Source organism: Rattus rattus, chromosome 9 (assembly GCF_011064425.1).
Source record: "Rattus rattus isolate New Zealand chromosome 9, Rrattus_CSIRO_v1, whole genome shotgun sequence".
In the NCBI taxonomy this organism is placed as follows: Eukaryota; Metazoa; Chordata; class Mammalia; order Rodentia; family Muridae; genus Rattus; species Rattus rattus.
In genome coordinates, this window is record NC_046162.1 from 47,291,851 (window position 1) to 47,435,298 (window position 143,448).

General features: G+C 46.2%; 5 protein-coding genes across 9 annotated transcripts in view; 4 read left to right on the forward strand and 1 right to left on the reverse strand.

Moving 5' to 3' along the window:
* Positions 1–4,115, forward strand: part of Gas7 (growth arrest specific 7) — a 227,564-nt gene extending 223,449 nt beyond the window's left edge. For all 4 annotated transcript variants that reach the window (XM_032913742.1, XM_032913743.1, XM_032913744.1 and 1 more), the window contains 3 exons: positions 1,287–1,366; positions 2,721–2,819; positions 3,439–4,115. In XM_032913742.1, the coding sequence (XP_032769633.1) occupies positions 1,287–1,366; positions 2,721–2,819; positions 3,439–3,552 (293 nt within the window). In that variant the 3' untranslated portion in view covers positions 3,553–4,115. The remainder of the gene's footprint in view (positions 1–1,286; positions 1,367–2,720; positions 2,820–3,438) is intronic.
* Positions 4,116–14,481: 10,366 nt separating this feature from the next.
* On the forward strand, positions 14,482–21,114 carry Rcvrn (recoverin). Its single transcript, XM_032913401.1, has 3 exons — positions 14,482–14,862; positions 17,741–17,852; positions 20,662–21,114. The coding sequence occupies exons 1-3, from the start codon at positions 14,482–14,484 to the stop codon at positions 20,775–20,777; spliced, it is 609 nt and encodes a 202-aa protein (XP_032769292.1). The 3' UTR covers positions 20,778–21,114.
* A 6,632-nt stretch (positions 21,115–27,746) lies between these two features.
* On the reverse strand, positions 27,747–90,774 carry Glp2r (glucagon like peptide 2 receptor). Its single transcript, XM_032913828.1, has 13 exons — positions 90,482–90,774; positions 84,576–84,663; positions 82,522–82,626; positions 77,183–77,304; positions 65,188–65,294; positions 63,356–63,509; positions 60,712–60,871; positions 59,563–59,623; positions 58,661–58,730; positions 49,281–49,369; positions 38,882–39,020; positions 30,376–30,417; positions 27,747–28,073 (listed from the first exon to the last, which is right to left on the reverse strand). Exons 1-13 carry the CDS (start codon positions 90,668–90,670, stop codon positions 27,747–27,749), a joined length of 1,653 nt encoding a protein of 550 aa, XP_032769719.1. The 5' UTR covers positions 90,671–90,774.
* A 4,112-nt stretch (positions 90,775–94,886) lies between these two features.
* Gsg1l2 (GSG1 like 2) lies at positions 94,887–109,307 on the forward strand. The gene is made up of 5 exons (XM_032912576.1): positions 94,887–95,196; positions 102,058–102,105; positions 103,668–103,811; positions 104,880–104,991; positions 109,058–109,307. The coding sequence occupies exons 1-5, from the start codon at positions 94,887–94,889 to the stop codon at positions 109,305–109,307; spliced, it is 864 nt and encodes a 287-aa protein (XP_032768467.1).
* An 8,952-nt stretch (positions 109,308–118,259) lies between these two features.
* Positions 118,260–137,063, forward strand: Dhrs7c (dehydrogenase/reductase 7C). Of its 2 annotated transcripts, XM_032912817.1 has the most exons (7): positions 118,260–118,405; positions 118,614–118,773; positions 129,864–129,976; positions 131,379–131,589; positions 133,354–133,446; positions 135,915–135,988; positions 136,805–137,063. In XM_032912817.1, the coding sequence occupies exons 2-7, from the start codon at positions 118,620–118,622 to the stop codon at positions 136,820–136,822; spliced, it is 663 nt and encodes a 220-aa protein (XP_032768708.1). In that variant the 5' UTR covers positions 118,260–118,405; positions 118,614–118,619; the 3' UTR covers positions 136,823–137,063. The 2 variants fall into 2 exon arrangements, with proteins under 2 accessions (XP_032768708.1, XP_032768707.1); XM_032912816.1 differs by lacking the exon at positions 118,260–118,405 and having other exon boundaries at positions 118,575–118,773; positions 135,915–136,070.
* Positions 137,064–143,448: the final 6,385 nt, after the last annotated feature.

Consider the following 143,448-nt stretch of genomic DNA (forward strand, 5'->3'; position numbering starts at 1 on the left):
AGCTATGAGGGTGGGATGTGAGAACGCTGAGGTGGTCTTGAGCTACACAAGTCTCCCTGCTTTCCCCCAATTTGCCACCATCAGGCATATGAGTAAGACTTATGTCAAAAGAATGACTCTGGATCTGTTTAAATGGCTAAATTCAATTCTGAGAATTCCTAGAATATCCTGTAGATAGATTAGACTGAGTCACTTGGCTCTGGGGGTTGGCGCACAACCTTCTCCCAACAGGAGCAGAAACCATGATGCCCAATTCTCACCAGGGCCACACTTACACAAGGCAGCATGGTTAGTGTCTGCTCCTCTGACACATTCCTCAACACAGGTTTGATTCTGGTTCAGCAAGTCCAGGACACATCCTGAAGTCCTGCAGTTGCCACCCATTCCCATGCTTGCTTGATGTCATTGATATGCCAACTGTGTTTTCATGTGGCAAGGCTCTCGGTGCCAGCATCCTTACTAATAATATCTTGTAGTTACCCCATAGTTCGTTTTCGTTCTAATTCCAAACATGTCTGAGATGCACATGTCCCTATAATGTCACTACAGGAAGTGCACAGTAGCCATGGAGCTGTAGTTGGTCATGTGTCGCGATTGCTGTTGCGAGACAGAATGCTGCATGAACGCTTCCCTCTGAGTCAGCCTGACTCAGTTTCCCAAGGCTCCCACTTGTCTGCCCCTGCTCTAGTGTTTGGCTTAGTACCAGTACTGCACAGTGAATGAGCTGTGACTGCTGTGTTGGGATTCAGAATGCTGTCCCACTTCTATCACACTGGGGCATGCAAGTGTGTGTGTGTGTGTGTGTGTGTGTGTGTGTGTGTGTGTGTGTGTGTGTGACTTGCAAAATTCTCTCTTTGGGGAGACACAAGATATTAGACAGTCTACCTGGGTCTTGCATATACCAGGCAAACATTCTTAACACTTAACTACACCCCTAAGTTACCCAGACTGGTGAGCTTTCAGTCCTAGTGCCTTGGGCTCCCGAAGTGCTGAGATTACAGATGTACACTGTGGCATCCAGAGTCATGTGTAGTCTCTTGATGAGAAACCCCCTGCCTATATTCTTGGGGCCTCCGATGGAGTTCAGATCGGCATGTCAAGGTTTGTCTCCTGGGTTTTGCCTCTTTTGTCTACTCCCTTCTCTCCTCCCCCCTTCATACCCTGACTTTGCGATGACCACCGTGAGAGGAACAGCCGTAACCATGAGCACAGGCAGAATAAGGCGGCCATGGTGGAGACAGGGTGGCCTGTAACAGGGCGTGATGGTGACTGTTGGCTTTTCCCAGGAGATGATCTCATGCGCTGTGTGGACCTCTACAACCAGGCCCAGTCCAAGTGGTTTGAAGAGATGGTGACGACCACCCTGGTATGTGACCAGAGATGTATGTGCATGTAGTAAAGAGGCTAAGACACAAGCAGCCCTGGGCAGGGGACAGTGTCCATGGAAAGATGGGGTGGGGTAACAGCAGAGACGGTCATTGGGTCCTTCCAAGCACTGGGGTCCAGCCCTCAATCTGTACCAACCATAAATTCAGGTCCGTGCTCTAGCTTGCTTTGCTCTATGAACTCAGCAAAGGCCAGGTCTTACTCTACTCCCCTTTGTCTGAGCACTGAGAGGTCAGGGTCCACCAGGGATTTCCTCATCTTAGAACCATGGCCCTACTGGGATAACTAGAGAAGCAGTGGAAAGCTAACAGTCTATCCCCAACACACACACACACACACACACACACACACACACACACACACACACACACACACACACCCCTCAGGTCCTTGACAAAGGGGTCCTTATGAGACACCCGAATGGGGCAGCTGGGGTGCTTCAGAGAGGCTGCAATGGGAGACTGTGGTGGCACACCCTGCATGCTATCCTGTACACGCCTTATTAAGGGTCTGTCATCTCTCCTTTGTGGCCAGAATGTGCCTGAGCAGGACAGTAGGTACTTGGACCAGGAGGGAGAAGGGGACAGCATCACGCCCACTGTTTATCTTATCATCCCAGTGTCCAAAGCCACCCTGCCCGTCCCCTAACCAGCTTCTTTCTCCAGGTGCTAGCCCACCTAGGAGGATTAGCAGCCTCCTTCAGAGCCAGTGTCCTGGCTTTCCTCTCCTCTGTTAATCTTCTAATTAAGCCCCCTTCTTTACCTCCCTTTCAGGTTAATCACCTGGCGGTGACCTAGTTACCCACAGAATAACAGCTTAATCCCCTAAAGTCACGGAACCAACGACAAGCCCTCTCTGCTATTCCCCTTGACAGTGGCTACCACATTCACAGCCTGCTTTGCTCCCTGCCCAGTCGTCATTGCCCCATAGCACTAGGCTCGTGTAGAAGCCAGGGTGCTTGACAGGCTGAGAGCTCTGGCACACAGCCCATTACTCCACCACAGATCCAGCTTAAATGCTGCTCTTCCTATAGCTCCATGACACTCGGGCCAATGGGGACAACTCATTGTAGAACCTCTCTCTGAGTCCTAGTGGGAATAATCAGATACTCTGCTTGTGGAGAGCTCCACACTGAGCTGGCAGGGCCACACCCATGACCTTCATCTTCACCCTAGAGACTGGCTGCTTCTTCATCAGAGCCTGGAGAGTCAGATAGGCTGGGGGTCCCCAGCCAGGGCCTTGTGTATAGGATACATGGTGGTCTGACATCTGCTTGGGGAGGTCCCCCTGTTAGGGATGTGCTCAGGGGCCTCTGGTCTTTTCTCCCTTGGCAGGAGCTGGAGCGGCTGGAGGTGGAGAGGGTGGAGATGATCCGACAACATCTGTGCCAGTACACACAGCTGCGGCACGAGACAGACATGTTCAACCAAAGCGTGAGTTCCCCACCTTTGCACTAGCAGGAGGCTAGCAGGACAGGCTCGGTGTGATTATCCCAGAGGTCGATATAATCCATTCCTAGAGCAGGTTCTTCTGGGGGCTACCACCAAAGATGGGCGGGCGGGGGATGGGGCTACATTGGCTTGGTTTGGTTTTAGACCATATCTGGCCTTGAATGGGTGATCTTCCTGCCTCAGTTTCCCCAGTACTGGGATCACAGTTATACGTTTCCTCCTGTCCTACAATGGTTAAGATAGCTAAATACATACATTCATCTCCCATGTGAATTTACTTTAGAAAGCAAGCCAAATACACAACTTCTAAAGTGATGATGGGTGCCCAGGGGCCATTCTATTTGCCCATGGAGGACAGATGAAGGAAGGGGTCATCTTTAGGACAGCCTGCCCTCTTCTCCAGGCCTGGGGTCTGCAGATTAGCTCTGCCTCTCACAGCACTCTGCACATTCTCACTTTCACACCACCTCCGTGGGGCCCTGGAACCTTCTAGAAAGGATGATCCGAGGTGGCTCTCCAACTGCAGCAGCATGGGACACAGGAGACATCCCAGTTCAGCTGCCACCTCTGACAGTGACCCTTCCTCTGTGTCCCCTTGCAGACAGTCGAGCCTGTGGACCAACTGCTGCGAAAAGTGGACCCAGCCAAAGACAGAGAGCTATGGGTCAGAGAGCACAAAACAGGCAACATTCGCCCAGTGGACATGGAGATCTAGAAGTGACTGTATGGTCCTGGGGGTCCTGCTGAGGAGAGGGGCTGGGGATCCCATGGAGAAGGGCTGTATCTGCCCTATTACCTGCTAATCTATCCAGGGAAAAGGAGGAAAAGAGAGTGATTCCCGAAGGAGGGCCCAGCCAGGGGCTCCCCAATATTCCCAGGCCATAATGATGGACCCACAGCCCCAACTTCACCTCGAAGACTGGAGCCTCCCCTCCAACCCCCATGCTGTGCTTGTCACTCTGAGAACCAACTGAGGCTAGAACCCTGGGGTCCCAGCTGAGTTCCACAGGGGTGGCCATCACACACCTGTGCCCCATGTATCCAAGGCCTGTCCTCTATCGGGATTGTCATCTCCAGGACCATGGAAGGGGAAGGGGGTGGTGTCTCTGTCTCCAAACAATGTCAGGATCAGGATCGAGGACAGGAGGGAAAGTGAAGTCCGCATCCTGTTCCACAACATTTTTTAGTCCTCCCTTTGCTTCCCCCTTTGCTTTGTAGGAGCCCACATCTATTTTTTTCATCTCCCTCAAGAATGGTGGAGTTTCTTCCCAACCCAAATCCGGAGAGGTCAGAATGGAACTACCTCAGTTGGCACAACCAGATCATAGCTCCCATCAGTTTCAGATTCCAGATCTGGCATTGACTGTAAAGTCTACCACGAAGTCCCAATCTACCTTTCCCCCAACCTCTTTCTCAAGGAGGAAACTCCACACCTCATCCAGACAGCCCTTTCCAGACTCAATAGAGGATATTGTCCCAAGTCCTCAGACAGCTATATGCATGATCAAAGGCTTTGGGGGTGGAGCCCCACAAAGTCTTGTTTGACACATGCCCCCGCCCCTCATCACTATGACAGCCTTGACCAGTATGCTCTCCCGTGCTGACTACAGGCATTTGGTTATTCTCTAGAATGGCTCTAGCTGTGGATGTGCACAATGGAGTAGGAACTGCTGTCCCCCTTACTGTCATTGGTCAGTAGTGCAGAGTCTCATGGCTGTAGGTGGTTGCCACCCAGGAAGCATAGGAACGTTGGGTCGTCACACAGTGAGTGGGGTTGGGGTGAGTTCTAGCTGGGAACTTGTGCGGGGTGGGGGGCATTTTTCCTCATCTTTCCCACAGATGACTTTGTATTTGACCTGTCTACTCAAAGGGCAGAATCCTCTGAGCGCCACTCCCATCTTGCCATCTCACATGCTTATCGCGGATAGCTTACTAATCTTGGACCTTTGGGCAGCCCATTCACAGAACCATCTCTCATGGTTGTTAGCAAGATGCCTAATACACTAAAGCAAACTAAGCACTGTCACTTTCCTTACTGAAACATCTCAACCATAAAAGCCACCATGAGGACATTTCACCAACCTGTGCTCAGCATGGACCCCGTGACACCAGCCTCTGATATTAGGACATTATTTCTTGATTTCTTTATTAAAGAAAATGGGTGCTAGTGGTAATTTGCTTTGTGGCTTAGCAACCTGATTTGTGAGTGATGGTCAAGTTCCAAGTCTTGTCATACACAGGGGTTTTGGGTATCACAGTGTGGCTCATGACTTTGTTCCCTTGCCACCCCGCCTAGGACATTCAGAGTCCCCTGAGATGTCACTTCCTCCAGCATAACTGAAGTTGGCTGATATGAGCCGATTCCATGAGAGGCCATTCTCTTTTTTGTTGTCCCCTCACTTCCTTTTTAATCTATCCATGTATACATTTTCCTTCTTTTGTCCCCTTCTTTCCATTGATCATTCATTAAGAGTTTTGTTAGAGACAGGCAATCTCTGATCTCTCATCTGAAGACAGCCTACGGCTCTGTGATGCAAAGAAACCCTCAGACGTTCTGTATGATCCACTCCTTCCTGAGATGCACTTGGCTCTCCCTCTCTGATACCAGGCCCGTTTGAGTTCTCAGTGGTACCAGCTCTGTGTGGGTTCATGTGCACCTGGTTTATGTGCCTGTGTGCTGGTTCACGGGCATCTGTTCATTTTCATACTCATAAATGCTCTCAGTTAATGCTTGGAACTGGGTGCCGAGTGCTGGACCTAGCCATGTGTCTAGGAGGGCACCCCCAGCTCACTCCACCTCCGGGTAGACATGTGTTTTGACCCTTCTGGACAGAGGAAACAATACATTTTCCACCCCCCCACACACTGGGATTCTTAAAGTATTAACTGTGCTAAGAGATCTTGGCACAGCAGGGAGATCCGAGTCTCCTGACTACCAAATCTCAGTTCACACCAAGCTCAATTTCAGAAATGGCTGCAGTTGGTTTCCAGTATGTTTCCTTATACTACAAATAGGGAGGATAAGAGCATAGAGGAGGTGGGTGCCAGGAAGTGATGCCCAGAACTGTGATCGTGGTAGAGTCACGTGTCCCAACTACCCTCACTGTACCCAGGAGATGAAACCGAGAAGATGACAATGTGCAAGAACCTGAAAGTGCATACTGAGTTGAGTATTCAAGCTGTTGTTGTGGTCCTTGGTCTCCATGCAGTGCTGGATACCCAACCAAGAGTCATGTGTCTAGGCCAGTGCTCTACCACTTAGCTATTCCCATCCCCGTTACCTTGCTTTTGTGAACACGCCAGTGCATAGGTTCTGAGAGGATCTGGCAGGGTTTATTTAGAGTGGGCGAGCATCCATTGTCCAGGCTGAGAGCAGCAACAGCCCTTTCTACCTGCCCCCGACTAGGAGTGCCAATGCACTTAAGCTTTGTCTGCAAAACCCTGATTTAAAAAAAAAAAAAAACCTCTAAAATGAATGATGTTCAAAAATGGGTTAGTTGCCATGGCAACCTCCAGGAAGAGATACTCGTTACCCTTCATTATTTTCTAGTACCTTTGAACAGTCTCACAGTGCAGGGGCCATTTGAAGGATGTGAATGGCAGCCCTTAGGCTGTCTCTGCTATGGGGGCCACCTTTCTACCTCCACACAAGACCCTGTTGACTCGGGAGGATCTCTGCAATGGTTGATTAATAGCTGAGGCAAAGTATCCAAATTTGTGACAGGGGTTCGTTTCTGTGCATTCCCTCTGTGGAATCCACCCAATTATCAGGGTAGTGGATGGGTGCATGAGAATCTTGGTTAAGCCAAAGCCCCTTCATGGAAATACAAGCCATAAAATTCAAAAGGTGTCAAAAGACCTTGGCTTGTTTGGGGGTTTGTTCCCCATCTGTGAGTAGACTTGACAAGAAGGAGTTAAACAGGAGTCTGGAGACCTGCTGTTACTAGGAAGCTAAGAAGGGCATTTTACAGACTTGAAGTAGGGAAGCCGGTCAGCTCCTGATGGCTTAGACTGGAGACCCCTTCATTGCCAAAGTTGTTCCCATGCCACACAGCATCTCTCCACCTCCCTTTTCAAGGTAATTGAGGTGATTAAAATACAGTACAACTCGCCCTTTCAAGGAATGCAGTTCTATGATCCTTACCATGACTCGTCTTCTCAACCACAACCAAGATAAGCATATCACCTTGTCAATTCCTCTTTTCCCACCCCGGATCTAGCAGCCAGTTCAATGTTCTGTCCCTATAATTTTGCCTTTTTCTACAACACCATGTAAATGGAGTCACACTGATACCACCTTCTGGATCAGACATGTTGTCGTGCGTGTCAGTAGAGGGTCCCCTTTTCCTGCTGAGTGTTCTATCAAATGGATGGGCCCTAGGATTTCCTTAGTTTTAAAATGAGGTTTTTATGCCTTGGAAGTCATAGCCCCAGATCTCCAGTTTGTATAGCTGCTTCCAACCCACTGCTTCCTATGTTCCTGGGGCTCCTTCCCCAGACACCAGCTATGCCCTCAAGTTGGTGATTCTAGTTCTGGGTCAATGAAGAAAGCAGGAAGGGACAGCAAAAGGATGTCACTCTCCACTGCTGCAGCAGTAAATCTCTCAGTACAAGAAGATCCTCTCCCTCAGGGGGCTGTCACCTCAGTCCTTGGTGGCTTTGTAATTTATTGAACATTGACCCTTGGGTATAGCTTGACCCTTCCCCGAATTTGTTTTGCCATCTGCCATTTGAGGGTGCTTGTTCTAAAAGGCCTCTGAGCCTTTCAGCTCCCGTGCCCCCCCACCCCCACCATTGCCTATTTGTTCCCTGTGCACAAGGTCATATATTAGCTGGGTCATTCCCACAGCTGCGACCAGAAATCCTCACAATGGGCACTTTTCCAGGTAGACCCAAATGGAACTAAATCATGTCACAAGCTGAGAGAATTACTTAGTTCCTCTCAGAACCCCTGAAAAAACTGTAAGTCAGTACCAGTCGCTTCTGGGTCTGTCCCAGGAGTGAGGACAGCTGTGAACACAGGGTCAGCTGATCAAGTCTGTCTTGCTCATTGTAGTTTGACTTCCCAGCAGTCATGCTGAGACTAGCTTGAGCCTGCACCTGTTAGATAGTGGTAGAGATAGGCCCAAGCTCAGTGGAGGCCAGGCCAGGCTGAGAGTGGGACTCTCTGGGACCTATTCCTCTAAGCTGTCTTGGTTAGGTATGGCTGAATGAAAGATGGAGGCTAGAGGGCTCTTCCGAAGCTCCAGGTAGACTGAAAAGTTCCTAGGTTCAGGTGAGAGACAGATCTGGGGAGTCAGAAAACATAGGTCTTGAGATAGGAGGCAAAGCTTCTAGGACCCTGAGGTGGAGAGGGCTTTTCTAACCCCTCAACAGCTGGTTAATCATTACTGAGGTCAGGGACTTGCTTCTCAGGGGGCAGGCTCTACTAGCTGCCCAAGATCAAGGCTCCCCTGCCCTAATCTTCTAATGCTGAGGGTAGCTCTTGGGGACTGAACTATGGAAGCTTGGGTTGGGTAGTGCGGATGGCGTTTAGACTCTTTCTGGGTGGTATTAGGGATATGAGCCCTATGTGTTTAAAGGAGAGTTTCCAATAGGACTGTGTTGGTAGAGTGTGGAGGCCCGAAGCCACACTATGGCACCGCGGCAGAAAGGAAGAACTGAGACTGGCCCTGCCCTGCTTCCCAGTCTGTCCCACATCCTAAGATCACACCCCGTGGGGACTCCTCTGTGCTCACCTGTCCCTTCCTGCAGCTTCCTCGACAGACAGGTTCTTGGACCCAGGCACCGACATTCCAAGGGACACCAGCCAATCTGGGTGAGGGCCAGACTCTGTATGTCTTCCCTTCCCCGGGGAAAGAGATATCCAGAAGCACCCCCTTACAACCTGAGCACATGAGCGAAGCCCATGAAAGTGGAATTTTCTAACAAAATAAACTTGCTCGTTTTGGTCTGTTTTCTGTAACTTTTGCTAAATACTTTATACATTTTTAATGTTGAAAAAAAAAAAGCAGTGTCTCCTGCCAGAACTCCTCACCCAGGATGAATGTGTTTACTTCTCGCTGTATATCTTTCCATGCTGCGGCTGCCTGGACCAGTAAATAAAATGGATGTAATATAAGTTGTAAGTAACATTGTCAAAACTCAGATCCCCAATGGAGGCTGCCCGCCTCCCCACCCCATGATAGCATCTCTGTGTATTAATTCTGAAGAATTAAATGTTTAAATTAGAGTTTGGATGTTGACGGCGTTTGCTGTGTGTGATTGCCCCTGCACTGTTATAGAGTGTTTTCAGGAAGTTCAATGCCATCCCTTTTCTTCCCCTCCTTCAGTTACGTATACACTTGAGATGCTTAGATCCATCCCCTGAGAAGTAAACTCTCCAGAGACGACGGCCCCCATAGGGACCCTCTATCCTAGAAGAACACACATTTTCCCTTCCTGCGGGAGGTCTCGACATTCCTCCTGGGCTCTGCACACAAGGGATGGGTTCAGTCCTGATGACTTAGCAGAACGACGAGGGACACCTGGACATGGAAGCCCAGACAGACACAGTGCTACTGGTCCCAGCCTCGTGCACCCCACCCCCTGGCTTCCCGCTTCCTTTCTACCTTCAGGGTTGCTGCTATTGTCCCTTTACTCTTCCATTCATTCATGTATTCAACAACCACCACTCTCCTCTGAGCACCGGGGATATACATCAGTGAACAGAAAGAGCAGCTCTGCCTTGATGCTCTCTAGATAACAAGACCAGGCAGAAAAAGCCCAGAGAGCTATGGGCATGGCTCTGAGCAGCTTCAGAACGTGAAGTGCGGAGGGACCAGGATGGCAAGGCTGGGTGTAAACCGCTGTGATTGGAGTGGCCCCGGGGAGAAGGTCTCAATAGGTTAGGCACAAACAGACCAGGGATTGGGGTAGGGGCGGGAGTGAGGATTGGGGGGCTGACAAGTCCCCGTGAAAAAAGTCTAGACCAAGAGGAAGCCATGCTAAATGTTTGAGGCCAGTGTGGCAGAAGCAGAGGAGAAAGCTAAGAGGATCCACTCAGGGAAATGAGGGCAGGGTGGGACAGGGAGTATCCACAGGGAGGCACTAGCTGAGGACGTAGGTATCACTCCTAAGTGCCAACACTGCAGAGGGTGTTTGCCACAGGTAGGTTTGGCAGATTAGGCAGGACCTGGGTGTTCTTTGGAGGTAGGGCCAAGGTCTTGGCAGGTGGAAGTCGTGTGGCAGGCGGCGAAGTTCTGAGTTAACTGAGAATCTGACCCAGACAGGAGGGCCATACAGCGTCATCCACAGCAAGGGTAACTATACTTGAGAGCCCTTACCACACTGAATCCTCACTGTTTCCCTTCTCCCTTGCCAACAAAGACCGTTTGAAGCTCTGACGCCAGGCCAGGGGGTGTCGAGGGTCCCCTTGTCCTTTGCTCAGAGCAGGGGATGTGGAGAAACGTGGTGAGGGCCAAGGGCTGAGCCCATAAATAGCTGAGCTCTGCTTGGGGATGGAATGGTAGGGGAACCTCTGGGGAGCACAGGCTGCTTGCTCTAGGTAAGCCCAAGAGGAGTAACACAGATGACCTTCTTCCCTGCAGGGACAGACATTAGCCTTCCTTTGGGGCACAGGGCAGGGTTATTGGCCCAACTCAGACTTAACAAATGGGCTCACAATACATCATCTCCTGCAAATTTGTTTGGCTAAGGAGCATGCGTGCTCCCCCTAATAGAAGATGTTTATGCAGGTTTTCAAACAAACCTCCAGGTCACGACCCCTCGCTCTCACAGCAGCATCAACACAGCTGCCTGTGGTCCTTCCTGGGATTCCCTCCTGCAGTGGGCGTCCCTCCAGGGCACAGCAACCTGAAGAATTAAAGACTGGACCCAGCTGCACCCCACCTGCTTCCTACTGGAGGAAAAGAAGGGGTCTCTGTCTGATCCTTCCACCCCAATCTGAAGCCATGTGACACTTCACTGTCAGCTTTGTTACCATAGCAACTCCAGATCCTCACCTATGAACAGAGTCTGGCCTCTAGCGTCAACCTCTGAGAAAGAAAAAAGCAGAGTGAGAGTAAGAGAACAGTGAACTAGAGATGAAGGAGAGGAAGGAGGGAGGGAGGGAGGAGGGAGGGGAGGGAGGGAGGGAGGGAGGGAGGGGGGCAGGCAGGCAGGCTGCACCTGTGTTTCTAGAGCCCAGAACTGGAAGCCTGAGCTCTGTTTCTGACTTTGCCATTCAGAACAGATAAACCAGGACTGGCACAGGTCATTGAAACTGTAGTTACTTTACTTGTGACGTGGTGGCCTTGCGTCATATGTCAGCTTATAAAGACAGCCTGACACCCTGAAGGTACTTATAGATAGATAGATAGATAGATAGATAGATAGATAGATAGATAGATAGATAGATAGATAGATAGATAGTAGAGTGAGTGGGTGAGTGGGTGGAGCGGGTGGGTGAGTGAGTGGGTGAGTGGGTGGTTGGGTGAGTGAGTGAGAGGGTGAGTGAGTGGGTGAGTGAGTGAGTGGGTGAGAGGGTGAGTGGGTGAGAGGGTGAGTGGGTGAGTGAGTGAGAGGGTGAGTGGGTGAGTGGGTGAGTGGATGAGTGGATGTTCAATGTGACTGACCCATTTCTAACCTTGCTTGATGCCTCCTGCAAAGGCAGTGAGAATCCAGGAGGGAAAGCATTGCTACTAAGAAATAGTATTCTATCCTAAGTTGTGGGAAAAGAGAACTTAAACACACGCGCACGCGCACGCACGCACACACACACACACACACACACACACACACCACATGCACACCATAAATAAATGAATTTTTAAGAAGGTGTATTTTCAGTGCTTGAGAGTGTTCTGCAGTTAAGAACAATTGCTGTATCATCAGAATCCACATAGAAAAGCAGGTGTCACTATGCACGAGTCCATAACCCCAGTTGTGAGTGAGACAGGAGGGGCACGAGCTTGCTGGACACCAGCCTAGCTCCAGGTTCTAAAAGACCCCCTCTTGAAGAGTAAGGCACAGGGACAGACCAGGGTACCTGCATCACCCCTGACCTCTGTGTGGATGCACAGGCTCACATACGTACACATATGTGCTCAAGCATTGCACACAGCATCACCCTACACACACACAACAACAACAAAAAAATCCTTAGAATACAATTTCAGCATTTGTTTTGAGGGATTTAAAGATCGTGTCACACCAATCTGATCCCGGAGTGGGAAATCCAGCTCCAATTCAGATTTACACCTGTGATCCCAAAGGGCGTAGGACTTTTACACACACACACACACACACACACCTTCAAGAAGTGGTCATTGTGCAGTGGTCAACAGCTGGCTGCGTCTAGCGCAAACAGTTCTGACGATGTGAATCTACGGAAGGCATCAGACCCTACTGGCTACGGGCCCCATCCCCAAGACAGCCCTCACTCCACACAACTAGCCCCGAGTCCAGGCCTCCATAATAAAACAAGGTCCTTCTGCAATAAGCATTTTCTCACCCTCCTCCCCACAGGGTAGGGCAGTGCACTGGGTACTTTCATGTCAACTTGTCATAAGCTAGAGTCATCAGAGAGTGGTGAGACTCAGTGGAGAAAATGTCTCCAGAAGATTGGGCTGTAGGCCATCCTGTGGAGTATTTTCTTAACTGATGAGTGATGGGGAGGACCCAGCTCGTTATAGTGATGCTGCCATCCCTGGGTTCTCTAAGAAAGCAGGCTGAGCAAAGCCACGGGGAGCAAGCCAATAAGCAGCACACTCCCTGGCCTCTGCATCAGGTCCCTGCCCAGCTTGAGTTCCTGCCCTGACTTCCTCTGATGGTGAGTAGCGCTGTGGAAGTGCAAGCCAAATAAATAAACCCTTTCTTCTCCAAGTTGCTTTTCAGTCATGGTGTTCCATGGTAGCAATAGTAGCCCTAACTAAGACAGGCAGAGAATTCTTTGCAGTCCATTCCTAGGCAGAAAAGCAGGGAAAGAAGGAACATATATTTAGTTCCTGGGGGATGCCTTGGAAAAGAGATCCTAGATTTCAGTCAGAGTTGTATGGAGGACCAGGTAATAGGGTGGCATCAGGAGGTAGGGGTGGGTTTTGCTTCACTGTACCCCCCAACAGTGTTCTAGTAGCAGCAGGGACAACCATTAATAACACAACACCAAAATGTGTCTAAATATTATAATCCCTAGGACTACACTCAAGTGACGTTCACCTTTGCCAGTGTGACAGGCCTCTCTGTCCCTTGCCACCTGCCTGGTCTGCCTGCTCACTCCTCCTAGATGACTTTACTCTACCTCTGTTACTTAGGAACAATAACAACAGTGCTTGGCTTACAGTGGGGACTCACAATGGGCCCAGGTCTCCAGGACCCAGTCTTAGGTTGAACGCACCACAAGTAAGAATGTATTTAGTTCATCCAACACACTGAACTTTGTAACTCAGGCTTGCCCACCTCTGTCTGCTCAGAACACTCACATTGGACTAAATCCTGGAGAAATAGTCTCCTGTGGTTATATAAGGCCATGTTTTGGTACTGCGGTAAAGTCAAAACATTTAAACTGTGGTAAAGTCAAAACATCTAAACTGTGGTAAAGTTAAAACATTTAAGTGAGCTCATAGTAAATCTGGAGACATGTGTGTATGTGTATGTGTGTGTGTGTGTGTGTGTGTGTGTGTGTATGTGTGTGCCTGTGTGTGCATGTACATGTGTGTATGTATATGTGTGTGTGCATGTACATGTGTGTATGTATGTGTGAATGTGTGCATGTGTTTATGTGTGTATATGTATGAATGTGTGTACATACATGTGTCTATATATATGTGCATATGTGTGTATGTATATGTGGATATTTATATGTGAGTATGACTATGTATATGTGTGTCTATGAATATGTATGTATTATGTATATGTGCATATGTGTATGTATGTGTGTATGTATATGTGTGTATAAGCATGTTTGAATATGTGTGTATGTATATGTTTATGTCTGTGTCTATGTGTGTGTGTGTGTGTGTGTGTGTGTGTGTGTGTGTTTAGCACCTCCTTCAGTCAGGTTGAGCTATTTTGTTCTGTTCTGGCAATGGCTAACAATCCATAGAACACACCCCTTCCCTATCTGGCACGTCCATTCTGGAAGACAGTTTGGGGTTTGCCAGCAGAGGTGAGGGAGGGTGCTATCAGAGAGTGGTGAATAAAAGGCATTGCTGAGAAGGTGAAGGCTAAGCCCAAATGTGACTGGGGGAAGGACTAGCAAAGCTCCCACACAGGGCGAGGTTAAGTGGCAGTGCTGCCTTTAGGTCCTCAGCCCTTAAAACACTGCATTATAAGGTCCCATGGGTACCCCTCAGATGCGGAAGACAGACAGGAGTCAGTGTAGCTTTTTGCGGGGGGGGGGGGCGGGGGAGCTTGAGTGCCGAAGGAAGGGGCTGTTCCTTTCTTCTCAGCAGGCACAAGAGAGGTGAGTGCCTGCTCTTGGCTCTTTATTTTAATCTCAGGAGGGTTCTGTGCCCCTCCTCTCTCCAAGGACTGGGCAGAACTGGCTGCAAATCCCCCCTAATCCATCAGCACCTGGGTCTCCACCCCACAGCAGCACACAACCTAGTTTGCCAGGCGACCACACTTGTCCCTCCCGCCCCCGCGGCGCCCACTCTCCCTCACCATGGGGAACAGCAAGAGCGGGGCCCTGTCCAAGGAGATCCTGGAGGAGTTGCAACTGAACACTAAGTTCACAGAGGAGGAGCTGAGCGCCTGGTACCAGTCCTTCCTGAAGGAGTGTCCTAGTGGCCGCATCACGCGGCAGGAGTTCGAAAGTATCTATTCCAAGTTCTTTCCGGACTCCGACCCTAAGGCCTACGCCCAGCACGTGTTCCGCAGCTTCGATGCCAACAGCGATGGTACGCTGGACTTCAAGGAGTATGTGATCGCTCTGCACATGACCACGGCGGGCAAGCCCACGCAGAAGCTCGAGTGGGCCTTCTCGCTCTACGACGTAGACGGCAATGGGACCATCAGCAAGAACGAAGTGTTGGAGATCGTCATGGTCAGTGTGTGTGTCTCTGTCCCTGCTGCCTGTGCGGGATGGGGAGGTGGCCACAGATGCTGTGTAGCCCAGTGGAGTAAGGGCTGGCTATGAGCTAGGAGAGGGGGTGGGGAGCCTCCAACATACTGACAGGAATAGAGGGCAGGCACCTCCCTACAGCGTCATCTGCTTCCCAAAGAACAATCTAGGTGTTTGCTAGTAAATACCGTTTAAAATTTCCCTCTCTTCCTTCCTTCCTTCCTCCCTCATCCACCCCCACTCTCCTTCCTGCCTCTTTTGTTGCCTTCCTCCTTCCACCCTTCTTCCCTCCTTCCTTCCTCGCCCTTCTTTTCCTCCCTTCCCCCTTCTCCATATTTCTTCCTCCTTCCTCTCCCTTTCTCCCTTCCTCTCTTCCTCTCTTCCCTTCCTCTTTCCTCTCTCCCACATTTTCCCTTTTTTCATTAAAGTCTTCAATTTCTTTCAGCAACATGCATTCAGATTCCACAATAGTAAAACACATATGTTTCAATTAAAAAGCAGAGAGAGACCACAGTGGGGACACAGGATCCAGATTCCAGGCCTGATGGCTTTCACTTCCTAATCCTGGTATAGTGGTCCCCTAAGCACGCCCCAAGACTCTCACTACCACCCCAGACTTTACAGATGAATCTTCTGCTTCCTCTCCTCTCTCTCTACAGTAGTCCTGAGTATTTTTGGTGTCCCACAATAAGTTTTATTTTTAATCTAATAGATAAGTAGTCTGTGAAATTTTGAGATGATGCAAAAGGAATGTTGCAGGCTAAAACTAAAGTCAGTAACCAATGCACTTTCAGTACGCAACATATGCCTTTCCCGTATTTTAAGACAAATCTGGAACCCTACCATATTAACATGTGATTTTTCACATGGTTTTCCTATTACTCTTTTATCGTGAACATTTTCTATACCATCGCAAACTCTTCAGAAACCGTAGCTCAGGCTACCCTCAAGTTCTCAGCCTTCTTGCCCCTCTCTCCACCATAGCTGGGGTTACAGGTATAAACCACCACAGCCAGGTTAAAAGTATGCCTAAGAGCCCCTAAAATTCTACCCTATGGAAATATCACAAGTCCACTCAAGTGTTCCCATAATTTTAGACATTAGAGAACTTCAATTTCCCCCACATTATGTCACTTACAATCACTGTCTTCCATTTCCTCCTGTCCCTGTCACTTGCTTTATTTTTCGAATTCCATTCCTGTTAGAAGGGACACTATTCTTCATATCTCGTCTAATTTTTGGTGCATTTGTAATCATGCCTTTACTTGCAGGATTCTTTCCCCCCTTATTAGGACAAACCACAAACATGAGAGCAAAGCCTGTAGCTGGGTGCAGAGTAGCTCATCCCTGGAATAGGGGCCAACAAGTGGTACTCTCAGTGTCTGCCGGGCCAAGCCTGCAGAGCAACCTCCTCTGGGTTGGTTTTGGGGCTGGTGAGTGGCATGGGATGAGGACCAATTCAAAGCCACCTAAAGAGGGCTAGGTTGATGCTGTTCTGGAAAACAAAGAAGAAGGAAATGAGCAGGGAGAGGAGGTAGAGGGGAGAGACGAAGCTGAGCAAAGTGTATGAGACCTTGCTAGTCGCCGAGTCGCAAGGTCATTGTGAGAGCATCAGTCTGGAAGTCAGAAATGATGAGTTCCTGTACCAGCTCTGACACCAACTCATTATGTGACCGTGGGAAATGCATATAACCTTCCTGGGTCCAGGGTGAGGCTTTGATGGTTTCTATGGCCTTTCCCAGAACCCTGAAGGCATGATTCCTTCCCACCCAACCACCAACCAGCCCTCTGTTGGAAGAGAGGTCGAACAGCCAGCCAGTTGCTGCCAGTATTTAGCTGGATCTGGTGCCAGTGGATCAGGAAAGAGGAATTCTGGGAGTCATCTGTACTTTAGTTTGTTTCATTTCTGGAGATGTGTGTGCTGTTTATAAAGCTTCTGCCCTGGCTTACCAGGATTAATGTCCTTCTTGTCCTAGCACCAGTGGGCAAGGGCACTTCTTATGGCTGTTGACCTTCGGAAATCCATGCTAATTTCACAGATATTACTACCTTTTTGTAATGCCCTTGAGTCTCCAGAGAGGCAAGGCCCTGGATCACAGACTGCAGCCTCAGGCACAGGCAAGGCAAGCTTTTTCAAGAGTAGTTGTCCTAACAGATATGAGGGGAAAACTCACCACGGTTTTGATTTGCATTTCCCTAATGATTAATGAGGTTGATCACTTTTCAAATATCTGCTGGTCATTCCCTCTTTTTGGTTTTCCATTTTAATTTCTTTGTAAAGAAATGTCTGTCCATTCCGTGTCAGTTTTCAATTCAGTTACTTATTGTTTTGATTGCTTTTGTGTGTGGCTGGTTTTGTTTGTTTGTTTGTTTGTTTGTTTGTTTGAGACAGAGTCTCACTATGTAGTTCTGGCTGGCCTGGAACTCCCTGTGTAGACCAGGCTATGTCTCTCATCCAAGCGCTAGGATTAAAGGAGTGCGTCACCACGCTCAGCATCATTTATCATTTTAGCATTGAGTTGTAGGTGTTCTTTAGATGTGTTAGATACTAATCCCTTATTAAATTAATCCTTATCATCCTTGTAATTTTTTTCTCCCACCCCAAGGTTATCTTATTTTGTTGTCTCCTCTGCAGTGTAGAAGCTTAAGCTTTAATATAATCCCAATAGCTCAAAAATCATTATCACAGCTGATGTCACGAGGCTTAGCTCCCTCTAGGAATTATATAGTCTGTGGTAGAAAATTGAGTCTTTAATCCATCACTGGTAAATTTTTGTGTATTGTGTGAAACATGGATTTCTCAGGGCCACCAAGCCCTCACTGCTCCTTGTGACGAGGTCTTTCCCTTGGTCTGCTACAGGCTATTTTCAAAATGATCAAGCCTGAGGATGTGAAGAACCTCCCAGATGATGAAAACACCCCAGAGAAGCGGGCTGAGAAGATCTGGGCGTTCTTTGGAAAAAAAGATGATGGTGAGTTCCTCTGTCTTCGTTACCTCTGATTTTACAGCCCTTGCTGTTTCCTGGAGATCCCAGTAGGATTCCCTCGCCTGAGTCACAGGTCCAGACAGAACTGGGGGACATGTCTTGTCACCATACTTTGTCCCAGCTACCTTCAAAGGTCAGGAGCAAGGTTTAGCCAGGTACATCACTCCCCAGATGGTGTTGGTGAGAGGGGAATCAACATAACTCTGTTACAAAACTCACTCATTACCTACGGTTTGGCAGGAGGAAGGAAAACATTGTTTCCCAGGTTGGCAGTAAACTAGTGATCCTTCTGCCTCAGCATCATGAGTATTAGTGTGTCAGTTTCAGAAGCTTTTAACTGGAATTTGAGGACCACTAATGCAAAGTCTGCAGGCTCAGTGTCCATGTGTACACAATGGCAACTTTAGGGGAATGCACCCATTTCTCTCCTTGGGCTGCTTGCTCTCCAGATGCTCCCTGCACAGGGAGTACAAGAGAACATGGCACCTTACCCAGAGAGACCTCACAACTATCTAGAAAACTATTTTCAGTGACCAAAAACCACACCCAGAAGGGGTTCGACTCCACTACATCACTAAAAATTTACTGAGAGGACAGCCACCAAGGGAAACTGGGGAGGGAACAAGGGCCTGGCCCAATCACGGAATCAGGACAGGAATAGAGGACCGAGAGGAAGGACTGGTAAGAGAGTCCTAGGCTGTGACACTCTAAGACAGTGCTGGCAAAGTCCGTGGGTTCTCACTGGGCCTCTTGGCATTTCTGGTCCACTTTAGTGGCTGTTTGGAAGCAGTCTCTGGAACTTGAGAGGAGGATGAATCCCACAATGTGGCAACTGGAGCTGTTGGTCCATAACACACACACACACACACACACACACACACACACACAGGGCCTCTACTGGAAGGATAGAGTATAAGAGTTGATTTCATACATACACAACACACACACACACACAACACACACACACATAGGTGGAAGACAGACAGACAGACAGACACAGAAACAGACAGACTGACTTGGTTCCAGACAGGCCCTACAGAGTCATAGCCACACAGAGCTAGGATAATGAACTTGAGTGGAATGGACATAGCTCCACTGGGAGACAAGAGCTGGTAGACAGCCCTGAAGCGCTCTTACATTTTTCCCTGTGGAAACATGGAGCTTTATTGGTACCATGTTATGCAATTTTCTCTCTTTTTTTTAAAGAGGTGTCTGCATGTGAATTATTTAAAACCTGAAGTGTCTTGGTAAATACAACACAGCATGGCTCAGACACATCTGAGTGGCCAGAGCTAGCCCCTTGTGTGTCCTCTGAGGCACAAAACAAAGGTAGAGATAATCCATCCCTACTCCACAGTCAAACAATGATGTCAGAGGAAGACCCTGGGAAGGAGCTGGGTGAGGCAAGCAGACTCCATGAGGGAGGGCGGGATGCATAGTGGTACTCATCCTCAAGGGCCAGCTGTGTTCTCACATGCCCCTGAAGGTGAATAACTCCTTCCACATTTACCTAGGCACTCCCCTCACTCCCTCCTGCATCCAGCCCCATTGGCATTGTCTCCTGTCCCCTGAACACTTGCTTTCATGGATGCTGGCTGTGTAAGATGCCTTCTTTAATCCCCTTCATTCCCTCTGGGTCTTTCCATGTGTCAAGTTTTCTCTGATACTTTTGAAAATTGCTGTTGTTAGAAGGCTGGCTGTTAGTCCTGCTGGAGTGAGGCTGGCAAGGCAGTTAGAACTTTGAATTCCAAATTTCACCACCCAGACTTAGGCACAGATGTATCCTAGATCCCAACCCCAATGAAGACTAGGGATGTCAGAAGGCCGATGGAAATGGAATCAATTCTATGGCACTGCATCCACACTGTGGGCTGAGAATCATGAGGTGACCATGAACAAAGAAGCTGAAATGTCTTCCTGTAAGACCTGGAGTTTCCTGACAAGCTTTGTCTCACTCTCTTTTCTGCTACACCCTTCTCTCTGCAATGTTCCCCAAGAACAGTAGAATGAAGCACAAAGAGGAAGGGTACAACGGCATTCACTGACTGGACTGCATGTGCAAGCACACACATGTGCACGTACGCACACGCGCACACACACACACACACACACACACACACACACAAACACACACGCATGTGGCAATGGCTGGAGGCAGAGGCTCTCTCGCTCTCTCTACCCTCATCCCAAATGAGGTAGAAGAGATTGAGAGATGAGAGACTGCAAGCAGAGGAAGCAGTCCAAGAGGACAGAGGCTGTGTCACCTGGTGTCATGATGTTGCCTGGTCACGAGGTTGCCTGGTACTGTGGGCACACAAGAGATTTTTCTGTAAGCCAGGCTACCCATGGCATGCCACTGTCCCCTGACCTCTCCTCGATCCCTTGAGGACAGGTCCTACTGCTGCACTGGTATTGTGGGCCTGCCTCTCAGTCTAGGCAAGAGATATGGGGTAATTACAAAAGCATATAAAAAGAAGTATTTATAATCATTGATGATTTCAATGTGTGATGGCAAGCAATGCCAGAGCCCTGCCCAAGCAGAAGGCATGGATTATACAACTGTGTTCTGGGAGACTTCTATGATACCAGTCTTTGGCCGTCTTTGAATGATTTGAGGGGTAATCAGGGGTCCTGAAGAAGGCGTAGTATCTGGAGGGGGGGTTGTGTGGGTCCCTGGTAATGCTAAGTGTTCAGTATTTTTGAACAGTTTTACTGGAGTGGAAGTTGGGTATTACCTTTCATTTTGTAGCTTGAGACAGCCAGTCCTGACTGATGCTTCTCCTCCACTACACAGATAAACTTACAGAGGAGGAATTCATCGAGGGGACCCTGGCCAATAAGGAAATTCTGCGACTGATCCAGTTTGAACCTCAAAAAGTGAAGGAGAGGATAAAGGAAAAGAAACAGTGATGGGAACCACTGGGCTATTCCCCCACCCCACCCCCACACAAACACCTGCTGTGTGAACATGCACACATCAGGCACACCCTGAGTCTGGAGAGGTGGGGAAACCAAACCTCTCCCTGCCAACTGACGGTCCTTAGCAGGACACAATTCCTGCTTCCTTTGTCTTCTGTGTCCCCCCCCACCCTTCGCACGCTACCTGTCTCCTTCCCCTGCCCAGGTAGCCCTGTGATAATCCCAAGCTTAGGGCATAGGAGTCCTAGATGTCAGCCCTGCTTAAGCTCCTTTGGGGATTGCTGGGTAAGCAGGTTCCAATAAATGCAAAAGGAGTTTGTTGTGCGTACAACTCTAAGCCAGAGTTGGGGTGCTAAAGGACCTGCTGAAGGGGATGCTTTTTGGCCTTGAGTCGAGCTCTCCTGGGAGCTAAAGGTCCAGAGGGCAGGTGATGGATCTTGCTTCTTTTGGTTTGCTTTTTCAAGAGAAAGTCTCACTGATGAGCCTAAACTAATCTTGAACTCAGGAAAACCTACCTGCTTAAGTCTTCCTTGAACTAGCATTAGGAGCATGAGCCTCTCCACCAGGCTGATGGAGTTTCATACTAGGACCAAGGTTACCATGGTGACATGCAGAGTACTGAGGGAATATTTAATACAAGAGGGGCTGGCTCATCAGAAATGGCCAGAGCAGATATTTTCAATGAAGTGATACATCCAGACCCACCAGCAGCAGACTGTAACAGGAGATGGGTGGAAGGGGACAAGCTTGCATTTCAGACAGTGACTGACACAGCCCTGGAAACAGAAAGGGGCGTCTCTGTTTAGAGAACTGTGATCCCGAAATGTCCCACCTTTGCCAATGTTAGAGAAGGTCTGTTTTTATGAGCAAGCTTCTAACAAGGTGGATATGATCCATGGGCAAGACTGGGGGACAAGGAGGTGACAGTGGTGGCCAGGGTTCAGGAGTGACAGAGGAATGAAAGGACATCTGCATGGGGTAGGATCTTGTGACTGACACCACATGAGAAATGAGAGGAACAAGAATGCCAGTGGGTGCGTGGCTGGCTACATAGCAGTACCAGCTACAGAGATGAGACCCCGAGGTGGCATTGATTTCAGGGGATTAACAGGAGCCCTGCCTGGTTGAAGGAGCAGTGAAGAATGAACCATAGATGCCTCCAAAGCCCTCATAGTGAAGAGAAGAAAATGGAAGCCATAAAGTCACAGAAGCAGCTTGCCCAAGGTCAGCCAGTTGATAAGCAGAGGCTGGGCCAGTGACATGTACCAGTACACATGGCTTTCTTGAAGTGCCAGGGCTGGGAACAACTAAGAATACCTCAAGTGACTTCTCTAAGACCACAAACACATTGTGTAGAAACCCTACTGATTCCCCAACTTCAAGTTCCAAGATGAGGTCAGGGAGTACATATGGATACTCTGACCCACCCCCAACCTGCACGCAACTGGGGACTGGAGTGTCTCCCTTTGCTGGTGTTTGGGGTGATCCTTTCCCTCCCCCATGATTTATCCAAAGTGCTGTCCCAACCACCATCCCAGAGACACTGCTCTTGTGAGAAAGAGAACAAGACAACAAGCACTTAGATGCTCTCTGTGAGTCGGGTGTGGTGTGGGGCTCTCTGTAAGCATTATTTTAGGGACTGATGTATTACTATGGCTGCAGTGTAGGTGAGAACACTGAGGCCAGGGAATGAGAATAGGACTTAGGAGCTGTATACTAGAGCCTCTCTGGTGACGCCAGGGTGCTCCCAGAAGTTTTGGTCCTAGAGATGACAGCATCATGAATCCTGGGATTGTTCACCATCTGTAGTAAAATAGAGGCCCAACACACAGCACCACTGCTGAAGCAGTTTAGGGATAAGGGAGTTATTGGGCAGAAATACCTGTTTACAATGTTTCTCTAGTGTAGAGGTAGTGGGCCACCTCTACAGAGTGCAGAGAGGGAAAGAGGGCAGTTAGTTTGGCCCATGGTGATTTAGCAATTCTCTCCAGGCCTCTTTCCATCCCTTCCTTGATTAAGAGGTGGAGTATGAGATTGGGAGCTTCTTATTTCTATCTGAGGTCTGGATATCACTGTCACTTGAGTCTAAAAGAACATGCCGCCTAATCATAAAATCTTCATGTCTCCCACAGATTCACCAATAAGTCCCTTAGTGCCTGGTGCCATTGCTTCCCCCAAGGTACCAGATTTCCCACTACAGATGTGCTGCAAAGTCGTCTGTAGGAGAGTCTGTTAGAATAACTGCATGGTGGACATTTGTCATGAGAGGCAGCTATAGATTGGTCTATAACTCTGCTTCCCTCATCGGGTTTAAACATCATCCATGGATCCAGAGGGCGATGGCCCATTTTTGGCTTCTGTGAATAATGCTTCCATAGATGGAATTGATGTCTAGGTTCTTGCTTCCAGACCTGGGGTATTCATTCAGAATATCTGCAATTAGATCCAGCTTTGCCTGGATTCCTGCTTCCAGACATTGGCTATTTAATCAAAATATCTACAATCAGACCCAGCCATGCCTGGATTTTCTGCTTCTAAGCACTGGATTCATGAATATATGGACTCAGATTCAGCCATTGTTCTGTTTAAAAGGTTTCCATACAGGAAGTGGTAGCACATGGCCATACTCACAGCCCTCAGGGGGTTGAGGAAGAAGGATTGCAAGTTCAAGGCCACAGTGACTACCTACTGCGTTTCAGGTCAGCCTTGGCTACATAGTAAAACTGTCTTTAAAAAATTAAATTTGGGAGTATTGGGCAAGGGTTCGAGATGGAGGTCAGAAGTTCAGCATTTGCTTAGCGTATGTAAGGCCCAGTTTCATCACCCAGTCCCAGAAGGACCGTGAGCAGCAGCCTAGACCTGTGGGGCAACAAGCACAACGAGTGATTCAAGGGCTAGCTTGGAAAAATGACATCTGACCTCTGCTTCTGGCCTGTTCAAAAAGGACCACATACCTTCTTCCCACATCTGTTCAGAAACAGTGCAAGAGATTCCCCAGCCAGGTGGGAGACTTCCAGCTCAATGAGAAACAAGGAATGGACATCATGAAAGCAACTTAAATAGGCTTGTTTTAATCAGAAGCACCACAAGGGCAGGCATTCTGGGTAGATGACCCCATTTGCAGGAGGAGGTAGAAGGAAGCCATTTACAAATGTGTTAGTTAGGAGAATCTTTCCTTATTCCTGGTAAGATCTCAGATCTCTAGGCAACATCTGATGCTCCCCAGAGGCACTCTAACCCTCTCTCATCCAATGTGTCTGAAGTCACTTTTCTACACCAGCCCTGGTCTGGGCACATGCCAGGAAAGCAAGGTGTCCCCATCATTCTTTGAGCTTCCTGCCCAATGATAGGGCAAAGAGATTTGCAAAAAAAGGGGGGTGGGGAAGTATATGTATTTTAATATAAATTCTCGAAATCTAGACACCCAAAACCCTTGCTTCATTATGCACTTGCTTGATGTCTTTGCTTCTGTTCCTGCCCAGCTGGGGATAGCATAAAAATGTAAAGAGACTCCAAAAAGCTCCATAGTCAGGATAAATAATATTTTAATGAATAATATTTTCATGCAATCATCCAACACCAAAATCATTGATAAAATACAATCAGCATTGTAGACAAGGTCATGGGTAGAACATGTTGGCATTCTGGGGCTTCATCTACTGCACACTCATCCTTGCCCTGGTGCCAACATCCTATATTTAGAGGTGGCCTGTGGACTACAGTTGCTTTTTTTTTAAATATTGCATTAAGTTACAAGATATTTTATCACTGAGATTATCGAGGTGACTTACCACCTTCAGTGGCTCACCCTTGCCCTGACGACTGACCACCTTCAGTGGCTCACCCTTGTCCTGGTAACTGACCACCTTCAGTGGCTCACCCTTGTCCTGGTAACTGACCACCTTCAGTGGCTCACCCTTGCCCTGGTAACTGACCACCTTCAGTGGCTCACCCTTGCCCTGATGACTGACCACCTTCAGTGGCTCACTCTTGCCCTGGTAACTGACCACCTTCAGTGGCTCACCCTTGTCCTGATGACTGACCACCTTTGGTGGCTCATCCTTGTCCTAGTAACTGACCACCTTCAGTGGCTCACCCTTGCCCTGGTAACTGACCACCTTCAGTGGCTCACCCTTGTCCTGATGACTGACCACCTTTGGTGGCTCATCCTTGTCCTAGTAACTGACCACCTTCAGTGGCTCACCCTTGTCCTGGTAACTGACCACCTTCAGTGGCTCACCCTTGTCCTGGTAACTGACCACCTTCAGTGGCTCACCCTTGTCCAGGACTTGCCTTCAAGTCTCCTCATAAAGACAACAGCCAGGTAAGACACAACGTACAATCAGACTCAAATTCCAGATGAAGTTTATCATAAATAAACTTACATAAGGAGATTGTCCACACATATTGCCTGAAGCCCACATATAATGGAATGCCTTAAGTTTCATTTGCTGAACCTGGCAGCCCTGCTTGAGAAGCATCAAGGCAGTATTTCTGACCATAGCAACTCACCCAACCATGGACACATACCTCACCCAGACAACATACCCAACCATAGACACATACACCTTGCCCACTAAAAAAAAAAAAGCCTTGCCATCTACACAATGTTTCCACAAACATTTCCTCCTTCAGTCACCTTGCAACCTCTTGTCTTGTGATTTATGTAACTGAGCCTGGCCTTGGCTGGTGGCTCCTCCTCAGTCTCTGTAGGTCAGATCAAATCCAGTTTATTTCCCAATGGCATGAAGGCCCAATGAGCCTGACGACTATAGAGCTCTGGGCTTCTCATGCCACCCTCAGCAAGTCCACACTCAGACAGGGTCTTATTCTCTCACCTGGGCTCTCAGTACCAATGTAGGATGAGAAACAGATTAGCCTCCCAGACCAGGAAATCTGGCTATCAAAGGATCAATGGTGAACCAAGTATGGAAGGGGAGTCCTAACCCTAGAAATGTAAAACAAGTGAACTGGTCGAAGCTGAGTTCAAAAGGGCAGGTAGAACCAGGGTGAAGAGGACAGGACCAACGGCAACCTTCCAAAGGCTCCCATAGAAAAGACAGTGTGGTGGTGGATCTTCACTCTCAGCTTGCCTGGATTTAGAATCACCTAGGAGACACACCTTTCACTGTGCCTTAGGACATTCCAGGAAGGCTTATCTAAGGAGAGAAGACCACCCAGAACATGGGCAGCACCATCCCACCAGCTGAGCAAAACCAAAGAGGAGAGCAGAGCACCAGCCTCTATCTGCTGCCTGACTTCCTGGTTTGCCCAGGTTTGCCACCAGCCTAATATACAACCTGGCTGCCAGACCACAGCTTCTGATCCCGAGGAAAACCTACCAGAAGATTCTGTCTCAATGACGCTGCTCTCTTATTAAGTGGATTCACCAAACCCAGCTGACCAGAAACTACAGACTCAATTCAAAAAAAGGTCAAAAAAACCCAGGGAGGGTCTTTACTTCCCTCTGAAAGTCCACAAGCCAGGCCTCCATTGACTGTGTTTCCCTCAACACTCTAAATGTCCAGCTCTCACAGTAAAACCCACTAAGCTTTGAGCACTCGGTGGCTTTTCCAGACTGAGGTTCCAAACACTTCTACTATCTTCCCCCAAAATAGTATGGTCAGGCTTGTCACAGCAGTACCCCACCCTCCAGTACCAATTGCTATCCTAGTCTGCTTCATTTTGCCATGATAAACATCACCACTGAAAAAAAAGCTGGGAAGGAAAGGGTTAATCTGGTTTACACTTTCACATCACGTTCCAATTATTGAGTAAAGCCAGAGTATGAACTCCAGGAGGAGCAGAGGCAGGAGCTGTGGAGGAATGCTTCTCACTGGCTTGTTCATCATGACTCAATCTGCTTTCTTATACAACCCAGGACTACCTGCTAGGGAATGGTGTCCCCCACAATGGGCTGGACTCTTCCACATTAATCATTAATCAAGAAAATGGTCCTACCGACCAGCCTACAGGACAACATGATGGAAGAAAGTCTTCAGTTAGGAGTCCCTCTTCTCAGAGATGTTTAGGTTCGTGTAAAGTTGACAAAAACCAACGAGCTCATGCCCACAACAGTAACAGCCACCTCATGAACCACCTTATGATCCTACAGCCACACTAGGACCCCTCTCACCACTGTGCCTTCCCCACCTTGATGGACTGTACTCTCAAACTGTGAGCTCATGTTAAATTGGTTCCTCGCTTAAATTGGTCCTGGTCAGGTATTTGGACACAGCAATGAGGACAGAAACTAACACATGCAGTATTGTGACATTCAAACTTCTGTCAACACCAAACAGAACTGAGGTGTAGAAAGGGAGGTGAGACTTGACAGGAGAGGAAGAGAAGCAAGGAGGAGAGGAATCTGGGGGACAACATGGGGTCACATCCTGTCCAAGGAGAGTGGTATGTCCCAGGTGAGCGGCAATTGCAGAATAGCTGCTCCTTCCATCCTGCCTAGGTTTCGCCAAAGGTGAGGAGTTTCCTTGGATGCTTGTCCAACACTTCCAATTCTTGGCTCTCATCTCAGACTTGCTCTCTTAGAATATTGGCTATAATTCCCTAGAACTGGATACTTTAGTTTCCTGTGGGGTTCCAGTGCACCCGACTCCCATCCCTGGAAGGAGGCCATGCACCATGAACGGGAAGGAGATACTAACCAGACTCTATTTAATAAATGACTTTTCTTCATGGTGGGCTCCACTCACTTGAATTTAGGGCAAGACCCCCCCAAACCAGCGGACATTCTGGAAAACATGTGTGATGGGGGAGGGGTAGTAGGGTGACAAGGGCAAGAGGGACTGAGAGCATCACACAGACTCGTTGGTACAGAGCTTGATCACCCAGGAGAGACTTCACATCAAAATGGGGATAGTACATAGGAAGAGGAGGACCCTGGGCCCGGCAACATCCTTCCTAGGGGTCCTCAGTGGCCAAGCTGGGGTGATGGACCCTGCCTTAGATCTCACTCTCTTCCAGAATCTCCTCCATCGTATTGGCCAGGGTGAAGTCTCCCTCACTGCTCTCAGACAGGCTGCTTCCCCGGGGCCAAGCTCCATGGCCCCTGTGAGGCTGTACCCCAACATCTCCCAGGGTCTCAGAGGCCAGGTGTGAGCTGCACGTGGAGGATCGCAGCTTCTGGAGTGTCTCAGAGCCATCTCCCTCCGACAGCTTCTTGGAACATTTCCCCAAGAACCGGAAATTCTTCCCCAGGACACAGGCTCTGCAGCCCCAGTGGCGGGCTAATAGGAAGCGGCCCCATGACTTTCGCAGCTCTGCCTTCACCTGCCAGGTGAGACAAAGGTGGGGTCACCATCTTGGAGTCATTGCTCAGGTATCCATCTAGCAGGCGTTTATTGAGCAGCTACTGGGGAGCCATCTTGGAGAAGTTTACCTCTTAGATGGTAGAGCAGAGCAAAGACAAGCAAGACAGAGCCTGACAGACGCTGAAGCTTGAAGACAGAAGCAGTATGGCAGCGTGGTAAAAGCTGCTGAACGAGCATTGGAGGAGGCCATGCACAATCTAGGCCTAAGTTCCTGTGCTGAAAATCAAAACGGAGTCACCCATACCAAGGTTCCAGTTACCAGCCAAATTTCCCAGAGAGGCCAGTTTCAGCGTATACAGTAATGAAAGTCCCTCTACCTTAACCCTTCTACAAAAAGGTCACCTGGAGTAATCTCGTGTTCATTTGACACTTCTCTGCATAAATCCATGTGCCTGTCTGTGCTGGATAATTTCATGTGAACTCGACACAAGCTAAAGTTATCTGGGAGGAGAGAACCCCAATTAAGAAAATGCCTCCCTAAGATCAGGCTGGAGGTAAGCCTGAAGGGCATTTTCTTAAGTCATGATTGAAGAAGGAGGGCCTAGGCCATACTAGGTGGGGCTGCCCCTGGACTGGTGATCCTGGGTGCTATAAGAAAGCAGTCTGAGCAGGCCATGTGAAGCAAGCCAGCGAGCAGCAAGCTTCAGGGCCGCTGCAGCAGCGCCTGCCTCCGGCCCTGCCCTGTTTAAGTTTCTGTCCTGACTGGCTTTGATGATGTGGAAGTGTAAGGTAAATAAAGCCTTTCCACCCCAACTTGCTTTTTATCACAGTTCATTGCAGCAATAGAAACCCTAATCAGGACACTGCCTTACAAAAGAAAAAAATCACTTGGAAGCAATTTCTTTTCTTCTTAATTTCTATTTCCTCATTCATTTTCTACGTATAAAAACAAGCCCCCTCCTCTGCCTAGTGGATTCTTATTGCATAGAGTGGAACATTGCTTAGCCCTAGATTTAAAGCAGTTTAAAATCTTCCACCACCATTTTCCCTTCTGCCTTTTGATGGGAGCCTGGAAGCTTGGGATAGAGGCTTCAGGAGGGGCCTTTGCATAGTGGTGTTTTGGCTGAAACCTGCCTGGCAGACAAGGAGCTCCCATGTGAGACACAGAAACAGCAGTGAGCCAAGCAAAAGTTAGGTTTGATGCTGACAGGGTTGTGTTCTACTGGAGGAGACAGCCCCCACCACCGGAGTGGAGGATGAAGAGGAGGAAAGGGTGCTGGGAAACCACTGACTCCTGAAAACACCATCCTGGTTCCTGCCCCTGGCCCCTTTACACCTTTCCCCGGGTGCTATACTTTGGATAAGACTCTTGCACGGAAGGCTTTAGTCTCAGCCCTTAGCCCCATTGGGAGGTGGTAGGATCTTTAAGGCATGAGGCCTAACGGAAGGAAGTTATGTTATTGGGGAGGAGCTATTCCTGCAGAGGGTATTGGAATATGAGTTCACTCTCTCCCTCCCCCAACTCTCTCTTTCTTTCCTTCCTTCCATCCTTCTATCTTTCCTTCTGTCCTTTCCTTCCTTCCATCCTTCTAACCTTCCTTCCATCCATCCTTCGTTTCATCCTTTCTTCTGTCCATCATTCCTTCCCTTCTCCCTTCCTTCCCCCTCTCACTCACTTCACTACTCATTCCCACCGCTATAAATTGACTCACCATAGGACTAAAGGCAAGATGGCCAGGCAACCAACCATTGACCGAAACCTCTGAACCCATGAGGCAAATAAGCCTCTCCGTCTTTGTAAGTTGATTATCTCTAGTGTTTGTCACAGTAGCAGAAAACTAAATAGCACCCAGAGCAAACAGAATGCAATAAATGTTAAATTAAAAAATAATAAAAACATAGCTCCCGGTGTTTGGTGTTTGCGTGTGCTGAGCATGCCCAGAGCATGTTAGTCACATTTTGCAGATGAGAAAAATTGAAGCCAAATGACTAAACCACAGAGCTTCTAAGCAGTCAATCTGCAATGTTTAGGTTGCAGACTTCTAGATCCTAAAGTTCATGCTCGTCTCTTCTGTCCCATTTGAATCCTACCATGTCTCCGACAGACCATGGGCTAGGTTCTGAGATTCTCACTCCGTTCTTAACATTGTTTTCCATGCATTCAATCTGCCTCCTGTTCTCTCTAACGGATGCTTACAACAAAATTTTGTCCCATTACATGCCAAAGACAGTCATCCAATCACACAAACAAATACCCATAGGGTGCATAGAACTGCAGCCTCCGCCTCACCAGCCACTAAACAGCAACACAGAAAACATACCTCTCCATTGGCAAAGCCATACTGCAAGGCCACCAGAAATCCCTGGAAGAAAAGGAAAATAAAATGTGAACTCCTACTTAGTGGAGGATGTGACCGAGGATCCCTGAGAAGAGGTATAAATGTGGTGTGGTGCTTACACAGAATGGAGTTGGTCATGCTGGTGGGTGACTCTTCTTATCTTGACACACACTTTCCACAGAGGTGGCCTCCTGGGTGCTGGTGGGTACACTTAAGTCCATGATAACTGTCCTCCCAAGACCCTGGGTCATTCATTTAATGGGACAAATACAGGGAAGGCCATAGTCCCATTTTTACTTTTCTATGGTGGTCATTGACTAATTCATTTTCTCCTCCTCTTTTCTTTGGTATAGGGTTTTACTATGTAGTCCTGGCTAGTCTTGACCTCATAGGGATCTGGCTGCCTCTGCCTCTGCCTCTGCTCTCTCTGCCTCTCTCTGCCTCTCTCTGCCTCTCTCTGCCTCTCTCTGCCTCTCTCTGCCTGCCTCTGCCTCTCTGCCTCTCTCTGCCTCTCTCTGCCTCTCTCTGCCTCTCTCTGTCTCTGCCTCTGCCTCTCTCTGCCTCTCTCTCTCTCTCTGCCTCTCTCTGCCTCTCTCTGCCTTTCTCTGCCTCTCTTCGCCTCTGCCTCTGCCTCTGCCTCTGCCTCTGCCTCTGCCTCTGCCTCTGCCTCTGCCTCTGCCTCTGCCTCTGCCTCTGCCTCTGCCTCTGCCTCTGCCTCTGCCTCTGCCTCTGCAAGTGCTGCTACCTTGTATTCTTTCCCTACCTTAGTCCCTGAGCCTCTGGCATAGCTGTCAATCATGTTTTAGGATGATCATCACTGTCATAATTGTCCCAAACAGGCTCTGTGACATGGGCAAGGCCAATCAGAGCTCTTTCCACTAGAAAAAGAGATTGTGCTCTCCCGCTTTGTGTCTGCCGAAATAATTATAATTATGGACGTGTAAACTCAGAGATAGTGCTGGCATCTTCTCACGATCCAGAGAGAAAGGCCTCCTGGGCAGAAAGCCAACCGCTGAGACTAGTGATGCTGAGAGACAAATGGCCTGTGGATTATTTGTGGACTGGCATCCAGTTATGGCTGGTCTGAAATTTTCATTTATGCAACTTAATAAACATCCTTTGCTCTTGTCTAACTATTTTTTTTAAATGAAAGATTATTTCCCACCATTGGTTTCTCATCTCACTTAGCACAAAATAAACTCTCCTAAGAGTGGACGATCTGAAATGATCTGGGCTCTGGGCCTCTGTGGTACTGACTGCGTCTCATGCCCCATTTTCTCTGAGTCACTGTATCCCAGCCACCTTGGTGACGCTAAGCCAGAATGTCCACTGAGAGACTGCTAGACCCTCAGCCACAGGATACGCATATGACAAGAAATCCTTATTGCTTTGGTCACCAAATTACACACAGCAGTGACTTACCATATAGATGTGGGATGTTGGGGCTTGTGTGGCTGGTGACTCTGTTCTGCGGACTCTGACTGTGTAGTTGTAGATCACGCCTTCAAATCATTACTTTTTAAAACACTTTAAAAGAGGTGTGTGTGTGTGTGTGTGTGTGTGTGTGTGTGTGTGTGTGTGTGTGTTTTCGTTCGAGCATGTGGTCAGGTACCTGCAGAACCTAGAAGAGGGTGTTGGATCTCCTAGAGGTGGAGTTACAGGCTGTTCTGAGCTACACGATGTGGATGTTGGGAACCAAACTCAGGTCCTTTCGAAGGCAGCTAACAGTCTTAACTACTGAGCTGTTCTTTGAAAATGAGGCCCACAACCTCAGAAATCTCCTGATATCACAGTAAAACATAGCCACAGTCATAGAAACAAAATGTCCTCTTCATGTAATAATGGTTATTTACCAGTTAATGTTCAAACAGTCTTGCAGAATATGCCCCAGGCAAAGGTGCTTATGTTCAGAATCCCCACCCATGTTCAGATTCATTTAACTTGAAGGCAGTAGGTCTCAGTTCACTGTCCAGAGCGTTGCTCAAGGGCCTGACTTTCCCAGAGAGGGTGAGCCAGGCAGAAGCTGCACTTCTTTCAATGACCTAGCCTCAGAAATCATACGCCATTGTCCTATAAAACCTGACACCTGGGTAGACGACGTTCAGCATGTTTAGACAGGGGCCTAGACAAGGGTGTGGGGTGCCACCCAGCCTTACCACAGCTCATTTATTCCTTCAGCCCATCCACACCATCTGTTTCCTGAGATGTTCTCTCCACAAATTTCTACCTAATTCGGCTTCTTAAAATTCAGATATCAGCTCAAAAATCACCACAAAGAGGTCTTTTCAGGCCGTCCAACTTTAAGCACTGGAGTTACATTGTCTTTTATCAGCCCTTCTCTGTAATACACCGAGAGCAGCATCCACATCTAGACTTCACTACCAGGTCCTCAGTACCTAAAAACATGTGGCACATAGTAGAAATGCATTATGTATTTATCGAATGGATGAATGAAGAGTTGGGTTTCTGTCATAAGGGTTTTGTCTCATACAATGTCAAGCTACTTCTAAAGTGTGATGGCATGTCTTGTAGTCTATTCTTTTCATAACTACTTAGAACACGTGTCTTGGCTTTCCCTGACTGATGTAAAGATCTGTGGAGTATGCACTGTGTGTGTTTGACATATTGGAACAGATATGTGTGGGCCCTGAACATTTGACAGTTTAAAGGAATATTCTTAAAATGCCAGGCCCCACAAGAAGGGCACATCTTTAACTAAAGGATCACAATGAAAGGCTGACGTTTTCTATATTCTATCTGTCTGTCTGTCTGATTGTCTGTCTGTCCATCCATCTGTCTGTCTGTCTTTATCTGTTTAAGATGTGGTCTCACAATGTAGCTCAGGTGATCCAAAACTCCTACCTCCGCATTTCACATCACGAGATTACAGACATGTATGCACCCCTATGCCCGGCATCTCTGTATCTTTTGATGGACGTTAATGAAATGCAATCCTGGGAGGAAGTTGTCTCTGGTCTTCTTCATATTCACCTTTGCCAACGTCCCTTCTGAGTAATGCCAGGATCCTGCCAGCTCAGATTCTGCAAAAATGTGGGCTTCCCCCTTTCTTCTTGCACCTGGAGAGTCTGTAGCTTTGCTGCTGGATGGAGGCTTGCAGATACAGCGTATCCTTTTCACACGTACAGTGGAGTCAGAGGGTCATAGCTTGTTGTGGGGTCACAGGAACAGTAATAATCACCTCTGAACATGTGCTAAGAGAAGAGCTGGCTCCTGGTGCGCCAGAATCCTCACCGAGCTAAAATAGGATTCACATGACAGATGTGTCTTCCTGCAGTCTGGCTCCTGCTCCAGATAAAGTAAGTGTGAAGAGAGCAGGTCCCACAGAACACATGGCTCTCCCGTGTCCCCAACATGTGGCAGTCTCTCCAAAGACCTGATGAAAACAGGAGGCTGCCGAAGCTGTCTACGGAGTAAACCTTTAAAGAGTGAAGGGGACTCCAGGGCAGCGAGGGAGGAGGAGGAAAGCTGTTGGGACTAACGATTCCTTTCATAAAGTCACCAAGATGACCAAGAAGGCACCAAACATGCCTCTCCACATCTGCCCTTCCCCCTACTCATCTCTGTTTGGTGAGATATGGGAGCCCCTGTCTACAACCAAGCACTTTCTGTCACCATTCTGCTTCAGAAAATGGCGCCACACTTCTGTGAATCCTCACGTTCCTCAGTAGCACAACCAGGCGAGCAGAGCTTCTGTTGCTGGTTAGATTGAGCCACAGTGGCAGCCCTTCTCCAAAGAGAGCCCCAGTGTTTCACCTTTAATGGGAGGAGCTAAAGCTGCTCCTCCCATTAAAGCCTGAATCTCGTTTTCCCTTCTCTTGAGTCCAAGGTGACCCTGTGACTGTCTAGCCACATACATGGCAAGGTATCGCTCTAGGTAGGTATTTACTTTTGAGCTTCTGCCTTTGGAGGATGGAGATTCCCGCTCGCTCCCTCTTGGAACTTTGGCTCTTGGGGTGCTCCAAGAATCCAGCTGCTATATTGTGAGATGCCCAAGAGACACAGGAAGTGAAGCTCACTGATCAATGGCTCTAGCTGAACTCCTGGCTAACAGGTCACATGAACATGTAGTCATGTGAATGACCCACCAAGGACAGGCATTCCAGGTTGATGTTTGCAGGTCCAGCCAAAATCACATGTATCAGAAAGACGATGCCTACGGAACCTGCACAGCCCAACCCAAAGAATCATCAAAAACAGTAGTCATTACCGCTTTAAGCCTAAACGTTTGTGTTTTATTACACAAATGGCCAGAGCATTTGGGTTACGTGAAGTTTCCCATGATCTCCACATGAGCGTCTGATCCTCAGCTTGCCTTGGATGTGTGCTATCAGGTGATTTGGGGCTTATGCTAACCAGTATGTCAAAAGGCCACCAAACAGCTGCAGGATTTGCTTTTGTTTTGCTTTTTTTTTTCTTTGAAGATTACACTTTGCAGATTAGAGCCAAGCAACACAGGAAAGTCAAATCACTAACCCTTAGCTTTTGAAATCCCCCAAAAGGCTGAAATAAATTAAACAGGTTTCAATGATGGGGAAAAAATGTTACCAGTGGGTCTGGTGCCTCCGTTTAAAGCCCCAGAGAACTGAGCTCCAATAGGAGTGAAAGAAAAGTGTTGAACTGTTGCTGTGCCCTGTCCCTGAGTCACTGGTGGGAATGAAGGGGGCTGGCATGTTTTCTCTGCTCTCTGCACAGGATCGCAGTGCCTGTGACAGAGGCCTGAAGACTGTGGGATAGATAGGTAACGTGATGTCCCCTGGTTCCAATCTCACAGGATGCTTTGGATGCCCACCGTGTTCTATGTGACATGCTGGGTGTGACATGCTGGGTTACAGGCAAGGGCTTTAACCTCTACATAAACTTCCATGCACACTCCCTAGCCCTCAGTCTTCATCTTCCGGAGGGCATCTGGGACTGAAGGGGCGTCAGGCTTTCCAGCCAATTCAATCCCTTGAAGGTGTTTTTTGCAACCCTGTAGTTATTTGAATAGCTGAGGGAGTGCAGCATGCATCCTAACTTGTCACTGTTTATTTCATATTAATAGTAACTCTATTTTGGTGAAATATAGAAATTTTAGTATGTCTCCATTTATTCATTCCTCTTTGTGCTATTACTGTGATGTGTAGGTGATATTTTTATGTTGCAAACCCAATAACATAACGATTATCACATTGTACAATCATCTTGTGTCTTCTAAATCAGTTACGGAAAAAAAAAATCAATGTACTATGTTGTCTCTCCTATTTACATATCAACCTTTGAGAGTGTTTGAACTTCTTGTGAATTCGAGTTACTGTACATTGTCTTTTCTTTCCTCCAGACTAAAGGACCTCCCTTGAAACCACGTGTGGGACTGTCATCAAATTCTCAGTCTTTATCTACCCAAGAACATATGTTAGCTTCATCTTGATACAGTTTTGCAAACACTGGAGCTATTAACTGACATCTTTTTATCAACCCTATCCCCCCACTCCCCGCAACACCTCTGCCTTCCTGCTCATCTGGCTGGCTCAGTTGTGAAAGGGTTGTTATTCTTTTGCCATATTGAAGACTGTATCTTGTTTGTGAGCTAAGTTCTTGTTCTCCTACCCAGGCTGGCTCTGGGTCTGTGATCCTCCTGCCTCAGCCTCCTGAGTGTCAGGATTGCAGGCTCATGACCATGGCGTCCCACTGACTTTGAGCATTTTGACTTCAAGGTCTCTGGATGTAAATAACCTTTGTTTGATGCTGCTTCCAGCCCATTGTGCACGGGAATTCAAGCGTTTCCTCCAGTCTGGGAAGTTTTTGAGCATGGCTTCTGCACATTTTCCCTCCTCCTTCTTGTCTCAGCTTTATCAGGCCTCCCCGAGCACACACATTGCTTCCTGGAGCATCACCCGGGTTACTGAAGCTCTGTCATTACTGTTTTCTCTCTGTTAAGCTGACAAGATCCTCTCCGCAGACCTGTCTTTGCTTTCGCTCTTTCTTTCTTCTGCCACCGTAGTTCTGAGATGACACCGTTCTGCAGAAATCTCCATTCTAGTCATTGATGTCATTTTTTTCCTCAGTATGGGTCACACATTCCTGTTTCTCCTAACTTTGGATCCTAAAATTAACGCTGTTGCTGTTGCTGTGTGTTTCTTTTCCAAGAAGTATAGATCAAAGAGGGTATTGCCCTGTACCTCAGACTGTGCTGGAAAACCCTGTGCAGAACAGGCTAGCCCAAAACTTCAACACTCCTCCTCCTCCAGGCTGGTAAGCACTGAGATTTCCAGCTTGAACCATAGCCCTCAGTAGGGTTTCAAAGATTTTGTTATCTTACTCCCCTCCTCACCACTGAGTGGTCTGACTTTTGGTTTAGTAATTTTTTATTACTTCCATGATACCCATCTCCCTACATATGCAGCCATTGACATCTGTGCTCATTTTTAAAATGTAGGTTCTTGAGCTGGAGAGAGGATAGCTTAGCGGTTAAGTCTTGCAGAAGACTTGGGTTTGGTTCCTGGCACCTCCACCGTGGGATGCACAACTGCCTGCAACTCCAGTTCTAGAGTTTCTCCTGCCTTCTGGCCTCTTAGATACCTGAACATATGGGCCGTACATAGACTCATGTAGGCACGTATACACACACATCATCTTTTTTAACTTCTTAGAAAAATTGGGTTCTTACCTGTAAGACAAGTCTCCTGACCCTGTTTATATTGGCTGAACAGAGATCCAGTGACTGGTCAGAAATTATGCTTAACTACCTCATGTTATAAGGTCCCCATACACTTTGCCATCAGTCCTGTGTGTCAACTGGAGAGCACATCCCAGGTTCAGCCAGTAAAGAGGCATTCCATAGCCTTTCTTTCCAGGTCCTCCCACGTCTACTCTCCATGTGAGAAGGAACTCATCCAGGGAGGCATGGACAGCCCTTCTGATCTCCCTGGAGGATGTCTGCAAACTTGGGCACGTACACAATCCTTTAGTCTTCCTGAGAGACACAGGGTAGCCCATCACAGCAGCCTCTGCCTCTCATCTTCTGGCTAACCCACAAAAATCTATATTTTGCCCTGAATAGGACTACCATATCTATGACTGTGATTGAGCTCCCCTGCTCCTTTAGGGGGGAAAAGTGGTTAATTTGGAGTTGAAGTTGACTAATTCTTTTCTTGTTTGATTGGTTTGGTTTAGGGTTGGATTGGGTTTGGGGGGTGGGGGTGGTCTTATTTCTTCATTTGGTTTTGTTTTTTGTTTGTTTGTTTGTTGTGTTTGTTTGTTGTTTTGTTGTTTTTGTTTTGAGACAGGGATTCTTTCTGTAGCCTTGGCTGTCCTGGAATTCACCCTGTAGATGTAGACCAGGCTGGCCCCGAACACATAGAAATCACCTGCCTCTGCCTCCAAAGTGCTAGGATTAAAGGCATGAACCACCACTGCCCAGTTAAGTTTATTAATTCTAAGACCACTGCTGTATGGGGACTTTGACTGTACTGTTACCTGCTGCCTTACTGGCTTCTGCCCCTGAGCCTCACCTCTCTACACCCATACCTCTCCTGTCTCACCCTCCTTCACTAGGCCAGGACATTCTAGGCTTGCTTTAAACAGCAGAGTGTAGTGGAATCATCAAGATGTCAGCTCCAAGCCTCAGCATTAAAATGCCAGCGCCCCCTTCCCCATGCTCTTGGGAGCCCGGAGCTGCCACATAAAACGGCAGTCACTCAACAGAGAGATCACAGGAGAGAACATGTGGAAAGCGAGAGACCCTCAGAACAAATGGAAGAAAGGAACATAGTTGATAGTAAAAAAAAAAAAAAAAAGGAGAAAGAAAAACTGAGGCCTCAGGAATTCAAATCAAATGAAGCTAGCCCCAGCACAAGCTGCTGTGGGGGTGTGAGGCCACAGGGCCCCAACAGGCTTCATCACACCAAAGCTTAGCCACACCCATCCCCATGCCCTATCTAGATGTCTAACTCCTAAGTCATGGTTGGAGGCCACACTAAGCTGTCAGTCCATAGACAGCAGTGGTTAAACAAAGCATCCAGGCAACCAAAGCTGAACTCCTGTTTCTAGTTTTGATGCACACCCATCTGTCTGGATTAAGAGCCTCTTCATCTGGACTCTCTCCTCCCTACCTTAATAGTATTGTGTGCAGTGAATACATGTCACGGGATGCATGGAAATGGTCTGCTTTGTACAATGTTCTGCAGATAACACAGCAAAAAATAGGCCCTTAATAAAAGGCTTCAAGGTGACACTCACAGTTAATATGATCATGAGTCACACCACCTACTACAGTCCAGGAACAAGACCCATTTTCTCTTCTGAGTCACTGAATCATGCCGGCAGGATCTAGGCAACACTTCCCCCATCTGCGTACCCTCGAATGTCACAGATACCCACCAACAAAGCCCCCCAATACTAGAAAAAGTGTGTTGGTCCCCAGCTCTGCTCAGTTCTATTTGGACCCTGTGTATTTTCTCTGAGCCAAAGCATGAGTCACACAACTTACGTGGACAGAGCTCAGTGTCAGCTGGATGAAGAGTCGAATACGTTTTGAAAATCCTTGAACTTGGTCGTCGGGGAAGAAAGTGAAGAGGACCTCATGAACCCCCAACAAGGGAATGAGGAGCAACGTTGATTTCGCCAATCTGCAAACGATACCAACCTATCAGTCATGAGGGCCTTGCTGGGACTGGGCAAGATACCCTGCCCACTATTCACATCTGTGCTGTAAATCTCCCACTTCTGATGAACAGTTCATCTTTTGTGACCTTACTTATTCTTGTATCCCTGTGTGTAGCAAATACTCAGGGAGCTTTTACAGAATGAATGAAGGAACTATGCCCCAGTAGGATATCATGCCTACAGACATTGATGTGTCTGATGGATAATACACTTCTATGAGAGCCGCTGCCAACCTTCGATACCACCCAAGTTTAACAAGTTCCTGGGTACATGGCTGCCAGGTCCTGATACTGGTTTCTCTCCCGAGAAATTCAGCGCTTCCAATGTCAACCTCAAACAAGAAAGAAAATGAGTTGCCCAGGGCCACAGAGACACCAAGGAGCTATCCCCATCCTGAAGTGGAGCCTGCCCTCAGCTGTCCCTCAATCCTGTGACAGCAAGAGCCACAGGAAATGGAAAACTGATCCTTCTCGTAAAGCACACTAAAGTACACAGTGTGGAGGTTGGCGGTCGTTTACAGTCTACACATACCACAAAAAAGACAAACATTCCTTTGTACCACCCACGAGCAGAGTGTACAGCTGGGGCCCAATTGCTCCAAACTGGTGAATCCCAAGCAAGGCTGGCCATTAAAATTCCTTTCAAGGCCTTTAAAATACATACAGTGGGTCTTCAGAATGCGTAAGTTCTGCTCTAGAGGAGCCAACCAACTGTAGATTGATGGACACGATTTCTTCAGTTGTGTCCATATTGAACCTGCACAGATTCGTTTCTTTATTGTTTATCTCTAGACATTGCAACACTGCAACTATTTACACAGCATTCACACTGCTTTGTGTACTAGACATAATCCAGAGATGATTTAAAGTACATAGACTCGGAAAACGGATACATCAGCAGTTAAGAATGCTTGCTCTTCTTCCGGGGGACCCAGGTTCTGTTCCAAGCATCCATATCACATAGCTCACAGCTACCTGTAACTCCAGCTCCAAGGAAGCTTTTGCCTTCCTCCAGTTTCCATGGCTACCTGCACACACCTGACATGCACCCACATAGATGTATGCATGTAATAACTAAATAAAAATAAACCTTAAAAAATAAAGTATAATAAAAGGATTCAGCACCTCAGATGGGTTCTGGAATAGGTCTCCCATGTGCATTAAGGGCCATCTTACTAGGTCCCGGAGGCTGTCCCCCAAGAGTGTGGAGTTTTGCAGAACTCCACAGTGGACTCCAAGGAGTAAAGGAGGCTGGGAATGGCCTCATTTTACCACTATCTGCTTCTTGACTTAAAGTAAACAGAATTAGCAAAGGTGACTCATGTTCAGGGAAAACAAACGAAACTGGTGTCTAATCCACACTGGGGGGAAAAACAGAGCTTAATTGTAATGTGTTTTTAACCCAAGTACTTAAAGAGGCAGAGTAGGAAGAAGCCCAACGCCCAACCCCCAAACCCTCCCACAGAGAGAGAGAGACAGAGACAGAGACAGAGACAGAGACAGAGACAGAGACAGGGAGAGGGAGAGAGAGAGAGGGAGGGAGGGAGAGAGAGAAAGGTGGTAAAGATACAGAAAGCTACTGTGGTCAGCAGTCCACATGCCATTTTTCTAAAAGGCGAAACTGCATCCTGTGTCTATGAGACCCACTGAAATGCACGGCCACCCATGCAGCAAAACCTTCTGCTTCTTTATAGCCATCACATAAAAGGGACTCTACCTGCCCATGTGGGCTGGACATCCCCAGAGCCTTGACAGCCAGGGGAACCCACGACTTGGGAGGTGAGTGACAGACCCTGGTTATGTGCTTCTCCTGAAGGGAGCTCAGATCCACTTCTGCCCCCGCACCCACCCACATGGGTGTCACTTAGAAAAGAATATTTCCAGGGAGACTTTTTTTTTCCATCTCTTCCCTTTTTTGATAGCTGAGGATTGAGACCAGGGCCTCACGTGTGCTGAGCACATGGCTCTACCACTGAGCCCTGCGTCTAAGGATTAGTTTGTTGGTTTGAATATACAGGAATGTTAAGATCCCTTTTGGCTCAAAGGTTGCAAAAGGAAGAGGTTGGGATTTGACCTAAAGACTACTTTTGCTTAGGATGTAGAGTTGTTTTGACAGTAGGAGACATCTTTAGTGAGAAGATGTAAGCGCGGATGCTCACATTTTAATCTTGTGGAAGCTAGAGCAACCGGAAGCCAAGGCGACAAACTCCTGCTTGACAATCAACTATGGCTCGCTGGTGGTTCTCCTTTAGATTCTAAATGGTCTCCAGCCTCCATAGGGCCTGCACCCTTGATGATATTTGCTCTGCACTGACGAGAGCCTGAACTTGTGACTCATACTCTGGATTATCTAGAGCAATAATACACATCAACATACTTATGTGCAGGCCCATGTCTCACCAGCAATTGATTTCTTGGGTGATATCATGGCAATTATGGATTTTTAAGTTTCTTTTTTCAAGTGTGTGTGTGTGTGTGTGTGTGTGTGTGTGTGTGTGTGTTATGTCTAAATGTGAGTTTGCATGTTAGTGCAAGATGCCTCACTTGTAGATGGGTGTGAACCATATTGACATGGGTTCTAGGAACCAAACTCAGGTCCCCTGAAATGTAATATGCACCCTTAAACACCGAGCCATCTCTCTGGCCTAATTAAGGGTTTTAAAAGTCATGCTAACTATGGAATGATGCTAGTTCTACAGAACGGTATCGAAGAGAACACAGAGGGCTTCCTTCCATTTCCCTAGTATTCACAGATGGTATGGCCATAGTCTATCCGTCAACACCAGGAAGCCAGCAATGAGAGCAGACTAAAAATATATTCCAGACGTTGTTGGATTTTACTTGTTTTCCATTTTCAACCTGTCCATAACCCATGTGGCAAACATCACATCTCTAATGGCATATTGGGTCACTTCTGCCACTACCACCCCTCTGGGTAGATAAAGGCTGGACCTCCCCACTACTCACACCCTTCTAATGTCTCCTTGGACAAAAGTACAATTTGTGTCTCAGCCCAAATGAAAACCATAAATAGTCCCAGACGTTTACTCTTATGGACTGTGTGTATGCTGCTCTCTCATCCATAGCCGACTGTTTATTTAAATGGTACAGTTTGTTGCAGTCCTTTGAGGACTCAACAAATATTTATTAAGCATCTGCTCAGGGTACATGAGTGGGTACAGAGGGAGTAGAAAGCTCAAACCAAGGGCAGTAGGACACAGGGATGGTACCAGGGTGTGGGTTCAAATAGCAACATCACCAACCACTCAGTGAGACCTTGGGTGAATTCTTCAACCTCTTTGTCCATTAGTTTCTTCATTTATAGAAAGAAGATTATACAAAGAATAGTGTCCACCTGGCAGGGTCCTCATAAGGATTAGGCAAATGATGCAGGGGGTCAGATTGGGCTGACGGGGAGTGGGAGGTGGGGAGTGCATGCGTGCAAACATCCATGTCTGGTGTTGTCCTCATCTGCTGAGACAGACTCTCTTTGAGTTTGGAGCTCATCCATTCAGCTAGAGTGGTGGCCAGTGACCCCGGGGGATCTACTGTCTCTACCTCTCCAGCACTGGGCTCATAGTTGTCCATCTTTTACACAACTATGTGCTGGGCATCCAAACTTGGGTTCTTGTGCTTACAGCAAGCACTTTACTGACTAAACAGTCCCTCAGAACCCCCTTACTTCAATTTTTGATAAAGGGTCTCAGGAAGTTGTCCAGGCAGCCCTCTGCAGCTCAGTCTAGTCTTGAACTTGCGATCCTTCTGCCTCAACCTCCACAGGAGCTAGGATTCCAGGTCTGTGCCACCAGCCTCAATGGTCATCATTTTTATTTATTTATTTATGTATTTATTTATTTATTTATTCATTTTGGACTTGGAAAGGTAGGGATTTATTTGCCTTATACTTTCATATTACAGTCTACCTTTGAGAGAAATCAAGATGCAAACTTAAAGCAAGAACTGAACAAGAGGCCACAGAGGAGGGCTGTTTATTATCTTGCCTATCATAACTTCCTGTCCGTACGTGCTTCATTTGATTCCTTATTCGAGCCAGGAAACAAAAGCAGAGGGACCACCCACAGTAGGCTGGAACCTCCTACATCATAATCAAGGAAATGTTCACAGGAAAATCTGAACAAGGCAGTTCCTCAATTGAGAATCTCTCTTTCCAGATATGTCTAGGTTTGTATCTCGTTGACAAAAACTAGCCCGTATACTTTGCTTAACAAAAATTAATTAATTAGCAAACACTTAATGGGCACCTACTATGTACACCACTTTCTCTCCCAAGAAAAAGGTATAGGCACATTGTTATCCCAGAGTTATTTCCAGATCTCTGGGCAATAGAAAACCACATTCTAGAGTCTGAGCTGCACAAGACTTTAGGGAGCACCACAGTGTCTAGAGTGAATGAGAAAACACTTGTGGTTTACACTCACCTGTGCTCTACCTCACTCTAGTCCTGGGGCGAAGACTTTAAAAGGAAGCTGTACATTATTCAGTATTACTTTTTTGTATGGATGTGTGATAAACCCAGAGTCTCTCAATTGCTAGGCTATGTTCACATTCTCATCCCCCCTTTTTTTTCTTTATTAACCCGGAAACCGGGAAGGGGAATAACAATCGAAATGGTTGTCATTTTAAAAGGACTCTTGCCCGTAAATGGCTGTGCTTCATCATGGTGACAGACACATGTGACAAATAAAGGAGCAGAGACTTGTTTGAGGGTTAGGCTTAATCCATGCTCACTTGACCTCCTTTTTGGGGGGTGGGGGTGTTGCTATGTGAAGATATCACAGCGTGGTGCAGAGCACATGGAACACTAGGCTGTACAACTCATGGTGCCTAGCAGGCAAAAAGTAAGAGGAAGATGCCCACTGCCAAATAGCCCATCCCAGGGACCAATGTCATTATACTAGGCTCCATCTCCTAAACGTTCATCACCCTGTCCCCAAGAGTGTCACAGACTGGAGGCCAAACCTTCAACACATAAACTCCCAGGAGACCTTAAGACCCTTGCAGAACAGGTGCTATACAGCTCCAAGGGGGCTTGTCAGTTTACCACCCATTTGTGATACTGCTGGTCTGTGGCTGATGGGGTTTAATCATAACACTCAACGGTGGTACTTGGCGGGTGGAGTAGGATAAGCTGAAGGAAATTGATAAAGCTGCAGAAGTTGCTAGATCATTTGACTCCTCTTATAGCAGTTCATGTGACCTAAGAAGGATTATGTGAGCTTTCCCTGAAGCATGTCCCAAGACCCTTCTTTGAAAGGTGGCTTCCCTATTCCCACAGGAAGGGAGCATCCTTATTATTGAAGTCGTTGGACCACAGAGAAGCACCTGGACTCACAGGGCTTGCTACATCTCCCAGTCTATTCCATCAGATCATGCCTCATATGTCCAGTAATATCTCCCCATGACTGTCCATCCTTTATCAAACCCAGCATAAGCAATATGCATTTGATCACTCTGTCTTCATTGCCTTGAGGGGGCTCCCATGACACAAAACTTCTACATTTATATGCTTTTCTCTCATTAATCATCTATACAACTTTCTGACCCAAGCCAAGGTCTCTATGAGTCAAGGCAAAAGCTTTCTGCTCTCGTGCTGTCCTCCAGAAACTCCTGTCAGAAAAGAGAATGGGATGGGTGTGTGCCGCAATTACTCTTCCCTGTAAAGTCACCCTGAGCTTGGGCTACACACTCACATGGGAAGCAAAACCATTAATAAGGGGGAAGAGAGCTATCTCCCTGCTGGGAGCCACAGAGAATAGTGAAGTGAGAAAAGGCTGAGAGTCAGTTAGCCTCTGAGTGCTTGCCCTTCATCCTTGCCTCAACCTACCCTCTCCAAGTCAGACAGTAGATCCATTTACTGTTTCCTTTACCTGATGGCAGAGGCCCATGGGGAAAGCTAAAAAGCCTCTAAAAACTTGCCTCTTGGGTGAGGTCTACATGTGTTTAATTTAAACCTTCCTAAAATAAACTCCTGGACAGGGACTGGAGCTTCAAGTATTGCATTCTAAAAGCCTCCCAAATCTGAGAGCTGGAGGTAGCCTTGTATCTCATGCACTGACACCATGCCCCTCTCTTTACCCCACTGAGGGCTTTCATGGAAAATTAACACGGGGCATATAGAAGAGGTCAGCTTGGGGCAGGCATGGTGATGCCCTTGGATGTAACAGCTGGTATGACGTCTCAACAGCAACATGGGCAAACAAGCTCATAGATTCTGCAAGGACTCTCCAGCTCAAAGAGCACAGTGAGAGCATGTCTGTGTCTTCAGAGACAAGTTCCACACTCTACAAACTAGTAGGATCATGCCAATCAACCGGGTCATGCTCTCCCTGGGAAGAGTGAATCAGTAGAAAAGATATGGAAGACCAAAATGTCAGAGAAAAAGCACATAAGGAGACCATTTTCAGAACGTATTCCACTTGATTCCGTGGAAGCCAGCTGGAGAAATGAAGTGGCTGGGGTTAGTGGCAGGGAGTGGGTTCTTTGGCACCCTGCTTTGACAGAGTGCTAACCAAGCACTATTCTGGTGATCTCTGGATTTGTGAGCCTTCTGTTAAGACCAGAAAATCTTTTGAAGCACAGGAAAACTTAGAGAGGAACACCCTCCCCTTACCTCCTCCTTCCACAGACTTCAAAAATGCACAACAGTCTAGCTAACACCCAAGAATGAGCCCTCACCCCAGGGAAGCCTTTGGGTAGACTCACACCAAGGTTCTTTTTCTCAAGCATTTTCCCTGAACAAGAGTAGAAAGAGGAAAAGGCAGATTCCAGACAGATTGCATATGTCAGCCAAGTTATTCTTTCTCCTCCCCCCAAAAATTCACCTTTAATGATTGCCAGGCATATGGTTTCCCCAGCGTCTTAACCTACCCTTCCCTAGATTGATGTCACTCAATGAGACTCTACAGAAGCACATTCACCATGGGCCAAGAAGGGCTTCCATGTACTAATGCATCTGATAGTAGTCCTCCATTCTGGCTGTCTATCAGAGTCTCCCGGGGAAGCCTCTAAAGATCCCACACGGTAAGATTCTAACCCACACTTCCTGAGCAGACTACCCAGTGATGGGGTCCACAAGGCTGTGTTTCAAGCCAGCTCTCTCCAGATGCTCATAGTAGCTAAACTGGGCAACTATTAGGAGTCACTGAGGGTCTAGAGCATGAAGAAGGTCCCAGGGAAACATGACAGACTTGAAATGGAAACAAAGCCATAGAGGTCAGCCTTTGGGTCTCATGTCTGCCGACTAGTTTTATGCCAACTTGGCCCAAGTCAGAGTCATTTGAAAATAGAAGCCTCAACTGAGAAAATATACTGCTACCAGATTGGCCCATGGGAAAGGCATCATTTTCTTGATTGATAATTGATATGGGAGGGTCCATCTCACTGTGGGAGGTGCTGCTGCTGAGTTGGCCATTCTGTGTGCTATAATAGAGAGCAAGCCACGAGGAATAAGCCAATGAGAAGCCTTCCTCCATGACCTCTGCCTCAGTTCTTGCCCCCAGATACCTAACTGCCTTGAGATTCTGGGCCCTCTGCCCTGACTTTCCCAGATGACAGACTGCAGCTATAAAATGAATTAAATCCTTTCTCCCCATGTTGCTAGGCCATGGTGTTTTATCACGGCAACAGAGTACCTAACTATGACAAGTCTTGTTGGCTCCACTTCTGCCTCCCGGAAGTCTCTGCCTCTGTGCAGTCTCTCGACGTACCCTGGTAGTCAGGGCACTTGCGTATCAAAGGGGTGGCATTGCTTGAGTGGACTCTAGAAGCCCTGCCTATTCTTGGAGAACAGTGGTGTGAGGAGGCTGAGTCTTGGGACTGGAGCCAAAAATGCTGTCTGGCCACTTGGAGTCTGGATTAGAGGCGCCAGGAAAGACAGCATGACTCCCTGGGGCCCAGACCAGACCCGTTCCCCAAGGTTAAGGGTTTCTGCCAAATGTTTGGATGAAACATCTAAGTAGCGACTAATTTGTATGTGTGTGTATGTGTGTGTATATATATATATATAAAATATATGTATGTGGATATATATGTATATACACTAGTGTGTCTGTCTGTGTCTGTGTGTGTGTATAATATATATGCACTATATATATGCTGTGTGTGTGTGTGTGTGTGTGTATATAATGTATGTATGTATGTGGATATATATGTATATACACTAGTGTGTCTGTCTGTCTCTGTGTGTGTATAATATATATGCACTATATGCAGTGTGTGTGTGTGTGTGTGTGTGTGTGTGTGTGTGTGTGTATGTGCAAGCTTTCCAGATTAGGAGAGGCTTATTCTTCTATATCTGTTGGAGTAAGAGTCTTGGGAAGATGAGCTTAGGGTCTGGGTCTAGGGCAAATGCCTAGACATCGGCCTCCATATCTGATCAAAGTGGCTTCCCACAGACAATGTCCTTCAGGTGCGACAGTTCACAGGAGATGGGTCTGTCATGACTCTCCCACTGCACACACCAGAAAGTGGGCCACAGGAGCCAAGCCCCCTCCCCCCTGTCTATTCCATAGCAACGTCTCCGTCACTGCTGCAGTAGCACACACACTGCTAAAACCTGGTGTGGGACCCGGGTCATGCTCACCTTCTGTTCAAGCACACCGGAAGCATCCAATGAATGTTTGCCTTGTAAATGGGGGAAATCTGACTTTTCATCACAAAAGTCAGTCTTAGAAATAGTTTGCGACATGGCTGGAGGTGTTTCCACTCCCACCCTCTGCTTACAGTCTGCTATGTAAACTAAAATCCCTAACTCAGAGCTTTTTTTTTTTAGATTCAAATACACATTCTCTTTCCAGCCCTAGTGAAGTTGACCTGCCACCTAGAAGAATAACTAGAAATGGAGGGAGAGGGCCTCGCCTGCCATTCGCTCCTCATTCATTCATTCATTCATTCATTCATTCATTCATTCTTTTTACAGCAGTACTGCTCCCAATAAAAGCCTGTCATTTGATTTATTATGAATAGAGACTGTTGTCACTGTAGGGTACTAAAGATAAGACACCACAAAGGTGAGTCACAAAAGAAAGGGAACTGTGTAACAACCATTTCTATGGATTCTAAACACTTCTTTCCTTAAATAATCCCGCAACAGACACAAACTACCCTGCATACAAGACTTTCTAAGACCCTAGACCATGGAGGTGGTTTGATCAAGAATGGCCCCCATAGGCTCATCTGTCTAACTACTTGGTCTTCAGCTGGTGGAATGTTTGGGAAGGATTAGGCGGTTATGGCCTTGGGGGAGGAGGTATGGCCTTGGTGGAGGAGGTGGCTTTGGTAGAGAAGGTGTGTCACTAGGGGTAGGCTTTTAGGTTTCCAAAGTCCGTGCCATTCCCCATATTTTGCTTTCTGTCTCAGGTTTATAGATCACAATGTAAGCTCTCCGCTACCCTATAGTGCCATGTCTGCCTGCCTGCCTGATGCCAGGCTTCCTGCCATGATGGTCATAAGCTTTAAGCCTATGAAACTATAAGCACCCCCCCCAATTAACTCTCTCTTCTATAGGTTTCCTTGGTCATGGTGATTTATCATAGCAATAGAAAAGTAACTACAATAACCATTATTTTTACAGTCTCCTGACAGGACATTAATATGTTCTTGACTGTTCAGCCCTTACATCATCATCATGTGTTTAGAAGGGCTTAGTCATTGGCAAAAGGGTCACATGCACCTCAACAGCTTCTCATAAGTGCTCTCTTCTCTCACCTCACCTTAAGAGACAAGTACATCATTACAATCTGGATGCTATGCTTTGAAAGTGAAATATCTTCTATGGGTTCATTTGTTTAAATGTGTACTCCCAAGCTAGTAGTGTTCCTTTAGAAGTTGGTAGAATCTTTTTGGTCATGTGGTCTAGTTGGCAGACATAGGGATATAGAGGTTTGCAGTTGACATTTATATCCCGGCCTCATTTCAGGGAGAGCTCTGCTTCCTGACCTACTGAGAAGTGATGATGAGCCTCAAGCAGTCGCCACCAAGAACGTGAGCTGCTTGCTTGGCTGAGCCTTCCTGGCCATGATGGACTGTGCTCTCTCAAACCAGGAGCCAACATATGTCTTTCATTAAGCTGCTTTTTGTCCAGTATTTGGTCACAGAAATGAAAGTAATAAGGGATACATTGTTCCTCCTATCTCAAGACTTGGTTGACATCAAGGATAGTCAAAATAACCTCAAATTGCTAAACACTGGCCTCCAGCCACTCACCTGTATTTGTAGTCTCTGAAGCACATCTGATGAGCTTTGAGCTTAGAAATGAGAAGCTTGAGAATCTTGAGGAAGATGAAGAAATTAACCTTGAAAACAAAAGGCAGATACAGGTAACTAAGGGACAGATGCCACATGTTGTGGATATCAAGGTTACCCTGGGTGGGCCATAAGCCCATGTTCATCCATGTGAACCACGGGCAAGTTGGCAGTTAGCTCCTCACATAGGAAGTGGCTATGGTTGTCCCAAAGACTCTTTGAACTAAAAGTCTGGGGGATGAGGGGAACTTGGAATATCATTTAGTTTATCCTGCCTAGCTGAGGTCTAGCACTCGATACTTAGAAGACAAACAAGCATTACTACTAAGTGATACTTAATTGCTTACCACCCAGGCTTTGGGCTAAGAACTTACCACAAACATTTTCATTTATTCTTCAAAGCAACCCTCTGCAGTTTTCACAGTGTGTGTGTGTGTGTGTGTGTGTGTGTGTGTGTGTGTGTGTGTGTGTGTGTGTGTACACATAGAGATTAGTGTAATACTGAAGCTTGCATAGCTAGGCAGTGACTGAGCAGGCGATTATGACCAGAGTTAGCTTCACTTAAACAGAACAGTGTGCTGGCTCCTCTCAGGAGCGAACTACGGCTCTCCTACTGTGTGACTCCAGGGCTGCAGTAGGACTCACTGGGCGGTGTATGTCCTCCACTCTCTATGGTATTTTTCACAACTCTCACAAATGGGGAAAATCTAGACCTCACTGCCAGCTTTGACAGTAACTATGAAATATGTCTGAAATTCCTTGGTGCTTCTTTTAAAAAGGAGACCTTGGTCTTCCTTGACTCTCACCTCTGTGTGTGTATTATATTTAATCACTTTCTGCTAACGAAAAGAACATGATAGATGATATCACATGATTTCTGAGTAGAGATTTCAAAAGGAAGTTCTGTCCTATCCCTTCCCTCTCCCCCTTTCACTCTCTTCCCTTCCTTCTCTCTCTCTCCCTCTCCCTCTCTCTCTGGCTAGCATTGTTCAGTCTTAGCGAAGCTAACCACCATGCTGTGAGAAGAGTCCCACATGGGAGAACCAAATCTTCTACTAATGTTCGCAGTTCTCCACAGCCGTGTGTGAATCTTGGGAAATGATCCTCCTCCAGGCCCTGTCAAGCTCTCCTATGGCTTAATCTCTGGCTGATATTTTGACTCATTAGATATCATGAGTCTGCTGAACATGAAAAAAGCGGTTGAGTGTAGGCTAAATGTGAACTTGGATATTAAGAACATGGTTTACAAGGAGATTGGAAAGGCAGGGCCAACCAGCAAGAGATTTCCACAATCACACGGTCATGCTGAAGGGCTTGGGTTTTCTCAGGAAGGTAGTGGAGAACCAGGGATAAATTCTAAGCGGGCATATGACTTGATAAGTTCAGAACCTCTGCTTTTCAGGAAGAGCATTTTAGCAACAGGGGTGGGAATGGATTAGCCAAGGGTAAATCTGGAGGTGGGGAGCAGTGGGGAGTACTTAGGAAAGATGACAGGCACTCTCAAGCAGCTGCCCTGGAGTTTCAGTGATGAGAAATGACTCATTTACAACTATCAAGTGTGGGTCAAATGACCCTCGTTACTGGTTAGATGTGAGACCAAGATCAGCTGACATTTCATGGTAGTCCTCTACTGTGTGGTAGTGCCATTCACCCAGAGAAGGACCACGTGGAGGGACCATGCTCTAGTGAGGCTGGCAGGAGGGTGTGTCTAAAAACTTCAAACAAAAGAGATGCCTTAAGACAGATAAATGCCCATGCCTGGACCTCAGCAGAGAAGGAAGCCATTAGAGTGCTGGGAGAGCCTTTGGTGGCAGATATTTTCTAAGAAAAGAGCTGACAGAAAAGGTAATCAGGACAAGTCACAGAATAAAATCTCTACAAACATTGATCTATCACAATACCAATGTCCCCATGCAGAAGGAAAGCCCGTGTGCTATAGAATGCACCATAAATACCCATATTTATGTCTTGTGTGCTCTACTGGCCTCAGAGTTTCAGTGCTAAAAAGCTAGAGTTTCTAAGACATAAGTCAACAGGAACAAAGGCAGTACCCAGCCAGAGGATATTTAGTACCAGAAAATTAAAAAAAAACTCAAATGAAACATAACCAAGAAATGTATCCCCTTTAACAGGATATCTGCTTCTCATCACAACGAGAAAACACTGTGTGCTTAGCTTAGTGACTTGTAGAACATGGGCATTTTTCTGACAAAGTAAGCTTAACGGGAAAGATACATCTTTCAGCCAATGGACTGCAGTTGGAACTGTCTCCTAGGAAATAGTGCCTGTGGATCTACTGTTCTCTATGTCTTCCAGAGACCAGACAAGAGAAAATGAGCAGCAACCAGGGGCCACGTGAAGGAAGCATCTCTCCACAGTTCCAGTCGACCGTCATCCCGAGTCACCATGGAGCCTGGGCCCCTCTGGCTTTCCAAAGGTCAAGAATCAGCAGCCCCGTTTGGATGGTGGGTTCTTCATTTGTATACCAGCCAAGAAGGTGATGGATGAGGAATGCTTTCAAGAATGAAGCTATCTCCCCTAGGAATCTGTGACAAGACAGTGAACACTCAGAACCCCAAACATATAAAACTCTCTTCTAGGGCCTGGACCCTGCAGCTGCTTTTGCAGATGTTACCTCCCTGGTAACGTGGGTTTGGCACCTTATACAGCTGTGAGTCTAGCAGTGGTGATTCCCAACATGACAGCCACTCTGGGTCTTGTTTCACTTTACCAGCAATCTCTTCTCTCTGTCAACCTTCAGTTTGCTCTATGGTCAAAAATGCTTATACCTCTAAGGTTTTTCCTTAAGGCCAAAACCCACCTTCCCCACCAGTCCTGCTGAAATACATGTGCTCTGTAGAAGGTAAATACTGACTGAGAAAGCATGGAGGAAATCTCCTTTCTTTCATTCAAATCATTCATTTTCCACAGCACTGAAGCCCTCAGTAAATGCCTGTTGTACTGGTTTGAGTGAGGAATGCCACCACCCAAAACACACACACACACACACACACACACAGAGAGAGAGAGAGAGAGAGAGAGAGAGAGAGAGAGAGAGAGAGTTTGTGTATTTGATCCCCAGCTTACGGCACTGATTGGGAAGAGAATGGAGCCTTGCTACACGAAATACATCACTAAGGCCTCACTTTGAGGGTTTACAGCTTCACCCTCCTTCCTGTTGACTGACTCTCTCTCTCTCTCTCTCTCTCTCTCTCTCTCTCTCTCTCTCTCTCTCTCTCTCTCTCTGCTTTCCAAGCATGGATGAAAATGTGATCAGACGACCTTTTCTCCTGCTGCCGTGCTTTCCCTGTCTGTTGACATGTCCCTATCACGATGAACTCTCCTGTATTTTATCACAGCGATGGAAAAGTGACCAATGTACCTATGATCTGATTTACTTTCACAGTGAAAAGTGGAAGTTGAGATGCGCTGAAGGTAAATACAATACGACAGAATTTAGCAACAAGAGGCTCCCTGAGGCTACTGCTGTAGCACAGAGGGGAGACCAAAGCCCAAGTGTGATGCATTGTGAGGCATAGAACAGGAGTGGACAAAGGATGATAACAAAAGCGATAACGTGACCACACTTCACTGTGTAGAGATGGAACAGGGTTGTGGTGGCAGATGATAGAGTGGGCAGGGAGATTGTCACCCTTTGACTCTTCAGCAGAGAACAGTATAGAAGGGAATTGATGCTTAGGGAGACTTGCAGCTCTAGGAAGCTCCTAGCTCCTAGTGAGACAGAGGACCTAAAGACAGACAAGGGAAAATGAGAAGTAACTTTGCCCATTTTCAACATTGTCGCATTCTTAACCTATCAGAGAAGTCAATGAGAGTAAATGATGGTTCGATTTTGTGACATCATAAAGTCAACAGATAGTTCATCCAACTGATTGACTAAACAACCCACTTGACTGGGTGTTCAATCTGGTCAGATGGTTCGCTCCATTGAGCAGAATAATGATTCAATGACCTTTCTCAATGTAATTAGTTAATGAGGCCACCCTTGAACAAATGGAGTACTCAAGGCTTTAAACCTTGCTAGCAGGTGGTGGTGACTAAGCTGTAAGAACACACCATGTTCCAGTATGACTCAACTTTGACAGGACAATCAAGGGTGAGAAGGTAATGAAAAGTTTTATGAAAAGCATGCAGGAAGAAGAAGGTGGGAATTCTCCTGTTTCTTTTTCTGGTGAACATCTGGATTTCCCCGCCTGTCACAGCATGAACACAAGAACCATAACACTAGCAGCAGCAGATGAAGTCAGCTGGTGTGTCTGACAGTCCAGAATGGTATGTTTCTTCAAGCCAGACATTGTTCATCAGACACAGACAAAGCTTGGGAAGCAGGGATGATGTGACAAGGGATCCCAAACCTAAAGTTCCCTTGTGACATCCCAGTGATCTGTTCGCCACACGCACATGTGACTTTTCTCAGAAAGTATGCACCTTGCTCCAGATCTGATGTGGCAAATATAAAGGAAAATTGATAAGCACCCTGGGATCTGAAATAATGAGTACGGCTCAATTTTGATTGGCATGTTTTTGTTGTTTTAGAAAAGTGGTTCCCAACCTGTGGGTTGCAACCCCTTTGGGGGGGGGGGTCAAACAATCCTTTCACAGGGATTGCCTAAGTTCATCTGTATATAAGATACTTACATGACAATTCATAATGATAGCAAAATTACAGTTAAGAAGTAGCAACGAAAATAATTTTATGGCTGGGGGCCACCATAAAATGAGCAACTGTGTTAAAGGTCACAACATTAGGAAGGGTGAGAGCCACTGTTTTAGAATTTCCATTCAAATAGAATATATGAGGAGGTCAAGGGATTTTTTTTTTCTTAACACAGTATTTCCTTTTGCTATGTCACAATCCAGTGTGTTGTGAGATCTCTGTTCCATGTGGTTATTTGGAGACCCAAGGCTCTTTCCATGTTGTTGCCAGTGAGTCCTCATTTAGATTGGGCTTATGGCTATTCAGATTAATTGAGAGTGACCATGTATGGTCATATGACCAACCATAAAAACCATACTTCCATGTCCTTTATGGCAAATAGTCTTTATCAATGGAACATTCTATTGTAGGTCAATTCCTCTTGATCAAATCCCTACACACAGAGACAATAGTAATTAAACAACATCTTCCCTAAGACCTTTATAGAAATGCTCCTTTCCAGGCATGTCTGATGACTTTTGCTTTTGCTAGTTGACGGAATTGGAAAGTTCAGTTGAAATATTAGCTTCCAAGGAGGGATATGGAGCCATCAGCTGGTCGTGTAAAGAAACAGAACATCCCAACGGAGAAGGAAAACTTTGAGTTTTTCCATATAGGTAAAACACGAGGTGTGGTTAGAGAGGACAAGCAACACTTCTCACATTAAGGAGTCGGGAGTCAATCTTGAGTGTTAAGTTGACTCATTGAAGAGTAGCAGGCAGAGAGAAGATGTAATTGGATTTTTCTCCAAAGTGTTCTTTCTGACTGCAGTATGAAGGCTTGATTGCCAGGAATAAGAAGGAAGGGAACCAATCAAGAGGCATTTGCAGAGGACCACACATGAGGGCTGAGTAACTGTTGGAAATGTAGAGTTGAGAAGGAGATGCCTTGGAAGGACCTTCAAGAAATAACGCCAACTTGAAATCCCAGTGGATATTACAAAAAGAAAAAAGATAGGATCTATGAGGACACCAAATACTGTGGCTTGAGTGTCTGGTGATGGGTAGTGGAGTCACTTTCTGGGTGAAGAAAATAAGAGGAAGAGAAGGATGGATAAAAAGATAGGGAACCCATTGTGAGCTAGTGTGAATATAGGTCAGATCGTAACTGGAGTTATAGAAACAGCAGCAGCTGAAGATCATTTTATCCAAACGGGGAAGACAAAACATGCTCTTCTCTGGCTATGGAGAAATGTTACTCCAGGAACTTGGAGAGAATAGCAGAAGCTAGCAGACTGGTCCATCTTAAGGAAGGCAGAAGCAGCAAGGTGATGGTTCCTGGCTGTGCACAAGGGTAAATTGAGAGTTTCTAAAGTGTCAGCTGCCTGGTCCTATCCCCCATAATCTCTATTGTGACTGGTCTCAGGCATCACAGCCCTTCTAATTTGCAGTCCATTCTGAGAACCACATTTGTTGGCAGCTTCATCCATTTTAATATAAACCTAAATCTTATCAGGATACAAATTCTGATTCCATGCTTCGAGTCAAGGGTGACAAGAATCTGAGTTGATAATAAGCTCATGAGAATCTGTTGCCAATGCCATTGGTCCAAGGACGATTCTTAGAAGAGCAAGAGTGTAGCCAGATGATTTTCAACCCCAGCTACAAACTAGATTCCCCAGGTCCTTGTGAGATCAATGAAGCCTAAACATGACAGTGGGAATCAAGCCACAAGGAATTTTAAAGACATCCTGGAGACTCCAAGAGCAAGTAGAAAATGGTAGTCTAAATTTCAGCTGTTTAATCAGGCAAAGCCTGGACTCTCAATTAATGGTAAATTGGTAGTTTCTCTCCTGGTTTGTTCTTCCTGGTTAGCAAGCACCTCTCAGGGCTCAAAGTATGGATTCCAATCATCTACTAAATATGTGTGCCAAGAGGCCACCATATACTTAATCTGGCTGCTTGGACGAATAGAAAGTGGCCTATAATGGCAGCAAACAAGCAGATCTTAACAGATACTTTAAATATATTAGAGCTGGAGCAGAAGCCAAGAAACATGGTATCCAGAAAGCCGGGGTGAATGTCCTGACACAATGGCATAGAGAAGTTGGTGCTTGACCCAACACCCGAAAGATGAAGACTGGGGTCCCCCAGTGGATAAGATGGTGAGGAAAACAGCTGGGGCCCAGGGTGTCTGAGGCTATAGACTAACGTCAGAAAGGGCCATAAGCAGCCCAGGCAAAGGCCTGGAGGGAATAAGTATGTTTCAGAGAGCACTGGGCAGAACTGACGCTCAGTCATCCAACACCCCTTGGTCTCTGAAGTTATTGAGGCAAATAACTTCTTGGTGTCCTTAACAAAACATAAATATAATAGCGCTCCAACTTGCAGGCTCATTGAGAAGATTGATTGAGTTCATATAAAGCAGTTAAGAGTTGGCGCTGGTTGGAAATACTCAGTGAGTGTTACCAGGGAGCAGTACTGGCGCCTGGGCAGGAGGTGGGTGCTGGGATCCCAATAAGCGAACAGAGTAGTGGGAAAGTGAATAACTGGAGAAGTGAGGGCTCAGAGACCTACGAGTAGGATATGTGTGGTCAACTTTTACTTGGGACCCTCTCAGCCAAGTGACTAATAAGAGAGGGAAGATAGGAACACTGTGTATGTCCCTCGCCATTGCCCTCCCCCCCACGCCCTTGATTCTCTTACCGTTTCTATGTGCATTTCTCTTCTGGGTCACAGCAAGATGCAAGCAAAGAATTTTACTTGAGTTGTTGACAGAGACTAACAATCTTCTTCAAATCTGTTTTTTTTTTCCTTTCAAGATCTTATGCTACCTACATATAAATAAATGACCCAGCTGCCCTCACAAATCATCCTCTAAATCCTAGCTTCCTAAAATGTGGGTCACAAGTTTATAAGGGGTCACATCACCCAGTGTAGGAGGTCACAAAACATTAGTGGTAGTAAGGCGGTTCCAACCATACAGCAACAACAACAACAACAACAACAACAACAATTCAAAATTCAATGCATGCAACCAATGTGTTTCTGGTAGTATTTGCCCATGTTGCAGCATGAAGTTGAAGCAACTTTGTTCCTGAAGACAGAACGTGCACACTGTCGCCGCACATGCCAATAACACTCTCTGAGACACCTTAGCTTTGCTTCAGGACGGTTGTGTTTTCTGGATTGCAGTGTTTTTACTCTACATAAGAAGTTTTCTTCTCTTAAAAAAATGATGATTTAATTACAGAAAAGAGACTTTTTCACATTTCTCTACTCTCATTCTACAGCACTGTAAATATTCAATTCATTTATCTTTGGATTGGATTGTTAGGATATTGGAGTTTAAAATGGCTGTTGGAAAGAACGGAAAGGCGGCTCAGCAGTTATGAATGCTTACCGCTCTTCCAGGTTCAGCTCCCTGCACCCATATTAGGTGGCTTACAACTTCCTATAACTCCAACTCCTGGGGATCTAACACCCTCTTCTAGCTCCAAGGGCATCTGCACTTACACACACACACACACACACACACACACACACACACACACACACACTAATTAAGATCTTTAAAAAAACTTTCTAAAAATTGCTGTTTCAGTTGCTAATTTCAGTTTTATTTTAAAAATTGCTATATGAATTCCAGCATGAGATGGGGAAGAATCTTCAGTAATCTCCAAAATAGCCCTGAACACACTTCTGCTATTTTGAACTACATATTTATATCTTTATGTGAAGTGTGACATTCTCAACATTAACAAATATCAACTCTGAGAAGCATTGAAAATGCACTGTCAACTACTCAGCCAAGATTTAATTCTTTATGCAAAAACAGACAAGCACATTGATCTCACTAATGTGCAAACTTGCTTTTGTAAAGTTGCCAAATCATACGTATGCCAAGGATTTTCTTTTAAAGTAAATTTCTTTATAATTCATTGTCCGTAGGTTTTTGGTTTGTAGCCATAGTATTTTATATGTCTATATACTTGGGGCTCCATAAAAGTTGCTTTGGCAAAAAGAGGTCACAAGGATTCAGAGGTGTGCTTTCAGTGGGTCCTCCAGGTCAGTCCTTTTCTTTGCCCTGCGAGTTTCTGCGTCACGACAAAACCAGTAACATCTGTTCCATTACCCAGGATCCCTTTGTAGTAACACTGACTCTCCCAGTTTCTCCTCTGAAAGTAGTTATTTCAGCTTCCTCCCGCCACTAGCTAATGACATTAAGGTAAATGCTAAGCAGGGTACAGGTGCCACACATCTGTAGACAGGCTGAGACAGGAGGACTGGCTACCATGAGGTAGAAGTCAGCTCCGAGGTGTCACAAGACCCTATCTCAAACAAACAATCTAAAGACACACATTGGTCGTTCCATAGTTTCTGGAATCTTCCAAGGCCACAGGCAGCCCTTTCCCTGTCACAGCCCTTTGGTAAAAGATCACAGAGATTACTTCAAGTCCTCATTTATAGATCCAAGGAGGTGGAGGCTTACAGTCTTACCCTGAATTTAGGTCCTGAACCAGGAGACTTTTATAATTTCTCACCCAGGAGAAACTGCTCAAATGTCATATTCCCCCTCTCATGAACCAGAGGTTTAAGGAGTTAGGAGGGAATTGAGAATAGAGATGCCCCCTGAAGCTCCAGCACTTAGAGAAGAAAAGGGTAGAGGGGATGGTGGTCCTTACTGTTACACAAAGCAGCATGGGTCCTCTGATGATCCACCAGATTTTCAGGTTCCCATTTGTGGCCCAGCACCTAAGAACGAGATCAGGAACGGGAGTCACATGAGGTGAGGATAAAAGTCTAAGGTTTGTGCCCTGTAGAAGAAGGATGCTTGCCTGCCTTGAAGATTACTGTTTACCAATTCCTCTCCTAAGAGGAGGGATAGGGGGAAAAGACCGTTCACTCCTTACCATGACACTGCTCCTTATCATTAGGAATGTACTGCATAGACCGATCCACATTTTCTTCCATGTGCATGCAAACAAAAGCCCCTGGTTGTGGACCCTTAGTGCTTTACTCAATAGTTATTTCACGTGTCATTTGCACACTTAGAAATATATGTGTATAGCTATATGTTACGTTGAAGGTTGGCTGGCAGTTATCTGGAAGGGACATGGATCACACAGTACACATTGTTAAGAAGCAGGCTTGAAACTTTTGCTGAGATTCAGTTCCTACAAGTCAGGAGAATCATAGCTAACTTGTGTCTCTTGGTGTGTTTTAGCCTTTGCATCGTGTTTCCCAATACAGCAGTGCCATGCTGTGTGGAAAGATTCTTCCCTCGGTATGTAGCAGAGTTGCTGTTTTCTCCCATATGAACAAAGCCATAGAAACTTCTCTGGGCTTCTGTTCTTACATACCCAGCACCACAGCTGGCCCAAGCAACATCTTTTAAAAATTTACATGTGTAACAAACAGGTTTCTACAAGACCTTTGACAGCTTATCTACACCCCTGTTGTGCTCTAGAAGGACAAAGTAGGAGAACTTGAAGAGTCTCTTTGGAAAGGTGATGTTGTTTCCTATATTTGGGCCCATCTGGGAACTGCTGGTCCACGGAAGACTGACATCAGGTGAATTACCTACCGTGTGTTCTCCAGGTGTGCACGGGCAAAACCCCAGGGAATAACAAACAGCATGGGGAAGGCTGTGTAGAAAGCAGAGAAGTAGTTAGGAATTGCTTGTTCAAAACCACCTGCTCCCTCACCAGCCTAATGGGGCCCAGCATGACAGGTCCAAAAGGGTTTAAAAAAATAGAATCATAGACCATGAGAATTGGTGAGGCTTACAGTATACAAAGACCAGCCATGGCTCTACTGTAAGAGAAGCTGGGTCCTGGGGAAAAGAGCTTGCTACCTGTGGCAAGTAGTTTGTAATAAATTCATGGGTTTCAATTTTCCATGAGGAATATCATGGCTCCATTTATTTCCTGTAGCCTCAATTGACCAAGGACTTGTGGAAGCTAGAGTTCCAGATCAATATACCCTGCTTGTACTTTTAAAGTGATGATATGATGATGATGATGATGATGATGATGATGATGATGATGATGATGATAAACAACTTTTGTTTTCTCAAATACTTGCTGTCATAGACTGATGTATTTTGTCCTTTCAGAATTCCTGTGTGGAAGATCTGTCACCACTGTGATGCTATTTGATAATGAAGAATGTGGGGTAACTAAGTTTAGACGGTGTTCTGAGTTGGAGTTCTCATGATGGGATTAGTGTCCTTATGAAAAGAGATTGGAGGTCTCATTTTCTCCCTCTCTCCACCAGGAGAGGATACAGCCAACTGGGCAGTTTTGTGCACACCAAGAAGAGTTTTGCATTCACCAGAACACAAGCACATTGGACTCAACACCTCCAAAAGCAGGGAAACGAGTGTCTGTTGTTCAAGCCACACAGATATTTTATTATGTCACAGTGAGCAGGCTAATGCTATTAGAAAGAAGTCTTAGAAGGATGTCATCTGGTTATATCAAAGATTTATCCATTTTCGCATATACGTATTGGGCATATAGCACCTATGCTCATGAATAGATGTATGTGTATATGCACACGTGTACAGACACGGGTGAGCACGCACACATTTTCTTAGGAGACCTTTGTCATTGAGAACTATCTTCTCCGGATGTCATCCTCTAGTTGGGATTTCTAGCTCCAACCAAAGGCTCTGATGAACTCCCATGTTCTGATGGGTCCTTGGGAGATGGATGGGAGCCATGTCACTCACCCCAACCCACCACCAGGTACTTGGGCCACAGCCGCCTTTCAGGAAACACTGAGGGATCCAGCAGAGTGTGGAGGTAAAGTCCTTCAACCAGCAGCCACAAGTGATTGGTGCCCACAAAGTAGTGCAGGAGGACCTGGACGGAGCGACAGGAGACGGATGTCTGCAGAGACAGAACCTGGATGAGACCTGGCATTCTCAGCACCGGGATGAGCAGGACCTCCCCAAGCGTACACACGCCCACACCTGTCCTCCCCTGCTTCCTGGGCCCTTGCTAACTACCTCTAGGAGGCTGGTAAGAAAGCTTCATGAAGCTTTCAAAGATCAGTCTCTTCCTTAATATCTCAACCTGTGGGTCACAACCCCTTTCACAGGGGTTGCCTAAGACCATCAGAAAACATAGATATTTACATTACAATTCATAACCGTAGCAAAATTTCAGTTATGAAATAGCAACTAAAATCATTTATGGTGGGGGGAGGGGTCACCACAACATGAGGAACTGTATTAAAGAGTTGCCACAGAAGGAAGGTTGAGAACCACTGTTCTAGGTTCTTTTTATTCTTTTTATTTATTTGTTTGTTTGTTTATTCTCTCTCTATCTATCTATCTATCTCTCTGTGTGTGTGTGTGTGTGTGTGTGTGTGTGTGTGTTTTATGTATCCCAGGCTGGGCTCGAACTTGTTATGTAGCCAAGGATGATCCTGAACTTCTGATCCTCCTGCCTTCTGCTTCCTAGGTGCTGGGGCTACAGGTATGAGCTACTGCTTCTTGTCTATGTTGTCCTGGGGAACTCAGGACTCCACTTACACAAAGTAAACACCGCATTCAGACTTAAATAAATAAATAATAAATAAACCAGAGTCTAGAGGGATGGCTTAGTGGTCAAGAGCACTTACTGCTCTTGCAAAGAACCTGGATTGTTTCACAGCATCTACATGGTGGCTCACAACAGTCTGTGTAACTACAGTCCCATGGGACCTGATGCCTTCTACAAGCCTTTTGGGGCTTCTTCATGTACATGGTGTACACACACATACATACAAAGTTACATGAATGAATGAACTAATTAATGAATGAATGAAAGTAAAAGAAAGCAAAATCAGAGAGAGTTTACCATCAGCCACAGCCCAAATGAAAGCTTAGAAAGGTCTGGTCTACAACCTCAGTTCAACTAGGCTAGGAACCACAGGAACTAAATAAATCTTCATATGACTGAAAATCATCTCATAGACCTAAGCCAAATAACAAAGGAGAAGCTTTTCTTGAACTGAATGTGAAAAAAAAGGCACTATGTGCCAAACTTTGTACCTAATTTTTGTAATGTATTTGCAACTAATACCAAGCCAGGACCTGAAGTGAAACGTCTACCCGTAAGTGCAACCATCTAAAAAGAAAAGAGTTAAAGACCCATTACCGTGAGTTCTCATGAGAAAAGTTAGTTAAAACAATGGCAGACAACCCAAAAAATCCCAAGGAAGGAAATAGTAAAAGTAGAAATGGATGCAAATGAGACTATAAGCTAAAAGGGCTCAATGATGCCGAGCCTTTGTTCTTGGAAAAGCCCAATAAAATTGAGAAACTTCTAGTGGGAGCCACCAAGGTGTGAAAGTAAAACAGCGAAGATAAATAGTCAATGCAGGAAGTGAAAATGAAGACAAGTACAGGCTCGACAGACTTGAAGAAAATCCAGAGGTCATGAGCAATATTATGCCAAGAACCTTGAAAGGTTGCCTGAAATGTCTAGACATATTCCTAGAAAAGTTACTGTAGACACTTGAAAAAGAAAAAAAAAACAGAAATTTTGAGTATGAGATTCATGATTAAGGGCCCAGGGAGCTGGCCCAGCAGGTGAAGGTGCTTGCCGCTAGTCCTGACCACGAGTTTGATCCCTGGGACCCACATGGTGGAAAGAAAAGAATCAACTCCTTGAGCTGTGATCTACTCTGACCCCCAAATACACTCCTGCACACACAAATAAATGGAAGAAGATTCGTGATCAATCCATAACTCAAACCTTTTTTATTTGTGTGTATGTGGTGTGTGCACATGCATGCACCCGTACATGTGCCCAAATTTTTACACGTGTGGGTGCATGTATGTATATATAAGGGTGCATGCCTGTGCATGTAGAAGTTGACATTAGCTAACTTCTTTGATTGTGTATACTACATACACTACATCAGAGTCTCCCACTTGAAACTAGAGTTTCCTGACTTGGCTAGCCTGGCTAGCCTAGTTAACTAGCTTGCCCAAATTCTCATAGGTTCACAGCAAGGGCTTGACCCACTGAGCCATCTCTGCATCTCCATAACTTAAAACCTACTCGTCTAGGGGCAATGGTGCCACTCACATGTGATTCCAGTACTCGTGAAGCAGAAGCAGAAGGATCCTAAGTTCCAGCCTGGGTTACACGGTGACAGCCTATCTCAACAGAAGATTGATCGAGTCTTTTGCTTGCAGTTGAGAAGTCACCCATGGGAAGCCAGCCCATCAGCCTCAGGATCCCTTTACCTGGTCTGTTCTTGAAGGTTGGGTTTTAAGTAGTATACTGTCTGTCTACCAGATAAGTTTTAACCACCCTTTATCATTCTGTCCCCCCTCCCCAGCCCATCCCCCTCCCCACTCTCATGTGGGAGGGGATTACCTCTGACAGATATGACATCCATCCATTCTCATCGTCGGGCCTCTTGGAGTAAGAGTTGTGGGAGACCATGTCCTTCACCAGGACAGCCAGAACTTTCAGGATGAACGAAGCGAACAGGTTCATGTGGATGTAATTGCGTGTGCAATGCAGTTTTCTGCACAAAAATAACACAGTGTCTTCCCTCGGGAAGGAAGGGCTGGGAGTGCAGGCCTGACTGCCTGTGCATCTGTCACCAGAGACAGAGGTCTAGGTGCTGGTCTAGATGCCCTTGCTTCCCTGCACTTATTCTCCCCATCTGGGAAATGGGGCAAGAAGTTGCTGCCTAGATAACACGTGTGATATGCCAGGCCTGCGTACAGGGACCTATGGAACCTTCACCTCTTGTTGCCACTGGAGGGGTGGGCACTTTTGTAACCTTGATTTTGTAAATGTCAGAAGCCCGTGGGCAGTGAGGAGTGGGATTGAGATTTGGGCCTAGAGTGCTGAGAATTGGCTCTCCGAGGTTCGGATGTCTCTAAGAATTAGAACATTTCTCTCAGAGGTCAGGGGAAGATCACATCAATTAGCTCATATAAAATGCAATGTAATAGTGTCCAGAAACACTGTCAAATGTAATCACTTCTACCCGGGGTCTCCCGCTAACTCTGTTACTCAGGCTGTTGTAACTATGTGTCCTCGGTCTATCTTCTCTACCTCTGTGCTTTCAGTGTCGCTCCTAGCTCACACCACTTGCCTTCCTCCAAAGTCACCCTGGGACTTCCAAATGGAGGTGGACTCTTGAGTTTTATGACGTATAGATGCTTCTCCCCAGGTAGACCAGGAGGCTCAAGTGAAACAGATACTTGGTCAAGCCAAGCGCTCATGAATTTATCTCCTGCTGGAGCAGGTTTTAAGTGCATGAAGAAAGGAGTTAGTGTGTCATCAGTGGGTATTGGAGGTGAAACTTGCAAAAACTTCAGCGTTCAGCGTTCTCTAGTAAGATGTCATGTCTGTTCCTGGAGCCATGGAAGGTCATGAGGTTGGCAAGACAAATAAGGCCATATCTAGGTTCAGGTGAGCCCAGGTGGGGCACTCTACCCCTCACATCTCCAGGGTCTTCATATGGGCTCCTGCACCAGTATTGATTGAATGTTCCTTCAGCCATGTTATATTTACCAGTGCCTCTGACTGAGAGACCTCCTTGCACCAAGATTCCTCATAGATTCATAATCATCTTGCTTAGGATACACTGAAAGTGGTTTAGCAAAGTGCACTGGGGTTTTGGATTTTGAAACAGAGCAATGGACTGATTGGTTGTGACCCAGCAGCTGTGTGCCCTATGAAAATCATTTCACCTTCCCATACCAACTAACAGTAACCTTCTAGAATTAGAATTAATCTTTACTCAGATTAGGAAAATTACAGTGGCTGACAGCAGGCCAGGGTCCACAGGCCTCATTAAATCCTAGGCCTACCATGACTTTTGAGGGGGAAGTGGGTTCTTGTGTGTCAACGTTGTCTCTGGTGGAATAGCTGGTGCTATGGCAGTAAAGGGTATGATCAGGAATTTATGCACAGTGGCAAAGGCAAGGTCTGGAGTCCTGCTTCAAGTCCTATCTTTGTATCCAATTGCCTTTCCCACCAGTAAGGACTCAATGCCTCTCTCTCTCATTTGGAACTTTCTGTCCTCTCATTTACAAAAGAGAGTGGATGTAGTCAAGAATCGTTAGCCTTCTGCTCTGAAGATCCATGATATCATCCAGCAGATGATGATCTCTTATGCTGCCTTCTAGTGGTGCCCACCAAGAAAATTACAGGACACATGTCTGACTACATGTTGTGGTTGTACTCACCGAAGGAACAAGAAGAGTGTAAGAGCCAAGAAGAGGGAGATGAGAGACACGGAGTAGCCCACGGTGTACATCAGCTGCAAGGTGTATAGCAAGGTGTAGTGATCCACCTGGATACAGAACGAGAAGACATGACCACCAGGATGGTCTGTAACCCCATCTTGGCCCCAGCTCCAGGCCCAGAGCTCCCATAGGGCTAGACATGTTCTGGGCTCCCAGCCTGTTTTTAGAACTTTCCCTCCCAACTTCATTGATACCCAAATAGGCAGCCCAAACTGCCTGTGGCATAGTTCAGAAATCGCAATCTCCCCTGTGTAGGAGTCCACCCGAGTCTCACCCCATGGCTGGACTCACAGTCCAACACTCATTTCACCAGGAATCACTACATCAGAAAGAATGGAATGCTAGACAAAGATGCCGGTCAATTGAGGAGAAGACCTTTTGTGGTCTGTTAATAAGACAAATTACGCTAGCTTTTAGATGTTAAATCCATGGTTTAACTGCATTTGGTCATGACCCTTCTTTCTTCTGGAATATTGTTCGATTGAATCTGGTCAAATTTTGTCTATGTCCATCAAGAGCGTTTTGTCTTTGTCAGGTCTGGAGATTTCTGTGTGATGGCTATCTAAGAGACTGATTTAACAAGTGCTTTCTTTTCAACATTCTGGGAAGTTTTTGTAGAGTATTTTTTTTTTGTAGTATTTTTTTTCTCTATTTTTTCTTTTAGATTTAATCAGCTTTTGCTTTGTGAGCTTTGAGAACCTATTAACAGGGTGTTGTTGTTGTTGTTGTTGTTGTTGTTTATTTTTGTATTCTGATGAACTACAATGGTATTTATTTATTTGTTTATCTATTTATTTATTTATTTATATTCAAAGACAGGGTATCGCTATGTAGACTAGGTTGGCCTTGAACTCACAGAAGTCTATCCGCCTCTATCTTCCAAGTGCTGGGATGTTATGCCACCACACCAGTTGACATGGTACTCCGTATCCTGATGCTATTCATTGATCTTAAGTCTATGTTGTCTGATATTAATATAAAACACCCCCTTCCTTCTAATTATTATTTATTTTCAGTTATAATGGCTTGACAAAATGGTTCTCATAGACTCATAGGCATGTTTGAGTATGTCATCCAGTTGGTGTAATTATTTGAGAAGGAAATGTGACTTTGTTGAAGAGGTATATCTCTGGGGGTGGGCTTTAAGGTTCCAAAGGACTCAGGCTGTCCCAGTCTCTGTCTCTCTCTAGCTACAATTTGCCAATGAAGATGTGATCTCTCAGCTGTCCCTGCCACCACCATGCCCTTGCCCCACAATCATGGACTCTAACCCTCCGAATACATAAGCCCAAAGGAAATGCTATCTTTTGTAAGTTGCCTTGGTCATAGTGCCTTATGTAACTACACAATAACTTTTATTTTAATCTTTTATGTTTTTACCCTGAAGATTTGTATTTGAAGTGATTGCCATAGAGATAGCATATTGTGAACTTCTGCATTTTCTTAACACACACTGAAATCTCCCTGCTTGGGATATTTAGATCATTTATATTTAATGCTGCTATTTATCAGGCTGGGTTCGAATCCATTGGTCTTTTTCTTTGTCTCATATTTTCTTTATCCTCTTTTCTTCTTTCTCTGTCTTATTTTGAATTGACTGCATCTTTAGTCTCTTTGTCTTTCCACGATTAGTATGCCTTCATTTTAGGTGGCTCCTCTGAGATTTACAGCAAACATTTAAAAATTACCGTGCTTTGCCATGAACTAATAACTTAGGTTTTGATGCATAATTTAAAGACTTCATCGTTGTGTACTGGCACATCCTCTGCCCAGATATTTTGCTATTAATACCACCCATCCATTTACTCCAGTGCATCCCATAGGTTCCTGATATATTATTATTACTTTTTGCTTTAGCTAGCACCCTGCCTTTCAAGGATAGTTTAAAATATGATAAGGAAGTTGTCTCTTGTATATGCTATTTTCTAGCAAACTTTATTCTGCTGTATTGATCAAAATGTCCACATGGCACATTTTTTCTCTCTGTGTTGAGCGTTTCCTTAACTATTTCTGACAGTGGTAGTCTAGAGGCAAAACTTTAGAGCTTTAAAAATAACCCCAATTACATTTTTAATTACACAGAATTATTTTCTGTGGGCCTCATTAAAAACTCTATAATCCCATGAGTTCTCCAGTTGCTGTGGTTTGACCTCTCATCTAAGATCAGCTTCTGATAGAAAGTCTTTGGGACTGGAGATATGGCTCAGTAGTTAAGTGAGCAGCCTGCCCTTGCTAAGGACCAGAGTTTAATTCCTAGCACCTACATCAGGGGGCATAGAACCACTTGTGGCTCCAGCTCAGGGTGGGAGGGATCTGATGGCTCTAGCCTCCATGGGCACTTGCAGACACACAAATATACACATAATTCTCTGGAGTTGTCCCCAAACACATCTCTGCTATTGACTATTCTTATCATTACAGCACTTGGGACTGTATCCCAATTGGGACATCAATTGTATCACTATTATTATTATTATTATTATTATTATTATTATTATTATTATTATTGATACTTTTATTTTATCTTATTCTCTGCATGTGTATACATATATGCGTGCATGTGCATGTGTGTGTGTGTTTGCGTGTGTGTGTGTGTGTGTGTGTGTTGTGTGTTATACACTAAAGTACAATCTAAAGCACCTATATACAGAAGCCTGCTGCTGACGTTGCATGTCTTCCTGAAACACTTTCTGTCTTATTTTCTGAAGCAGGGTTGATATGGCCAAGGCACCAATACTATATGCTACAATATGTCATTTAGGTCACTACCACATTCTGGCTAGAGGATAGACCTACCTGTTGGTTAAGCTGGCTGACCAATGAGTCTCAAAAAACAAAAACAAAAAACTATCTGTGTTCCCTCAGCACTGGTGTTACAAGTGTATATCCTCAAACTCGTTTTTTTCAAAGACAGCATCTCTCTGTGTTGCCCTGGCTAGCCTGGAACTCACTATACAGATCAGATGCCCTTGAACTCATGGAGGTCATCTGCCTGAGTGATGGGGTTAAAGACGCGTATCACCAGCCTGGCTCAAACTTGTCTTTTTATGTGACTGTTGGGAATCTGAACCCAGGACCTCATGCAAGCACTTTACCCGTTGAGCCTTCCTCAGCCCTCAGCTATGTTGCTCATTAATGCTCTGTCACATGCTTCTTCACACGTGTTTCTACAAAGATGCTGTTGTTTCTCAACACCGAAGACTCTGACAGCACATGGACACTTTACCTGATCATCTTAGCATGCTACAGGAGATATTAGATGGGTAACTATCAAATAACAGAATTACTCATCCCTAGATTACTTAAAAAACGTAGATACTTTCAGGAATATATTAGGCAACCACTTGTTCATCTCTAAAATACAGGTTCTGAGACAAGGATCAGAATGCAATCAGTTTGTTGGGAGAATGCGGAGAAAGAGGAACACTCCTCCATTGTTGGTGGGATTGCAGACTGGTACAACTATTCTGGAAATCAGTCTGGAGGTTCCTCAGAAAATTGGACATTGAACTGCCTGAGGATCCAGCTATACCTCTCTTGGGCATATACCCAAAAGATGCCCCAACATATAAAAAGGACACGTGCTCCACTATGTTCATTGCAGCCTTATTTATAATAGCCAGAAGCTGGAAAGAACCCAGATGCCCTTCAACAGAGGAATGGATACAGAAAATGTGGTACATCTACACAATGGAATATTACTCAGCTATCAAAAAAACAATGACTTTATGAAATTCAGAGGCAAATGGTCGAACTAGAAAATATCATCCTGAGTGAGGTAACCCAATCACAGAAAAACACACATGGTATGCACTCATTGATAAGTGGCTATTAGTCCAAATGCTTGAATTACCCTAGATGCTTAGAACAAATGAAACTCAAGACGGATGATCAAAATGTGAATGCTTCACTCCTTCTTTAAAAGAGGAACAAGAATACCCTTGGCAGGGAATAGAGAGGCAAAGATTAAAACAGGCACAGAAGGAACACCCATTCAGAGCCTGCCCCACATGTGGCCCATGCATATACAGCCATCCAATTAGACAAGATGGATGAAGCAAAGAAGTGCAGGCCGACAGGAGCCAGATGTAGATCTCTCCCGAGAGACACAGCCAGAATACAGCAAACACAGAGGCGTATGCCAGCAGCAAACCACTGAATTGAGAATAGGACCCCCGTTGAAGGAATCAGAGAAAGAACTGGAAGAGCTTGAAGGGGCTCGAGATCCCATATGTACAACAATGCCAAGCAACCAGAGCTTCCAGGGACTAAGCCACTACCTAAAGACTATACATGGACTGACCCTGGACTCTGACCTCATAGGTAGCAATGAATAACCTAGTAAGAGCACCAGTGGAAGGGGAAGCCCTGGGTCCTGCTAAGACTGAACCCCCAGTGAACTAGATTGTTGGGGGGAGGGCGGCAAGGGGGAGGGTTGGGAGAGGAGCACCCATAAGGAAGGGGAGGAGAGAGGGGGATGTTCGCCCGGAAACCGGGAAAGGGATTAACACTCAAAATGTATATAAGAAATACTCAAGTTAATAAAAAAAAAAAGAAAAGAAAAGAAAAAAGAAAAACAAAAACAAATACCCATCAATTGGAAAAAGGAAGAATTAGATGGGACACACAAAGGGTACAACATCGAGCCGGTTGCCACAATGGAACAGCTCCCTAGGGATACTCTGAAAGCCCCAGAGTCAGCATGTCAAGACAGAGAACCAGGCTATTGTGCAGTCATCTGCTAAGGGCCGCCACCAGAAAACGTGGGGTCTCTGGAGGTTCTGCCCTGCCTTTTACAAGAAGGAAGGTGGTGAGAAGTTAGAGTTTGTGACCTAAATTAATATGGGCAGGGCACCAATACCATATGCTACAACATGTCATTTAGGTCACTACCACGTCTGGCTACTTCTCGAATGTTCTAAAACATCTGCTCTTCAGCTCACACTCAGTACCGAAAGGTGAATCTCCAGTCATTTGCATACTTATAAAGTGCCACTTGTAATGCTCACCCGGCATGGAAATGGACCCTCGTGCATTGCTGAGGGAAGAATAAAATGGCCCAACTCCTACAGAGGGAATGCTGGCAATAGCTGGCAACGGAAGTGCTCATACCTTTAAACCAGTGATCCCATTTCTAAGACTCTTACAGAAGACGCTACTGCAAATTTGAACCAATGTGGATATACAGGTTATTCACCGTAGCCTTTGAAGTAAAAGAACATTGGAAATAGCCTAAGTGCCCAAAGCCAATGCTAAGCAAAGTACAGTAGATACATGCCACTATAAGAGATATCTATTATTCAATTATATTATGCTATGCTATATGCATCTATTTCTAGGAACTGCAATAGAATGACTTGTAGACTATGTTGTTAAGTGGGGGTGGGGGGAAATACTGTTTTCCATGAAAGAAAAGGGAAGAGTAACCGTTCCATGTTTGCTTAGTTTTACAAAAAGGAGCACAGAACATAATTCAGTTAACAAAGCACTTGGGCATGGTAGAACTTGAGAGGCTAAGGGTCACCATGATTTTGAAGTAACATAACTAGACTTAGCATTGGAAAGAAAGAATGAAAGAATGAAAGAAAAAAGAAGGGAAGGAAGGAAGAGAGAAAGAGAAAGGAATGGAAGGAAAGAAGGAAGAAGAAAGAGAAGAGAGAAGGAGGAGGGAGGGAGGAGGGAGGAGGAGGAGGGAGGAGGGAGGAGGAGAAGGAGCCAGAAGATAAAAAGGAACTGCCAATAGGGGGTCACTAGAAGGGAGGTAAGAGAAACAGTAATGAAAACTAAATATCGTTTTACATCAACTTGGCTTCCAAATCCTGCCAATACTTCGCCTATTAAAAGACAGGATCAAAAGGAAAAGAGTGGACAAGACAAACAGTAACAAAAACAGTGACACCAAACTGCACATCTTGCTAATCAGACCGCCATGGAGAAAAGATGGTTGATGGAAAGACGCTGCTCTCTGCTCAAGATACAGCTGGGAGAAAAGATCTGCAAAGACACCTTAAGGCTTACCAAATTAGCTTTGTCATGTCAATAGCAATATTACTACCTTAATTTTGAAACTAATCCAAGGAACTGGGTAAATATGATGTCAGAAGAAGTAAATTTTCACTGAAAGACTGAAAAAAACACATAAATGTAAACTGAAGAGGGTAAGCAACATTCGAAATTTCTAAATGTTAAATATAAATCACAGTTCTTAATATGAAGTCTTGATTGTATGTGTTTGTGTGTGCATGTGTGTATGTGTGTGTATGTGTGTGCGCACATGTGCACATATTCATGTGAGGAAAGAGAATTGTTCCTAAATCAGAGGGGCTGGAGAGATGGCTCCGTGGGTAGAAGTATTTCCCATATAATCATAGTAAGTGGACCTGGGTTGAGCCCACATGAGAACTGGACAAACAGTGCATCAGCAATCCCAGCAGCCTCCAGGGGACGGCAGGAGAAGGGAAAGTCCTCAGCACATGCGTGAAGGTCAGAAGACAACTCTGGCGCTGGCATCCACCTGGTCTTTGGTGTTTATCTGCTGCATACTCCAGGCTGTTGCCAGAGCAACTGTGGATTCTGCTTGGTTGGAATCATGGCAGCGTGTCCATGTGAAATAACTCCCTTCACACTGGGTGGTATCTGATGAAGCGTTAGGGGTGAAGTCCCACGGTGTCTGAAGGTCATTCTCAGAACAATAGTGAAAGCAGTTCTGACCAAATGTGACTATATTTGAGTCTAGGTAGTAGATACTTTGTTATTTTAATAATTGTACATGTTTGAATGTTTCAAGATAAAATGCTGGAGGTTACAGCAGGCTTTTTAAGTGTGAAATTATATTAATAGTTTAAATTTATCACTACAATGAAACGCCCTTCTGTTAGAGTTTTGTTGATGTTGTGACAGTATAAACAATTGGAAGGAGGAATGACATATCTTGACTCATGGCAGGGAGGTGTGAGAGGGTGGGAGCAGATCACCTCAGGACAGCTGGAAAGCCAAGCCAGCAGATCCTGCACTAGCTAGCTCTCTTCTCTTCCCTGTCATCCCCACTTTTACCCCACCTGGACTCCCAACCTATGGGATGGCAGAACCCAAACTCAGGGCGTGTCTTTCTCCTGCTGTTAGTTCATTCTGACACCATCACAGACATACACAGAGAAGTGTTTTTCTAGTCTCTTAGGAGATCTCCATCCAGTCAAGTGACAACCAATCTTAACTGTCACAATTATATATTACAATTATACCCTAGGGCCAGTAAGACGGCTCAGCAGGTAAAGATACTTGGCTTCCATGTCTGGTCTCAGGGACTAACACAGAGGAAATAGAAAACTGGCTTCTACAAGTTGTCCTCTAGTTTCTACACAAGTAAGTGCCATGGTGTACATCACACGCACACTAAATAAATTTCAAAATACTTTAAACAGGGTTATACATTTACAACTGATGAATGCATAACAAGTTCTATCTTTGAAAATAGGAATCACTCCATATAAGAGTAAAGAAAACAGTCTAAAGTAAGATGAACTAAGAACTGACCCCCATACTACTAAATAGAAATCCACACACGTACAACTCTTAACATAGAGTTTGTGCTTTGCACAGATACCACACACACAGTGCCAAGAAATGCACTTAACATACATAAGGATTCCCAGTGTGCTGTTAGCTGAGCATAACAGTTTGCTTGCCAAAACTCTGAAGGACAAAGGTTTACTAACACTGCCCTTTTTTGGGAATAATTTCAACCCACTCTATGAAACACAGGTAAACATGGCCTGACGCTTTTTGGGTTTAAGTATTTGAATTCTTGGAAATACAACAACTTGCAGAGGGAAGGAGGTGGCACCCTTCGTCCCCACCTCCTCTCTCTGCAGGGGGAAATATTATCTTTAAGATGGTGTCTGGCTGTGTAGCCCAATGAGAGTGCTTCAAGTTCAAGATCCTCCTGCTTAATTAAACCTTCCAAGAGCTGCAGTCAGTGTGCTCACCTTTCTAGAGAGAAGCCTCTATTCCTGTCTCTCTACTCACTGACTTGACGATGCTGTCAGAGGAGACCAAAGCAGGGTTTATATCTGCCAATACACTGCATACAAGAATTACCTGGGGAAAGGATTGAGACCCAGGCTGCACCACAGACCCATGGACTCAGAATTCATAGTCTTTCATTCAGCATGTGTTAAGGGTCTACTACACTTAAAGCCTATTTTGCATACCTATTTTGCTAGGGCTTGGGGGTGGTATCTCATACGATGGTGTCAGCTTGTTCTCAGTTTATAAATACAAGTTGGAAGATAAGAAATAGACAGTGTGGGCTTCATTCAAAGTACACAGTTAGCATAGCTTCAACATTTCGGCATAGACCAGGTAGTCTTGAGATAAACCACATGAGCCCTTTAAGAGATGGGACCTGTCACACAGTAAAATTGTATAGGGAGGGGTTGGGGATTTAGCTCAGGGGTAGAGCGCTTGCCTAGCAAACGCAAGGCCCTGGGTTCGGTCCCCAGCTCCGAAAAAAAGAAAAAGAAAAAAATGTATAGGGAACACAGAGTTCTGCCAACTTGAACAGGAACTAAGGCTTTAAAGGGGGATCCTAAGAGCATCCTAAGATGTGGAAAGCCCACTGTAAGGCCCTTCATGCCCCATAGAAACCTGCAGAGTCAAGACAGCCGAGTGCACGTCAGCGCCCTTAGCTCTGAAGAAAGCGAGTCCCAACCAGAGTGAGAGACACAGACACCGGTGAGATGAGGCCCAACAATTCTTGAGGACGCTCTTGTGCCTGGGAAAACACTCTGAGGGCTAGGACATGGAACTCAATGGCAAAAGTCAAATAGATTGGCATGGAAGATTCCATACTATGGCATGAGTGTCTATTGATTAATTTCTAGATAGCCACTTGGAAAACACAAAAGTTACTAAATTTAGTAACTGAACTTACTAAAAGTTAATTATGAAAATCAAATAATCATGTAAAGGTGGAAGGAGAGAACTGATCTACAAGGCTGTCCTCTGACCTCAATATACACCATAGTACTCATACCCCCACACACACATACACACACACACACACACACACACACACACACACACACACACACACACACACACACACACTTCTTAGAAGGAATTTCAAATTCCAATAAATAATGAAAAAAGTTAGCCACAACTGAATGGGTGGAGGAGAAAGGTGGTTTGCAGGCTCAAGTGAAGATGACAAAGGATCTGGGTTCCGTCCCCAGCTCCGAAAAAAAAGAAAGAAAAAAAAAAACAGATGACAAAGGACACAGGAGAGGAACAACTAGAACTTAGGAGAAATAAAAGAGCACGGCCTCTCCTCCCTCCTCCTGCCCAGTCTCAGTGAGGGTCATTTCACATTAGCCATTCGTCTCCTTGACAACCTGCATCCCATCTTCCCTCTTTTCTCACGTGCATCCTCTTCACGCCAGAGGCAGTTACTAAGACAGCTCCTGGCTCATCTCCCTCTTCCTCCAGCCTAGCCAGCCCTACCATTCTCCAATCTGCCGCAGACATCCTACCTGTTTTGAGTTATGACCCTCGGTACTTCAACCTGCAATGCCTAAATCTTCCAGGCAGTAAAGGTGGACTCTCCTCTCTAGGGGTCTGGAGACCCAAGTGTGTCTTCTTCTTCTCTACCTGGAAACACTCCAACTCACCTCCTGAAAGGAGCCATGGAGGTGAACAGTGACGGTGTGGGAAAGCCACAGTGGAGCAAAGGAAGGCATCCCAAGCAGGGACCAGCAAACTCAAGAGCATTGCTGAACTTCCCACCTCTCCCCAGAAGCAGAAGTCTACCTGCTCTTTGACTCTGAGTGTGTGGTTTTCCTTCTGCCAAGGCCATTCTTGCTCTCCACCTTCCCACGCTCTGTCTCACTCTCCTCAGACTCCTCACCTTCTGTCTCAGCTTGGGCAGCCTTCCCTGCCCCACCAAGACGACATCAGTGTCTCCTTTGTGGCTCTGAGCATCCTATAGGTTTGTCCCATCAGTTAGTCACCCTGCTTGTGTGCCCCACACAACTGCAAGCTCCCTAAAATCTGTGTCTGTGTGGGAGGTGCTTCATTACTGTGTATGACATTACTGGAAAAGAGAAAAAGATAAATACACCCCGTACATCTATCTAATTCCCCTATAGCTCCTCCTTCCTCCTATGCTTCCTCTTACACTTGACCTTGAACACGGGTGAGCAAACATTTAGAACAACAGGTGGTTTTAGGAGGCCAATGAGAAAGTAGAGAGCATATACTCCCAAAGGGCCACAGAATCCAGTCTTGAATGTGTTAGCAGTGAGGACACAGGGACACAGCTCCATGCTGTCACCTCTACTAGCTTCAGGAGTTCCCCCAAAGCTTCTAGGGACCAACCTACCAGGATTCAGGACTTTGGTGATGAAAGAAATGTCAGGAATAGCCATTAAAGTGACACTGAAGTGGGGTTTTGCTAGATATTCTAATATAGGCTTAAGGACGAGTTAACAGAGAGGCTGCTCAGAGGAAGACATACCGAAGAGTGGGCACTGCCTCTCAAGGGAGAGCAAGCACTTATTGTCTTAGCATCAGCTACATACACCTAGCCACATCTCAAAAGGTTCCTAAGAAACCTTTTATCCTCTCCCTCTTTTATGAGATGACCCCAGAGACACCTTTCCTGGAATTACAATCTGATCAAATAAAATCAGAGGCTACTGGGGTTACAGAAGAAGCTTAGTACCTGCTCTTTCCCTGTACGTGGGATTTCCAGTGGGAGTTTTAGAAAATTGCAGGTTCATGCTTAGCAAAGAAGAAATGTTAATTATGTGGAATTCTGGTTCCTGTTGCATGCAGTGGATTCCACTAGATTTTATAAGGAGGGGCTTCTTTGTTCCCTTCTCATGTCCCCAAGAACCCCCACAACACTCCTTCTTGTCCCACCTCAGAAAGAAAATTGGTGGAACTGGGCATTCACACACACACACACACACACACACACACACACACACACAACTATAATTATAACACTCAGGAGGCTGAGGCAGTAAGATCTCCAGTTTGAAGCCAACTAGGCTTCAAAGGGAGACCCTGTCAAGGAGACAAGATGGGAAGGGAGAGGGAGGAAGGGAGAGAAGAAGATGCGTGGAGGAAGTCTGCAGGGTGAGTTGGTATTTACTCTGCATTTGCTGAGCTGCTGGGATGACTAACAGAGCAGTGTCTTCTCTGGATCTGGCAAGAGAACAAAACTCCTGCTTAGAGTCTGCTCATGACTCGCCAGGACTTCTCTACAAAATTTATGTCTCTTGACTTCCCAAAGCTTCATGATGATCCCATGCAGCAAATATGATCCCCCTGGGATGCTGAAGGAAGCAGAGGCACCAAGAGTGAAAAAAAAAAAAAACTCGTGCAAGTTCACAGCCAGTAAAGGAAGATTCTGAATACATGGCCTATTCTGGCCCCAAAACATTATGCCTTCCGGCCTCCTTCCAGGCTCACAAGTCTCCAGCTGCTGCTGGATGTGCGTTTTGGAGTCACGGCTGGATAAGGAACAAGCATCCACAGGAATATCAGAGAAAGGCAGGTGTAATAGGAGGATTGGATGGGGTGATCGTACACGTGGCTGCTGGGCTGCTCTGAACAGGTCCGTGGACCATCTCAGTTGCTAGTAGACAACTGAACTGAAACCCGAAGGCTGGGTTGTTCGAGGAAGTTATTCCAGACATGGAACACAGCAGGTGCCAAGGCTGAGATGCCATACGATTTCATTTTTCTTCTCACAGAGGAGTCAGTTTCCTGGCTGCCAATGGGAGTTGCTGTTCTAGTGATTGGGGACCTTCCCTAGTGGAATCTGAACAGAAGCACTAGCGAAAGGTCTCGTGTCCTCCAAAGCCGGTCATCCCCTGGGGTGCCCCAAGTTTCAGCCCTAGCTGCTTTATCAGCAAGCAGGTAGACTCACGTTTTTTTTGAAGCTGTTGTTCTCTGAGCATTCTGATTCATCCTGCCAAATATCTGTGGTGTTCTCTCGCGTCTGCCAAGTCCCCTGAGCCAAGCAGTGTCTGTAGGCCCTTCCTGGGCTCTCTGAAAGTAAACAAGGCTCTAGAGGAAAGGTCAAAACACACAGCCAGTTCCCTGAGCACGCTGGAAGGTCCTCACCCTCGACTGAAAAAGCTGTGGAAAATCCCAGGGAAAGGGGGTTTCGTTTCTCCGTTTGGGAGCTCATTAGCGTCCCTACTGTTTATTTGGGACGGGAAGAAAACCACGAAACCTCTGGATGTTGTAACTAGCCATGATCCTCTAATGTCCGTGGTGTTTACACGTGTCTCTGAAGTTAGAAGTTCCCAGGGACTCAGAGATCCTGTAGTCTACTGGGAGATGCTAATCTGGGCATGCTCAGTGAAGCATCTCTCCCTAATGTCCAAGAGGTGGCGCCATGGAGAAGAGAACGGGAACAAAGCACGCTGACTCGGGACTGAAGATATGATAAGCCAACTTCTGAGCTGGCGTCCTAGCTCCAGCTTTACATTCTCTGAGTCTTATGGATTTCGTCATCGGGAACTGGATCCATAACTGTTACCTATGTGATGTGAGGGAAGGTTGCGTGAGAGTGTCCGTGTGTGCAGATGATGGGCTTAAATCACGGGTTTAATTGATCCGGACCTACAGTACACATGATGCACCTGCCCAACTGGCATCTCAGAAAACACAACCTCCTTGCCTTCTCCAAATCTGCCCCATCCTGACAGTCCCTAGCCCAGAACCTTAGAACCATCTCTGCTCTCTCTTTCTGCCTCTAGCCTGCTCCATTAGCAAGATCCCGGGTCTGACCCTACTTTCTACCTCCCACTTCCTTCCTAATTAGGACTCTTACTTCTTCCCTGGTTTACTGCTAACTTTGCTGATGGTGTTGCCCTCACAGTTATGGCTAGCCCAGTTGTCATGTTTCTGCTCCAAATCTTTTAGGGGCTTTCTAAGGATTAGTAAGATTCCTTCTGTGGCTATGCATGAAGATTTGTATGAAGTAGGCTCCAAACCTCTCTGCTCTTCACCTCATGCTGCTTCCCTTCCTCCTCAACTCCACCTGTGTTTGTCCCCTCCCTTCTTGGAGGCATGCTTCTCTCCAACAGCATGGCACTGCTTGATCTGTGCTCTCTCCTGAACACGACCCCTCTCTTGGTTCAAATACTTAGTCTGACTAAGTATCACTTTGTCATTGAATTGTCCTTTAGCTACCCATTGCCCTGACCCCAATTCCCCCAGGCCATCTCCAGCTTCTATATCTCCAGCTTCTATTCCTGTTACTCTTGTCTGCCCTTCTTACTAAAATGTGAGCCCTAGGGAGAAGGATTTTAGTCTGATTTGGTCAGTAATATATTCCAGTGTTTGTACCCAGTGGGTACTTACTAAATATTGATTCAATGAGAAAATGGCAATAATTAAGAATAATAACAATAATGGTACTTGGCATTTGGGCTGTCCATGTCACTTACAATGCTCTGCTGAGGGCATAGCTCAAAGCTGAGCTAGGAGAGTGCACATGAAAGCATCATAAACTATCACAAATGCTAAGAGAGGCCTCAGAAAGACAGGGCACCATCAACTTCAGGGGAGAAGTTGGAGGGATTTTCTAGAAGGATGGAAAATACAGAGCAAAAATTTGTAGTTAAAAAAAAAAAATATATATATATATATATATATATATATATATATATATATATATTCCTGGCCCAGGGTTTCTACCCAGCCTTTGGTTATTGAGTTCCAGAAGAAAGATGACTCACACCCTTTAGATTTACAAATGCCTTAAGTAGCATAATAGCGGAACGGCTGCCTACCCTCCATGTTATTAGAATTTACTTTGTATTGATAATCTCAGTTATTATTTATGATGTTTTAAGTTTTATTTGAGCTGCTCTTAACTCTAGTTGGGCAGCCCTCAGGACTATGTTTTTATGGCTTAGTTAATTTATGCTGGCTTGTCTTTTATTTTTTTCTTGTACATTCCTCCTTTATTCCATAGCAGCTTCCTCTACCTCCTCCTCCTCCTCCTCTCCTCCTCCTCATCTTCCTCCTCCTCCTCCTCCTCCACCTCCTCCTCCTCTCCTCCTCCTCTTCTTCCTCCTCTTCCTCTCCTCCTCTTCCTCCTTCACTCCTCTTGGTCTTCTTTTCCCAAGCCCACAAAACCTCAACCCCACCTAAGCCTCTTCTGCACAGCTATTAGCTGTTGGCATTTTTATTTATCAATCACAATTAAATGGGGGCCAGGTTGGACTTATAGGCAAAACCTTAAGAGAATCCTGCAGAGAAGAGTGAACTCAGGCCTAGGCTAGGGACAGTGCAGTCGTCATGAGATGGAGATAAACAGCCAAAACAGGAGGAGGACAGTGCAGCCATCATGGTATGAGGACAATGTAGCCATGATCCCATGCTGAAAGAATGGGTTGGAATCCTGGTGGGAAAGAAAGAAATGACCCTCCTTTGGGCCATGAGGCTAACACCTCTTTTCAATTGCAAAATTGGTGTGTTTAACAGGCATATAGGAACCCAAACTTGAAACTTCCCTCCAAAGAAGGGTGCAAAAGACCTTTCACTTCACAAGGGAATGGGCTAAGAGACAAAGTACTCCGCTAGGGTTGGACCAGGTGAGAACTGCGCATCCACCATCCCATAAGAATCTTGAGTTTTCTAAAAATGGGGGATTTTAAGGTATAATGTCTACTTTCCTTTTCGCAGGCCTGAATTGAATAAAAATTAACTCAACTTAGTAAGTGTAACTTAGTAAGTGGAGGAAACCTGGAGCCTTCCTTCAAGGATGGATGGTTGACCTGTCTTAGCTAGACGAATGTATCTTCTGGATGTTGTCTCTACAAGCTGTAAGTCACCACAGTCATGGTGGTAAGAAAATTAGACTCTTCCTGCCACTATAAGCTAGCCAAAATTGTAAATCAACTATTTTCATCTTATAGTTTGTTTCCTCATTTCTTTTGGGATACAAGGAAGCTGAGGCAGTGAGTAAGGACCTAAGTGTCTGGTAACAACAGCTAGATAGGTGGAGCAGCCTAGGAGCTATTCATTTTGGCTGGAGGGGAAGAAGAGAAGGCAGGAAGGATGGCAGAAGGGTCAGCAGGGCCACGTTGCAGAAGGTCACAGATGCCAATCATGGTTCTTGAGCTGGGGAGCCAACACAGTGGTTTAGAAAGCTTTATGGAGGTTGTTTCAGGCGATCAGGTGTGACGCTGGGGCAATAAGGACACCCGGAATCAGCCAGATAAGAAGGGGCTGCTGAGCTAGCGCCACCACCAGCACCATGGGAGAGGAGGAGGAGGATGACATTGAGTTAACACTGCGCCAGGTGAAGCATAAGGCTGGGTTGAACGACTGCGAGAGGAGCGGGAAAAGGCGCCTATGTTTGTCTTTTCTAGTCTATTTCCTGCTTCTTGAGTTATTGAATGCTCCGTCCAAGTCCCACGTTTGAACAACTCCAATGTAATGATACTCCTTTCAACGATGATGTAAAGGAAGGCTTAAAATTGTTTCTCTCTGCACAAGAAGCCATTCGTTGTATAGATAAGGGCATTTGGGTCTTTCTGTCCTTCCATTTCTGTTCCATCTGATCTATCCATTCTATCTCAAGTCTTTTCTTTAACAATTCCCCTCTTCTCCAATTTCTGACCCTGCCTGAAACTAAACCAGTGCCTCCGTTTTTTGTGGACCATTCTGGAAGCTCCCAGACTCTCCATCCTAATCTCCCTGTACCTCCCCATTCGCAATGCCATGCCGTAAGTGATGGCTTCCCAAATCATCTCTCCTGTGCCTCTTTCATGTCTCCATGCCTTCTGTGTCTCTATGTCAATCTCTACAGAGCAACGGTGCATTACACTCTTCTTCACAATCAGCACCCATCCTCACTGGTCAGTTCTAGATCCCAGACAACCCACATGTCCACCATCTGACTTCTGTGCATCCTAAACACGCTCCTGAAATCCCACCTCAAAGAATTTTCATCTGCACCTCTTCCTGTTTGAAAGATTCTTTTCCAACCCCTTACATTGTTTTCATTGTTCTCACTGGATTTCTAGAAATCCATGTGGATTCTAAAATTTAATGCAAAAAAAAAATGTCGAATGAGAGAGTCGGTTCCAATGTTTTACAAATTAAATTCTATTTGGTTCACTCTAGAAACTGGGACCCTAATTTCAGAATGCATCTATAACTCAACTTCTTTGTAACCTTGGGTTCAGAATGACTTTTTTTTCATATGCTGAAATGGATCTGTACTTTTTAGCTACTGGGAAGGAGCAAGAGGATGGTAGAGTTGAAGGTCGTGTCTATCCAGGCACGTTGGAGAACCATGTAGTCAATGGTTCTGAATGACCTAAAGGCATGAAGGGTTTCAACCTTGGACTCCACGTTAGCACTCACTTCTGGAGTGCCTACAGGTTCAGGCTCTATCATTCTTCAAAATGATCTTCAGAGTCTATTCACTTTACAGATACTCTTTGACTTCCAAACACCTGATTCTGTGAACACCGTTCTTCTTATCTCTCTTTGAGCTGGTTCTCATGAGGACTAACTGCCTGAAACTTCTAGACTTCTCTGAGTCCAGAAAATTCTTTAGTACCATCCCATGAAGTCAGGAGTCCAGAAGTCTGACTCAGTCCCTCTATTCTACACTTTCAAATTTAGAGTGGAGGGGGGTGTTCCTGGAGCCCCTTGGGCTATGGTTTCTCTGTCTGGAAAGTTATTGAATGTTCCATCCAAGTTCCATGTTTTAATAACTTCAAGTTAAAGATATTCCTTTCAAAGATGATGTAAAGAAAGGCTTAAAATTATTTCTTTCTGCACAAGAAGCCATACGTTGTATAGATAAGGGACATTTCTCATGTCCCTTTTCTCCCAGTGCAAGGTTGACACTCTTGTATTCTTCCTATAACAGTTGGATTCTGTGGGAGCTGAATCTGGACTCTAATCTATACATTAGGCCAAAAGTATTCTATAAGCAGAGGAGACAGGAGCCTACAAATTACATGAAGACAAGGGAGAAGGGAGGATACAGTTCAGTGATAGAACACTTGTCTAGCATGGGTGAGACCCTAGGTTTACTCCATAGTACTTAGAAAGGATGGGGGCAATGAAATAAAATGCAATACTGAGATCATACAAGTACAGCTTTATAAGGCATGAGGACTTAGAAGAAACACTTGGCTAGAATCCTGCCTAACTTCCCACCGGCTGCTCTACTAGGAAGCTCTGTCCTTCAAAGGAACTGTCAGAAGTGGGTAAGCTGAAATTCATTACCTGCATTCCACCAAGGTAAGTATGAAGGACAGGGAACAGAGACATTTCCAGGATAAGAATGAGGCCAGCACACAAACCGATCAAATGTCCCATTGCAAAATATGCCTGTGGGGAGAAGAGAAGGCAGAATAAATGTCAGTGCTCTCACACAGGGTCTTCTGATAGAAATAGATTCAGAAGCTTTCCAATCCTTGAAAGCTGGTATAACCTTTACATAGGTCGACACAGATATTCTCTCTGGAGTAGTCAAGGATGAAGAGTGACTCGGGAACACAAGACTGATGAGTGTAGCCCCTGACACTGCCTTTGTCTACCCAATGTGACCTCTAGTCACCATATATCTCATGCTGCCTTTGCTTTGTTTTGTATGAACTGAGCTCTCAAAGAAACTCAGGGTCAGCGGAAGGTGCTTGGAGGCCCCAGCCAGTGATTCGTGTGCCATAATTAAATGATTGTCAAGTGTTCAGCAATTTGAGTACAGAACACAGGGCATCTGTGGAGTTGAAGCTCTTGGTCACATGTATCTAGCACTTATATCTTTCCATTTGAATATTAATTCAATGATTATTACAGGAGTTGAGTCATCTCAAGTTCAGGAAGTGGTTTATATATCAGTTCTTGGTATCTAGAATGTAAAAACTTAGAACACAGCTTGAGAGACCTCCCCTGATATAATGAAGGCATTTATTACTGTGAGCTCCAAACCTCAGACACCAAGCACCATCCCCCTCCTACCTTCTTCTTACTAGAGTGGAACCCAGGGGCTTCCTGAGGTAAATAAACAGGTTCCTGGCATTAAAACCCTACAAACCAGACCCAGGTTTGCCCAGTTATTAGCTACCCCTGGACATTGGCAATATGGTTACCAGGTATCAACACATGCTGTGCTTATGTGGTCACTCAGGTCATAGTCTGGCTCCATATAAAGAAGACCTGTGGATTGGCGATTTAGCTCAGTGGTAGAGCGCTTGCCTAGTAAGCTCAAGATCCTGTCCTCAGCTCCGAAAAAAAAGAAAAAAAAAAGAAGACCTACCCTACTTTGCCCTCATTTTGTAGATGACATCAAGACTGGACAAAGGGGGTCTTCACAAAGATCTAGGAAGGACTTTTTTGACAGTTGTTTGGGTCCAGCAAGCAGGGAATCAGAGTGACTTCTATACTGCTTGTCAACTGAATAGAATGATTGACAGGTGTCAGGAGGAGGAAGGGTAGCCTTCATCTGTGGTCCCTGATGCTCAGAGCAATGGGTCAAGGCACCTTATGGTTTTGTTTTCATTTTGGTTTGGAATTTTTTAAAAATTATATGTGGCATGTGCGGCTTCACCCACTGTATCAACATATGAACAGGTAAGGCTGTGTGTGGACAGGGTAACCAACAACATATTTACTAGAATGCTCTAAACAAATTGGAGACTGGAAGAGAGAAATCATGTTGTTCAGATCTAGCTAACACCCCGGGACATGGGGAACCCCACCTACATAGCTTCTGAGGCCAGCCTACAGGAGTCACTCATGTTGGATGGCAAGGCAGTACATGTGCCAAGACAGACTGCTTTAATCAGAAAGGCTTCGCCTAGACAGACCATTTTATCATCTTGCCATGAGAAGTGGGTCTATACTTCTTCCCTTTGAGCCTGGTTAGACTTCATAATTGGCCCATGTGGTTGAATGTGGAAGAAATGACATGGGGGTGAAAAGCCTGCTCACAGAGGGAATATGACTTCTGGTCAGGCTAACCCTTAAGAAGCAAGCCAGATGGTCCAATGAAGATGTGTCTCCACAGAGAGGGCAGGTAGAGGCATTATAGCCCCCAGTCACTACAGATATGGATGTAAAGGTGCCTTTGGTGATTTCAACTCCCGTCTCTCGAATCTCCCAGCTACACTCCAGATATTGCAGTATAGAAAGAGGTCATGCCCAGTGTGCCCTGAATCCTTGCCCCATGAGAACTGTGAGAGAACTGTGAGAGATAGTAAATGAGTATCATTATTTTAAGCCACCACGACAGAGGGCAGCTTGTTACACAGCCACAGATAACTCTTGCATGTGCTTACCAGAAAGTCTATTGTGCAAGTCTTCCAGACACTTCTCCTTATAATTAGCCCACTTCTGAGTTGTCTCCTTGAGGAGAGATCCTGTAACCTAGACACACAAAGACATGGTCACCGCCAGGCATGGTGGTGCATTCAAAAGGCTCAGGCAGGACAATCATGAGTCCTAGGCCAGTCTGAGCTACTCGGTGACACTGTCTCCAAAACAAAACAAACAAGCAAACAGAAAAGATCACTCCCAAGGAGCTGTGAGTCCAGCTGTGGCTGCGTTTCTCTCACACCCTGGTCCTCAAATTTCCTTCCGAAATGGCCCACACCTAGAAACAATTTCCTTGGCATCTTATGTTCTACTCAAAAATAAATCTGAATTTTGCATTATTGCATAATACAATTATATTTGTCTTGACACAATTATGATTTTTTTCCAAAGTCTTTAAGGTTAACATTTTAACTGAGGCTGAACTTCACTACACGTGCATGGAAATGCTGGTGCGCTCCCAAGACTATGCAGATTCCCCAAAGAGAAGGATCTCACTGTGTGGAACCCAACAGTGTGACTGAGAAAGGCCCATATACATGGGTGTGACTGGAATTGGTGCCGCTGAGGGGACGCATGGCTGTCTGAGGCCTTGGGACGTTTTGCTTTCCGACAGTGACGGTCCAGTCTGTAGAGCCTTGGAAATGCTGCTCACACTGAGGGGCTTTCCAATAATTGAGTGAGCCTAGCGGCCTCTCTCTGTGAACCCAGACATTTACAGAGAGCCTTTCTCTTCTGCTTTCTCTCTTTCTTTTCTCTTCAGTGAAGGCATTTGCTGAAGCTCACTTTGTGTGTCAGGCTTTGTGCTGAGGGGGAGAGAGGGGTACGAAGATAAGTAGCCTGTGTCTAGCCAGTAAAAGGGATTCAGGATACGTTAAAGATGTGATAGGTACAGCAGGAAGGAACGGGGGAGCCTCTGAAAAACTGGGAGGTATTCTCTATAACATCATTCAAATTTAATTAAACATACATAACCAGCCACTATCCCAAAAATAGTGACCCCCATCTGGAGCCAATGGGGGGGGCTGTTTTGACCACCAAGTACTCAGACTAATCTGCCCTCTCCCTGTCTCCTCCACTGTTCTCTCTCTCTCTCTCTCTCTCTCTCTCTCTCTCTCCTCTCTCTCTCTCTCTCTGTCTGTCTCACATACACACACACATACATACACACATAAACATCTCATCGCACATCACAAACATACACTCTCTCCACATACACACTCTCACATACATTCTCTCTCTCTCTCTCTCTCTCTCTCTCTCTCTCTCTCTCTCTCTCTCTCTTTTTCTGGAAAAGGGCTCAATCCATCACCATTGGTCCATAGGTTTCCAAAATGCTTCAGTAATTTTCCAAGGCATTCCCAGACCCAAAAAAATTTAAAAAAAAAAAAAAGGAAAAGAAAAAAAAAAGCCCCAAGGTCCTATTTATTAAGTAAATAGGTCCAAACAGTTTGTAAATATTTAGATCTTAACAGCTTTGAACCTACCGGGCATTGCACAACTTCAAAAACTTTAGGATGGGATTAGATACCCCCACCTTCATTTCCTGTTCCATGCTGGTTTTGTTCTCACTGGTACTTGCTTTTTACCACAGTACCTGCAGACCACCAAGTTTTTCACAATCTAATTGTGAATCAAGCAGACACAATGAGATGGAGCGCAGCTATGAGGCTAGCACTTGGGAGCGGGAGGCAGGAGGACCAAAAGTTCAAGTCCAATGTCAGCAACACTGTAAGTTCAAGGCCAGCCTGGGCTGCATGACACCCTGTCAATTAATTAAATTCAGGTCTTGGTGTGTATCTCAGCCCCATGCTTGCCTGATATGTGCAAGACCCTGGTTCCATCTCCAGCACCACAAAAACAGAACAAAACATAGATATCTTGAGCTAAGAATTTGCATGGTGTCTGGAAAGTGCCACAGTCATTATTCTTTCCTTTAGAATTTAATATATCCCATAGCACCCACTGAATTCACAATGGTACCCCTTGCACCTTGACATACAGTCTGGAGACTATGAATATTAGCCAATGAGGAGGAAACAAGAGGATACGATAGCCTGCATTTATCTTTTAGCTTCATCGTGCAATGAGTTTGGAATCTCTGCTAATAATGACCCCTTCTGAGATAGAACCCAGGAGGCATCTAGTAGTTTTACCAAGAGATTTTTTAATGAAATAAACATGCTAATTGGTACTTAAGTGATTCATATTTTCTTTAAAAAAAAATTTAGCAGATGAATTAATAGCAAATCAACAAGTTTCCCAAATCCTCAAAACTGCAGAAGTAAGGCTCTCCCTCTTATAAAGTGCTTTTTGTGACCTGGGGGAGCTGAGGGGAGCTTATGTAGACCTGCCTAAAGAAGAAACTGAAATCAGTCTCTGAATTAAACTTATAGTCCCTTGTTCTTTGCCAGGACTAATGATGATGGTGAAAATAAAGAAAACAAACAAACAAAACAAAAAACAAAAAACAAAAAAAAAAAACACTTGATAAAGCACTTTGCAACACAAGCAAGAAGAGCTGAACTTGGATTCCCAACACCCATGTGTAAAGCCAGACACAGGAGCACATGCCTGCAATCCCAGAGATAGGGAGGAGGAAACAGGAGGATCCCCATCTTCAGTCAGTCTATCTGGCTGAATCAGTTAGAGCCTGGTGAGAGCTGGACCAGTGAGAGACCCTGGAGAACAACGAGATGGAGAACAGCAGAGGAGGCCACCCAACATCTGACCTCTGACCTGAGCATGTGCACACTCGTGCACACAAACACATGCACAATAAACACACACGGTAGAAAACAAATTAGAGCTAAAAACTATTGAATTTGCTCAGCCCAGAGGAGCTAGAGAAACATGGGCAGTCTTTCCAGGTACTTAGTTAAAAGACATCAGAGGGATGGGAGGGCTGTCCAAAGCCTGTCACAGCTACGTCACCAGTGTAATGGGGAGAAGGGATGCATGGAGAGGTCTGGCTTGACCTTCATTACCCTTTCCCTTGCATGGGCAGCCTGTATCCATGACCGGCCTGGCTGAGAAGCGAATGGGAGGGAGGGGGGAACTTTATTGCTTCACGTACGCAAATCTATCTTTCTTTGTTAGACAATGAATACGCTGCAGAACAAAGAAAGGGAAACTCAAGTAACAAAAAGCAGGGGAAGGAGGGATCACAACACTCATCCTCAGGGAGCACCTCAGGGAGCACCTTCCCTTCCAGAGCCTTCTCTCCGCACATCTTGCTTCTTTTCTTTTTCTGTTCTGTTTTATTCTAGCCAAAAACGGAAGCCATATTGTTCTAGAAGATGCATCCATTTCAAGATGTACTTAAAACTACTTTATGGTTGTTTTGACTCAACACCCCTTTAACTCTTGTACGTAAGGCAGTGGACTGTGGTAGAATTTTAGTTTCTAAATCCTCCTGCATGGAACATCTAAGTTACTTCCAAATGCTGCCAATAGGATATTGCGATGAAAATCCTCTGGGGTTGGGGTGGGGGCGGGGTGCGTTGGGGGTGAATCACAGTTCCTGGGTCAGGGAATACACACATTTTTAAAGGTTTTGACAATGCACTTCCAAACCGTTTATCCTGGTCAATTAAAAAAAATTTAAGACATGCACCCTTTCATACACCAACCAGCAATGTCTAAAATCAGCTTCTCCTACAGCCGATAGTAGTTTGTATTTAATGCCGGAAAAACGTAAATGGGTGAAGGGCGGGTGTGAGCTAGCCATCATTCGCCACTTGCATTTAGAAACCGAAGTATCTCTGAGAATTTCTCATTAAGTGAATTTTATGAAGACTTCCTGCCAGCATGCACACACGCGACAGCCATTTATATCCCCAGGCAAGGAACTCACGTCTGAGTGAACTTCACGAATGTCTACGCAAAGCCTAGTAATGTATAAACATCTAAAGACTCTGAGGTTCAAGTTGGATAATCAAAGGGAGAGTCATCAGATTCACAGCCACATGCTGCCGGACAGACAGTGCCAGCATCTCCGTGCACACAGCCCAGGTGACGGGGTCAAGGAGAGCTCTCCCCCAAGTGCATTATTGATATGGAAACACTGGAGTAGAAGGGCCAAGTTATGATTTGGTTGGCATTGTCAGCCAGCCTGAAGTACTACAGATGCTTCTGTTATTATACATAAATAGTCATATGTCAACGGCTCCCGAGAGTGTTAGAGAAGACAGAAGACAGGGCCACAGCCCGCCGAGTAGACACAGTGGCTCCCCAGATCATGAGTTTAGTTGAGGGAAGGCAATCATGTAATTCTCTAGAGCTTTTTGCCCATCTCTGAAATGGGTTGAGGAGCAATGTTCATCTCATGGTCTGGCTGTGAGCATCTTACAGGATGATGGGTAGGGAGGCATCTTACAGTGAGGTGACCACGGCTGGAGTTGGGCTACTGTGTGCTGGACAGTTGGACACATACGGGTAGACAGTGAACAGGGTGTAACAGCTGGATAAGTTGGGTTTTTCTAGGAACACCCAGAGGCTGCAAGCAAGCGTGGACATTCCATCAACTCTCCCTACAACACAACCACCAGTAACAGTGGAAATGGCAGACCAAGGTCACCTGCCCCTTGGGGACATAGTCCTTCAAAAGAGTCTGCTACCACAGCAGTATCCCCCAACACCGCCAACTGTCCCCAGGTTGACAGTGCTTGAGGAACAAAGGCACCCCCGAGGGAGAATTTGGACTTGGAAAGTCAGCACCAATTTTTTGGCCTCTCTAGTTTCTGGCAGAAAGGCTGGGAACTGGGACATTTATGAGATCTGGCACTTCTGCCCTCCCTGGATACAGAAAGGCAGGATTTTTAAATTCAGAAGATGCATATGAGGACTGAGAAGCAAAGGGGGAAAGGTAGCCATTCCCTAGGGTGCTTTCTTTACTGAGACAAGTGGCACCGGAGTCCCTCCCCACCACAGCCCTGAAGAAATGAGACACCCCCTGGAAAGGGAGGGAGTAGGCATACTCCTCCTAAACTTCTCAGATGAGAATAAAGCAAGCTACTGAACACCCTAGCTTAGAGGCATCCTTTGACCACAGTTAAACACATACTAACACTTCCAGAAAGCTCTCTGCTATCCTAGAGTGGGTCCCCACTGATGGAGATAGAGTAATGCTAGTTAACCTCCACGGGCTCAGTTTCCTCCTCTGTAAAATGGGGTTAACAAGAGAACCTCCCTTGCAGGGCTGCTGAGAGCATAGAAATAGATTATAGAAGCAGGGGTGCACGATACCAAACTCAGAGCTGTTGGTGCGTTCACATTACTTACATGCTTTAAAATCGATCACAACATATCTGTGGTGCGAATAGTCATGGTTTTTAACTTGTATGTAAATGGACAGTGAGGAAGTATGGGATGTGGGGACCCCAGTGTGAGTGAGGGTGAGCTCTGGCTGACAGAATCACTGCCATCTGTGGCTTATGTTGACAGGTCTTTGGATTTGGTACCTTTTCCTATTATAGACTACAGAGTACTATAAGGAAGTTTCTCAAGTATTTCCAATAGGAACCCAAGAAAAGAGAAAAGAAGAAGAAAAGGGTATAGAAAAGTATAACTCATAAATGCTTACGTGGGAAGAAGCTTCTACAATGATATAAAAGGAAGAGCAGGACACAAGTGATTTGTATGTCAGCATTTCAGCTGTGTATAATAATGCACAGAAAAGAGATTTAAAAAAAAAATCAGCCAAAATATGAACAGTGAGCAGATGCTATGGTTGTGGTTGAGCATCATATTCTTAATAGAGTTTTATTCCTCCCAAATTGCCTACAAGGGGCCTAAATTGCTTCTACAATCAGAAAACATGCACAACTGATAATATTAACAAGAAGAATGAGGAATAAAAATCTGTTCTTACTTGCTTGATGGAAACCAGCAGAAGCAGGGCGAGGAAGGGCCTCCCAGGGCCCCAGAGCAGACGCATCCGTTGGGAGCGGAGAGGAACGGGCCCCTGGGCCTCAGGGATGCCCACTGGCTGTGCCCTCACTCGGGGCAGGGGTGCCTCTCTGCATCTACTGGGCACTGCCGGGCTTGGTTGGGGCCTCATCCTCCTGGCGCCCGTTCACAAGTGCAGGCACATCCCTCCAACACTCCAAGATGTACTGCAGGCGGCGGCCTCCTGCATTCCTCCTTGTCCAGAGAGGAAGTGTTTGCACAAGTCCTCTGCAGGCCGCCGACTGTCTGAGCTGCTCTACAGCGATCTACCGAATCTCCAAGTTTCTCATCCCCCGCCTGCCCCTCCTAAAATCATGGGAGATTTTTCCCAGACCTACCCCCAAGATGTCTATGCTGCCTGGAACTTCCTCAGCAGGCCCAGAAGAAAAAGCAAGGCATGGTTTCCATTCCAAAGATTTCTACTCCACGCACACAGCCAGATTAAGGTTCGGATAGCTGGAGAGGATGGGCCCGGATGCCAGGTAGGCATCTTTTAAGCCAGGATTTCTTTCTAAGGCATCAAACTTTTCTAAACCACGCCAGGACAGAGCCACCTCTGAGCTCCGACATTATTACCGTGCCATGGTAACCTGGGTAGTTTGCTTGTCCCACATCTCTAGACCCAAAGTCTGCAGCAGAAGCCTGTTCTGTGCCGAGTTACATCCACACGATAATAAAACAATAGGTAGGAAGCGCAGAGGTTGATGCCTTTGGATTGTCCACGTGTTCTGCGTGGGCCGTTGTGTTCTGAACACAGTGTTGCTCTGACCACCTGACAGATAGATACTTTTATGGTATTCATGACTACTTACTAACCAACACCCCACCTCCCCACTTCAGTTTATGATTTCAAAGCCTTCCACCCTCTGCTCTATTTCACTTGAACTCACAAGTATCCTCCCAAGGTACCACTAGTTCTTCATCTGAGGCCTGAGAAATAGAGGGGTTCAGAGAGGCCAGGTTGTTTGTTCAAGGCTGCAGAGCAAGTAAAAGACAAAGCCAAGAAAATAAATAAATAAAAAAGACAAAGCCGGCCTTCTAGCCAAGTCACCTGAACACAGACAGCTACCTGGTCAGGAGCTATGCGTTAACACGGGGGTCTCAAAGCGCCCCTGTTCTCTAGCAGTCTCTTCTCTGTCTCTAAGGCTGTGCTTGAGGCCCCTCACTCCTCCTCTCCCTGGCCGGCTTCCAGCTTTCTATCAGGCTTTTCCATTGGAGGCCCAAGTGGAAGGTGAGAGACAAAATGTCAGAATGACAAGAGGCAGTTTTCTCTCCCCTTACCCCCTCCTTCCCCTCCCTCCCTTCTTTCTTCCTCTATTCCCTCCCCTTTTTTCTTTCACATTTAAGTCAAACCATAGCTCATTTCCATTAACTGATCAAGCCCAGTGGATTCTGAACATTCACGGGAAAACAGGTGAGCGCCGCTAGATAAAAATCCCTGAAAATCTTAAAACCCACGCATGGCAAGAATTCAAACCTTAATAGTAAAAGATCAGTTTGTAAAGGGCTCCCAGATGGGCTTTTATGCTAGTGTGATTTCTACAGTCAATGTGGTCATCTCTTTGGACCACAGAGAATGGGGTGAAGTGACAGGGAGGGAAGAAACCCAGTGTGTGTGTGTGTGTGTGTGTGTGTGTGTGTGTGTGTGTGTGTGTGTGTGTGTGTGTGTCTGTGTGTGAGAGTCTGTGTGTGTCTATGGGTGTGAGTGTGTGTGTGAGTGTGTGTGTGTGTGTCTGTGTGTGTGTGTGTGTGTGTGAGAGAGAGAGAGAGTCTGTGTGTGTCTATGGGTGTGGTATGTGTGTGTGTGTGTGTGTGTGTGTGTGTGTGTGTGTGTGTGTGTGTGTGTGTGTATGTGCATGTGTGTGTGTGTGAGAGAGAGTCTGTGTGTGTCTATGTGTGTGAATGTGTGTGTGCGTGTGTGCATGTGCATGTGAGTGAGTGTGTGTGTGTGTCTGTGTGTGAGAGTCTGTGTGTGTCTATGTGTGTGAGTGTGTGTGTGTGTGTGTGTGTGTGTGTGTGTGTGTGTGTGTTGAATGTGGCGGTGAAGCTATTCTGTACACATCAAAGGGGAGCTTCAGGTTGCACGGTGGGGGAGAAAACACCTGCTTTCTATGGATATTCCACTTCTCAAAATCATTTTTCCTGATTTTTTTCCCCTGAAAGGACAAGTCTCGGTCTGCCTGCACACAGTCACTACCTGCTACCTGTTGGACGGATGCCATCTAGTGTCAAAATGCGGTAAAGCTGTCTGTGAGAGCACCATGTGGTTTCTAAGGCTACCGAGAGCACACAGCGCAGGACTGCCGGCCTTGCCAGCAGGGACGAACAGATGGAGAGAGGCAAACACAAATGTCACTGCACACTTACATCTGGCCACCTCCAGGGCTGCTCAACACTTAATGAGGAGCCCGAGATCATCAGAGGCCACATAGACTCTTCCCTCTCTACATTCCTTCCTGGCTTCAGGCTTATTGAATTTCTTATGTAAATTTTGACTTTTCCTGGAGTTTCTAATTGCCTTTTCTTTCCCCATCCTGAAAACAGTTAAGGTTTTGGTTTATTCTTGGGAACCTAAGTAAAAGTTGGATTTCTTGGGAGGCTCCACACTCTTTTCCAACCCTATTCTAAGCTTGGCTACCAAGAGGCGGAGCCTAGCCTTACCCTCCCTTACGGGTCTTCAACACTGCTGCTCCAGCAAGGACCCATTCAGTGAGGATGTGGGTGATAGCCCAGGGCTTTGAGTCTCCTAGATGGTGCTAACTTCTATAGCCAATTGAGGACAGGTCCCTTCCCACTCTGCGCAATACGTAGGCTTTGAAACAAACTGCCTTTCTCTTGCTTCTCAGTCTCTGTGCTAAGCACCTGTTCTCTGCCATCTCTTTTTTTCTAGGGCTGGGCAAGAAACAGGCCCAGAAATTCCTGCAAGCTTCCATGTTTCTTATATGTTCACTCTCATACGCACATCCTAACGTCTAACATTTACGTATGCAGATAAAGATGTGTGACAGTGCATGTGGACTACCCAACTAGACGGGAGGCTATGAGAGGATGCAAGAAGTGTTAGGAGAGTAGAGGGAGGGTACAGAAGATCACAAGTGTCATGAAAGCCAAAAGGGAGTGACTATAGGTGGGAGGGCAGAAGGAGGATGGCTGGGGAAGAAGGTAGGAAGAGAAACAACAAAACACATTTTGTTTAAAAGTACCATTATGAAACCTAGTTATTTGTAAGCTAATCATTTTTTTTTTAGAAAGAGAGCATCTGGAGTCTAAAAGTTTCTGGAATCTAGCACAAGAAACCATCTTTGTTCCAAAACTAAGAGTGGAGTGGGGCATCAAGACACCCACCCACATAGTCTTGGTCTTCACTCAAAAGCAATGTCCTCTACAATGGTCAAAGGAAACAACCCGGGCATCAAGAGAGAAGCAGAGAACCAAGGAGTGCTATAAGAAACATGGGAGAATACTATTCCACCTTGAAGAGAGCCAAGAGGTTTTGGCATAGACTAAAATGCGATGAGGTTTGAGGACATTTGTACTATGGAAAATAAAGCCAACACGAACACTGTTGCATTTCTATGCGGCTTCTCATAGAATGTTGCATTTCTATGAGGCTTCTCATAGAATGTTACATTTCTATGCGGCTTCTCATAGAATGTTGCATTTCTATGCGGCTTCTCATAGAATGTTGCATTTCTATGCGGCTTCTCATAGAATGTTGCATTTCTATGCGGCTTCTCATAGAATGTTGCATTTCTATGCGGCTTCTCATAGAATGTTGCATTTCTATGAGGCTTCTCATAGAATGTTGCATTTCTATGAGGCTTCTCATAGAATGTTGCATTTCTATGAGGCTTCTCAAGACAATGAGGACCATAGAGGCTTCCGGGGCCTGGGAGGAGAGGGAACGGACAGTTGTTTAATGGTGACAGAGCTGTGACTGTAAGCTGAAAGGAGTTTTGGAGATGGAGGTGAAAGTTTTCAAGCAATATGACCACGCTTACTGCCACAGAACCGTACACTGAACGGTTAAGGTAGTAAATTTTATGCTATGCATCTTTTACCACTGATGTCTAAAAACTGGACCAATGTCCCTTGCACATACTCATCCTAGGGTGGGTGGAAAGGCCCACCCTGAACCTCTTCCTAGGAGAATAGCTCTGGCCATGGTACTTACACAGATGCTATATGCTGGATAATGTACAGGTTACCCCCAGGGGACCAGGACGGAGCTGGGTCAGCGCCAGATGGCAGGGCTTGGGGGTGGAGACCATAATACAGCAGAAAGGAGGGGCCTTCACTCACGCTGGCACTGGGAACATCGTTCTGCCATGGACAGGGCGAGGTGGCAACGGACACTGACCCTCTTCCCCATCTGCCTGGCCCTTGCCTTCTCCCTCACGGCCATGGGCAGCAGCCACTGGTGTGAGGGAATCCGACGAATGACAAAACCTCTATGCCAGGATCTCCTCGGGGGCTCGGACTGCATTCACTTTAGCCGGGCCAGCAGCAGCACAGGCAGGAGGCTCGATGACAGCAAGGCCGTCCAGTACATCTGGGAGACAGGGGACGACAAGTTTATCCAGCGCAGGTTCCACGCAGGGCTCTGGCAGTCCTGTGAGGAAAGCTTCAACAGCACAGGTGAGTGCAGTCTGTGTGTCCCCAGGCCGACAGGATCAGGATGGCCTGAGAAAGAAGGGGCTCCAGACGCAGACCGCCTGGGTCTGACTCTTGGGTCTGCCATGGACTGTCTATGTAAGCTTAAGCAAGTCCTTTACCTCTGAGTCTCAATTTTCTCATCATAAAATGGAAACCATGGAGATGCTCATGGAGGAAGTGCCTGGCATACTCTTGATTAAGCACAAGTGTTCGTCCACTTGCCACTTGTCTCTCAGTTCCTCAAGAACCAAAACCTGGCCACTACCCACCTCTAAGCTGCGTCCCTAAGATTCCTTTCTCACTTCAAAAGTTGTTGTTGTTGTTGTTGTTGTTGTTGTTGTTGTTGTTGATGGTGATGATGATGATGATGATGATGATGGTGATGGTGATGATGATGATGATGATGATGATGATGATGTCATTGTTCCTTGGAATGGGGTCTAACTTCGCAACCTTGGCTGGCCTGAAATGTAGATCAGGCTGACTTCAGACTCACAAAGATAAAACTGCCTTCCAATGCTGGGATTAAAGGTGTGTGCTGCCATGCCCAGCCTTAATGTGTGTGTGTGTGTGTGTGTGTGTGTGTGTGTGTGTGTGTGTGTGTGTGTGCTTGCTCAGAGACCAGAAGAAGGCATAGATCCCCAGCATCTAGGGTTGCAGGCAGTTGTGAACCACTTGACTTGTTCTGGAAACCAAAGCCAACACCTCAGCAAGAGCAGCAAACTCTCAACCCTGAGCCATTGCCCCAGTTCCTCCGACGCTGAGCTGGGCCTCCCTTGCACTTTTAATGCCTCTTGAAACAGAATCTATTTCAAACAAGAGAACAAAGCAAACACACACACACACACACACACACACACACACACACACAGCTCTTCGCATCACCTACCAGATCTATCACAATCATGGCCCACAACAAGCTGGACCTTTAACTCAGTCTGTCCTTGAAACGGCCCTGCACATTAGATGTCCCTCCCTCCGCTCTAAAGCAGGAGACTGGGGCTCAGAGAATTTGCACAGCGGTAAGCTCTGTCTTGGGTCAGTCAGCCCCAATTCATTAACATCTTCTGGATTTTGTTGATGGACAGTGGGGCCCTATAAAGTAAAGGGTGAGGGAGAAAAAGAGAAGATTGGGGGGATTAGTACATAAAACAGAGTTACCTCACAAAGAATAGAAGACAGAGAAAGTCAACCGTGCTGTTAGTCAGGCTGGCTGAGACCTATGCTCAGGGCTGGCTGAGTTCCTCTGCTTTCACAGCAAAAGCCCCAGAGTGAAAAGGGGACAGGCATCCCTAGCAGTCCCCACGTATATTCTCAGACTTATGTTTCTCATTCAGATGTTTATTTTGCCACCCTTGTACCATTTGAAAAATTGCTCTTGCAGCCTGAGTGGACTGCAATAAGGAACAATACTCTGAGACATAGTACAACTGCCTCAACCCCATCCACTCGGGCTACTGAGGGGCAAATACATACCCTACCTCAGGGTGACTCAGAAACATCACTAATGCTAGGAAAGGCTACGAAAGGGACCTCCCAAATTCTCTTTTCTCTAGAGTACCAGTGTATAAAACACACTCTCTTGGTGCCCCCCAACACCCTGTACCCACCCACACACAGTTACATTTGGCTTCTGATTCTACCCCTTCTAGGATCACCAAGAAAGTCCCATACTTTCTGTTTGGGAACTTGTAGGCACCACATCCATGAGCAAATGGCTTAAGAACTTCTGTTCTGTTTCCAAATCTGTTCCCCCCGCATCTGAGGTGGCCTCATCTATTTCCACAACTGTGTATAGTGGCAGGGATTGGAATCACCCTGGAAGCTTCCAGACACCCAGCCCCAGAGGCTCTAACTCAATGGATCCGGGCTAGAGTCTAGAAACCTGCTCTTTGCTTATTTGATTGGTTGGTTGGTTGATCGGTTGGTTAGAATTTTTGTTATTGTTTTGTTTTGCAGTTTAACTAAGATAAAATTTACATAGAGATAACAAGAATCACACATTCTGAAAGTGTTATAAGTAAAATCACCATTCTCTGTCCCTTCCTTCAAGGAAAACTATTCCAATATGAAGGACGAACCTGGATATCTTCATTTTAGATGTTAGCTATTAACTCAACGTTATAATAAGTAAAATGTATCACTCTGTGGCAATACCCCACATAATGCCTACCATCTTCTTGGTCAAGTAATATCACTGCTGTATTTAACGAGCCACTAGCTTTGACTAGATGGTGCACATTCTGGCAACAGAAAGGGTGTTCTCGTTATATTTATTGTTTGTACAGATTTTTTGCTCTCCCTGGAGTTCTAATTGCTGTTTCTGTTCCCATCCTCAAAGTGTTAGCATTTCTTTTCCCCTCAACTCTGCTCTCTCTAGAGTATCTCTCTCTGTTTCTAATTTCCTTCCCTAGTGATTATGACATACATCACAGCTAGAGAAACACACCCCAGAACACAGAAAAGCCCTCTAGATAGAAGAGAGTTTGAGTATCATGGAGTATATTCACTAATAAGCATTTCCATGCTTGGCATGAAGCTAGGGAACAGGGGTTTAACAGAGGGGGCCACAGTGCTGAGAGCTAAAAGCCACTGGCAAATATCTACTATAACAGTAAGACAAGAAAGGGTGTGGTGATGGTTAAGACAGAGGCTCATCCATCCTTGTTAGTGGGAGAAGGAGATGCTACTTAGGTCTAGAGTCTTCATAAAGTAGGTGGCCATTGTACCAAGCCACTACATGTGCCTTTAAATGTGTGCATGTTTGTGCATGCGTGTTGAAGGGGGCTATGTGTGTGTGCATATATGTGTAGACCAGGGGACAACCTCAGGTGTCATCCTTGACAATGATGACACCTGCTTTAAGTTAGGATCTCTCACTGACCCTGATCTCACTAATTAGAGCAAGAACAACTGGCCAGCAATTCACCCCAGGATTCTCCGATCCCCATTCCCCCACCCTTGGGACTGCAAGCTAATACCACCATGGCCAGCATTTTAACTTGGGTTCTGAGGCTCGAACTCACGCTTTGGAGGCAAGCAGTTTATCAACTGAGTTGTCCTCCCCAAGCCCCATATCCGGGATTTTAATCAGGAATCAGGGTGTTCCAGGCAGACAGAAATGAATTGGCCTGGTCTGAGGCAGCCAAATCAGGTTTTACCACTAGAACACAGGGCAAGGAACAGGAGGAAGCCTCAGTACAGAACAGAGCTCGCGTCGCTGTCGCTCCTGTCGCTGGAGCGGCTGCTTCTCCCTTGTATCAGGGGGAAAGTGTAACTGGAGAAACATGACCAATACACTGGCATTGGCGTGCTATTTGTGATGTCCCAGGGAGGAGGGCCTTCGATGGCAGCTGAGCTTGAGGAAACTATTAGAAAATTAGAGAGATGCAAGTTGCTTTCCCTGTGAGAGAAACTGCCTTAGCTGGACTTAAGGAAAGGGAAGAATTGGACCTTGAGGAGGCCCAGAAGTAGGTATAAACTGACCTTCTGCATAAGGCCTGTGTCCCTTAGTCACAGCAACACGAGGCTGGTACCTGTACCAATTGTCCCTAGGCTTTGGATAAGAAGTCGTTAGTCAGCCTATGTGCATGTGAGGGGGAGGTCTTCATACTGAAACAGGATCTGGGGGCAACATTAAGAGACTGTGTGAGGCTCTTTCAGACTCCTTCCTCAGCACAGCAGTTCTCGGCCTTCCCAATGCTGCAACCCTTGAATACAGTTCATCACGTTGTACTGACCCCAAACATAAAATTATCTTCATTGCTAATCTGTAACTGTAATTTTGCTACTGATATGAATCTTAATATAAGTATTTTGGGAGCTAGTGGTTTGCTAAAGGTTGAGAACCACTTTAGAGGCTTTAGAGGAAGCCCCCTTGACATTCAACCTAGGGAACACACACACACACACACACACACACACACACACACACACACACACACACACCACTTGTACTTGGATGGTAATACTAGAGGGCCTTTCCTACATCAACTGGCACAACGCTAAATTTTAAAGAAGACTGATGTTCTTGGCAATTCGCACACAATCTTGAGTAGAAATTAAGGATGTGTTTCTTGGTTCCTTCCCAACTTTGTGCACCTCTGTTCTTGAGTTCAGGATGGGAAGAGCCTTTAACAAGGACCTCACTGGATGGTCCTAAACTTACCCCACAATTATGGGGTAAGTTCTAAAGAAAATATAAAAGAGAGTTTAAGACAAGACCGGAAATTATTGCTTATTATATCTTTTCTCGTAAACTCACAGTGTCCATTAGCATGTAAAATATCTCTGAGAAGTTTCAAAGAACTGATTAGTATGACACATTCCAGTGTTTCCCAAAATTCATTAACCATGGATGAAGTTGGGATTGCCAGTGACCTTGAACTTCATGCCTTGGCCAAGGTGTCATCTCTTTGAGTCCAACTCAGCATTGAGGTCAGGTCCTCTTGGGAGCTCAATACAGACAGATCCTTTGCTTTTACAAAGGGAGAGATTTGGATTTTTCAATCTCCCAATTGAAAACTCTTTACATAGGCCCCCAAAGGCATATTTTCAATTAAGTACAGAACGTAGCACTCATTCACTGACTGCATTGCATCACAAGCACCCAGGACTCAGGGCGGAAGAAAGGAAGGGTCAGAACAGAAAGGAAGGAGAAGTGGTACAATCAGTGGTTGAGGGGGTGGAATGGGCTCACTGTTATTGGCAATAAGAACTCTGATCTCAGGGAAGATGTCCCTAACCAAATGCAGGACTTAAGGGTGGGTCAGCACCCCAGTTCTGTGGCACAGGACCTGACTGAGAAAAGGTTCCCCATTTAAATCAGCTCATCTCCCTGCAAGTGGGCCCTACAGTGCTTTGAAAGGGAAACTACATCTCTTTTTTCCCATTCTGAAATAAATATTTGCAGTGAAAACTCCTGGAAGAGTAAAGATTCTCATCTTCTTTCCCTTGGGCAAATCTCTGAATCAATGAAGTGTGCTTGAGTAGACCCTGAACTGTTATGCTGAACTCAGAACATTCAGACAGGGGCACACGGGGAGCCCCGGGGCCTTGATTCTGGGGCAGAGTTGAGCACCCTGGGCTTGTATGCATTCTCCTACGGCTGGCTTGATGTGTCTCTTGGCCGCCCAAGCCCTGCCAAGCTATGTAACACCCGCCTCTCTGGCTTCATGGGATTTGTAAAGATTTTTCTTCTTAATCCTGCTGGCTTTGTTCAGAAGGAACACCGTTTCTGAGGATTCACATTAATCAAGGGGTCACTCGGGTCTAGCTCTCTGGGTCCAGCTAATCTTGTCCTTCTAAGCTATCGGGAATTCTCTTAATCTGTGCAGCTGGCCTTCTGGTGCTCTGTGCCCTGCCCCTGATGTGTGCCTGGCTCCCTCTGCCCCTGCCCTGCCCCAGCCTCAGTCCTGCCCCTGCCCCTGCCTTGCCCTTACCCTACCTCTGGCTTCTCCTGCATTGCTGTTAGAAAAGACAGCTCTCCTCAGAATAAGGACACATGTCTTTCATGTGCTTGGGATGTGGTTTGAGGGTATTCCTCAAAGGTTCAAGTATTGAACCTGGTCCTAGTGTGGTGGTTTAAGGGAGTAGGATTTTTTTTTTCAGAGATAGAACCCAGTGAGAGATGACTAGATCATTGGTTGTTACCCTCTTTCTCCTGAGAGCCTGGTAAGTTCCTGAGCTGGTGAATCCCTTGTGCCTCCCATCGCACAGTGGCCACTTTCTACCTCTTGTACCTCCTCCCACCGTGACGGCATCTGCCATGTGTGATTTAGCTAGAAGTCCAGGCCCTCATCAAAGCCAAGCAGAAGCCAGGCTTTTGCTCTTACAGGTCCAGAACTGTAAGCTAGAAAACTACATATTTTCTTTGTAAAGTATCCAGACTTGAGTATTTTGTTATAGTAGAAAACAGACTAATATACATCTCCAAGCATCAGGTAGAGAGATAGCAGGTAGTGATGTGGGGAAATGTACCAAGTCTCAAGTAGGAAAGTCCCATCTTCTCTTCCTTCCTTCCTTCTTTCCTTCCTTCCTTCCCTCCCTCCTTCCTTCCTTTGCAGCACTAGGAATTAAACCAAGGGCTTTCCAAATGCTAGGCAAATGTCCTACTGAACCCATAGTTCCAAAACCCTCACTTTCAGTCCCTTACTCTATCAACACTTATCTTGTTTTGAGCCTGGCTTTCAAATCTGCAAGATACAGAGCCTTTTGCTGGCCTCTATCAAGATTTAAGCACAAAAATGCTTGCAACAATCTGTTTCCACAGCTACCTTACTACAAAATTTAGAAAGCTCCTGTGGCAGTAAAGATAGTCACAGAAGTGCACTCAGGAACCGGACTGCTGCATGATGTGTGTGTAGTGTCTCTCCCCAGCTCACACACACACACACACACACACACACACACACACACACACACACACACACACATCCCTTCTGCCGCTGCTGCTACCCAGCTCCCTTTCCCCCTACTCCCTCTGCCAGTTCCCCTTCCCCACTCTACCCTCTCTTCTCCACTTGTCTCTATTTCCACCCTCCCACCATTAGAGCCTCCTCTTCCCCCAGCCATGAGGGACCCTTCTAGCTTCTGCTTTTACTAATGTTTACTTCCACCTGGACATGCATACTTAAGGGTAACATGCTAGACTATGCCTAGGAAAATGATATTTGTCTTTCTGGGCCTGGGTTACCACTTATAAAATAATATTTTTATAGTTCCATGCAACTTTCTGTAAATTCATTTTTCTTCGCAGCTGAACAGAATTGTACACACACAGCACATACGTCTTCACTATCCACTTGTCTGTCTGTAGAACGGTGTGTTCTCCTTGTCTTCTAGGTGAGCGGTGTAGGTGCTTCCTGGAAATAGTGCCCACTGAGGGGCAAGGTAAGCATCGTGCTCGCAGCCGGGGTCCTTCACAATTTGAATGGCTCCAATTTTTTTTTTATTGGAAATGGGGGAAATGATGAGATGGCTCGATATGGTTTTCCTGTGAAGTCATCCAAGGCTCCCTTCATGCGTTTTACACGATGTGCTGGAAGGTGGTCGCCAGCTTGGCAAGGAGACAGGAAACGGGTGGGGTCTGCAGCTTCCTGAACCATAAATATTCCCACTGTGGCCAACCTCACACTCAGTGAGTAAGGAAGAGGCCGAGCTGGAATGCCATTGCCTTTGCGTGTCCTCCCATCACCCATTCAGTTTGTGCTTGCTGTCTCAGAGTTTGCTCTTCCAGCAAGAAAAAGGCAGAGAGGACCGTGCTGGTCTTAGGCCTTCCTCTGTCCCATCAGTCGTCTTGCCTGGTTGGTAGTGGAACTTTTACAAATTCTCAATTCCCTTCCGTCCCCTCTATCCATTCTGCCCCACCCCACATCGGACACAGCTCCAGCTGTGCTCCCAGCAAGGGTGCACCGGCAGCCTGCATGGAAACAAGGGTGCAGGTGGAACTGGAGCCCACCTGAAGCTCTTAAATACTCAGATCCTTCTGCCCTCATATTTAATTTTATGTATCTTCTTTTATAGATTGGGGGGGTGGTGAATCTGCACACCTGTTTGCAGGTGTCTGCAGAGGCCAGAAAAGGAGTGGGATCCCCTGAAGCTGGAGTTACAGATGTTTGTCTCACCAGATTTGGGTGCTCTTAGCCACAGAGCCATCTCACCAGCCCCTGTGCATCTTCTGTAAAGAGTAGAGGCAATGTCTCCACCGGAATCAAAATAATGTTCTGACTGTTAAGCTGGAGGGTGGACATTCCCAGAATCCCTTGCATCCCTATGCCATGGTTTTGCTCATGTTATACCCATCTCCTTGAGGCCCTGGGATTCCCTTGACCCACCAAGTTCCTAAGACTCAACAAAAATGACTTTGTTCTTCATATTGAAAGCTTGCGGTAGCGAGGTGTCTCACATCACTACCGCTTACATGAGTCCATAGGGAGTGCTTAACGCTGGAAGCTCGGTCCCCAGGGTAGAGTAACTAAGAAGTGATGAGGGACCTATAGAGGTGGAGACCACAGGCGGTTTAAGATCATTGGAGGTGCTGCTCAGAAGGAATCAATGTAGGTCTCTTGGGCTAACCCTGAGTTACTTCCCATGAAAAAGTGGAAGAAGATGAAGAAGAAGCAGAAGAGGAAAAGGCAGAAGCAGAAACAGAAGCAATCTGACCTCTCCCTGTCTCTCTGGCTTCATGTTAGCTTGGAATATATGATTCTACCATGATGCCATACCCAGGGTGTAATAAGATAACAAAGGCAGTTTTGCAAGAACCTGCCCCATGCTATTTGGACTTTATAGCGTCCAAAACTATGAACTTAATAGACCTTTTTGTTTACAAGATATCTAGCCTCCAGTCTTTTGTTATAAGGACAGAAAGTGTGTTAGTAATAAAACCACAGGGTCAAGCCTCCCAGCTATGGGTTCTGAATGCTCATCGTATCTGTCCTTTCTGTTTATAGGAGTTCTATGGCTCTCCATTGGGGCCGAAGTCTTGGATATCTTCCTGATACTGACAGGTGTCCTCCTCCTGGGCTTTAGCGTGAGTTCCGGATGCAGCCGGCTCAACGTGGATGCCTCAGTGGCTATCCTCATGGTGCTTGCGGGTATGTTCTAGCATTAACGGTGTCTCCCAGCCCTCTCCAGAGAGGACATGATGCTTCAAGCCACAGAATAGGCTGGCTGGCTCCCTTCAGTCACTGGCCAGCTCAATAAAACGGCTGGTCTTCTGGATAAGTCACTGGGCTGATTCCATTGGGCGGAAGTAGCATTGAAAAGGAAAAAGATGGGCACAGGTGGAGAGAAATATTTACCAGTTGGTGCCACAGTCAGGGAAGAGACTTCACTGGTACTGGTAATAGCAATGAGCTCACGTAGCAGAGAGGTTAGGCTTGAGTGCGCAGAGGACTCCTCCTGAGGTCAAGCCCTATTACAAGTATATAAGTATACTGTATATATTCAATATATGCTTGCTCATATGCAAGTATATATTAAGTAATACTAGGAGAATTATCTAACTACTGTAAGTTAAGTGTTATAGCTAGGATCTGGTAAAGACAAAAGAAGAGTGCACCTACTGTACAGATTTCAGTATCTTAAAAATTATCACCAACGTTTGGTATAAATGTTCCACAAAGAACTCTTTATTTTATTAACACTACCTCTGCTCTCCAAGCCACTTCTCTTGGCCTTCTAAGGTCCTTAAGTTAATGTCTCCATCAAGATAGCATCCTGAGCATGTGGCTTCCTTCCAACCTCCAGACAGACACACTAAGTTCCATTAATGTGTATCAGTCCAATCTGTGCATCACTTCTGTGTTTGATGGACCTAGCACATCTTGCCCAGGTCATAGTTATGATAAGTAGAGTCACAAACTCCAACTGCTACATCTTCTATAGCAAAGAGCGGGGCCGTGGACATGTGGAAATTCCTGCTCAGGTCCTGGTATCTGCTATGTTCTCTTGGTTCTGATCAGGGCTGTTTGTGGGTGTCTCATCAGCTTCTACTGTGAGGATGAGGAATCAGCTGGAGGGTTTCAGGATGCACACATGCACATACTACATAAGGATCTGTGGACGCCAGAGTGCTGCCAGCATCCAACACATGCAGGGTAGAGAGGATTTTCCACTGTGCTGTGTTCTGAAGTGTGACTCATGAAGCTTTGCTTACACAGGACTCCTGGGCATGGTGGCTCACATGATGTATACGACTAGTTTTCAAATCACTGTGAACCTGGGACCAGAAGATTGGCGGCCTCAGACATGGGACTATGGCTGGTCCTATTGGTGAGTCTCTTGGTTACGAGTGCTGACGAGCCAGAGAAGATGAACATAGATTTCTGTAGGCGAATAGGTAGATAGCTGCTACTCTTGGTTAGAGGTGAGAGCCCATGTAGATAGCCGCTACTCTTGGTTAGAGGTGAGAGCCCATGTAGATAGCCGCTACTCTTGGTTAGAGGTGAGAGCCCATGTAGATAGCTGCTACTCTTGGTTAGAGGTGAGAGCCCATGTAGATAGCTGCTGGGACTCTTGACTGGTATTATAACCTTTCCATAACCCAGTCTTCTCAGCTGCGGAGTAAAATTACCCACCTTGACTTGCTTAACATTCTTTTAATATAATTTAGTTCCTTATTTAAAATGTTAATAGAAGATACTTTGATCATATTCTTCCTCCTCTAACAACTGATCCCAGATCCTCTCTACCTCCCAATCTACCCAATACCGTGCCCCCTGTGGAAAAATCAAAATCAAGACAAAGAAAACCCAATAACATACACACACAAAAAAAAATGCCAAAGCAAAACAAATGTCTGTGTGTGTGTGTGTGTGTGTGTGTGTGTGTGTGTGTGAGAGAGAGAGAGAGAGAGAGAGAGAGAGAGAGAGAGAGAGAGTTAGTTCATTTTGTGTTGGCCAAATACTCCTATACTCTTGAGTATAGGCCCTGCCCAGAAATGTTGATTGATATACCCTTTGATACTCCATACAAGAAAACAAAATTTCCCTTTCCCAGAAAGTATCAATTGAAGCATGTTCTTGGTTAGAGGTGAGAGCCCATGTCTGTTTAGTCTGCTCAGTACTCAGATTTTGTCCAATTTGAATCCTTGGAGATCTTGGGATCACAGTCTCTGTGAGTTCATAGATGCATCAGTCCTATTGTGTCTAAGAGACACTGTTCCCTTAGAGTCATCCATCACCCCTGACTCTTATGGTCTTCTGCTTCCTCTTCCCATAGATCTCTGAGCTTCCAGGGCAAGGTTAATTAAAAAAAAATCTCATTTGGATCTCATTGCTCCAAAGTCTTTCACTCTCTGCACATCGCTGAATTGTGAGTCTCTGTGTTAGTTCCCATCTACTACAAGAAGTAGCTTCTCCGATGAGGGCTGATTGAAGCTCTGCTCCATAGGTAGAGCGATAGGTCATTAGAAGTCATTTAATTCTTGTATTGCTTTATAGAAGGATAGTAGTAGGTTTCCCCTAGGGTTCATGACCTAACCTAACTCAGATGCCCAGCCACTTTAACAGTGTTAGATACGGATTCCATCTTATGGAGTGGGACCTACGTCCAATCAAAAAGCGGTTGTTTGCTCCAATAATGTCTGCATAGTGTACCTTGCAGGTAACTGTTGCAGGTTGCGGGGTTTGTAGCTGAGTGATATTGGCAATTACCTCTCTCCTCTCTTAGCATGCAGAGTACCTCCCAGTACCACGGACACTAGTCAGGAGGGGTGAAGCTGCAAGCTGGGCATCAGCTTGATTCTTCCATCTTCAATGACATATGTAAGCTGTGTCTTCAACAATAAGGCCTCAGCTTATTAAAGATGCTATATTTACAAACTACTTGGCAGATGTCAAAATCTAGATTTTTTTAAACTCGGATTGGAGAAATTTTTTCCTGAGCTAGTCGCTTTTATACCTAGCTTCTATTTGTATCAGAAAGACATGACACACAAAGTAGATCTCTAACAGGGAGACTCAGTCATGCCATTCAAGAACCCATGGGGATTTCCTTGTAGCTTCTTGTTTTTGCAGTGCTAGAGATCAAACCAAGGGACTCACATATGCTGTGCTTTCTCACTGATCTGCTTCACCAGCCCCAAATATATTGTATCTTAAAAAATCGATGCACTTGTACTCACATTTTCACCCCACACAATCACCTCTAATGCTTGGAGAAAGTCACCAACTTCAAAATGGAGTCACTTGGCGTCAAAACCTGACAAAATAGAAACAAAGAAAGTCGGACACTGAGAGCATTCATTCGTAATTGTCCTGGTGCCTGGAACTTTTGAAAAGTTTTTTAAAAAAATCTAGGCAGAAATTTATTGTGGGTTACATCAAGGCAGCTAGAGGCATAGGGAGAGTCAGCCACTTAAATAGGAATCCAACACACTCTGTGTAGCACAAGCTTGACACGCAAACCACTAGGGTCAGCTGTACCACCAAGATTACAAATCTTACCTAGCAACTACGCACACCAGCCAATCACAGCTTCCCAGCTCCTGCTGTACCCAAGAAAACTTATCCACTTTTCTTTTTCAATAACCAGCATTTCCCTCTGTCCTCCAGAAATGCCAGAGGCTACCCCTGTCAGCCCCAGTGTTCCGGATTGCACTTTTAGTCATTATTTCTGCCAAATAAAATCTTTACTTGAAGGACTATCTTTGTAGTTTCATTTGGTACTAACAGTTATTTTCCTGTCTGTAAAACTCACTTTTGGCAATCACTCCCTCATTCTGCTTCATGATGCACCTGTTTCTAAACCCATCCCAGCTTTGGTCTTCCCAGTCTGAGGCTGCTAATACTTACAGCTGGGACTCAGTACACTATGCCTTTCCCCTGGGTCACTGGAGTGCCTTCCTTCTTAACTAGTGCCCTGGGTTCTGAGGCTCTACCTCAGATGATGCACGGTTGAAAGATCAGTGGAGAGAGGTTGGCCACTTTGATCCTTGCATATCCAGAATGATGCTTATTTGCTACTCTGGGCTTGATCATCCATCAAAGAAAAACGATACCCAAGACTCTCGAAAATCATTTGTCCTTGTTTTTAAGGCATTGCTCTGTTTTCTTCCCGAGTGCTTTGCTGCCATTGAGGATTTAATATCATCCTGACCCAGTCTGCTGCTTTCTCCCTATGTGTCAGGATGTTCCCTGGTGGAGTGTGCTTTCCACCACCCCCTCCTGCTTTCATGTGCTTGGCAAGCAGCTTAGCTTGCGTCCACACTTCCTGGAAGTTTTCCTGTGTTACTTCATTCACTGTTTCTTCTCCTTGGTTTTCTGTTCTCTTAGAATTCTCCCAGCTGGGTCTCTGGCTTAATTATCCAAAGGTCCTATTTCTTTCCTGACCTACATCCTCAGTCAGGGTTTCTATTCCTGCACAAAACATCATGGCCAAGAAGCAAGTTGGGGAGGAAAGGGTTTATTCAGCCTACACTTCCACATTGCTGTCCATCACCAAAGGAAGTCAGGACAGGAACTTACACAGGGCAGGAACTTGGAGGTGGGAACCGATGCAGAGGCCATGGAGGGATGTTACTTTCTGGCTTGATTCCCCTGGCTTGCTCGGCTTGCTCTCTTATAGAACCCAAGACCACCAGCCCAGGGATGGCACTACCTACAATAGGTCCTCCTCCCTTGATCACTACTTGAGAAAATGCCTTAGAACTGTATCTCATGGAGGCATTTCCTCAAGGGAGGCTCCTTTCTCTGTGATAACTCCAGCTTGTGTCAAGCTGACACACAAAGCCAGCCAGTACAACCTAGCCTCTTCCTCTTTTTGTTTCTGGGATAGGAAGGATGGGGATGTTCTCTACTTGTCTTCTAACCTTACTTCAGAGGTTAGGCATGAGAAAGGGGAGGGACAGCTTTCTGCTCCATGGTCAGCTTTATGTGAAAACCCTGTTTTCAGATCAGTTTTCCCCTCTGCCTCACACATCCTCGCATCTCTGAATCTGGGCCCTTTATGCCTGTCTTCAGAGACTAAGCCCGTGCTCTCCTAGGCACAGGAATATAGGGTCTTGTTTGTGGTGTACGAGGCATCTGAGGGCCAGCCAGTCATTCATAATCAGACTTTGGCTGATGTCCTGTTCGTCTCTCTCTCTCTCTCTCTCTCTCTCTCTCTCTCTCTCTCTCTCTGTGTGTGTGTGTGTGTGTGTGTGTGTGTGTGTGTGTGTTCAACAGAAAATCCACCTGTGAAAGGAAACCTCCACACCTTATCCTATGACGTACCTAAAGGCACAAAACAGCATTCACCATAGGTAACAGCAATGTCTCTACTCCCAAATGGGCAGTTGACCCCAGAGCAGCCCTGGAATTCCTCTCTAGGTCTTTCCTAACTGTGCCTTCTGTTGCAGCCTTGCCTGGGGATCTTTCGCTCTCTGCATGGCTGTGTCAGTGGCGACCATGAGCAGATACACCACAGCCCAGGTGGAGATGCCAAGAGCACAGAAAGGCAGTCCATACCCTCAGCACAACACCCCACAGCCCGGGGCTTCACAGAAGGTTTGGCAAACAGGAGCTGCTCCCCATCCTGGGGGACAAGTCTTCGTGAATGTTCCTGGGCACCGGCCCCCAGGGACAGGAGGCAAAGTGTCCATGTGCTAGCCAGTGTCGCACGTGCACATGAGCCAGGCATTTATTACCACAGTGAACACCACTGGAGTGGAGTTCAGAAGACTGTGGTATAGGTAAACATTCCGCTACCTCTCTGGACTTAGCATCTCATGTGTCCCACAATCCCTGTATCTTTAGAGGAAATAGTGTCTAAGAAGACATCAACACTGGTATAAAAGAACATCCAAGGCCTCTCTGACTCTGAGTTTAATAAATATCCCAAAGAGAGTGGGATCACGAAAGTATTTAGGGGAAAAATGATGAAGGACTCCCCATTCCTTATGTCAGAAGCAAAATATGTCACCCACACAAATTTCATGACAAACATGAGGCCATACTGTGCATTCTAATTTTCATTAAGAGGATAGAAATTTTAAAATCAATTATGTTGCCTAAAAATATCCTTTACCAGGCTTGGAGACACAGGTCTTTAATCTCACAACTCGGGAGGCAGAAGCAGGTGGATTTTTGTGAGTCCAAAACCAGCCTTGTCTACATAGCCAGTTCAGAGACAGCCAGAGATACATAACAGTGGGACTCGATCTCAAAGTAAACTCCTAATACTTACTCACAATGAAGGCAGTCTGGGAGGACCGTGAAATGATAGAAACAGCCTGACGTCTTTTCACAGTGAAGGGGAGCAAATGTTTGGGTTGCCCTGCGTAAGATCACCAGGCATTCTTGCATCTAAAAATAAACCCTGCCAGGCATGCGGGCCTTGTGGGAGGTGGCACTGTGCTCAGGACTTCCTGGTGCATTCATTTACGACACTGCATGGTTCTATCCCCTGTCTTAAACTGGCGTGAGATTAAGCCACAGGTTGTCAGGCATGTGGAACATTTTGGAAAGGAATAGAGACTGACAAATCCCAAGAACCTTAAACATGTCCTAGCCCAGAGTGATTTGTTTATGTATTTGTGTGTGTGTGTGTGTGTGTGTGTGTGTGTGTGTGTGTGTGTGTGTACACATACCACAGTTCCACAGGTGGAGGTCAAAGGGCAACTTGCAGAATTGAGTCTCTCCTTCCACCATGTGGATGCCAGGGATCAAACTCAGGTCCTCAAATTTGGTAGCAAACCCTTCGCCTGCTGAGCCATCTAACCAGCCCCTCAGAGTCATTTTATTTTGTATTGCATTTATGTGCTTAGTAAATCTATTTCTGGGGGGGGAAGCTAAATGTCTACAATAAAATACTAATTGTTTGTGCTGAAATTGCTATCACAGAGTAATGGGGGAAGTGCAGCTAGTTTCTCCATCTTTAGGATTCAGGTTGGACGAATGGTTGGTCCCGTGATTTGTTGTACAGTGCTTCAAACCCAGCTTCTCTCATCTCGGAGATGAGCATCAGTGTTCCCCAGACCCTTAGCCCTCCCAGAACAGAAGAACTGATACCTGATAACCTCTGCCCTTTGCAGCACGTGGCCTCTTCCATAGGGTTCACCACCCTGCATGTGTACACAGGGAGATCTTGGGCGACTGCCTGGTGTCTAGTCTAACCTGGTCCCAGAGGAGAGGAAATCCTTAGACATGTTCCCCATGTTGACTGTTGGATGAATCTGAGAAGCCCACAACTGACAATGCCACAGAAGAAATGAATCCTCTGGAGCCGTGTGAACAAAACTGGTGTCAAAGGAACCGACAGCTGACGGAGACGTCAGGGCAAAGCTCGAGTCAAAACAGGTTCTTGAGCTCTGAAGGCACTTGCTCTCTTGTAAAATCTTAAAAATCATGATTGTACACCAGGTGAGGCAGTGCATGCCTACAATCCTAGCACTGAGGCAGGAGGATGATGAGTTTGAGGCCAGCCCAAAGTACACAGTCAGGCCATTTCTAAAAGGGGCAAATGTAGTGCTTGAAGCACGGCACACAGACAGACGGGTATCTAGTTACATGTGTGCAGCTTAGGGCATTTTCAGGAAGGGGACATTTGCCTCAGCGTGGCCCTATTGCTGATCAAGAAACACACACACGTCACCTGTGTCTGCCAGAACACACACACTGCCACATCTTATCTCTCCAGTGTATTGAAAGATTTCTTTACATTTCTGTTCCCTCATACAGATCAATAATTTATTTTTTGAGTCTATGTAAGCATTGCTCCTTATATCTCCAACATCCAAATTAATGTTTGACAATTGTGGGGGGGTATAGGGGTGTGCATGTGTGTGTGTGTGTGTGTGTGTGTGTGTGTGTGTGTGCATGCGGACGCGTGTTCACACGCGCGCATAAGGATCAACACACACACCTGCCAGATAGCCTTCTAAAAAATCATTTTTCATGGGAAAGAATATGGCTATGACTAACAACTGTAGCCAGATAACTTGCCTGTTTTGGTTTAGATGTAAAAAGGGATCGTTTTACACTTGTGTTAAAGAGCTGTTCACCTCCTAGGGGCACTCTTGAAAGTGCTTGGATCATGAGGGCACTAACTTTCATCAATGGACTAAATGATGAGTTCATAGCTGGATGGGTTATTAGAGGCCGGGTCCTTGTACAATAAACAAATTACTTGGGATGTATGTGACTTTGAATGGTAGCAAAAATCTCAGTGGCCTTGTCTCAGAGACAGCCAAGATCAAGGGATGAAAACCCGCAGGCTATTTTAACCCGAAAGCTCTCTGTCCTCGGTTAGCCCATCAGTGAATTTTATCAGGTGTCTACAGTGCCCCAGGCACCATGCCATCTCTCCTGCCTAGAAGAATTTAGGATTCTGGCTGGCACCAGTGCTTGAAGAACTGTTCAATGAGGCTGGACTAGAAGTTGCTCATGAAGCATTTTGATTCCTTAAACACAGACAGGGAATGTGTAGATAGAGCTCTGGGTATGGAACACAGCTGCGACTGAGACTCTCTCGTCTCTATTGGCGGCAGAAAAACGTCTGTCTCGTATGCAATAGCCAAGAAATGGAGGATTGGAAATTTGTCCAATTTTCTGAAGATTTAAGGACATGTCAAGGACCCACGTGGATCACTAGCAGTATTTGTTGCTCTCCTTAGTAACATTGCCTAGAAAGGAACAGCTTGAAGAGCCAGGGTGATTATGAGTTGTTCCGTGCATCAGGGAATAAGGTCTTCTACACAAAAATGTGGAAGAACAAAAGATGGCAAATTAAAAGAAGAGATTTGAGGAGAACAGACCGCAAGAATTCAGATAGAACCACCTGATATCTCTCTCTCTCTCTCTCTCTCTCTCTCTCTCTCTCTCTCTCTCTCTCTTTCTCGCTCTCTCTTCTTGCTGGCTTATTTAATTTCACTTCATTTTTTATTTCTTTAAAATTAGTTTGCTGTAAGTTATATGATCTAACAGAACACCCATCACTCAGAATCAACACAAGAGCTTCCTATGGCTGCCACTCACCTCCCTTTATGAGAAAAGAAATAAAATAAAACATAAGATGAACAACCAGAACCTCACCCCCTACCCCGTTCTCTCCCAAGACCCACAAAGTACTGGGAACCACAGGCATTACTCCTCCCGTGACTGAACATGTTTGTTCCCTGTAGCTGTTTCCATAACCACACAAATCCTATCTCAAGGGGGGGAAAAAGATCACAGGAATAAAAGCAACTAACTCTCTCTAAGGAGGTCAGATCATTTCCTTTCCACATTTTTTTCTTTTTTAAAAATATTTTATTGGATATTTTTTATTTATATTTCAAATGTTATTCCCTTTCCCTGTGTCCTAGCCATAAGCCCCCTCCCCCTCCCCCTCCCCTTCTTCTACAAGGATGTTTCCCCTCTCCAACACATCGTTCCCACCCCCTTGACATTCCTCTGCACTGCCTTTCCACATTTTTATTGGGTTAAGATACATCACATAATTTTTCCTTCCTGCCCATATCAAGCACACAGGTCATTGGTATCAAGAACATTTGCATAGAAGTGTAGCCATCTCCACTGTCCGCCCAGAATGCCTTCCTCTCCTCAGGTGGAGGTGTGTACCCATGAAACACTCACTGACCTCTCTGGCAATCAGTGTCCCTTCTGCCTCCAGGAATCTGACCACTCTGGGAACCTCGCAACTGGGTTATTTCACATAAGAAAATGTCCTGGAACACATGTATGTTGTGTGCTTTACAATATTTTCTTTTTTTAAGGGTGAATAATATTCAATAAAATTACTTTTGTTAGACACTAATCTGCCTTAACAACCCACAGTAGCTAATTCAACAATCCCTGGACTATCCAACCTTGTTTCTCCCTCTCTACCAGCCATCCCCCCATTCGCAAAGACCTCCATAGACAGGGCATCCATTGCAAGGGATTTGTTAGAACCACTTTGCCCAACAAATCAAGTCTTACTTCAAGCCAGAAAGAAAATAGCAAACTAACTGACCCTGGATATCAGCCTAGACACCTTGCATGTGAGGCAAAGGGTAATACTGTTTAGAAAAGCAGATACACACACACACACACACACACACACACACACACACACACATATGCATGCATGCACACTGACTCATTCGACACCATCATCCTCACCTGTGACCTTCAAGAATATCACATAGCTCAAAGACCTGTAGAAGATGTCATTTCCTATGTTCGTAAGAACAGGTCCCATCCTTCTGCCAAACATGCCCAATATCCCCAGGAACGGTTCTGCTGCCCACTGAGGGAAGACACAGACTCCATTAACAAGAAGAGGGCATTCCTCAGCCTGTGGGTGGTGACCCCTTGGGGGGTTGAATTACCCTTTCACAGGGGTCACTTAAGCCCAGGTATTTACATTCAGAGTCATAACAGTAGCAAGATTACAGTTATGAAGTGGCAACAAAAAATAATTTTATGGTTGAGGGATCACCACAACATGCAGAACTGTATGAAAGGGTTATGGCATTAGAAAGCTTAAGAACCACTAAAATAAAGACCTTCCAGGAAGAAGGAAAGACTGGAACAGCCCTGATGATGGGCCAGACCCTGTCAACGTGCCAAATACACACCATGTTTTTATACCCAATTCTCCACAATAGTGCAATATTGGAGTGTCCCTTATCCAAGACACATGGGAGTGGGGCTGCTTCTGTTTGATTTGTGGCTGTTTGCTTGTTCATTTGTTTGCTTGTTTAAATATTTGCACATATAAAAATAAGGCATCTTGGGAAAGGGATCCAAGCCAAACATGAAATCTATGTGTTTCATGTCCATCTTATACACACAGCCTGGGAATGAGTTTGTGCCATAATTTAAATCATTTCATGATTTAGAGCATCGTAGATGAATATTTCCACTTGTGATGTCACATTAACACAAAAAGTTTGGGATCTGTGGTGTCAGATCTCTGGATTAGGACAGCCCAGTTTGTGCTGACCACTCTTCACCGTGTCACTATCCCCACTTCTGAAGAAAGACCTGAAATTTGGAAGGCTGAAGTCTGGGTCCTAGCAGACTGCCTTCCAACCCCACCCCTCCTCACCACCTCCAGTTGGAGCTGGTGTTGCGGAGAACACTTGGTTTTCTATGTGAATGAGTGCAGGGGTCAGGGAGGCTGGAAGGCAGGTGCCGAGGGAACACACACCTGATTCACTGATGAACTGTGTGTGCCAAAGCTTCTAAGTCTGCAGTTTAGAGCTGGGTGTGACTTCTACTTGAAACAAAAAGGAGAAAGTGGGTAAGACCAGCCCCAACCTAGAGGGTACCTCTCCCCCACAAACCCCAGGCTTTCCAGGATGGTTCCAAACATCCATGAATCCAAACTGATTTGTTCCTGACGCTCAGATTAGAACACACTATGATTTCAGAGCTGGTGCATAGCACAGAGGTAGATAGCTTGTCAAGCATGCTCAAGACCCTGGGCTCCACGCCAGCACAGCAAAAATGGAAGAAAAGAATGCTACAAATTCAAAGACAGATGAACTGTCTGTCTTCCTCCTCAAGAAGGGCAGTAAAGCAGATCCCTGAAGGAGTCCTCAATGCACTGAAGAATGCATGGTGGGTAGAAAACTCCTTGTCTATCCTGGGGTGACTAAGTTAAAGAAATGAAGCCCTCCTGACAAGCAGTGGACTGACACTGTCACTATTACAACTGAATGTGCCTTGGGAACACCATCTGTGGCTGACTATAGCTCCACACTAGGGAACTGGCCTTCTTGTCCTTCCTACCAGAGCCATGAGCCAATGTGGAAGGGCCTAGTATATTTCAGTCACTTGCTGAAGGACTTGTGGACTGTGCTGGGACCATCTTTCAAGATTATAACCATTTTCCTCCAAATATAAAGGTATATGGAAAGATGGGTTTCAAAGGTCTAGAGAATGTGAGAGGGTCTGGAATCACCAGGCAACGATGGTGCACTGCAGAACCACTGACAGTAAGTCCACTGCGGAGCTGACAATGTAAGGTGCCCTTGACCTGAGAGGCTCCTGTCAGTCACTGTTGAAAGCACAGTCATCTCTCAGGCCCAGTCTTCACTTGACCAGGCAGCAATTTCCAACACAAATAATCAGCTGTTTGAAGAAAACTCATTTAGCAAATCAACTAAATTAACCTTAACAGGGTTTATTTGACCAAAGAATGATTTATGAATTGGGCAAGACTCATAACTCAGCAGTTCCAGCCACACGAGCAACAGGCCTCTACAGATGACCCCGGAAGGCACATAGAGGAATCCCTGGATCCACTCCAGTGAGTAAATTGGGCCTTTTGGGGCAAGGGCTAATCAGTTGACTGCAATAGGCTTGGTTGTTTGTGATTGGGCAAAACTTGGATATTTGCTTCTGAAACAGGACAAAACAAAACCTCCTAGATACAATTCCAGTTTGCTACCAAGGAGCATATAGCACATGGCAGCTTCAGGTCAGTGGCTTCCTGATTATTTAACTCAGCAGTCTCCCCAACACAGCCTTCATATGCTCAGGGAACATGTGTGCTCCTTGGTCTCTGCCAGAACACTGGCCACTCTCCTGATTCATCCTCCAGTCCCCACCTCCAAACACCCAAGTCCCCCAGAGCCCATATGTCCCTTCCAAGGTCTCACTCAGGTCACATGGCTGTCCTACCTGCCTGTGATAGTTCCCAAATGGACATCCTTGCCTAAACCTTCCCCGGTGTGTTCCGGACTGGCAGACTGTGCTCTCAACCCCTTGCCTTGGACTCTGTGTGAGGACCTCCCTAGCCCCAGCTATCGCCCATCCCTCATCATGTCTCCATTGCAGTACAATGCCTTTTTGTTGTCTCCTAAGAATACAAAGCACACCTGCCCCGCGGGTGCCTGCACATGCCCACTCACAGAAGAACAAACTGGAAACATGAGATGGACACACACGATAAACATGAATAGGTTCTAATTTTATACCGAGGTATAGATGAGTTCCACAAATGTGGTGAGCAGGCGTGTCGACTCTGTGGTTCTATTTAAATAAAGTCTAGAAAGGACAAGACACACACACACACACACACACACACACACACACGCACATACACACATGCACACACATACACACACATATACATGCACATGCACACACATGCATGAACATACACGCACACATGCACATACACACACATGCACATACACACACATGCACATACACACACACACACACACACACAAATACAAACTAATACACCCATTTAAAGATCATAAAGTAGTTGCAACACAGAAGGAGACACAACACAGAGATGTTTATACGATGCTTGTTGGTGTGGGTGCTGGTCACACAAAAGTGATCAGTTCGTCATGGAGTCCTCAAGCACTATGCATCCCTAACTCATACTAAAGTCAATAAAGAGTTGAAGTCTGTAATGTTCCTGGTTTGTTCCTAGGTTCTAAGAAGTGCAGTTTCTGCTATTCTCATCCTCCACCCACCCCCTACCCCAATCCTCACTCCCACTCCACCCTCACTTCCTATTTTCTTTACAGTATGAATGTATGGCTGGAGAAGATGGTTCAGCACTTAAGAGTTCTTGCTGCTCTTAGGGAGAACCCAAGTTTGGTTCCCAGCACCAAGGTCAGATGACTCACGACCACCTGTAACCATAACCTCAGCTCTAGGAAATCTAACACCCTCTTCTGGCCTCCATGGGTCCCCACAGACACGGTATATACTCACACAGACGTCCACACATATAAGTAAACAATAAAAGCAAACCTTAATACATAACAACAGGATGCTGGGCACAAGTCCTGGGGTTTTGATAGTTTTAGTCGTACTGGGTTCCTTATATGATTAAGTTATTTAACAATTTGGATATTTACAAAAGACAGCAATAGTTACCTCCTCAACTCTCAGACTCTGTGATAGGCAGGTCTAAGACAGGCAGGACCCAACAGATCTACAAAATTAAACTATCATTCCCATTTTAGAGACAAGAAATGTACACCTCACAAAAGCAAGAAGCATGCTCTAAACCAGAGGCTCTAAACCTGTGTGCTGTGACCCCTCTGAGGGCTGAATGACTTTCACAGGTGTGGCCTAAGGCCATCGGAAACCACCGATGTTTACATTATGATTCATAACAGTAACAAAATTACAAATATGAAGCAGCAATGAAAATAATTTTATGGTTGGGGTCACCACAATATGAGGAACTGTATGAAGGGGTCGCAGCATTAGGAAGGTTGAGAACCGTTGCTCTAAAAAGTCCTCTTTCCTGCCACAGCTGCTTTCTTGTAACAGGTTCCGTTCCATTGACCAGCTTCCCTGGGCTTCTCGTCCACATCCCCACTCAGGACGGGAAAGCCAGTTGGCTTGATGCCCACCTAGGTCTGAACCACCTGCAGGGACCCCAGACAGGAAAGACAAAGGCAAAGGCATTTTTGCTGACAATCCCAGGAGTTCCTGGGATTGACTCCCGGCCTAAACCATAGAGGAAACTCTAACAGTCCCACGGGCCAGCAGAGCTTTAAAAGTCCTGGCAAGAGCTCTGAAATCAGACCCGGCCAGCATGTGTCCCTGAATATCAGAGTAGACACTATATTTACCCTGAAAAGCCCTTTAGTACAACTGAGAGCTATAAATAACCATTAGAGCCCAAGCGAGTGGCCTTAACACATGGATTTCCTTCCAAAAATGCAGACCCATTTTAATTAAATTTGTAATTAGCCTTAGGGGAGGGCAGGCCCCCTGGACTCCTTCAGTGTGGAGAGACTGTGAGTACTTTTCTCTTCGTTGAGCATTTGGGAAATCGCATGCTTCTTGCTACTCAGCTGGGAAGGACCCGCAGGGAGCCTGCAGAGCGCAGCTCCCTGGAGAAGAGGTTCTGGGCTTGGAGGGAATGGATGCTGTGGGCTTGAACCTCCCCCTGCCCAGTGGTTGTAAGCAGGGACTCTGCAAAGCCAATCCTTTGTCATCCTGCAGAACAAGATGGGGATCATGGCTGTCCTGATGCTACCCCTGCTGCTGCTGGGGGTCAGCGGCCTCCTCTTCATTTACCAGGAGGCCTCCAGGCTGTGGTCGAAGTCTGCCGTGCAGAACAAAGTGGTGGTCATCACCGATGCCCTCTCAGGACTGGGAAAAGGTAAGATGGCTTCCCCCGGACCTGTGCCTATCCCTGCCCTCAAGGGACCTGGAGGCAGGATGGTGTGGGGCACATCTGTTGGTAGGGAGGTGTCAACTTCTCTTGAGGAGTCTGAGGCTGTCTTGCCAGGGGGATGGCAGGGTTAGAATGGCAGGGGCTGCCAACTCACAGCTTGGGGTTAGAAAATACTGGGTTCGACTGCTCCGGGAGTTTCCAGAAATCGTCAAATGCCAAGCCCTTAGTTGATGCTACACCCTGATGCTACCCCCTGATGCTACACCCTGATGCTACCCCCTGATGCTATCCCCTGATGCTACACCCTGATGCTACCCCCTGATGCTATCCCCCGATGCTACACCCTGATGCTACCCCCTGATGCTATCCCCCGATGCTACACCCTGATGCTACACCCTGATGCTACACCCTGATGCTACACCCTGATGCTACCCCCTGATGCTACACCCCGATGCTACACCCTGATGCTACACCCTGATGCTACACCCTGATGCTACACCCTGATGCTACCCCCTGATGCTACCCCCTGATGCTACACCCTGATGCTATACCCTGATGCTACACCCTGATGCTACCCCCTGAATATGAGGCCAGAGTAGGTTCCTAGATTCCAGCTCTGGTTCCAGCACTTAAACAGCAGGCATCTTCAGCTATAGGAGTTGAATGTCCCAAGGTATAGATCAAGGATGACGGCAGCCTCCACTTTGGAATGTGGCTGTGAGCAACAAATGAATTGACACATGGGTGGGAGTCAGAGGCCACCATTCACGCGTTGTTAGAGACGGTCAGGGTGAACGTGTTTTTTCAGAGTTCACCCAGCTCACCTCCATGTGTCACGCTCACTCTCCACCACCCATGGCCACTGCTTCCCACCATCTCACTTCCTGGTCTTAAAAGCAGTTTCATTCACAGTCTCTAAGTGGACAGTCGTCTGGGCCTTTCTCGTTGCGTTTGTGACTGGATTGTCCTTTCGGTTTAGCAGGCTTCTGCTATTCCTAAGGGTGGCGGTGTACCCTGCTATGCAACTCCCTGACAGTTTCTACTGTCGTTCTATCCAGCATAGACCCCGCACAGCTAACCATCCACTAGCCACTCAATGGACACTCAGGTGTCAATAGGTCCCCATTGTCGTACAAGCCCTCCAGAGTCTTCCTGGTGTGGCCATTGGGAGAACTTCTGAGCCCTGTCTCTGAGGTTTCTTCTGCTTCTGCTGCTGCTTCTCTTAGAAGTCATCGAGGGATCATGTCTCCCCGCTGACAGGCGGGGTAGGGTCACAGTGAGTGTCTCCCTTGGGCCAGCCTTGGCAAGTGAAGACATTAATCATAACAGTGGGTGTACCCTCTGGAGCACTTTCCTCAGAGACTATCCTGACTTCTTAGGTTGGCTTTCAAAAGATGAACCCAAAACTCAGTCTTCCCAAGGCCAGGCAGGACACCCCTGCTGGCCCATCAGACCAGCCACAAGACCACAGTGTTGTTGGAAAGAGGTGAGAGCAGCCCACCTGAAGCTGCTCACTCATGGGACAGACTTTCTACAAGTAGAATATGTTTGTCTAGATGCAGGCCAGGTCCCTGGGGACGTCCCTGCCACCTTATCTGTTCCATCCTTTCAGGTGGCCCTCAGAGACCTGCCTTCTCCCAACCTAAGGCGGTGTCCTTCACCCTGGTGTCTACACCCACCTCAATGCTTCCCATCTACCGAACACTCAAATTTTTTCTTTAATTTTGCTTTGCACCTATAATGTCCCCCACAGACCCATGCTTTGAGTGATATTTTGGAAGCTGTGGGGTCGTTAGGCGTATGTCACAGTGTTTCTCAGCCTGTGGGTCACAACCCCCCTTCCAGAGACCATTGGAGAACACAGATATTTACATTATGATTCATAACAGTAGGAAAATTACAGCTATGAAGTAGCAAAAAAAAATAATTTTGCGGTTGGGGGTCATCACAGCACAAGGAACTGTATTAAATGGCTGTAGCATTAAGAAGTTTGAGAACCAGTGGTCTAGGAGGAAGGGACTATCTGGCAGAAGAAAGCCATGAGGTACAAGCGTGTGGGGGTTATACCTTCTAGACTCCCCTCCCTCACACTTGACCCCACCTCCTCCATCACGTCTTGTCCCCTCCCACTTCCATCACCACAGACCCAGCTGTTGCCCCGTGCCTTCCTGGCCAAAATGGATCCTCCCAAAGCAGGGCCTAAATAAACCTTTATTCCCATCAATTGCTCCTGACAGGATTTGTTCACGGCAATAATAAATTTACTAGTATGTTTAATGACCAGCGTCTAGGAAGCCATTCAATCAGGGAAGGCGCTCAGATAAGTATGCTTGTGAATATCGGTTTAATTGATTTCCACATTGGTTCCAATTTGGTCAGAGAAGGAACTCTGTGAAATTCAGTTCATCTGAGTTTGTCAAGGTTTGCCCTGAGCTCTGGCTGTGGCCTGTTATTCAGTCTGTTCCTGGGGGCGGGGAAGGAGGGGCTGAGAAAGAATGTGCTCATTGCTGTGGTTGGGTGAACGGTCCTACAAATGTTAGCTGCACCTCGTCGTTGAAGATGCTATTCGAATCCTCTGTCCTTGTAATGTCCTGTGTTACTACATGGAACCACCATTCTCCCTTTGGTAAGAGCTGTGGATTTATTTCAAAAGTCTCATTTATTACGTTTTTAAGATCCTCGGGTTATAATCACATGCAAGTCAGGACCCCAGGAAGTGCACCACAGGTGTTTTGCAGAAGAAGTAGCCTGAACTGCCAAGGTTCTGGTCATTGTTCCCTTTTACTGCAACTTACTGTGCCTCCCCAACCTTCCCCAACCCTGTCCCCAACCCTGCAGAAATGCAAAGTAGAAAGGAATAAAGTCCAAGTGTTTAGAAGTAACATGAGAAGCCGGGTGTGTGTGACTTTAAATAAATGCCTGCTTTCCGTGTGGTGCTGATGACAGCAACCCAGGCACCAGCTGCTCCACTTCAGATTCAAAAAAAAAGTAAGGGGCACAGGGTGGCTTCCACATGGCCCATATTGTGCCCAGGTACCCTACAGCCAGGATGAACCCTGTGGGTAGAACCACTAAGGTGGTGGTTCTCAACCTGTGGGTCGAGACCTATTAGCTCAAAAGACCCTTTCACAGCGGTCACCTAAGATCCTGGGAAAACACAGAGATTTACGTTATGATTCAAACAGTAATCATCAGGTTACAGTTATGAAGTAGCAATGGAAATAAATTTATGGTTGGGGGTCACCACAGCAGAAGGAACTATGTTAAAGGGTCTCATCATTGGGGAGGTTGAGAATCACTGCACGTTCCAGTCTCAGACATCTAGCCTCGCCCCGAACCAGTCAATCAAGTCAACCTCTGTGTTACCTTGTATCCACTCGGTCTGCAACAAAAGTAACCATCAAAATACCTAACACTGGGCTTGGCCTTCAGGGACAGACGACTGGATGCTATTCCTGCCTGCTATGGGAATAGCTCCCAAGACTCTTAAACACTGCTGAAACAGGACAGTGCACAACAGCATCTCACAGCCTCTACAGCATCCTTTCTCACAACACGACCTCTGGAATCGGAAATCACTTCATACTCACTGGCATCTTAGAACTGAGGAAATACATATGGACGTGCCCAAGTTGTATTTATTAGTTGAGAAAGGCACAACCAGGGTTGAAATGCTTGACAGGAGATCATCGTTGAGCAGAGCTGATAACAAACTAAAGCTGGATGTGGTCACCAGTAACTCTATCAGGAGGAGGCAGGAGGATCAGAAACTCAAGGTCATCCTCGGCTACATAGTGGGCTTTCTTGAGAACAGCCTGGGCTACCTGAGATATTGTGTCCAATAAATAAGTAAATAAATAAATAATCGGAGTGTGGAGACGCTGCCACAAAATGCACGGTTGGATAGAAACAACAGCTTCGAAGGATTTGATTTATTGTGACAGAGAGGTCAAGGGAGAAGAACCAAGTTCACATCATCACCTAGGAGGAAGCAGGGACAAGGAATGAAGGCATTCTACTGGCTTCCCCCATTTCTTCACTGCAAGCCTCCAGCCCATGGGTGCTGCCACCTCTTTCATGATGACTGTCTCCCTCTGCCATCCCTCTCACAAACACCCATGGAAACATAGCTAGAGATGTACCTCAGTCTTCTAGATGATTCCAAATCAAGACAAACTGACAAAAATCCTAACCATCAACCCCATGATCTCAGCACTCAGGAGTCTGAAGCAGGAGGATGACTCAGTTGGGGGTCAGCCTAGGCTAAGCAGCAAGACTCAGACTCACAATTGACACAAAAGGAGAATGAAAATACAAATTTCAAAGTGGGCCGGTTGGTGTAGATCTGTAAGCCCAGCTACTAGGGAGGCCTGATACAGGAGGACTGCAAGTTCAAGATCAACCTGGACAACTTACTGAGACCTTGAAGATATGCCCCACTATTAGGGAGTGGATGAGCTGATAAGGGGCAGTGAGGCCCAGCCTGTTCCCCTCTCAGCAGTGGGGATTGGCCAAATGCAGCCTCGTGTGGAGATTGAAATCCCCAGATCTGGACATCAGACTTCTTGAGTCACATCTTCATTCCTCCCACCCCACAGCAGAGGTGGGAATGTGGGAAACTACAAACTCTTTGAACCCCGTTGCATTGATGTGAGAAATTTAGCCATCACGGCTGCCTCACCCCCAGCAAGGCTGCTCCAGCTGAGCCTTCTCCCTCCAAACCAAGTGACAAAAATTCCATAATTGTCAAGACCATAATTAGAAAAATGAATGAATTTTTAAGTAATAAAACATAAAACACAGAGCTGCTTCACTGGGAAGCATCCTGTGCGGATGTTTGGTTTTGTTTCCTCTCTGCTCCTTGGTGAGGCTGACCCTACAGTCAGTACATGGGAGGGGGCCAAGAGTGCAGTGGAACAGTTCAATCCCATTCGATTCAGCCTAGAGGGGAAACTCTGGAAGGAAAAGAAAAAGGCCAGGCTGTCCTCTGACTTTCCGATCATAGACATTCTACACAATCCTTCTGTTGTGGCAAATCCCCAATAGCCCTGATTCACAAACAATGTGCCCGTTTTCTTTGTTTTCTTTTCCTACCCCCATTCTCCACGGCCTCACCTTTTTATCATGTCTGACCTTTCTAGGGAAGAAGAAGCAGAAAGGGAAACATAGAGGAGAGCAAGAGACATGCTTACCTGAGGGTCACATTACAAGATGGCTCTGAGCTATATGGGCAGGGCACATGGCTGGTGATATAGCTCAGCGAGAATGTATTTGCTTGGCACATAGGTCTCTAGTTTCAGCCCCAGTACTAAGGCAAGGTAGGTGCCTAGGTGTTTTCTTTCTGTTATAGCACTTTTATATTCTTTAGAGGCTTCCGATGAAGCATCCGGGTGCACCTCTGGGAAGTTGGGCACGTAGACTTCTTCCATGGTATTACTTCCCTTGAGCCCACTGCTGAGCCCTGGTTTGGGGGTGGGCAATGCCATGGAGATCCTTCTGGATCTGGTCTGGGTTCCCACATGCATGATCTTAGCAAGCAGTTCAAAGGACCCATAGATGTCCTTTCTCCTAGAGATGATGGGAGGAAGCATATCTCAACCCTGGCCCATGAGCAAAAGCTCACATTGCCGTCTGCTGAGAAACCCACCCCCAAGCTCCCTTCTCCCTTCCTTCCTCCTAGTCTTTCTCTCCCTCCTCCTTTTTAATCCACTGTGTCTTATTTTAGGACAAAATGAATGACTTCATGAAGCAGTTATTTCCTTTGGAAGCATGCATCTTGGACTAGCGACTAACTCTGAAATGTTATACCTATTTTGTCTTAGTGCCTCTGAAATTGCCAACGTAACACCCTGGTGACAGTGTGTATACACACAGCACTGCCCAGCTTTAAACACTAACATACACATTCAAGTTGTAACTTTGATTCGGCACACTTTTAAAACAAGATGTCTTTATGTGTATTCATGGGGGAGGGATGTGCCTGCACATAAGTACAGATATCCAAGGAGGCCAGAATAAGGTATCAGATCCCCTGAAGCTGGAGGTTCAGGCACTTATAAGCCACCCCCAAAATGGGTGCTGGGAACTGAAGCTCAAGTCCTCCGTAAGAGTAGTAAGTACCCTTAACCACTGAGCCCTCTTTCCAGCCCTCGATAAGCTGTTTCTAAGACTCTTACATTTTAAACATACTTTAATATGGATTTCACACCGACGGATTCATTTTTGTGAAAGCAGTTTTAGCAGCTTGAGAATAGTTGTTCCTGATGTATTCTAACTGGCTTAACCAACCTCCTATTATATGAGACATTTGCAGTTATTTCCCGGGTTTTGCTGTTGGCCATGGTACTGGGATAAACAATCCTACAGCTGTGTCTACACAGGAATTCTTAACGATTGGTTTAGGAGAAATATCCATAAATGAAATTGTTAAATCGGAGCCCTTTTAAGGATACAATCGGCATTTTCTCCCCAAGCCCTGGAGCAATTTGTGCAGTTACTAGAGTGAACGTGCACCAAACCCACTGCTCAGACCTCGCTAAGACTAAGCTCAGTTTCGTCCTTCCTCATCTGACAGGTCAGAATTAGTGTGTGGCTCAAATGGAATCTCTTGATCATGTCGTGGGTATTGACTTTTAATCTTCTGTTCATTAACTGCATTTTTCCCCAGTTGGTCCTTCTTATTTGTAGAAGTCCTTGGCATATCAAGTAAGTTAGCTCTTTGTGACATATAAGTTATAAATACTTTTATTAATTTGCTTGTTCTTTATGTCTTTATTGTTAAAAATAATTTTTAAAAAATCTATAAATTAGTTCTGATACAATTTGTTTCTCTGGGGCATGGTCTGGAGATCTTCCCCCCAATAAGAGAACAGACTCATCTCTCTAGCTCTTTTGTGATTCTCTTTTTACATTTAACTACTCAGTATATTGTAAAATGATGCATCTAGCTTTTTCCCTTCCCAAATAGGCATTCCAATACTACTTTTTAAAGGTTCATTTTATTTTAAATATGTGTATGTGAGAGGGGATATATGCAGGTGAGTGCAGTTCCTGGGGCGGCCAGCAGAGGGCATGTGATCCTCTGGCGCTAGAATTGCAGGTGGTTGTGAGCTGGCTAACACAGGTATTGAGAATTCAGGTCCTCAGCAAGAGCAGCGCTCTCTTTTAACTAAGCCATCTCACCAGCCGAGCCCGGCTCTCAAATATTTTTTAAGTAACATATTGTTTTCTCACCTATTTAATAAGTTAACTTGATCATACAGGTACTGAAGTCTCATCATTTTTACCAATTCTCATATAGGCTGGAACTATTAACATTTTGCTTTAGCTTTGGCAGTCTTATATGTTATTTCAGTAGCTAACATTTTTTTCAAGATAGTTGCCTTAGTTAGGGTCTCCATTGTTATGAAGAGACACCATGACCAAAGCAACTCTTAGAAAGGCAAACATTTAATCGAGGCTGGCTTTCAGTTTCAGAGACTTGGTCCTTTATCACCATAGCAGGAAGCCTGGCAGCATGCAGGCAGCATGGTACTGGAGAAGGAGCTGAGAGTTCTGCATCTTGGTTCGAAGGTGACCAGGAGAGACTGGCTTCCAGGGAGCTATGGGTCTCAAAACCCATACCCACAGTGACGCACTTCCTCCAAATAGGCCACACCTCCTAATAGTGCCACTTCAGATCACCACAATAGTCTTCACTTTTCTTTACATTTCTGATTAAAGTGTGCAAGTCATTCCATATAGACGTTAGAGTCACTCTGTCACTTTCTAAGATCTAATGGGGGCTTGGTTTTCTGCATCAAATTGACATGGAGAATAAATAATTGGCATCTTTTACATTTTTGTCACTCACAATCATCCCAGGTGTCTCCTTTCCTTTTATATTTTCATCTTCAATTTTTAATGCTGTGTACACGATGAGGTACACATGTGAGTGTAGGTGTCCCAGGCAGTCTAGAGGAGGGTGTCAGTTACCCTGTAGCTGGAATCTCAGGTGACTGGAAGCCACCTGACATGGTGATCGGAATCTCACTTGGGTTCAAACACAGGTCTATTGCAAGAACAGTTATGTGCCCTTGACCTTTGAACCATCTCTTCAGCCTCCAACCCCTTTCTTAATAAAGCACCTAAACTGAGAGACACCATCTTTCCCTGAAACACCGCAAGGTGACATTGGTATGCAGTAGGCTCTTAGTTCAAGTTTCCCTCAGTCAGGAGCTACCACTTCCTCCTTCCCACTCCCTCCGTTACTTCCAGTGCACCTGTCTTTAGTTTATTTTTGCAGTGCTGGGATCAACCTCGAGTCTTCCCACATATTAACTAGGCAAGCGCTCTGCCATTGAGCCACACTCCTGGCCAGAGCACCTGTGTTTGTCCCCACTGAGATCCGAGGGCAGTGTCATCTCCCTTTCTTCCCAGCAACCCTTTGACCTTCATGCCTGCTTATTCTTACATCAGCTGGCACCTTGGTTTTCTCCAGGACCCCAAACGCCCTGTCCATGATGCCCATGTAGGAAACCCCAGTATCTGTCCTGTCCAGCTGACCTCCTCCTCTCTGCTTGCATCAAACGGCTAAGTCTACAGGAACAAATTCTCACAACCACAAGGTCACTTAGAGCTGCTGTGCTTAAGATAGAAAACCTCAAAAAAAAAGTTAATAAAATGATTCCTAATGATAGTCTGCTGTAGTCATGGGCCAGTGCCTAACCCAGTTGTCAGCAGAGAGGCGTCACCCAGCAACTGATGGGAGCAGATGCAGAGACCCACAACCACACACTAGGCAGCTCCAGGGAGCCCTGCAAAAGAAGGAGCGGAAGGATTGTAGGAGCCAGAGGGGTGAAGGACACCATGAGAACATAGCCCACAGAGTCAACGAAGCAGGACACATAAGGGCTCCAGAGACTGGAGCAGTAAACAGTCCTTGTAGGGGTCTAAACAGGGTCTTCTGGATATACCTTTTGATTGTATAACTTGGTGGTGTTGTGAGACTCCTAACAGTGTGAACGGAGGGCATCTCTGACCTGTTCCAACACGTGGGACCCTTTTCCTCCTACTGGGTTGCCTCATTCAGCCTTGATATGAAGGGAGGTGCCTAGTTTTAAAGCCATGTTTAACTGATGTTCCCGGGAGGCCTGGTGTGTTTGTGTGTGTGTGTGTGTGTGTGTGTGTGTGTGTGTGTGTGTGTGTGTGTGTGTGTGTGTGTGTGTGTTTTAAGATTGTCAGGATGTAAGGTATAAGAGAATAATTTAAAAAAAAAAAAAATACACAGCGTCTGGCGAACACCCAGTTTACTGGGCTGTCCACAAGTGTCTGCAGTCAACTAAGGTCCACAACTCCCAGGCATAAAATGGGCCAACACTGGATGCTAAACTCGAGTGAGTGCTTTCAGAGCCTCTGTCAGAACCAGTGTTTGGTGCGCTCACCTATGTTCATCCATCCTTCTGGGACTGTGAATGCTGGCTGCTAAGTCTCTGGGACTTATCCTGTGCTAGTGGGTGCCACCTTGTGGAGGAGCGCTGCCACCTAGGCTTCCCTGAGAGGACAATGCAGCTGATGGACGAAAGTGTGCAAAGGCTGGTCCTCCCATGCAGGCGAGACAGCTCTACAGTGGTTTAGACTCCACACCAGCTGCTGCTTTGGAAAACCCAGCCTAAGCAAGACCCTCCCATGGACGGCCACAGTAAGACTTAGCTGAGCAAATACATGGCTGTCTCTCTCAATCATCCCAAGAACAAAGACACTGTCTGAACACGAGCTTTTACTGCTTTAAAGCATCAAAAATATTGTTACATGTGAATGTAACTGTTACATGTGAATGTCCAGTATCTACCAATCATTGCCATAGAGATGGCTCCATGGGTAAAGGTGCTTGCCACCAAGTCTGGTGACCTAAGTTCCGTCCCTGAGATCCATGTGGTGGAAGGAGAGAATAGACTCCCTCGGGTTGTCCTACGATCTCCACATATGTATCTTGGCATGCATATGACAAACATGCAAACTTGTATACTAAATTAATTAATTAATAATAAATGTCTTAAAAAATTAAGGAAAGCCCTATATCAAATTAATCAGGAATTAGTTTGGAATAGAGTATAAAACATCACCTTTTTTTTCTTTTGTTTATTTTTGCAATTGTAATTTAATCACATTTTCCCTCTCCTCACTCCAAACCCTCTCATATGTCCCTCCCACTCTCTTTCAAATTCATAACCTCTTCTTCCATTAATTGCCATCGCAGGCATATTGTTTTTGCAATCCATGTATGTAAATATAACCTTTTGGGACTATCGATGTTACTGGTATCGTGTTTTTGTGGTTTTTTTTTTTGGTTCTTTTTTCGGAGCTGGGGACCGAACCCAGGGCCTTGCGCTTCCTAAGCAAGCGCTCTACCACTGAGCTAAATCCCCAACCCCTGTATGCGTGTTTTTAGGGATGACCACTTGGCACTGGGCAACCTATGAGTGTATTCTTCCCTGGGGAAAGTCACCTCTCTTGCTCCTAGCTTGACTTAGTTGCTTGAAGTTCTTTTTGTGTAGACAGGTCTTGTAAGCAAGGACCCTTGACTAGGGTCTCTATCCACAGAGGAAATATGGAAGGCTGGGTGGTGTTTGGTCTGAATTAACATGGTAGCTCTTACCAGTATCTATAGGTTGAGGTGTCCCTAAGGCTGAGTTCTCACAGGCTAGTGACAGAGTTGCCTTTCCATTCCATAAGAAATGTTCATCATCAGAGCTACCCAGCAAAGCAGGGACTCGTTGCTCCCTGCTGTGAGCTTCCCTCCACAGAAGCAACCAAGCTGAGGAAACACAGCTCACAACCAAACCGTCTTAGCTTAGGTACAGCTCAGTGCTAAAGCAGTCTCGGAACACAAGCAAGGTTAGGGTTCAATCCTTAGCACCTCCTAAAACATCTAGCCTGAGGAGTGGATGGGATGAAATGGCTTCTCCAGGAGGAGGACCTCATGGTGGACGGATGAGACAGCAGAATTTTTAGACACCTGGAGTTTCTAAGACAGGAACTCCCTTCTGCATCTCCATTCACAAAGTACACCTGCCTCCCTTCTCTCCTTTCCACAGAGTGTGCTCGGATGTTCCATGCAGGTGGAGCAAGGTTGGTGCTGTGTGGAAAGAACTGGGAGGGGCTGGAGAGCCTCTACGCTGCCTTGACCAGTGTGGCTGACCCCAGCAAGGTAAGGCTCTCTCCAGACGGCCTGAGGAACCTCTGGATACCCTGAGCCTCGTTAGGGGCAAATCCAGGGAAATATGAGAGTGGCTTTGGAACAATCAGAGGTGATAGCACTGACCTGGATGGAGGCCTGGTCTGCCCAACAAAAGGCACTCGCTTGTTTTAATCTCTTATCAGGGCAAAACTCTGGCACCGATCCCCCAAGTCTGTGTTAGTCAGACTCATAAAAAAGACAGATGGCAGTGTCCCAGCAGTGGGTTGTGACTACAAGTACAGCTGACAGTGGGACAAACAAACAACACAGGGCATAGTTTTGTGGAAGAAATCAAGGAAGCCCCTCCTAAGCCATCCAGGTGAGAGGTGTTGCCTTCAGTGCTCTTCAGGATTTAAATAGGGAAAAACTCCTTACTCCTGAGATTGAAGTTGGTGTTTGCAAGCAGCTGAAAGGAATTCAGAGCCCACCCTGGCAGTGAGGAGATGGATCAACTAGAACTATGCAGAATGCTACATGGAGCCTTTCTTGGGATCCTATTAGGTTTGAGGTAAAAAAAAAAAAAGTCGTATGGGAAATACTGGCCTCCAGTCCAGCTTGTCTCAGTTTCTTTACTGCAGGACTTTTCACAGCTTTCGTTATGCTAGTGTGATCCCCAAAGAACTTGGAGATCAGTGACTATTTCCCAAACAGATATGACCCACAATGGGAATCTTCTCTTCAGGGCTGTGTATCAGAACTAACATTTGCCCAAAAGTTGCCTTGACTCCAGGCTGTTACCAAGCCCCGCCCCCATCCTTACTTCTAAACCAGTAACATCTCGAGGACAGCAAGTGTCCCGAGCTGAGTACAGCTCCTAGCACATAACAGATGCTTCAATGGTGCTGTATGGAAGATACGATTTTAAGCCAAAACAAGGGGTGCCAGCCCATGGCTGTGCTGAATTTTCTTGTATCTTTTTCTTTTCTTTTTTTCGGAGCTGGGGACCGAACCCAGGGCCTTGCGCTTGCTAGGCAAGCGCTCTACCACTGAGCTAAATCCCAAACCCCAATTTTCTTGTATCTTATAAAACAGATTGGGAAACAATTTCCAAAAGAAACCAGTAGTATTCAAAGTTATGATGCCAGAACTTGAGTCAGTTCATAGTCTCCAAAGAGTTACCCAGTTGTCAAGAGTGGTTTTATCAACTGAGGAGCCCTGACTGCAAGTCCAAGCAACTGTGTATCCATGCTTAATTGCTGCCCTGGTCTCCTTCACCCCAGAGTTGTTTTACATCTTCCCCCTTTGTCTTGGTTTGTTTTTCTAGTTATTCTCTGACTTTGAATTCTCAGCAGAGTGGCTGTTTGATTGAGGGCCCCCAACATCTCCAAGGAGATTTTCCAAACACATCTTGACTCTCTCCTTGTTCCTGCAGACATTCACCCCCAAGCTGGTCCTCCTGGATCTCTCAGACATTAGCTGTGTTGAAGATGTGGCCAAAGAGGTCCTAGACTGCTATGGCTGTGTGGACATCCTCATCAACAACGCCAGCGTGAAAGTGAAGGGGCCTGCCCATAAGATTTCTCTGGAGCTTGACAAAAAGATCATGGACGCCAACTACTTTGGACCCATCACTTTCACCAAAGGTCCTGTGAGTCTCATTTTTCCTCTGGGTCTGCGGACCACCAGATTCTATGGGAAAGCCAGATAGCCATCTGCTTCTGGACAGACCTAAGAAAGCTCTTAATGTGATCACTGAAAACTTTCAGGTCTCCACTGTAAATGTTGGTCACAAAAGGGAAGTGTCTTACTGATATATTCTCACTTCATTATGAAACTCTGCTCCTCACTCACACTCTGCCCAATATCCCTCTCTTTGCACCCAGTCCACAGCTCCCCTGTGAGTCTCTGTCTCCCGACCACTGCCTTCAGCCTTTCCCTGTGCTTTACTACATGAGCTGCTCTCCTTTAAGCATGACAATCAGTCAAAGGTTCTGTCTTCAGAAATGAAGAAGATGGGGCTGGGAGATGGATAAAGTGCTGGTCCTTGTACCCAGCCACATGGGGTTTAGTTAATTCCAGATGTAATCAACTTGACAGCCAAGAATAGCCGACACAACTTGTGTCTCTTCGCTGGGTTTGTCACATGTTGAGGGACAGAGTGTGATGGGAGCTCTAGGCCTCACTTTGCTCTTCTCTAGGTGGAAGGCCTGAGTCCCAGAGCTGAGCAATCTCTTTCATTTGAACCGCTTCCTGTTTTACCACTGCTGTTTGCTTTCTTACCATCTTCCTCCACGTTTCCTTGTCTGATATCAAATCTGCACGAGGAAGAAATCGTTGTCATAAAGCAGCATCTATCTAAAATCTCTTCACGCACAGTCAACAGAAAGCCACCTAAAAACTAAGCAAGTGCACCTTCCCAGACAGCTTGGAGGACATTTGTTCTTCCCTTTCTTCATTAAAAAACCAATACCTGCAAAAGAGGAATTAAAGACATGCTGGAAGTCAGGCCTAGTGGTGCACGCCTGGAACTCCAGCACTAGGAGGCTGTAGATCACAAGTTCAAAGCCTGTCTGAGCTACACAGCAAATTCCACAACAGACTCAACTACATACTGAGACCTGGTCTCAGGAAAAAAACAAAAACAAAAAAACAAAAAACAAAAAAAACAACAAAAAAAACCCAACAACAAAAAAAAAAAAAAAAACCAGCAGAAGAGAGCAATTAGGACCAACAAGAAACTGTCTTCTCAAAGTAATAAGAAAACTGAAAGGAAAATGCCTTCCAAGCTGCATGCAATGATGACCCAGGCTAGAGAAGGAAAAGGAGGAAAAGGTGGAGGAGGAGGAGGAGGAGGAGGAGGAGGAGGAGGAGGAGGAGGAGGAGGAGGAGGAGGAGGAGGAGGAGGAGGAGGGATGAGTGGTGGTGGTGGTGGTGGAAAAAAGAGGAAAGGGAAAGGAAGAGAGGCAGGGAGGGGAGGAGAGGAGGGAGAAGGGAGGGAAAGAGAGGAAAGGGGAGGGGAGGAGGGGAGGGGAAGGGAAGAAAGGGGAGGAGGGGAGGAAAAGGGGAGGGAAGGGGAGGAGGAGAGAGGAAGGGGAAGAGAGGGGAAGGGGAGGAGGGGAGGGGAAAGGGAGAGGTGGGGAGAGAGAGAGAGAGACCCCTTACCTATCAAATTCTGTGTCACTTATCGAGTACAGTGCTAGTCATTTCACACCACCCAGCAATGTGCCAGCCAACTGGTCTCTCTCAGAAACGCTGGGTCAGTGACTTCCTGGGACCACTTCCATCTCTGTCCTTTGCAGTCTAATAGGTGCCGAGGTATCAGAACCCTGGGTAACAATGAGGGTGGGGCTCTGCCTCTGCGACCTGCCAGTCTCAGATTTCTAACTGGCACTCCTTGTGTTTTCCAGTTCTGCTTCCCAACATGATCTCTAGGAGGACGGGCCAGATCGTGTTAGTGAACAACATCCAAGCAAAGTTTGGAATCCCGTTCCGCACAGCGTGTAAGTCACTAAGACAAAAAAAAAAAAAAAAAATGGGGGGAGGGGGTCTTTGCTGTATGTTTAGTGTCAGGGCAAGCACTGTTAAGTCTAGACCACAGGAGGTAAAGGGTGTCTCATCGAGCAATGAGATAGGTCTGGTGGGGTTCTTCCATGTCTGTTTCCTGGAAGACTTGGGGATACACTAGACAAAATTCCTCTCCCAAAGTGCAGTGCCAGGTGGAAAGACGTGTGCTGCTTCAGTGTACTACAGTAAGTGACAAGAGAGTCACACTCTTCCATACAGGTATAGCCCCCGCTCAAGCACCTCTTCTTCTGTGAAGGGATTCCCAAAGACTAGAATGGGGGGCAAGGACACACATCACAAAACAGGGGGGTGAAGGACTTTCTCGGAGGAATAAAGGAGGGAAAGGGAGCAGAACCGAGGAGAGGAGCTTTGTGCAGTAGCAATGTCTGAGCCAAAGAGGTTTATCCAGGGCAGGCTTATGGCCACTGAGAATCCCAGGGGATGGAAAGCCCCGTGAGATGTGTGTAGAGGAAGCTGGAGGGGTGTATTCCCAGGATCTGTCAGGAGTCAGTGTGGAAACAATCTCACCTTTTTAATGTCCCGGTTGTGTTTATCTTTCCTGGGAGATATGAACACATATCTACCCACCCCAAAAAAGAGCCAATGGTAGACACCAGAAATAGTTCTACCCAAGTCTAACTTGACAAATCAGAGTTTCATTGGTGCTGGAGACAGAAGCTGGATGATGTTACCTTGTACAAACATGTATAACTCACAAGTGGTTACACCCCTGAAGAACATGTCCTCATTAGCCACTTTATCTATCCTCAGATAGGGGCAGGCCCCTTGCACACCCCCATTGCAGACCGTTACTGGCTCTCACAGATGTTTGCTATTTGTAGCATGATGCTGTAGCATGCATCGCCATCCTTCAGCTGATGGCAAGAACTCCATTGCTTGGATGTACCACAGTATTTATCTACCCGTCTGTTGATAGCTATTCACTGGTTCCACTTCAGAAGTATGAATATGCATGAATCCTTTCTGTGAGAACATGGCTGCATCTCCCAGGTGCAAATCTAGAAGAGGAATTATTTAAATGTTCAAGAAGCGCCGGGCCAGAGCTTCCAGGGACTAAGCCACTACCCAAAGACTATACATGGACTGACCCTGGGCTCCAACCTCATAGGTAGCAATGAATAACCTAGTAAGATCACCAGTGGAAGGGGAAGCCCTTGGTCCTGCCAAGACTGAACCCCCAGTGAATGTGATTGTTGGGGGGGAGGGTAGTAATGGGGGGAGGATGGGGAGGGGAAGCCCAGAAAGAAGGGGAGGGGGAGGGGTTGGGGGATGTTGGCCCAGAAACTGGGAAGGGGAATAACAATCGAAATGTAAATAAGAAATACTCATGTTAATAAAGATAAAAAAAAAAAAAAGCGCTGGGCTTACTTCCAAGGCAGACACACCCTTGACATTCCCACCAGCAAGCCATAAGGATTCTGATCTCTCCTCTACTCACCAGCACTTGTGATGGTCCACCTTGAGTTCAGCCCTCTCAGTATGAAGATGTGCCCTGGCTTTAAACTTCCCTATGTTCATGAAAGTAGAATTGGGTGTTCTGTGAGCTCCGAGGGTGATCCTACTATATGAGCTCTGAGGGTGGTCCTACTGTGTGGACTCTGAGGGTGGTCCTACTGTATGGGCTCTGAGGGAGGTCCTATTGTGTGGGCTCTGAGGGTGGTCCTACTGTATGGGCTCTGAGGGAGGTCCTACTGTGTGGGCTCTGAGGCTGGTCCTACTGAGGCATAGGAGATAGAAGGCCAGAATCTTACTGAGGCAAAGGAGACAGGAGGCCAGGATTCTAGTCAATGCTTTTCCACCTTTGGCTATGGAACCTAGTGTCATCACATGACCTCTCAGCTTCTCTCCTCTTCACAGAGTGGACACAATGGCTCCTTTGTCTTTTCACTCAGTGTACAATGGTCTCTCAGAATCCATGGCACAGTGGTTCTAGGCCCACCCAACCCCCTCAGCTGTGCTGTTTGCTTAGTATACATCCTCCCACATACGTCCCATCATCTCTGGATTGTGTGTGCTCCCTAACACAGCTATGGAGAAGTTGTCATCTTGTCCTGTCTAGGGAATGGGGATAAGAAGAAAGCCTGCATGTGTTTAATAGACAAACAATTTTTTTTTCTGAGTATTTAAGTCCATGGTTGGGGAATCTATGGATCTTGAGGGATGGTTCAAATTGAGGAGACAGCAAGCCACACAATGGGGTCAGAGATCCAGTGAGATGGTAAATGAATTAGTTGTAACGGCCCAAGCCAGGGAGTTTGCAGGTCCCTTTCAGTTCTGGGCTGAGAGGAAGATGTGTGGCTGCCCTCTTGTCTACAGTGCAACCCCAGGGAAGCAGGGTGCGAGCTCTTCCTGTACACATCTCTGGCTGGTTTTTTTTTTCCAGATGCAGCCTCCAAGCATGCTGTCATGGGCTTCTTCGACTGCCTCAGAGCCGAGGTTGAGGAATACGATGTTGTGGTCAGCACCGTGAGCCCAACTTTCATCCATTCCTACCAGGCTTATCCTGAGCAAAGAAACTGGGGGTCATCCATTTGTAAATGTAAGCGTTCAGAGGAGACCCTGAGTCTGGGAGTGAAGAAACTAAATCTTTAGGTCTGAGGTATCAGGTGGGCAGCAGCCCGAAGCTGCAGCCGGAAGACCTTGGCAGGGCTAAGCTAGACCCTCATCCTGCTCAACAGCTTTCCCCAGACTTAACAACCAGCACGGGGTCTTCAAGAACCACCCCTGCTCCCTTTCTGAAGGAGCAGCTCCAAATGGAACTTCTCCGGGCGGGACAGCCTATACCTCAGTTCAGAGGCAGGCCCTTCACGGAGCTGGCCCCTTTCCCCTTTAGAAAACCGAGAAGGAGTTATAGCCCACAGAAAATGCTAATTGTTCTAGAATACTCTAATGAAAGAGGCTGCTCCTTACCCAAAGCTTGAGGTCAGCATTCAGACACCAACATGAACTGGGCTGGAGGACAGAGCAAGGAATGTCAGAGGCCCTTGGCATGCGCAGCTCCACCAGCACAAACGACAGGCCTTCCTTTGCTTTCTTATTGCCCTACCTCATCCCGGTCCCGGTCACTGTGTAGGTACCGAGAAGTAAAGGAGAGAGCAGACCAAGGAGGCAGCAGACCAAGCAGCAATGGTTGGAGGGTGAAGTGTTACCCCCAAGGGTTGAGACCAGAGTTTGGCAGAGTGTTAGCACACCGTGACGCTCAAGATGCATGCAAGCATCTTTGTAGGCAGGGGATTTGAACGCCACCGTGGCCGACCTGGCTTGTGCTTCCAGTCTTTTGCAGAAAACTGACCTATGGCGTGCACCCGGTGGAGGTGGCTGAGGAAGTGATGCGCACAGTGCGGAGGAAGAAGCAAGAGGTGTTCATGGCCAACCCTGTCCCCAAGGCTGCCGTGTTTATCCGCACCTTCTTCCCCGAGTTATTCTTCGCTGTGGTGGCCTGTGGGGTGAAGGAGAAACTCAGTGTCCCAGAAGAGGGTTGACCTTGTGGTCAAAGGGGTCACTGAAGGGGGAATAAAAGCTTTCCTTGAGAGTGCTGGCTCATCTGTTCTCTCCCTCCAGGGAGGTCCCTTACAGTCACAGGCCCTAACCTGCTAGATCCCCTACTCAGGGCTCTTACCCTCCTACTGAGAGTGGAGGAGCCATCCCAGAGCTGAATTGGGACCGGAGAGGGAGCATGCTTCCAGAAGCTTCTCCGCTTTATAGGATGACAACTAATCAAAAGTGCATCAACTTTTGTCTCCCTCAGGATGCAACTTGTTGCTCTGGGGTGGCACTCTGCCGCCATGTCAGGGTGGAGCATCTCACTAGCATAGTAAATGAAAGCCTCCAACCTTTATATCGATACACAGAATGAAGCAAATAAATGAAATGTTAACAAAGGGAGTGGGGAGACCGACATGCGTGCAATGAGAGAAATGACCAGCAGGTGGCACTGTTGCTCCAAAACAAATTACAAACACCGTCCTAGAAATCCCACAAAGCAGTAAGATTGCATACATAATATAATCTTAAGAAAGATCCCATGAAGTTCTCCTCTCTGCCTCGGTTCCCTGAAAAGACTTGCATTACATGTCACAAATGAGAAAATTAAGAGTATCCATGCTCTGCCTGTTGCTGCTGCTGCTGCTGGGGGGTGGGGGCCTGGGGGAGATGACCTGGAGGGACATAGCCCCAAGGACACAGAATGACTGCATGGTATAAAGAACCTAGGTAGCAGCGGCTGTCCCAGACCACAGACTGGTTATTCCAAGATACATGGAAGAGATTGAAACAGCTCTCAACTCCATGCTGTGAAAAAGTTGATTTCCTGTATTTGCTTCCTGCCCCAAGTCTGCAACAATGTTTAAAAATGGATTAAGTAGAATAGCATAGAGAAACAGATAAATCGATCACAGTTCCCAGCCACTTTTAGCAGGAGTGTCCTTCAATGGGAAGATTAGAACCCTCACTGACAGCTCTACTCAGACCCTCGGGTTCCTGCTCCAGGACGTGGCAGTGAGGGGACCACACATAAATTCATGATGGCTGAGCTCTAAAGTCACTGCTTGCCTTACCAGATCCTTTGCTGGCTGCATCTCAGTGTCCCCAGGAGTGTGAAGATGGCAGCAGTGGGCTCCCCTGGCTTGACTATTGATGGGGCTCTGCCTCTGGAGATTGCCTGACAGGAGAAAATGAGGCCAGCTCTTAACTTCCTAGGACTTCCACTTTGCTGTGGTTGCATGGGCAGGTGGGGAGCAGATGCACCCTTAGGCTAAGCTACAACTAGACAACTCCTTCCCTTATCCCTGGAGTTCATGGAGGTTAACGAATCTTGCTGCTGTTAACAGGGTGATGGGGGTGGGGGGTGTTCATAACCCTTTGCTGGTTTTTGTTAACTCTAACTACACTGCTTGACTAGTTTCTGCATTCTAATTTCCTAGGTTACCTGACCACCTCAGAAACAGATCTCTGGGAATATATGTGAGGGTGTCTCTAGAGAATCTAGGGAAGACGCACCCTGAATATGAATGGCACCATTCCACAGGCTGGGGTCCCAGACAGGGAGAGTGAGCAGAGCACCAGCATTCTTTCTCTGTCCTTACAGCAAGGTTAGCCAGATCTGCATAGGAGGGACTCCCAGGACCTCAGCACCACAAACCAGCAAAGTGTGCGATGCCTGGTGAAGGCTGCTCACGGCCAGCTCTGCCGTGGGCTGCAGTCAGGATGGTCTTCTCTAACTTAGGATCCCTCACAGGAGTGAATCAAAGGTCATTGAAGATATGCCATGAGCCAATCTGAGTGGACCTTGGGCCAGCCTGGTTGTCCTTGGCTTCTTATAGTCACTGTCATTCTGCATGCCGGGGTGACTGTGTGAATGCTTAGGAAGTCAATCATGACTTTGGCAGAAGGAGGGGCATCACAGGTAGCAAGAACCCAACTTAGATATTTATTTCTCCCAAATAAGTCAAAGTTTTATTTTAAGCATTTAGATTTAGGGTATCAAATGTCCCTCTACCTCACTATCACCCAGGTGATATATTTCATTGTCACCCTCTTCACAGTGTTGGAATAAGAGACCAGCAGTGGCACCAGGGCCATCTCCTATCTGCTTAGAAGCGGGGTTGGTGAAATGGTCAGGCATCTTATGGCTAATGACCTAAGCTGGGCCACACGCCATCTGTAGGCCAGGAGTTAGGGGACAGCACTGAACAGTGTAGCATCCTTTCCCAGAGCAAACCGTCTCCTACGTAGCCACACTCTCAGTTTCAACGATGGCAGACGGTTCGCACGCATGCCAAGAACGTTCAAACTCACTTCACCAGCCGCTACCTTTGCTGTGTCTGGACTTCCTCTAAAGGCTGTGTTGTGTCCCTTCAGCCTTCAAGGTGCAGCCAGAATTGCAGCAGAGGCCATGTGCCTGGAGGAATCCCTCCAACAGGGGGCTGGATCGGTAGGCAGTGCCCCACACTCTTATGCTTTGAAGACACATGCCCTATGGTTTCTCATAGGGTCTGTAACTAAGATGCTTTTCCAAAAGAATGGGATAGCGTTTGCCTTCCAGACAGGGCAACCCTCTTTTATACATGTGTTGTTCCCAAGAGGAGTTAAGGAACGAGCACATAGGGAACATTTAAGACTCATTACCTGCCCAACTTGAATCTCCATCACCTCATGCGACGTTCCCAGCAAGTCTCCAAAATACATATTGGTTCTATTGTTACAAACACACACACACACACACACACACACACACACACACATACACATACACACACATACATACACACACATACACACACATTACATACTTATACACAACACACACACATACACACATACACACACACATACACACACATATACACACTTATACACAACACACACACACACATACACGCACACACATACATAATACATATAAATACACATTACATATACATTACATTTACATATATATCATATACATACACATCATATATACATGTATACATCATCAAGGAGGTAGGTAGTTTAAGCAAAGTTGTGTCAATTGAAAATCCTGGTGAATGGAGATGACCAGATGGATTATTCAAGGACTAACAGCAATAACCTGTGTTAGCAGTGGGCAAGGCTTCTAGTTGCAGTACCTAATCAGACGTCCTTCTCCTAGTGGGTCAACAATGGTACTTGGGAAGCTGTGGGGTGCAAAGACAAGGACTGTCCCTTAGGAAGCTATGGCCGGGAGTCTCGTCTTGACTAGACAGTGATCTGTAGACATAAAAAAGGACTTTCTAAAAGCTATCTTTTTACTTTTAAAAGTCATTTTATTTTGTGTGTCTGGGTGTTTTGCCTGCATATGTCTGCACACCACGAGTATCTCAGTGTCCACAGAGACCAGAAAAGCCCCTGGAACTGGAGTTATAGACAATTTTGAGCCACCATGTGGGTGCTGGGAGTCATGCCAGTGACCTCTGGAAGGGCGGCCATCTCTCCAGATAAGAGAGCATCGAGCGCAGTTGAGGCCCTCACACATGTCAGCTGCACCTCCGTCCCACATCTCCAGTACCCACCTTTCTGCCTGGGACTCTTCTCTAAACCCAGGAAGTTCTTTCTGCCACTGCACGTATAGTCCAAAACGGTGAGTGTTCCAGTCCCTGGGAGAGAAGCCAGGAATCTGTGGGCAGGGCCTCAACCTCAGAGGCAGGTTCTGTACGGAGTCTGGAACAAGTTTGAGCACGAGAGCTCCTGATTGGCTTTTTTCCTGCTCCTTTCCCACTCTCGTTCCTGTTTGCTTCAGACCACCATCCCAAGAGCTGCCATTCCTGGTCCTTGTCCCAGGCTCTGTATTCAAGGAAACCTCAACTAAGACTAAAGATGCGTTGGAAGGCAGCACCCTCAAAGGTGGGCCAATAAAGATATTGAGGATTAATAGCAGAAATTTGGCTCAAAGTCACTCATGGGAAAAAATGGAAATTTACTGAAAAAGAGAGATACCTGTTCTTTTAAAACATCACAAAGATCTGGGATTCTTGGACCGGAATATTTCCTCGAGGCTTTCTGTTCTTGTTCTCTTTCACACTGTCCCTGTGGTCTCTCGGTCACTGCCTTCCTCCGTGTTTTCAGAGATTTATTTTGTCACGTGGTTTCAGAAAGTTCGGGACACTGTGGTGGCGGGACTGTGTGGTGGGGGGGCGCTAATTCGTGTCACTTCAAATGAGGGTGGGGTGGGCGACCATCCATTACTTTCAAATGGCCATCCCTAGTGGCTTACTTCTGCTAGCTAGATTCTGTCTTCTAGAGTTCTTATACTCTCGGAAAATAGCGCAACCAGCTGGGATCAAGCTTTCAAGCACATGAGCCTGCGAGGGGCATTTTACACTCAAGTCATACCGCCGTTCCCTCAGCACTTGCTCTGGCTTGCACACAGCCTTGCCTGGTTGAGCTAAGTCTGGTACTAAACCACTGGGACCCACCGCTTGACTCTGCAGAGCAAGCCAGCTCAGCTCTCAGAAGCCCCTTTCTTACAAATGTCTGGGTCTACCCCGATTCCATCAACTCTGTCTTCTGCCAGTTGCGTATGAAATTACTAAGAGAGGGGTGTGGGTAAGAAGACAAAACAGGGAGGGGTGGGAATATGCTTCTGAAACACTCATGTAGGTAATGTGTAAGAACCAATCAGAATGGCATCAGGTAAAAATGAATCAGGAGATGAGCCCAGATGATTGATAGTGACAGTCGGTGGGCATTCGGGGCAGACAGACGGATGTGGTACAGGGTATCCATAACTAGCAAGACTTGACAACTAGATAGAAGTAACAGGAGGGGAGAGACGGAGGTTACGAATAGCTGCGAGGCATCACTAGGCATAGGAGAGAGATGCTGGAGGGAACTGAACCAGGAGTGGGCTGTCAGTGTTCTCTGCTCCCCTGGTCATCCTCAGGTAACACTTTTGTTCTGCTTGGTGAAGCATAGTTGTTTATGAAGGATTAACTTCTGGAGCTGAGGTGATCGCAACCCAAATTTCTATAATCACCTATGATGCAAGGTGTTAGCGGACAGCAAGGAGGAGAGACGATAATTTAGGGGAAACAGAGATGGTGCCAGGAGGTGGTGGTGCGAACCTTTAATCCCAGCACTTGGGAGGCAGAAGTGAGCAGATCTCTGTGAGTTCGAGGCCAGCCTGGTCTACAGAGTGAGTATCAGCACAGCCAGGGCTATGTAGTGAGACTCTGTCTCAAAAAAACAGAAAACAAAACGAAATAAATAAAAAACAGAAACAAAAAGCAGTAACAACAAAAGAAAACAGAAGATCGTGTCTAGTTTCGATATAGGACAAATGAATGACCATGAGTTCACATAAGTTGCCCTAAATTAAAATTTTCAAATTTAAATAGCACAAATTTAGAGTATTTAAAATTCAGAAGTACACCAGGCAGTGGGGGCACACGCCTTTAATCCCAGTACTCAGGAGGCAGTGGTGGGTGGATCTCTGTGAGTTGGAGGACAGCCTGGTTGGTCCACAGGGTGAGTTCCAGGACAGATGAGGCTACACAAAGAAACCCCGGCTCAAAAAGAATGACAATAGTAATAATAATAATAACAATAATGATGATGATGATGATGATGATGACAATCAGAAGTAAGCAAATTGAATGAACGTACTACTTAAGCAGAACCGTGTACAAGATGAAGCCCTAAGGAAAAGCAGGTGTGGGTTACACAGCAATCAGGATGGATCAGGGTGGAGAGGTATGGTGGCCCCAGAGGTGCTGGCAAGGTTGGTATTTCTTAAGCTTAGCAATGGGATGGTGAGTGAAGTTGACTCATGCCTTCCAGCCATTTGTGTGTATGACTTACACTTCTATGTTTACCAACTATTTTATTAAGATTTATAGATTGAAAGATGGTGACAGTTCTCCTTAAGTTTATAAATAAGCTTCCGGACTCACATTCTCAGCCTACAGCAGCTGCACTAAGGGGACAGACCTGGGAGCCCTTCGATGGGCTGGAATCTAAGAGTCACCAAGAGGGCAACAGCAATGAATTAGAGGTTAAGACCTGTTCTTCCAGAGGACCTAGGTTCAACTCCCACCACCCACATAGTAGCCCCTAAGTGTCTATAACTCTACTCCTAAGGGATCCAACCCTTTCTCTGGCTTCTGTGCAAAGCAGGCTCACCCATGGTGCACATATATACATACCGGGAAAACAATCATATGTGTAAAATAAAATAAAAATAATTTTTAAAAAATCATCTTGAACCCGAAGCCTCTGATTCTTGCCCTCTTTGGAAGGTCTATGTGGCAGCGGTCAGAACTGCTAAGAGCTGTTTCTCCACAACAGAGGAGATGTTGAGAGGGATGGGGACAAAGCTAGCACTTATTTCTGGCATTGTCTGGAGGATAAATGGAATGCTTTTGTGCAGATGGTGATGGGGAGGGGCTCTCAGAGGGTAA

Excerpts from the sequence above, each read along its gene's own strand:
- Rcvrn (XM_032913401.1), top strand. The coding sequence starts at position 14,482 with ATGGGGAACAGCAAGAGCGGGGCCCTGTCCAAGGAGATCCTGGAGGAG. Across the intron at positions 14,863-17,740 it reads AAGTGTTGGAGATCGTCATG|GCTATTTTCAAAATGATCAA; the intron begins GTCAGTGTGTGT and ends GGTCTGCTACAG. Across the intron at positions 17,853-20,661 it reads CTTTGGAAAAAAAGATGATG|ATAAACTTACAGAGGAGGAA; the intron begins GTGAGTTCCTCT and ends TCCACTACACAG.
- Glp2r (XM_032913828.1), bottom strand. The coding sequence starts at position 90,670 with ATGAGGCCCCAACCAAGCCCGGCAGTGCCCAGTAGATGCAGAGAGGCA. Across the intron at positions 65,295-77,182 it reads ACAACAGCTTCAAAAAAAAC|GTGGATCACTACACCTTGCT; the intron begins GTGAGTCTACCT and ends TTCTGTATCCAG. Across the intron at positions 49,370-58,660 it reads CCATGCTGCTTTGTGTAACA|GTTAATTTCTTCATCTTCCT; the intron begins GTAAGGACCACC and ends TTTGTTTTCAAG.
- Gsg1l2 (XM_032912576.1), top strand. The coding sequence starts at position 94,887 with ATGGACAGGGCGAGGTGGCAACGGACACTGACCCTCTTCCCCATCTGC. Across the intron at positions 95,197-102,057 it reads GGAAAGCTTCAACAGCACAG|GTGAGCGGTGTAGGTGCTTC; the intron begins GTGAGTGCAGTC and ends CTTGTCTTCTAG. Across the intron at positions 103,812-104,879 it reads TATCCTCATGGTGCTTGCGG|GACTCCTGGGCATGGTGGCT; the intron begins GTATGTTCTAGC and ends TTGCTTACACAG.
- Dhrs7c (XM_032912816.1), top strand. The coding sequence starts at position 118,620 with ATGGGGATCATGGCTGTCCTGATGCTACCCCTGCTGCTGCTGGGGGTC. Across the intron at positions 118,774-129,863 it reads CCTCTCAGGACTGGGAAAAG|AGTGTGCTCGGATGTTCCAT; the intron begins GTAAGATGGCTT and ends TCCTTTCCACAG. Across the intron at positions 136,071-136,804 it reads GGGGTCATCCATTTGTAAAT|TCTTTTGCAGAAAACTGACC; the intron begins GTAAGCGTTCAG and ends TTGTGCTTCCAG.